Below are 144,179 nucleotides of genomic sequence, written 5' to 3'. Positions count from 1 at the left end.
GCGCCAAAGAATTAGTGTCCAAATTTTACGTACGGAATCTAATTTTCTCGCTTCCCAATGTCATAGAAAATTGAAATTTGGCATGAGCATTGATTATGTCATAAATAGGAAAAGTTAATAGGTCCCAACTCGATTATTCAATTCTAAGCGTAAAAGAATTAGCGCCCAAATTTTACGTACGGAATCTAATTTTCTCGCTTCCAAATGTCATAGAAACTTGAAATTTGGCACGAGCATTGATTATGTCAAAAATAGGAAAAGTTAATGGGTCCCAACTCGATTATTCAATTCTAAGCGTAAAAGAATTAGCACTCAAATTTTACGTACGGAATCCAATTTTCTCGCTTCTCACTGTCATAGAAACTTGAAATTTGGCACGAGCATTGATTATGTCAAAAATAGGAAAAGTTAATGGGTCCCAAATCGATTATTCAATTCTAAGCGCCAAAGAATTAGCGTCCAAATTTTACGTACGGAATCTAATATTCTCGCTTCCCAATTTCATAGAAAATTGAAATTTGGCATGAGCATTGATTATGTCATAAATAGGAAAAGTTAATAGGTCCCAACTCGATTTTTCAATTCTAAACGCAAAAGAATTAGCGTTCAAATTTTATGTACGGAATCTAATTTTCTCGCTTCCCACTGTCATAGAAAATTGAAATTTGGCACGAGCATGGATTATGTCAAAAATAGGAAAAGTTAATGGGTCCTAAATCGATTATTCAATTCTAAGCACCAAAGAATTAGCGTCCAAATTTTACGTACGGAATCTAATTTTCTCACTTCCCAACGTCATAGAAACTTGAAATTTGGCACGAGCATTGATTATGTCAAAAATAGGAAAAGTTAATGGGTCCCAAATCGATTATTCAATTCTAAGCGCAAAAGAATTAGCACTCAAATTTTACGTACGGAATCTAATTCTCTCGCTTCCCACTGTCATAGAAACTTGAAATTTGGCACGAGCATTGATTATGTCAAAAATAAGAAAAGTTAATGGGTCCCAAATCGATTATTCAATTCTAAGCGCCAAAGAATTAGCGTCCAAATTTTACGTACGGAATCTAATTTTCTCGCTTCCCAATGTCATAGAAAATTGAAATTTGGCATGAGCATTGATTATGTCATAAATAGGGAAAGTTAATAGGTCCCAACTCGATTATTCAATTCTAAACGCAAAAGAATTAGCGTCCAAATTTTACGTACGGAATCTAATTTTCTCGCTTCCCGCTGTCATAGAAAATTGAAATTTGGCATGAGCATTGGTTATGTCATAAATAGGAAAAGTTAATAGGTCCCAACTCGATTATTCAATTCTAAGCGCAAAAGAATTAGCGCTCAAATTTTACGTACGGAATCTAATTTTCTCGCTTCCCACTGTCATAGAAACTTGAAATTTGGCACGAGCATTGATTATGTCAAAAATAGGAAAAGTTAATGGGTCCCAAATCGATTATTCAATTTTAAGCATAAAAGAATTAGCGCCCAAATTTTACGTACGGAATCTAATTTTCTCGCTTCCCAATGTCATAGAAACTTGAAATTTGGCACGAGCATTGACTATGTCAAAAATAGGAAAAGTTAATGGGTCCCAACTCGATTATTCAATTTTAAATGCAAAAGAATTAGCGCCCAAATTTTACGTACGGAATCTAATTTTCTCGCTTCCCAATGTCATAGAAACTTGAAATTTGGCACGAGCATGGATTACGTCAAAATTAGGAAAAGTTAATGGGTCCCAAATCGATTATTCAATTCTAAGCGCCAAAGAATTAGCGCCCAAATTTTACGTACGGAATCTAATTTTCTCGCTTCCCAATGTCATAGAAACTTGAAATTTGGCACGAGCATTGATTATGTCAAAAATAGGAAAAGTTAATGTGTCCCAAATCGATTATTCAATTTTAAGCGTAAAAGAATTAGCGCCCAAATTTTACGTACGGAATCTAATTTTCTCGCTTCCCAATGTCAAAGAAACTTGAAATTTGGCACGAGCATGGAGTATGTCAAAATTAGGAAAAGTTAATGGGTCCCAAATCGATTATTCAATTCTAAGCGCCAAAGAATTTCGCATCCAAATTTTACGTACGGAATCTAATTTTCGCGCTTCCCAATGTCATAGAAACTTGAAATTTAGCATGAGCATTGATTATGTCAAAAATAGGAAAAGTTAATGGGTCCCAAATCGATTATTCAATTCTAAGCGCCAAAGAATTAGCGTCCAAATTTTACGTACGGAATCTAATTTTCTCGCTTCCCAATGTCATAGGAACTTGAAATTTGGCACGAGCATTGATTATGTCAAAATTAGGAAAAGTTAATGGGTCCCAAATCGATTATTCAATTCTAAGCGCCAAAGAATTAGCGTCCAAATTTTACGTACGGAATCTAATTTTCTCGCTTCCCAATGTTAAAGAAAATTGAAATTTGGCATGAGCATTGATTATGTCATAAATAGGAAAAGTTAATAGGTCCCAGCTCGATTATTCAATTCTAAGCGCAAAAGAATTAGCACTCAAATTTTACGTACGGAATCTAATTTTGTCGCTTCCCGCTGTCATAGAAACTTGAAATTTGGCACGAGCATGGAGTATGTCAAAATTAGGAAAAGTTAATGGGTCCCAAATCGCTTATTCAATTCTATGCGCCAAAGAATTAGCGTCCAAATTTTACGTACGGAATCTAATTTTCTCGCTTCCCAATGTCATAGAAAATTGAAATTTGGCACGAGCATTGATTATGTCAAAAATAGGAAAAGATAATAGGTCCCAACTCGATTATTCAATTTTAAGCGCAAAAGAATTAGTGCCCAAATTTTACGTACGGAATCTAATTTTCTCGCTTCCCAATGTCATAGAAACTTGAAATTTGGCACGAGCATGGAATATGTCAAAATTAGGAAAAGTTAATGGGTCCCAAATCGATTATTCAATTCTAAGCGCCAAAGAATTTGCGTCCAAATTTTACGTACGGAATCTAATTTTCTCGCTTCCCAATGTCATAGAAAATTGAAATTTGGCATGAGCATTGATTATGTCATAAATAGGAAAAGTTAATAGGTCCCAACTCGATCATTCAATTCTAAGCGCAAAAGAATAAGCGCTCAAATTTTACGTACGGAATCTAATTTTCTCGCTTCCCACTGTCATAGAAACTTGAAATTTGGCACGAGCATTGATTATGTCAAAAATAGGAAAAGTTAATGGGTCCCAACTCGATTATTCAATTCTAAGCGCAAAAGAATTAGCACTCAAATTTTACGTACGGAATCTAATTCTCTCGCTTCCCACTGTCATAGAAACTTGAAATTTGGCACGAGCATTGATTATGTCAAAAATAAGAAAAGTTAATGGGTCCCAAATCGATTATTCAATTCTAAGCGCCAAAGAATTAGCGTCCAAATTTTACGTACGGAATCTAATTTTCTCGCTTCCCAATGTCATAGAAAATTGATATTTGGCATGAGCATTGATTATGTCATAAATAGGGAAAGTTAATAGGTCCCAACTCGATTATTCAATTCTAAACGCAAAAGAATTAGCGTTCAAATCTTACGTACGGAATCTAATTTTCTCGCTTCCCGCTGTCATAGAAAATTGAAATTTGGCATGAGCATTGGTTATGTCATAAATAGGAAAAGTTAATAGGTCCCAACTCGATTATTCAATTCTAAGCGCAAAAGAATTAGCGCTCAAATTTTACGTACGGAATCTAATTTTCTCGCTTCCCACTGTCATAGAAACTTGAAATTTGGCACGAGCATTGATTATGTCAAAAATAGGAAAAGTTAATGGGTCCCAAATCGATTATTCAATTTTAAATGCAAAAGAATTAGCGCCCAAATTTTACGTACGGAATCTAATTTTCTCGCTTCCCAATGTCATAGAAACTTGAAATTTGGCACGAGCATGGATTATGTCAAAATTAGGAAAAGTTAATGGGTCCCAAATCGATTATTCAATTCTAAGCGCCAAAGAATTAGCGTCCAAATTTTACGTACGGAATCTAATTTTCTCGCTTCCCAATGTCATAGAAAATTGAAATTTGGCATGAGCATTGATTATGTCATAAATAGGAAAAGTTAATAGGTCCCAACTCGATTGTTCAATTCTAAGCGTAAAAGAATTAGCGCCCAAATTTTACGTACGGAATCTAATTTTCTCGCTTCCAAATGTCATAGAAACTTGAAATTTGGCACGAGCATTGATTATGTCAAAAATAAGAAAAGTTAATGGGTCCCAAATCGATTATTCAATTCTAAGCGCCAAAGAATTAGCGTCCAAATTTTACGTACGGAATCTAATTTTCTCGCTTCCCAATGTCATAGAAAATTGAAATTTGGCATGAGCATTGATTATGTCATAAATAGGGAAAGTTAATAGGTCCCAACTCGATTATTCAATTCTAAACGCAAAAGAATTAGCGTCCAAATTTTACGTACGGAATCTAATTTTCTCGCTTCCCGCTGTCATAGAAAATTGAAATTTGGCATGAGCATTGGTTATGTCATAAATAGGAAAAGTTAATAGGTCCCAACTCGATTATTCAATTCTAAGCGCAAAAGAATTAGCGCTCAAATTTTACGTACGGAATCTAATTTTCTCGCTTCCCACTGTCATAGAAACTTGAAATTTGGCACGAGCATTGATTATGTCAAAAATAGGAAAAGTTAATGGGTCCCAAATCGATTATTCAATTTTAAGCATAAAAGAATTAGCGCCCAAATTTTATGTACGGAATCTAATTTTCTCGCTTCCCAATGTCATAGAAACTTGAAATTTGGCACGAGCATTGACTATGTCAAAAATAGGAAAAGTTAATGGGTCCCAACTCGATTATTCAATTTTAAATGCAAAAGAATTAGCGCCCAAATTTTACGTACGGAATCTAATTTTCTCGCTTCCCAATGTCATAGAAACTTGAAATTTGGCACGAGCATGGATTACGTCAAAATTAGGAAAAGTTAATGGGTCCCAAATCGATTATTCAATTCTAAGCGCCAAAGAATTAGCGTCCAAATTTTACGTACGGAATCTAATTTTCTCGCTTCCCAATGTCATAGAAAATTGAAATTTGGCATGAGCATTGATTATGTCATAAATAGGAAAAGTTAATAGGTCCCAACTCGATTATTCAATTCTAAGCGTAAAAGAATTAGCGCCCAAATTTTACGTACGGAATCTAATTTTCTCGCTTCCAAATGTCATAGAAACTTGAAATTTGGCACGAGCATTGATTATGTCAAAAATAGGAAAAGTTAATGGGTCCCAACTCGATTATTCAATTCTAAGCGTAAAAGAATTAGCACTCAAATTTTACGTACGGAATCCAATTTTCTCGCTTCTCACTGTCATAGAAACTTGAAATTTGGCACGAGCATTGATTATGTCAAAAATAGGAAAAGTTAATGGGTCCCAAATCGATTATTCAATTCTAAGCGCCAAAGAATTAGCGTCCAAATTTTACGTACGGAATCTAATATTCTCGCTTCCCAATTTCATAGAAAATTGAAATTTGGCATGAGCATTGATTATGTCATAAATAGGAAAAGTTAATAGGTCCCAACTCGATTTTTCAATTCTAAACGCAAAAGAATTAGCGTTCAAATTTTATGTACGGAATCTAATTTTCTCGCTTCCCACTGTCATAGAAAATTGAAATTTGGCACGAGCATGGATTATGTCAAAAATAGGAAAAGTTAATGGGTCCTAAATCGATTATTCAATTCTAAGCACCAAAGAATTAGCGTCCAAATTTTACGTACGGAATCTAATTTTCTCACTTCCCAACGTCATAGAAACTTGAAATTTGGCACGAGCATTGATTATGTCAAAAATAGGAAAAGTTAATGGGTCCCAAATCGATTATTCAATTCTAAGCGCAAAAGAATTAGCACTCAAATTTTACGTACGGAATCTAATTCTCTCGCTTCCCACTGTCATAGAAACTTGAAATTTGGCACGAGCATTGATTATGTCAAAAATAAGAAAAGTTAATGGGTCCCAAATCGATTATTCAATTCTAAGCGCCAAAGAATTAGCGTCCAAATTTTACGTACGGAATCTAATTTTCTCGCTTCCCAATGTCATAGAAAATTGAAATTTGGCATGAGCATTGATTATGTCATAAATAGGAAAAGTTAATGGGTCCCAACTCGATTGTTCAATTCTAAGCGTAAAAGAATTAGCGCCCAAATTTTACGTACGGAATCTAATTTTCTCGCTTCCAAATGTCATAGAAACTTGAAGTTTGGCACGAGCATTGATTATGTCAAAAATAAGAAAAGTTAATGGGTCCCAAATCGATTATTCAATTCTAAGCGCCAAAGAATTAGCGTCCAAATTTTACGTACGGAATCTAATTTTCTCGCTTCCCAATGTCATAGAAAATTGAAATTTGGCATGAGCATTGATTATGTCATAAATAGGGAAAGTTAATAGGTCCCAACTCGATTATTCAATTCTAAACGCAAAAGAATTAGCGTCCAAATTTTACGTACGGAATCTAATTTTCTCGCTTCCCACTGTCATAGAAACTTGAAATTTGGCACGAGCATTGATTATGTCAAAAATAGGAAAAGTTAATGGGTCCCAAATCGATTATTCAATTTTAAGCATAAAAGAATTAGCGCCCAAATTTTATGTACGGAATCTAATTTTCTCGCTTCCCAATGTCATAGAAACTTGAAATTTGGCACGAGCATTGACTATGTCAAAAATAGGAAAAGTTAATGGGTCCCAACTCGATTATTCAATTTTAAATGCAAAAGAATTAGCGCCCAAATTTTACGTACGGAATCTAATTTTCTCGCTTCCCAATGTCATAGAAACTTGAAATTTGGCACGAGCATGGATTACGTCAAAATTAGGAAAAGTTAATGGGTCCCAAATCGATTATTCAATTCTAAGCGCCAAAGAATTAGTGTCCAAATTTTACGTACGGAATCTAATTTTCTCGCTTCCCAATGTCATAGAAAATTGAAATTTGGCATGAGCATTGATTATGTCATAAATAGGAAAAGTTAATAGGTCCCAACTCGATTATTCAATTCTAAGCGTAAAAGAATTAGCGCCCAAATTTTACGTACGGAATCTAATTTTCTCGCTTCCAAATGTCATAGAAACTTGAAATTTGGCACGAGCATTGATTATGTCAAAAATAGGAAAAGTTAATGGGTCCCAACTCGATTATTCAATTCTAAGCGTAAAAGAATTAGCACTCAAATTTTACGTACGGAATCCAATTTTCTCGCTTCTCACTGTCATAGAAACTTGAAATTTGGCACGAGCATTGATTATGTCAAAAATAGGAAAAGTTAATGGGTCCCAAATCGATTATTCAATTCTAAGCGCCAAAGAATTAGCGTCCAAATTTTACGTACGGAATCTAATATTCTCGCTTCCCAATTTCATAGAAAATTGAAATTTGGCATGAGCATTGATTATGTCATAAATAGGAAAAGTTAATAGGTCCCAACTCGATTTTTCAATTCTAAACGCAAAAGAATTAGCGTTCAAATTTTATGTACGGAATCTAATTTTCTCGCTTCCCACTGTCATAGAAAATTGAAATTTGGCACGAGCATGGATTATGTCAAAAATAGGAAAAGTTAATGGGTCCTAAATCGATTATTCAATTCTAAGCACCAAAGAATTAGCGTCCAAATTTTACGTACGGAATCTAATTTTCTCACTTCCCAACGTCATAGAAACTTGAAATTTGGCACGAGCATTGATTATGTCAAAAATAGGAAAAGTTAATGGGTCCCAAATCGATTATTCAATTCTAAGCGCAAAAGAATTAGCACTCAAATTTTACGTACGGAATCTAATTCTCTCGCTTCCCACTGTCATAGAAACTTGAAATTTGGCACGAGCATTGATTATGTCAAAAATAAGAAAAGTTAATGGGTCCCAAATCGATTATTCAATTCTAAGCGCCAAAGAATTAGCGTCCAAATTTTACGTACGGAATCTAATTTTCTCGCTTCCCAATGTCATAGAAAATTGAAATTTGGCATGAGCATTGATTATGTCATAAATAGGGAAAGTTAATAGGTCCCAACTCGATTATTCAATTCTAAACGCAAAAGAATTAGCGTCCAAATTTTACGTACGGAATCTAATTTTCTCGCTTCCCGCTGTCATAGAAAATTGAAATTTGGCATGAGCATTGGTTATGTCATAAATAGGAAAAGTTAATAGGTCCCAACTCGATTATTCAATTCTAAGCGCAAAAGAATTAGCGCTCAAATTTTACGTACGGAATCTAATTTTCTCGCTTCCCACTGTCATAGAAACTTGAAATTTGGCACGAGCATTGATTATGTCAAAAATAGGAAAAGTTAATGGGTCCCAAATCGATTATTCAATTTTAAGCATAAAAGAATTAGCGCCCAAATTTTACGTACGGAATCTAATTTTCTCGCTTCCCAATGTCATAGAAACTTGAAATTTGGCACGAGCATTGACTATGTCAAAAATAGGAAAAGTTAATGGGTCCCAACTCGATTATTCAATTTTAAATGCAAAAGAATTAGCGCCCAAATTTTACGTACGGAATCTAATTTTCTCGCTTCCCAATGTCATAGAAACTTGAAATTTGGCACGAGCATGGATTACGTCAAAATTAGGAAAAGTTAATGGGTCCCAAATCGATTATTCAATTCTAAGCGCCAAAGAATTAGCGTCCAAATTTTACGTACGGAATCTAATTTTCTCGCTTCCCAATGTCATAGAAAATTGAAATTTGGCATGAGCATTGATTATGTCATAAATAGGAAAAGTTAATAGGTCCCAACTCGATTATTCAATTCTAAGCGTAAAAGAATTAGCGCCCAAATTTTACGTACGGAATCTAATTTTCTCGCTTCCAAATGTCATAGAAACTTGAAATTTGGCACGAGCATTGATTATGTCAAAAATAGGAAAAGTTAATGGGTCCCAACTCGATTATTCAATTCTAAGCGTAAAAGAATTATCACTCAAATTTTACGTACGGAATCCAATTTTCTCGCTTCCCACTGTCATAGAAACTTGAAATTTGGCACGAGCATGGATTATGTCAAAAATAGGAAAAGTTAATGGGTCCTAAATCGATTATTCAATTCTAAGCACCAAAGAATTAGCGTCCAAATTTTACGTACGGAATCTAATTTTCTCACTTCCCAACGTCATAGAAACTTGAAATTTGGCACGAGCATGGATTACGTCAAAATTAGGAAAAGTTAATGGGTCCCAAATCGATTATTCAATTCTAAGCGCCAAAGAATTAGCGTCCAAATTTTACGTACGGAATCTAATTTTCTCGCTTCCCAATGTCATAGAAAATTGAAATTTGGCATGAGCATTGATTATGTCATAAATAGGAAAAGTTAATAGGTCCCAACTCGATTATTCAATTCTAAGCGTAAAAGAATTAGCGCCCAAATTTTACGTACGGAATCTAATTTTCTCGCTTCCAAATGTCATAGAAACTTGAAATTTGGCACGAGCATTGATTATGTCAAAAATAGGAAAAGTTAATGGGTCCCAACTCGATTATTCAATTTTAAGCGTAAAAGAATTAGCACTCAAATTTTACGTACGGAATCCAATTTTCTCGCTTCCCACTGTCATAGAAACTTGAAATTTGGCACGAGCATTGATTATGTCAAAAATAGGAAAAGTTAATGGGTCCCAAATCGATTATTCAATTCTAAGCGCCAAAGAATTAGCGTCCAAATTTTACGTACGGAATCTAATATTCTCGCTTCCCAATTTCATAGAAAATTGAAATTTGGCATGAGCATTGATTATGTCATAAATAGGAAAAGTTAATAGGTCCCAACTCGATTTTTCAATTCTAAACGCAAAAGAATTAGCGTTCAAATTTTATGTACGGAATCTAATTTTCTCGCTTCCCACTGTCATAGAAAATTGAAATTTGGCACGAGCATGGATTATGTCAAAAATAGGAAAAGTTAATGGGTCCTAAATCGATTATTCAATTCTAAGCACCAAAGAATTAGCGTCCAAATTTTACGTACGGAATCTAATTTTCTCACTTCCCAACGTCATAGAAACTTGAAATTTGGCACGAGCATTGATTATGTCAAAAATAGGAAAAGTTAATGGGTCCCAAATCGATTATTCAATTCTAAGCGCAAAAGAATTAGCACTCAAATTTTACGTACGGAATCTAATTCTCTCGCTTCCCACTGTCATAGAAACTTGAAATTTGGCACGAGCATTGATTATGTCAAAAATAAGAAAAGTTAATGGGTCCCAAATCGATTATTCAATTCTAAGCGCCAAAGAATTAGCGTCCAAATTTTACGTACGGAATCTAATTTTCTCGCTTCCCAATGTCATAGAAAATTGAAATTTGGCATGAGCATTAATTATGTCATAAATAGGGAAAGTTAATAGGTCCCAACTCGATTATTCAATTGTAAACGCAAAAGAATTAGCGTCCAAATTTTACGTACGGAATCTAATTTTCTCGCTTCCCGCTGTCATAGAAAATTGAAATTTGGCATGAGCATTGGTTATGTCATAAATAGGAAAAGTTAATAGGTCCCAACTCGATTATTCAATTCTAAGCGCAAAAGAATTAGCCCTCAAATTTTACGTACGGAATCTAATTTTCTCGCTTCCCACTGTCATAGAAACTTGAAATTTGGCACGAGCATTGATTATGTCAAAAATAGGAAAAGTTAATGGGTCCCAAATCGATTATTCAATTTTAAGCATAAAAGAATTAGCGCCCAAATTTTACGTACGGAATCTAATTTTCTCGCTTCCCAATGTCATAGAAACTTGAAATTTGGCACGAGCATTGATTATGTCAAAAATAGGAAAAGTTAATGGGCCCCAACTCGATTATTCAATTCTAAGCGTAAAAGAATTAGCACTCAAATTTTACGTACGGAATCCAATTTTCTCGCTTCCCACTGTCATAGAAACTTGAAATTTGGCACGAGCATTGATTATGTCAAAAATAGGAAAAGTTAATGGGTCCCAAATCGATTATTCAATTCTAAGCGCCAAAGAATTAGCGTCCAAATTTTACGTACGGAATCTAATATTCTCGCTTCCCAATTTCATAGAAAATTGAAATTTGGCATGAGCATTGATTATGTCATAAATAGGAAAAGTTAATAGGACCCAACTCGATTTTTCAATTCTAAACGCAAAAGAATTAGCGTTCAAATTTTATGTACGGAATCTAATTTTCTCGCTTCCCACTGTCATAGAAAATTGAAATTTGGCACGAGCATGGATTATGTCAAAAATAGGAAAAGTTAATGGGTCCTAAATCGATTATTCAATTCTAAGCACCAAAGAATTAGCGTCCAAATTTTACGTACGGAATCTAATTTTCTCACTTCCCAACGTCATAGAAACTTGAAATTTGGCACGAGCATTGATTATGTCAAAAATAGGAAAAGTTAATGGGTCCCAAATCGATTATTCAATTCTAAGCGCAAAAGAATTAGCACTCAAATTTTACGTACGGAATCTAATTCTCTCGCTTCCCACTGTCATAGAAACTTGAAATTTGGCACGAGCATTGATTATGTCAAAAATAAGAAAAGTTAATGGGTCCCAAATCGATTATTCAATTCTAAGCGCCAAAGAATTAGCGTCCAAATTTTACGTACGGAATCTAATTTTCTCGCTTCCCAATGTCATAGAAAATTGAAATTTGGCATGAGCATTAATTATGTCATAAATAGGGAAAGTTAATAGGTCCCAACTCGATTATTCAATTGTAAACGCAAAAGAATTAGCGTCCAAATTTTACGTACGGAATCTAATTTTCTCGCTTCCCGCTGTCATAGAAAATTGAAATTTGGCATGAGCATTGGTTATGTCATAAATAGGAAAAGTTAATAGGTCCCAACTCGATTATTCAATTCTAAGCGCAAAAGAATTAGCCCTCAAATTTTACGTACGGAATCTAATTTTCTCGCTTCCCACTGTCATAGAAACTTGAAATTTGGCACGAGCATTGATTATGTCAAAAATAGGAAAAGTTAATGGGTCCCAAATCGATTATTCAATTTTAAGCATAAAAGAATTAGCGCCCAAATTTTACGTACGGAATCTAATTTTCTCGCTTCCCAATGTCATAGAAACTTGAAATTTGGCACGAGCATTGACTATGTCAAAAATAGGAAAAGTTAATGGGTCCCAACTCGATTATTCAATTTTAAATGCAAAAGAATTAGCGCCCAAATTTTACGTACGGAATCTAATTTTCTCGCTTCCCAATGTCATAGAAACTTGAAATTTGGCACGAGCATGGATTACGTCAAAATTAGGAAAAGTTAATGGGTCCCAAATCGATTATTCAATTCTAAGCGCCAAAGAATTAGCGTCCAAATTTTACGTACGGAATCTAATTTTCTCGCTTCCCAATGTCATAGAAAATTGAAATTTGGCATGAGCATTGATTATGTCATAAATAGGAAAAGTTAATAGGTCCCAACTCGATTATTCAATTCTAAGCGTAAAAGAATTAGCGCCCAAATTTTACGTACGGAATCTAATTTTCTCGCTTCCAAATGTCATAGAAACTTGAAATTTGGCACGAGCATTGATTATGTCAAAAATAGGAAAAGTTAATGGGTCCCAACTCGATTATTCAATTCTAAGCGTAAAAGAATTATCACTCAAATTTTACGTACGGAATCCAATTTTCTCGCTTCCCACTGTCATAGAAACTTGAAATTTGGCACGAGCATGGATTATGTCAAAAATAGGAAAAGTTAATGGGTCCTAAATCGATTATTCAATTCTAAGCACCAAAGAATTAGCGTCCAAATTTTACGTACGGAATCTAATTTTCTCACTTCCCAACGTCATAGAAACTTGAAATTTGGCACGAGCATGGATTACGTCAAAATTAGGAAAAGTTAATGGGTCCCAAATCGATTATTCAATTCTAAGCGCCAAAGAATTAGCGTCCAAATTTTACGTACGGAATCTAATTTTCTCGCTTCCCAATGTCATAGAAAATTGAAATTTGGCATGAGCATTGATTATGTCATAAATAGGAAAAGTTAATAGGTCCCAACTCGATTATTCAATTCTAAGCGTAAAAGAATTAGCGCCCAAATTTTACGTACGGAATCTAATTTTCTCGCTTCCAAATGTCATAGAAACTTGAAATTTGGCACGAGCATTGATTATGTCAAAAATAGGAAAAGTTAATGGGTCCCAACTCGATTATTCAATTCTAAGCGTAAAAGAATTAGCACTCAAATTTTACGTACGGAATCCAATTTTCTCGCTTCCCACTGTCATAGAAACTTGAAATTTGGCACGAGCATTGATTATGTCAAAAATAGGAAAAGTTAATGGGTCCCAAATCGATTATTCAATTCTAAGCGCCAAAGAATTAGCGTCCAAATTTTACGTACGGAATCTAATATTCTCGCTTCCCAATTTCATAGAAAATTGAAATTTGGCATGAGCATTGATTATGTCATAAATAGGAAAAGTTAATAGGTCCCAACTCGATTTTTCAATTCTAAACGCAAAAGAATTAGCGTTCAAATTTTATGTACGGAATCTAATTTTCTCGCTTCCCACTGTCATAGAAAATTGAAATTTGGCACGAGCATGGATTATGTCAAAAATAGGAAAAGTTAATGGGTCCTAAATCGATTATTCAATTCTAAGCACCAAAGAATTAGCGTCCAAATTTTACGTACGGAATCTAATTTTCTCACTTCCCAACGTCATAGAAACTTGAAATTTGGCACGAGCATTGATTATGTCAAAAATAGGAAAAGTTAATGGGTCCCAAATCGATTATTCAATTCTAAGCGCAAAAGAATTAGCACTCAAATTTTACGTACGGAATCTAATTCTCTCGCTTCCCACTGTCATAGAAACTTGAAATTTGGCACGAGCATTGATTATGTCAAAAATAAGAAAAGTTAATGGGTCCCAAATCGATTATTCAATTCTAAGCGCCAAAGAATTAGCGTCCAAATTTTACGTACGGAATCTAATTTTCTCGCTTCCCAATGTCATAGAAAATTGAAATTTGGCATGAGCATTAATTATGTCATAAATAGGGAAAGTTAATAGGTCCCAACTCGATTATTCAATTGTAAACGCAAAAGAATTAGCGTCCAAATTTTACGTACGGAATCTAATTTTCTCGCTTCCCGCTGTCATAGAAAATTGAAATTTGGCATGAGCATTGGTTATGTCATAAATAGGAAAAGTTAATAGGTCCCAACTCGATTATTCAATTCTAAGCGCAAAAGAATTAGCCCTCAAATTTTACGTACGGAATCTAATTTTCTCGCTTCCCACTGTCATAGAAACTTGAAATTTGGCACGAGCATTGATTATGTCAAAAATAGGAAAAGTTAATGGGTCCCAAATCGATTATTCAATTTTAAGCATAAAAGAATTAGCGCCCAAATTTTACGTACGGAATCTAATTTTCTCGCTTCCCAATGTCATAGAAACTTGAAATTTGGCACGAGCATTGATTATGTCAAAAATAGGAAAAGTTAATGGGCCCCAACTCGATTATTCAATTCTAAGCGTAAAAGAATTAGCACTCAAATTTTACGTACGGAATCCAATTTTCTCGCTTCCCACTGTCATAGAAACTTGAAATTTGGCACGAGCATTGATTATGTCAAAAATAGGAAAAGTTAATGGGTCCCAAATCGATTATTCAATTCTAAGCGCCAAAGAATTAGCGTCCAAATTTTACGTACGGAATCTAATATTCTCGCTTCCCAATTTCATAGAAAATTGAAATTTGGCATGAGCATTGATTATGTCATAAATAGGAAAAGTTAATAGGACCCAACTCGATTTTTCAATTCTAAACGCAAAAGAATTAGCGTTCAAATTTTATGTACGGAATCTAATTTTCTCGCTTCCCACTGTCATAGAAAATTGAAATTTGGCACGAGCATGGATTATGTCAAAAATAGGAAAAGTTAATGGGTCCTAAATCGATTATTCAATTCTAAGCACCAAAGAATTAGCGTCCAAATTTTACGTACGGAATCTAATTTTCTCACTTCCCAACGTCATAGAAACTTAAAATTTGGCACGAGCATTGATTATGTCAAAAATAGGAAAAGTTAATGGGTCCCAAATCGATTATTCAATTCTAAGCGCAAAAGAATTAGCACTCAAATTTTACGTACGGAATCTAATTCTCTCGCTTCCCACTGTCATAGAAACTTGAAATTTGGCACGAGCATTGATTATGTCAAAAATAAGAAAAGTTAATGGGTCCCAAATCGATTATTCAATTCTAAGCGCCAAAGAATTAGCGTCCAAATTTTACGTACGGAATCTAATTTTCTCGCTTCCCAATGTCATAGAAAATTGAAATTTGGCATGAGCATTAATTATGTCATAAATAGGGAAAGTTAATAGGTCCCAACTCGATTATTCAATTGTAAACGCAAAAGAATTAGCGTCCAAATTTTACGTACGGAATCTAATTTTCTCGCTTCCCGCTGTCATAGAAAATTGAAATTTGGCATGAGCATTGGTTATGTCATAAATAGGAAAAGTTAATAGGTCCCAACTCGATTATTCAATTCTAAGCGCAAAAGAATTAGCCCTCAAATTTTACGTACGGAATCTAATTTTCTCGCTTCCCACTGTCATAGAAACTTGAAATTTGGCACGAGCATTGATTATGTCAAAAATAGGAAAAGTTAATGGGTCCCAAATCGATTATTCAATTTTAAGCATAAAAGAATTAGCGCCCAAATTTTACGTACGGAATCTAATTTTCTCGCTTCCCAATGTCATAGAAACTTGAAATTTGGCACGAGCATTGATTATGTCAAAAATAGGAAAAGTTAATGGGTCCCAACTCGATTATTCAATTTTAAATGCAAAAGAATTAGCGCCCAAATTTTACGTACGGAATCTAATTTTCTCGCTTCCCAATGTCATAGAAACTTGAAATTTGGCATGAGCATTGATTATGTCATAAATAGGAAAAGTTAATAGGTCCCAACTCGATTATTCAATTCTAAGCGTAAGAGAATTAGCGCCCAAATTTTACGTACGGAATCTAATTTTCTCGCTTCCAAATGTCATAGAAACTTGAAATTTGGCACGAGCATTGATTATGTCAAAAATAGGAAAAGTTAATGGGTCCCAACTCGATTATTCAATTCTAAGCGTAAAAGAATTAGCACTCAAATTTTACGTACGGAATCCAATTTTCTCGCTTCCCACTGTCATAGAAACTTGAAATTTGGCACGAGCATTGATTATGTCAAAAATAGGAAAAGTTAATGTGTCCCAAATCGATTATTCAATTCTAAGCGCCAAAGAATTAGCGTCCAAATTTTACGTACGGAATCTAATATTCTCGCTTCCCAATTTCATAGAAAATTGAAATTTGGCATGAGGATTGATTATGTCATAAATAGGAAAAGTTAATAGGTCCCAACTCGATTTTTCAATTCTAAACGCAAAAGAATTAGCGTTCAAATTTTATGTACGGAATCTAATTTTCTCGCTTCCCACTGTCATAGAAAATTGAAATTTGGCACGAGCATGGATTATGTCAAAAATAGGAAAAGTTAATGGGTCCCAAATCGATTATTCAATTCTAAGCACCAAAGAATTAGCGTCCAAATTTTACGTACGGAATCTAATTTTCTCACTTCCCAACGTCATAGAAACTTGAAATTTGGCACGAGCATTGATTATGTCAAAAATAGGAAAAGTTAATGGGTCCCAAATCGATTATTCAATTCTAAGCGCCAAAGAATTAGCGTCCAAATTTTACGTACGGAATCTAATTTTCTCGCTTCCCGATGTCAAAGAAAGTTGAAATTTGGCATGAGCATTGATTATGTCATAAATAGGAAAAGTTAACAGATCCCAACTCGATTATTCAATTCTAAGCGCAAAAGAATTAGCGCTCAGATTTTACGTACGGAATCTAATTTTCTCGCTTCCCACTGTCATAGAAACTTGAAATTTGGCACGAGCATTGATTATGTCAAAAATAGGAAAAGTTAATGGGTCCCAAATCGATTATTCAATTGTAAGCGTAAAAGAATTAGCGCCCAAATTTTACGTACGGAATCTAATTTTCTCGCTTCCCAATGTCAAAGAAACTTGAAATTTGGCACGAGCATGGATTATGTCATAAATAGGAAAAGTTAATAGGTCCCAACTCGATTATTCAATTCTAACCGCAAAAGAATTAGCGCTCAAATTTTACGTACGGAATCTAATTTTCTCGCTTCCCACTGTCATAGAAACTTGAAATTTGGCACGAGCATTGATTATGTCAAAAATAGGAAAAGTTAATGGGTCCCAAATCGATTATTCAATTTTAAGCGTAAAAGAATTAGCGTCCAAATTTTACGTACGGAATCTAATTTTCTCGCTTCCCAATGTCAAAGAAAGTTGAAATCTGGCATGAGCATTGATTATGTCATAAATAGGAAAAGTTAATAGGTCCCAACTCGATTATTCAATTCTAAGCGCAAAAGAATTAGCGCTCAAATTTTACATACGGAATCTAATTTTCTCGCTTCCCACTGTCATAGAAACTTGAAATTTGGCACGAGCATTGATTATGTCAAAAATAGGAAAAGTTAATGGGTCCCAAATCGATTATTCAATTTTAAGCGTAAAAGAATTAGCGCCCAAATTTTACGTACGGAATCTAATTTTCTCGCTTCCCAATGTCAAAGAAACTTGAAATTTGGCACGAGCATGGATTATGTCAAAATTAGGAAAAGTTAATGGGTCCCAAATCGATTATTCAATTCTAAGCGCCAAAGAATTTCGCATCCAAATTTTACGTACGGAATCTAATTTTCTCGCTTCCCAATGTCATAGAAACTTGAAATTTGGCACGAGCATTGATTATGTCAAAAATAGGAAAAGTTAATGGGTCCCAAATCGATTATTCAATTCTAAGCGCCAAAGAATTAGCGTCCAAATTTTACGTACGGAATCTAATTTTCTCGCTTCCCAATGTCATAGGAACTTGAAATTTGGCACGAGCATTGATTATGTCAAAATTAGGAAAAGTTAATGGGTCCCAAATCGATTATTCAATTCTAAGCGCCAAAGAATTAGCGTCCAAATTTTACGTACGGAATCTAATTTTCTCGCTTCCCAATGTCAAAGAAAATTGAAATTTGGCATGAGCATTGATTATGTCAAAAATAGGAAAAGTTAATAGGTCCCAACTCGATTATTCAATTTTAAGCGCAAAAGAATTAGTGTCCAAATTTTACGTACGGAATCTAATTTTCTCACTTCCCAATGTCATAGAAACTTGAAATTTGGCACGAGCATGGAATATGTCAAAATTAGGAAAAGTTAATGGGTCCCAAATCGATTATTCAATTCTAAGCGCCAAAGAATTAGCGTCCAAATTTTACGTACGGAATCTAATTTTCTCGCTTCCCAATGTCATAGAAAATTGAAATTTGGCATGAGCATTGATTATGTCATAAATAGGAAAAGTTAATAGGTCCCAACTCGATCATTCAATTCTAAGCGCAAAAGAATAAGCGCTCAAATTTTACGTACGGAATCTAATTTTCTCGCTTCCCACTGTCATAGAAACTTGAAATTTGGCACGAGCATTGATTATGTCAAAAATAGGAAAAGTTAATGGGTCCCAACTCGATTATGCAATTCTAAGCGCAAAAGAATTAGCACTCAAATTTTACGTACGGAATCTAATTCTCTCGCTTCCCACTGTCATAGAAACTTGAAATTTGGCACGAGCATTGATTATGTCAAAAATAGGAAAAGTTAATGGGTCCCAAATCGATTATTCAATTTTAAGCATAAAAGAATTAGCGCCCAAATTTTACGTACGGAATCTAATTTTCTCGCTTCCCAATGTCATAGAAACTTGAAATTTGGCACGAGCATTGATTATGTCAAAAATAGGAAAAGTTAATGGGTCCCAACTCGATTATTCAATTTTAAATGCAAAAGAATTAGCGCCCAAATTTTACGTACGGAATCTAATTTTCTCGCTTCCCAATGTCATAGAAACTTGAAATTTGGCACGAGCATTGATTATGTCAAAATTAGGAATAGTTAATGGGTCCCAAATCGATTATTCAATTCTAAGCGCCAAAGAATTAGCGTCCAAATTTTACGTACGGAATCTAATTTTCTCGCTTCCCAATGTCATAGAAAATTGAAATTTGGCACGAGCATTGATTATGTCAAATATAGGAAAAGTTAATGGGTCCCAACTCGATTATTCAATTTTAAGCGTAAAAGAATTAGCACTCAAATTTTACGTACGGAATCTAATTTTCTCGCTTCCCACTGTCATAGAAACTTGAAATTTGGCACGAGCATTGATTATGTCAAAAATAGGAAAAGTTAATGGGTCCCAAATCGATTATTCAATTCTAAGCGCCAAAGAATTAGCGTCCAAATTTTACGTACGGAATCTAATATTCTCGCTTCCCAATTTCATAGAAAATTGAAATTTGGCATGAGCATTGATTATGTCATAAATAGGAAAAGTTAATAGGTCCCAACTCGATTTTTCAAATCTAAACGCAAAAGAATTAGCGTTCAAATTTTACGTACGGAATCTAATTTTCTCACTTCCCAATGTCATAGAAACTTGAAATTTGGCACGAGCATGGAATATGTCAAAATTAGGAAAAGTTAATGGGTCCCAAATCGATTATTCAATTCTAAGCGCAAAAGAATTAGCGTCCAAATTTTACGTACGGAATCTAATTTTCTCGCTTCCCACTGTCATAGAAACTTGAAATTTGGCACGAGCATTGATTATGTCAAAAATAGGAAAAGTTAATGGGTCCCAACTCGATTATGCAATTCTAAGCGCAAAAGAATTAGCACTCAAATTTTACGTACGGAATCTAATTCTCTCGCTTCCCACTGTCATAGAAACTTGAAATTTGGCACGAGCATTGATTATGTCAAAAATAGGAAAAGTTAATGGGTCCCAAATCGATTATTCAATTTTAAGCATAAAAGAATTAGCGCCCAAATTTTACGTACGGAATCTAATTTTCTCGCTTCCCAATGTCATAGAAACTTGAAATTTGGCACGAGCATTGATTATGTCAAAAATAGGAAAAGTTAATGGGTCCCAACTCGATTATTCAATTTTAAATGCAAAAGAATTAGTGCCCAAATTTTACGTACGGAATCTAATTTTCTCGCTTCCCAATGTCATAGAAACTTGAAATTTGGCACGAGCATGGATTATGTCAAAATTAGGAATAGTTGGGGGCGGAGCCTGGACGCCGAGCGACATGGCTGTGTGAGAGCAGCGCTCCCGATACCAGGCTTCCTCCGAGACCCATAACAGCGGCAGACAGGCATCAGCATGGGCAAAGTCAGCAAGGATAAAGCTGCAGAACACCAGGGAACCCCCCGGACATCTAAAGGGCAAGCGGACATGCAGCGTTTCTTCAGAGACCGGAGCGCTCGGTCCCCGCGCCCCCCCTCTAAGATGGCGCCGGCTCGTGAGCTCGTTCCCGCTCCCAGCAGAGGAGAAGAAGAAGAGACCCTGTCAGAAGAGGAGGATAGCGTGGGAGTATCAAGAGGCTTCATGAAGGAGCTGATAACACAGGCACTTCGTCCCATCAGCTCTGATTTAGCAGAAATCAAAGAGGAGTTCAGGCAGCTGGGGCATAGAGTTGAAGACCTGGAATCTACATCAGCAGCCATCTCTACCCATGCTTTGCAACTTGAGCAAGTGGTGAAAGACCAGCACTCTCACCTGAATAGGGTGCTTTTGATGCAAGAAGACCTGGAAAACAGAAATCGCCGCAGCAATGTGCGTATCAAGGGTCTTCCGGAAACCTTCACGGGTGAGTGCCTTTCTAATGTTGCTAAAGATATTTTCACCACGTTACTTGGCGCAGAGAGAGCATCCACGATATGCATTGAAAGAATACATAGAGCTCTCAGGCCCCCGCCTAATGCGTCTGAACCACCCAGAGACGTTATTTGTAAACTGCTAGCCTTCCCTGACACAGCAGCTATATTGAGAGCCACCAGATCCCACAAAGATTTAAAATATGCGGAGACCCCGATACAAATTTTCCAGGACTTAGCACCCTCCACATTAGCAAAGCGCCGCGCTCTTCGCCCCTTGCTGGAGGTACTCAGATCCTTGGAGATTAAGTATGCCTGGCTCTTTCCCTTCGGCCTTAGCATCATGCACAGCGGCAAAAGAGTGAGCGTACGCACACCCGAAGATCTCCAAAACTTGTGGAAATTGCTGGACATTGACCCCATTGAGCTCCCGTGCTGGCAGCCGCTCCCTGATCCTCCTCAGTTGTTACAGCTGGAGAACCCCGGGAAATGGTCGGTTGCGGGTAGCTCCAAATCCCCAAAAGGCAAGAAGAAAAAGGCGAGGGAAGATCCCTGAGAGCGCGAACCGTCAGTCTTGTCACTTGTTTAAAATGGACCCAGTTCGTCCCTCATTTGAAGGGATCCAAATCAGTGCGGATCACGCATCGACTGAGTTATGCTCTCCCTTTTCCAGTTTTTATAATATCACCAAAGGAGACCCTGGAAACCCCGAGGACACTTAATTACTCAGTCTGTGCCACTCCGCCGGAGGCGAACTGGAGACAAGTCGTCCATCCCCCCCTGCAGGGGGTTTCAACCAAAGTTTTACACTTCATGAACGTTTTGTCTCTTGCCTGTTAACTCTTTCTTCCCCTCTAGTAGTGCAAAAACTCTCCTTTTGGAAGCTTCACACGATTTGTTCCTTGTTGAACCTGTCTGCCATAGCAGCCTGCGACTGGGGTGTCCACCCAGTCGTTCTTGTTCTCTCCCCTATGGGTTAAGGGGGTTCGCCTGGCTGTCCAGGCAGTGAAAAAAAAAAAAATATTCTGAAACCCTTCAGGGTCCGCGACTCTGTAGGATCTCAGTAATCCACCCCCAAGTGGTCCGGGCTTTTGGGTCCTCTGACCCTCCCTGGCCCACGTCTGTTTACGTTAATAAGTCATATTGTTTTTCTTTCTTTTTTGCTGACTTAGAGTTATTCACTTCTTATCTCGCTTATTATCGTATATTTGTAACCTTCTGTGTTGTAACTAATTCCCACCCCCCTCCTACCTCTCCCCCTACCAACCCATCCCCTCTTGATACCCCTAGGTGCTGCGTGAAGTAATAGACAGCTGTCCATATCAGTCCTGTTTCTCTGTACAGTGTAACTTTATCTGACACTTCATTTCCCTCGCCGATAGCTCAAGATCTTCAGTATGAATGGACTCCGTCTCACGTCCTTCAATATCAGGGGCCTGAATACACCACTCAAAAGGCATAACCTGGCGCTTCTTCTGAAAAGGTATGACACTAAAATTCTTTTCACACAAGAAACGCACTTCAAGGGCCACAAACACATAGACCTTCCAGGAAAACAATTTCCTAGGGCATATCATAGTACTCACCCCTCTTCGGCCTCGAAGGGAGTCTCCATCTTTTTTCACAAAGCGATAAATTTCGTAGAGGAGGCTCAATTCAGAGACGAAGAGGGTAGAGTCCTTTTCATCAGGGGTTCCTTAAATAATGTCAAACTGACACTTGCCAATATATACGCCCCGAACACCGACCAGATACCTTGGCTTCTAAAACAATTGGAGATTTTAAAACACTTTAGAATAGGCCAGACAATTTTAGCGGGCGACTTCAATGTAACCCTCAATCCTGCGCTGGATTCTTCTTCCGGCCGCTCTCAGACTTCACAGTCCAAACTAAGAAAACTCGGTAGAACCCTACAGGAAATGGGACTCGTCGACGCTTGGCGTACATTACACCCGTCGACTAGAGATTATTCCTTCTTCTCCCCGGTGCACTCCTCGTTCCAGAGACTGGATTATGTCTTGGTCTCCTCTGATCTCCTCACTTCCCTGATAAAGGCCGACATTGATACAATATCAATTTCTGACCACGCGCCAGTACATGCGACCCTTAGAGTGCCAACCCCGCTCCCTCGGGAGTGGAGATGGTCTCTTAACGCCTCCCTACTAGATTCACCTGTGGATAGGGAGCATCTATCCAAATTACTCGAGGAATATTTCCTCTTGAATTCATCTGACGAGATAGAGACACCAATTGTATGGGAGGCTCACAAGGCCTACATGCGAGGTCTTCTGATTGCCCTGGGCACGCGCATCAAAAAACGCCTTCAAAAGGAAATCGACGATAAATTATCGCAGATAGCAAAAATGGAATTGTCGGCGAAACTCTCGCAAACAAAACAAAACTTAAATACTCTAGCGGCTCTAAGGGCCGATCTGCGATTCGTCCTAACAACAAGATTTAACAAAAAACAAATGCAATTTAAACATAAAGTGTATGCGCAGGGCAACAGAGGGAGCAAACTGATGACCGCTCTAATTAAAAAATCCAGAGCGAGGAATCAGATCAGTTCCATTAAATCTCCTTCCGGCGCATCAATGTCTTCTTCTAAGGACATAGCATCAGCATTCCAGAGCTATTATTCCAACCTTTATAATTTGAAGGGTCCCCCGCAAGCAGGAGTCCCGGAAGACCCAGTTACCCTGATAGATAAATTCCTATGCCATCTAAACATTCCCAAACTAAATCTTTCAGAGGCTTCAGCCCTGACTGCTCGGGTCACACAATCTGAAGTAGAGAAAGTGATAGCCTCATGTCCCCCAAACAAGAGCCCCGGCCCGGATGGCCTTCCCATCCACTACTACAAATCCTTCATGCCCGTCTTGAAGCCAAGATTGACGGACCTCTTTAATAACCTACTGGACGGGGTAGCCCTGCCGAGACAATCCCAAGAGGCACACATAACCCTGATCCATAAGGACAATAAGGATCCAGAGTTGTGTGGTAGCTATCGCCCAATATCCTTAATCAACCAGGATATGAAACTATGGGCTAAGTTACTTGCCAGAAGACTTGAACCTCTCATGCCGGGCCTGATCGACTCCGAACAGGCAGGCTTTGTCAGGGGAAGGGAGGGGAGGGATAACTGCATTAGGTTACTCCACGCGACCCGCTATGCTCAATTCCATAAGATCCCACTAGCTTTAGTAGGCACAGACGCGGAAAAAGCTTTTGACCGTGTTGACTGGCGATATATGGAAAGAGTCTTATTTCATTATAATTTCCCGTCGGAGTTTATCAGAGCGGTGTTCTCACTATATACGTGCCCCTACGCTAGACTCAAAATCAACGAGATCCTCTCTCCTCCCTTTGATATAAGGAATGGTACTCGGCAGGGCTGCCCCCTCTCTCCCTCCCTCTTTATTTTAGCATTGGAACCAATGCTACTGAAGGTCAGGCAAGACCAGACATTTCGCGGACTGTCCCTTGGCGGCCAATCCCTCCACACAGCGGCATTTGCCGATGACATTGTCTTTCTCGTAACTGACCCACACAGGAGCCTTCCACGCCTTATTGATCTACTGAAGGAATTCAGCGCCGTATCTAATTTTAAGATCAATTTCGCAAAATCGACAGTGCTGAATATATCCATTCCCGAGAGCCAATGTGGGCCCCTGAGAGCCAATTCCCCATTTACTTGGTCAACCTCCTCGTTGGACTTCCTCGGCATTAAGCTGCCCAAACATGCAGAGGATTTATATAAAGAAAACTTCACCCCCCTGCTGAGCCAAATTAAACTACTTCTCAAAACTTATGATGTGCCTTTCATATCATGGTTTGGTAGAAAAAATATTATCAAATCTTATATACTACCTATCATCTTATACAAAATCAGAATGCTCCCAATTCACCTCCCAGCCACCTTCTTTAAGACAATTCGCTCGGTGTTCTCGAGCTTTGTGTGGAGACGGAGGAGACCAAGACTGGCTCATAAACTGCTAACTAGGAGAAGCACAGAGGGTGGTATCGCCCTCCCAGACACATACGACTTCTACCGAGCGTCCCAGTTACATTACTGGATAGATTTGTCACAGGGCCGCAGAGACACTCTCTTATCTGCGCTGGTAGAGGGTTACAGTGGAAGTACATTGTCAAAGGACCTCTGGCTCCCGTCTGGGTCCCGGTATAAAGCGAAAACTTTCAACCCGTTACTCAGGGGCCCCTGTGGGATATGGGATGAGCTGAGAGCGGACCTTGCGCCGCTTCCCTCCCCCAACCTCCCACTACACAATATTACCACCACGTTAGGTCTTCCTCTGGACCCGAGTACTGCCTCTGTCTGGAAGAGATTTAAATCGTTCTCAATAGCGGACCTTCAAGCCTTGGCACATCTCCAGCCAACAACCATCTTAAACAGACTTTTACCATCTGAAAACTTCTCCTTTCTACACAGAGCACATGTGCTGGGGATCTTGGAGAAATTCCTCCTAACTTTTAGATCCACCAGGCCACGGACCGTCTTTGAGAAGGCCCTAACCGAAAATAAAGCCTCCCTCAGGAAAATCTCTTTCCTGCGGAAAAACTTTATAACTCCCCCCTCATCTTACAAACCCGCATTTATTACCTCGTGGGAAAAGGAGTTGAACATCACATTCTCATCAAGTGAAGTAGAGGCGATCCTAAAAACCTCCTTTGGGAATTCGCCCTGCATACTTGCGCAGGAATCACATTATAAATTGCTAGCCAGATGGTACCGCACCCCCCAGTGGCTATTCGACCACAACCTCGCTACACAGAGTTCTTGCTGGAGATGTGGGAGGGACGTTGGTTCTTACCTACACCTCTGGTGGACGTGTCCATTAATAGACCCCTTCTGGAGAGAGGTAGAAAAGATTATTCAGATTTTATCCCCGAATTTATCCATCTCACCAGATATGGTCCTCCTGTGGAGACCGTCATCTCAATTCAACCCATTGAAGGACAGATTACTAGCCTTTTTATTTGATGCAGCGAAGTCCTTAATACCTTCTCTCTGGATGCAAAACATACCTCCATCGACCAGACAATGGAAAGAGAGAGTCGATAACCTTTTCAATCTAGAAGAGTTACACAGTTGGTCTACAAACTCTCATGACAAATTCCTTCTAATTTGGGAGCCATGGGTGAGACTCAGGCAACTGGTGTGCCCGGACTCTTGAGACGATGTCCATCTACTCTTGGAAGAATCTCTAACACTCACGCCCAATACCAACAGCACCCCTTCCTTCTGACTCCCCTCCCCTCCCCCCCCCCTCCTCCCCTCAGTCGGTTTCCCCTAATGTTTCCTTGTCTTTGTACCCCCCCCTGTTTGTCTTGATCGAGGCCTCCAAGCTAAGCTTAGACACATTAAGGATATTTAGTCCTCTTTCATTCCTTCAGTTATGGTCATTTATGCAGCTCGCTAATTGATCCCATCATCAGTCATGGCGAGATGACAGTGAGACTGTATCACTTCCCTTCCTATTTGTGACCATCAGTTTTTGTCAGTTGTAACGGGCCTAAGATCAACCTATGTCTTGTAACCTTTGTATGTATCAAAATCCTTTAATAAAAATTGATTTGAAAAAAAAAAAAAAATTAGGAATAGTTAATGGGTCCCAAATCGATTATTCAATTCTAAGCGCCAAAGAATTAGCGTCCAAATTTTACGTACGGAATCTAATTTTCTCGCTTCCCAATGTCATAGAAAATTGAAATTTGGCACGAGCATTGATTATGTCAAATATAGGAAAAGTTAATGGGTCCCAACTCGATTATTCAATTTTAAGCGTAAAAGAATTAGCACTCAAATTTTACGTACGGAATCTAATTTTCTCGCTTCCCACTGTCATAGAAACTTGAAATTTGGCACGAGCATTGATTATGTCAAAAATAGGAAAAGTTAATGGGTCCCAAATCGATTATTCAATTCTAAGCGCCAAAGAATTAGCGTCCAAATTTTACGTACGGAATCTAATATTCTCGCTTCCCAATTTCATAGAAAATTGAAATTTGGCATGAGCATTGATTATGTCATAAATAGGAAAAGTTAATAGGTCCCAACTCGATTTTTCAAATCTAAACGCAAAAGAATTAGCGTTCAAATTTTACGTACGGAATCTAATTTTCTCGCTTCCCACTGTCATAGAAAATTGAAATTTGGCACGAGCATGGATTATGTCAAAAATAGGAAAAGTTAATGGGTCCCAAATCGATTATTCAATTCTAAGCACCAAAGAATTAGCGTCCAAATTTTACGTACGGAATCTAATTTTCTCACTTCCCAACGTCATAGAAACTTGAAATTTGGCACGAGCATTGATTATGTCAAAAATAGGAAAAGTTAATGGGTCCCAACTCGATTATTCAATTTTAAATGCAAAAGAATTAGCGCCCAAATTTTACGTACGGAATCTAATTTTCTCGCTTCCCAATGTCATAGAAACTTGAAATTTGGCACGAGCATGGATTATGTCAAAATTAGGAAAAGTTAATGGGTCCCAAATCGATTATTCAATTCTAAGCGCCAAAGAATTAGCGTCCAAATTTTACGTACGGAATCTAATTTTCTCGCTTCCCAATGTCATAGAAAATTGAAATTTGGCATGAGCATTGATTATGTCATAAATAGGAAAAGTTAATAGGTCCCAACTCGATTGTTCAATTCTAAGCGTAAAAGAATTAGCGCCCAAATTTTACGTACGGAATCTAATTTTCTCGCTTCCAAATGTCATAGAAACTTGAAATTTGGCACGAGCATTGATTATGTCAAAAATAAGAAAAGTTAATGGGTCCCAAATCGATTATTCAATTCTAAGCGCCAAAGAATTAGCGTCCAAATTTTACGTACGGAATCTAATTTTCTCGCTTCCTGCTGTCAAAGAAAATTGAAATTTGGCATGAGCATTGATTATGTCATAAATAGGAAAAGTTAATAGGTCCCAACTCGATTATTCAATTCTAAGCGCAAAAGAATTAGCGCTCAAATTTTACGTACGGAATCTAATTTTCTCGCTTCCCACTGTCATAGAAACTTGAAATTTGGCACGAGCATTGATTATGTCAAAAATAGGAAAAGTTAATGGGTCCCAAATCGATTATTCAATTTTAAGCATAAAAGAATTAGCGCCCAAATTTTACGTACGGAATCTAATTTTCTCACTTCCCAATGTCATAGAAACTTGAAATTTGGCACGAGCATTGATTATGTCAAAAATAGGAAAAGTTAATGGGTCCCAACTCGATTATTCAATTTTAAATGCAAAAGAATTAGCGCCCAAATTTTACGTACGGAATCTAATTTTCTCGCTTCCCAATGTCATAGAAACTTGAAATTTGGCACGAGCATGGATTATGTCAAAATTAGGAAAAGTTAATGGGTCCCAAATCGATTATTCAATTCTAAGCGCCAAAGAATTAGCGTCCAAATTTTACGTACGGAATCTAATTTTCTCGCTTCCCAATGTCATAGAAAATTGAAATTTGGCATGAGCATTGATTATGTCATAAATAGGAAAAGTTAATAGGTCCCAACTCGATTATTCAATTCTAAGCGCAAAAGAATTAGCGCTCAAATTTTACGTACGGAATCTAATTTTCTCGCTTCCCACTGTCATAGAAACTTGAAATTTGGCACGAGCATTGATTATGTCAAAAATAGGAAAAGTTAATGGGTCCCAAATCGATTATTCAATTTTAAGCGTAAAAGAATTAGTGCCCAAATTTTACGTACGGAATCTAATTTTCTCGCTTCCCAATGTCAAAGAAACTTGAAATTTGGCACGAGCATGGATTATGTCAAAATTAGGAAAAGTTAATGGGTCCCAAATCGATTATTCAATTCTAAGCGCCAAAGAATTTCGCGTCCAAATTTTACGTACGGAATCTAATTTTGTCGCTTCCCAATGTCATAGGAACTTGAAATTTGGCACGAGCATTGATTATGTCAAAATTAGGAAAAGTTAATGGGTCCCAAATCGATTATTCAATTCTAAGCGCCAAAGAATTAGCGTCCAAATTTTACGTACGGAATCTAATTTTCTCGCTTCCCAATGTCAAAGAAAATTGAAATTTGGCATGAGCATTGATTATGTCATAAATAGGAAAAGTTAATAGGTCCCAACTCGATTATTCAATTCTAAGCGCAAAAGAATTAGCACTCAAATTTTACGTACGGAATCTAATTTTCTCGCTTCCCGCTGTCATAGAAACTTGAAATTTGGCACGAGCATGGAGTATGTCAAAATTAGGAAAAGTTAATGGGTCCCAAATCGATTATTCAATTCTAAGCGCCAAAGAATTAGCGTCCAAATTTTACGTACGGAATCTAATTTTCTCGCTTCCCAATGTCATAGAAACTTGAAATTTGGCACGAGCATTGATTATGTCAAAAATAGGAAAAGTTAATGGGTCCCAAATCGATTATTCAATTCTAAGCGCCAAAGAATTAGCGTCCAAATTTTACGTACGGAATCTAATTTTCTCGCTTCCCAATGTCATAGGAACTTGAAATTTGGCACGAGCATTGATTATGTCAAAATTAGGAAAAGTTAATGGGTCCCAAATCGATTATTCAATTCTAAGCGCCAAAGAATTAGCGTCCAAATTTTACGTACGGAATCTAATTTTCTCGCTTCCTGCTGTCAAAGAAAATTGAAATTTGGCATGAGCATTGATTATGTCATAAATAGGAAAAGTTAATAGGTCCCAACTCGATTATTCAATTCTAAGCGCAAAAGAATTAGCGCTCAAATTTTACGTACGGAATCTAATTTTCTCGCTTCCCACTGTCATAGAAACTTGAAATTTGGCACGAGCATTGATTATGTCAAAAATAGGAAAAGTTAATGGGTCCCAAATCGATTATTCAATTTTAAGCATAAAAGAATTAGCGCCCAAATTTTACGTACGGAATCTAATTTTCTCACTTCCCAATGTCATAGAAACTTGAAATTTGGCACGAGCATTGATTATGTCAAAAATAGGAAAAGTTAATGGGTCCCAACTCGATTATTCAATTTTAAATGCAAAAGAATTAGCGCCCAAATTTTACGTACGGAATCTAATTTTCTCGCTTCCCAATGTCATAGAAACTTGAAATTTGGCACGAGCATGGATTATGTCAAAATTAGGAAAAGTTAATGGGTCCCAAATCGATTATTCAATTCTAAGCGCCAAAGAATTAGCGTCCAAATTTTACGTACGGAATCTAATTTTCTCGCTTCCCAATGTCATAGAAAATTGAAATTTGGCATGAGCATTGATTATGTCATAAATAGTTAAAGTTAATAGGTCCCAACTCGATTATTCAATTCTAAGCGTAAAAGAATTAGCGCCCAAATTTTACGTACGGAATCTAATTTTCTCGCTTCTAAGTGTCATAGAAACTTGAAATTTGGCACGAGCATTGATTATGTCAAAAATAGGAAAAGTTAATGGGTCCCAACTCGATTATTCAATTCTAAGCGTAAAAGAATTAGCACTCAAATTTTACGTACGGAATCTAATTTTCTCGCTTCCCACTGTCATAGAAACTTGAAATTTGGCACGAGCATTGATTATGTCAAAAATAGGAAAAGTTAATGGGTCCCAAATCGATTATTCAATTCTAAGCGCCAAAGAATTAGCGTCCAAATTTTACGTACGGAATCTAATATTCTCGCTTCCCAATTTCATAGAAAATTGAAATTTGGCATGAGCATTGATTATGTCATAAATAGGAAAAGTTAATAGGTCCCAACTCGATTTTTCAATTCTAAACGCAAAAGAATTAGCGTTCAAATTTTACGTACGGAATCTAATTTTCTCGCTTCCCACTGTCATAGAAAATTGAAATTTGGCACGAGCATGGATTATGTCAAAAATAGGAAAAGTTAATGGGTCCCAAATCGATTATTCAATTCTAAGCGCAAAAGAATTAGCGTCCAAATTTTACGTACGGAATCTAATTTTCTCACTTCCCAACGTCATAGAAACTTGAAATTTGGCACGAGCATTGATTATGTCAAAAATAGGAAAAGTTAATGGGTCCCAAATCGATTATTCAATTTTTAGCGTAAAAGAATTAGCGCTCAAATTTTACATACGGGATCTAATTTTCTCGCTTCCCGCTGTCATAGAAACTTGAAATTTGGCACGAGCATTGATTATGTCAAAAATAGGAAAAGTTAATGGGTCCCAAATCGTTTATTCAATTCTAAGCGCAAAAGAATTAGCACTCAAATTTTACGTACGGAATCTAATTTTCTCTCTTCCCGCTGTCATAGAAACTTGAAATTTGGCACGAGCATTGATTATGTCAAAAATAGGAAAAGTTAATGGGTCCCAAATCGATTATTCAATTCTAAGCGCCAAAGAATTAGCGTCCAAATTTTACGTACGGAATCTAATTTTCTCGCTTCCCAATGTCAAAGAAAGTTGAAATTTGGCATGAGCATTGATTATGTCATAAATAGGAAAAGTTAATAGGTCCCAACTCGATTATTCAATTCTAAGCGCAAAAGAATTAGCGCTCAAATTTTACGTACGGAATCTAATTTTCTCGCTTCCCACTGTCATAGAAACTTGAAATTTGGCACGAGCATTGATTATGTCAAAAATAGGAAAAGTTAATGGGTCCCAAATCGATTATTCAATTTTAAGCGTAAAAGAATTAGTGCCCAAATTTTACGTACGGAATCTAATTTTCTCGCTTCCCAATGTCAAAGAAACTTGAAATTTGGCACGAGCATGGATTATGTCAAAATTAGGAAAAGTTAATGGGTCCCAAATCGATTATTCAATTCTAAGCGCCAAAGAATTTCGCGTCCAAATTTTACGTACGGAATCTAATTTTGTCGCTTCCCAATGTCATAGGAACTTGAAATTTGGCACGAGCATTGATTATGTCAAAATTAGGAAAAGTTAATGGGTCCCAAATCGATTATTCAATTCTAAGCGCCAAAGAATTAGCGTCCAAATTTTACGTACGGAATCTAATTTTCTCGCTTCCCAATGTCAAAGAAAATTGAAATTTGGCATGAGCATTGATTATGTCATAAATAGGAAAAGTTAATAGGTCCCAACTCGATTATTCAATTCTAAGCGCAAAAGAATTAGCACTCAAATTTTACGTACGGAATCTAATTTTCTCGCTTCCCGCTGTCATAGAAACTTGAAATTTGGCACGAGCATGGAGTATGTCAAAATTAGGAAAAGTTAATGGGTCCCAAATCGATTATTCAATTCTAAGCGCCAAAGAATTAGCGTCAAAATTTTACGTACGGAATCTAATTTTCTCGCTTCCCAATGTCATAGAAACTTGAAATTTGGCACGAGCATTGATTATGTCAAAAATAGGAAAAGTTAATGGGTCCCAAATCGATTATTCAATTCTAAGCGCCAAAGAATTAGCGTCCAAATTTTACGTACGGAATCTAATTTTCTCGCTTCCCAATGTCATAGGAACTTGAAATTTGGCACGAGCATTGATTATGTCAAAATTAGGAAAAGTTAATGGGTCCCAAATCGATTATTCAATTCTAAGCGCCAAAGAATTAGCGTCCAAATTTTACGTACGGAATCTAATTTTCTCGCTTCCTGCTGTCAAAGAAAATTGAAATTTGGCATGAGCATTGATTATGTCATAAATAGGAAAAGTTAATAGGTCCCAACTCGATTATTCAATTCTAAGCGCAAAAGAATTAGCGCTCAAATTTTACGTACGGAATCTAATTTTCTCGCTTCCCACTGTCATAGAAACTTGAAATTTGGCACGAGCATTGATTATGTCAAAAATAGGAAAAGTTAATGGGTCCCAACTCGATTATTCAATTTTAAATGCAAAAGAATTAGCGCCCAAATTTTACGTACGGAATCTAATTTTCTCGCTTCCCAATGTCATAGAAACTTGAAATTTGGCACGAGCATGGATTATGTCAAAATTAGGAAAAGTTAATGGGTCCCAAATCGATTATGCAATTCTAAGCGCCAAAGAATTAGCGTCCAAATTTTACGTACGGAATCTAATTTTCTCGCTTCCCAATGTCATAGAAAATTGAAATTTGGCATGAGCATTGATTATGTCATAAATAGTTAAAGTTAATAGGTCCCAACTCGATTATTCAATTCTAAGCGTAAAAGAATTAGCGCCCAAATTTTACGTACGGAATCTAATTTTCTCGCTTCTAAGTGTCATAGAAACTTGAAATTTGGCATGAGCATTGATTATGTCAAAAATAGGAAAAGTTAATGGGTCCCAACTCGATTATTCAATTCTAAGCGTAAAAGAATTAGCACTCAAATTTTACGTACGGAATCTAATTTTCTCGCTTCCCACTGTCATAGAAACTTGAAATTTGGCACGAGCATTGATTATGTCAAAAATAGGAAAAGTTAATGGGTCCCAAATCGATTATTCAATTCTAAGCGCCAAAGAATTAGCGTCCAAATTTTACGTACGGAATCTAATTTTCTCGCTTCCCACTGTCATAGAAACTTGAAATTTGGCACGAGCATTGATTATGTCAAAAATAGGAAAAGTTAATGGGTCCCAAATCGATTATTCAATTTTAAGCATAAAAGAATTAGCGCCCAAATTTTACGTACGGAATCTAATTTTCTCACTTCCCAATGTCATAGAAACTTGAAATTTGGCACGAGCATTGATTATGTCAAAAATAGGAAAAGTTAATGGGTCCCAACTCGATTATTCAATTTTAAATGCAAAAGAATTAGCGCCCAAATTTTACGTACGGAATCTAATTTTCTCGCTTCCCAATGTCATAGAAACTTGAAATTTGGCACGAGCATGGATTATGTCAAAATTAGGAAAAGTTAATGGGTCCCAAATCGATTATGCAATTCTAAGCGCCAAAGAATTAGCGTCCAAATTTTACGTACGGAATCTAATTTTCTCGCTTCCCAATGTCATAGAAAATTGAAATTTGGCATGAGCATTGATTATGTCATAAATAGTTAAAGTTAATAGGTCCCAACTCGATTATTCAATTCTAAGCGTAAAAGAATTAGCGCCCAAATTTTACGTACGGAATCTAATTTTCTCGCTTCTAAGTGTCATAGAAACTTGAAATTTGGCACGAGCATTGATTATGTCAAAAATAGGAAAAGTTAATGGGTCCCAAATCGATTATTCAATTCTAAGCGCCAAAGAATTAGCGTCCAAATTTTACGTACGGAATCTAATATTCTCGCTTCCCAATGTCAAAGAAAGTTGAAATTTGGCATGAGCATTGATTATGTCATAAATAGGAAAAGTTAATAGGTCCCAACTCGATTATTCAATTCTAAGCGCAAAAGAATTAGCACTCAAATTTTACGTACGGAATCTAATTTTCTCGCTTCCCGCTGTCATAGAAACTTGAAATTTGGCACGAGCATTGATTATGTCAAAAATAGGAAAAGTTAATGGGTCCCAAATCGATTATTCAATTCTAAGCGCCAAAGAATTAGCGTCCAAATTTTACGTACGGAATCTAATATTCTCGCTTCCCAATGTCAAAGAAAGTTGAAATTTGGCATGAGCATTGATTATGTCATAAATAGGAAAAGTTAATAGGTCCCAACTCGATTATTCAATTCTAAGCGCAAAAGAATTAGCGCTCAAATTTTACGTACGGAATCTAATTTTCTCGCTTCCCACTATCATAGAAACTTGAAATTTGGCACGAGCATTGATTATGTCAAAAATAGGAAAAGTTAATGGGTCCCAAATCGATTATTCAATTTTAAGCGTAAAAGAATTAGTGCCCAAATTTTACGTACGGAATCTAATTTTCTCGCTTCCCAATGTCAAAGAAACTTGAAATTTGGCACGAGCATGGATTATGTCAAAATTAGGAAAAGTTAATGGGTCCCAAATCGATTATTCAATTCTAAGCGCCAAAGAATTTCACGTCCAAATTTTACGTACGGAATCTAATTTTGTCGCTTCCCAATGTCATAGGAACTTGAAATTTGGCACGAGCATTGATTATGTCAAAATTAGGAAAAGTTAATGGGTCCCAAATCGATTATTCAATTCTAAGCGCCAAAGAATTAGCGTCCAAATTTTACGTACGGAATCTAATTTTCTCGCTTCCCAATGTCAAAGAAAATTGAAATTTGGCATGAGCATTGATTATGTCATAAATAGGAAAAGTTAATAGGTCCCAACTCGATTATTCAATTCTAAGCGCAAAAGAATTAGCACTCAAATTTTACGTACGGAATCTAATTCTCTCGCTTCCCACTGTCATAGAAACTTGAAATTTGGCACGAGCATTGATTATGTCAAAAATAGGAAAAGTTAATGGGTCCCAAATCGATTATTCAATTCTAAGCGCCAAAGAATTAGCGTCCAAATTTTACGTACGGAATCTAATATTCTCGCTTCCCAATTTCATAGAAAATTGAAATTTGGCATGAGCATTGATTATGTCATAAATAGGAAAAGTTAATAGGTCCCAACTCGATTTTTCAATTCTAAACGCAAAAGAATTAGCGTTCAAATTTTACGTACGGAATCTAATTTTCTCGCTTCCCACTGTCATAGAAAATTGAAATTTGGCACGAGCATGGATTATGTCAAAAATAGGAAAAGTTAATGGGTCCCAAATCGATTATTCAATTCTAAGCGCAAAAGAATTAGCGTCCAAATTTTACGTACGGAATCTAATTTTCTCACTTCCCAACGTCATAGAAACTTGAAATTTGGCACGAGCATTGATTATGTCAAAAATAGGAAAAGTTAATGGGTCCCAAATCGATTATTCAATTTTTAGCGTAAAAGAATTAGCGCTCAAATTTTACATACGGAATCTAATTTTCTCGCTTCCCGCTGTCATAGAAACTTGAAATTTGGCACGAGCATTGATTATGTCAAAAATAGGAAAAGTTAATGGGTCCCAAATCGTTTATTCAATTCTAAGCGCAAAAGAATTAGCACTCAAATTTTACGTACGGAATCTAATTTTCTCTCTTCCCGCTGTCATAGAAACTTGAAATTTGGCACGAGCATTGATTATGTCAAAAATAGGAAAAGTTAATGGGTCCCAAATCGATTATTCAATTCTAAGCGCCAAAGAATTAGCGTCCAAATTTTACGTACGGAATCTAATTTTCTCGCTTCCCAATGTCAAAGAAAGTTGAAATTTGGCATGAGCATTGATTATGTCATAAATAGGAAAAGTTAATAGGTCCCAACTCGATTATTCAATTCTAAGCGCAAAAGAATTAGCGCTCAAATTTTACGTACGGAATCTAATTTTCTCGCTTCCCACTGTCATAGAAACTTGAAATTTGGCACGAGCATTGATTATGTCAAAAATAGGAAAAGTTAATGGGTCCCAAATCGATTATTCAATTTTAAGCGTAAAAGAATTAGTGCCCAAATTTTACGTACGGAATCTAATTTTCTCGCTTCCCAATGTCAAAGAAACTTGAAATTTGGCACGAGCATGGATTATGTCAAAATTAGGAAAAGTTAATGGGTCCCAAATCGATTATTCAATTCTAAGCGCCAAAGAATTTCGCGTCCAAATTTTACGTACGGAATCTAATTTTGTCGCTTCCCAATGTCATAGGAACTTGAAATTTGGCACGAGCATTGATTATGTCAAAATTAGGAAAAGTTAATGGGTCCCAAATCGATTATTCAATTCTAAGCGCCAAAGAATTAGCGTCCAAATTTTACGTACGGAATCTAATTTTCTCGCTTCCCAATGTCAAAGAAAATTGAAATTTGGCATGAGCATTGATTATGTCATAAATAGGAAAAGTTAATAGGTCCCAACTCGATTATTCAATTCTAAGCGCAAAAGAATTAGCACTCAAATTTTACGTACGGAATCTAATTTTCTCGCTTCCCGCTGTCATAGAAACTTGAAATTTGGCACGAGCATGGAGTATGTCAAAATTATGAAAAGTTAATGGGTCCCAAATCGATTATTCAATTCTAAGCGCCAAAGAATTAGCGTCCAAATTTTACGTACGGAATCTAATTTTCTCGCTTCCCAATGTCATAGAAAATTGAAATTTGGCACGAGCATTGATTATGTCAAAAATAGGAAAAGTTAATAGGTCCCAACTCGATTATTCAATTCTAAGCGCAAAAGAATTAGCACTCAAATTTTACGTACGGAATCTAATTCTCTCGCTTCCCACTGTCATAGAAACTTGAAATTTGGCACGAGCATTGATTATGTCAAAAATAGGAAAAGTTAATGGGTCCCAAATCGATTATTCAATTCTTAGCGCCAAAGAATTAGCGTCCAAATTTTACGTACGGAATCTAATTTTCTCGCTTCCCAATGTCATAGAAAATTGAAATTTGGCATGAGCATTGATTATGTCATAAATAGGAAAAGTTAATAGGTCCCAACTCGATTTTTCAATTCTAAACGCAAAAGAATTAGTGTTCAAATTTTACGTACGGAATCTAATTTTCTCGCTTCCCATTGTCAAAGAAAATTGAAATTTGGCACGAGCATGGATTATGTCAAAAATAGGAAAAGTTAATGGGTCCCAAATCGATTATTCAATTCTAAGCGCCAAAGAATTAGCGTCCAAATTTTACGTACGGAATCTAATTTTCTCGCTTCCCAATGTCAAAGAAAATTTAAATTTGGCATGAGCATTGATTATGTCATAAATAGGAAAAATTAATAGGTCCCAACTCGATTATTCAATTCTAAGCGCAAAAGAATTAGCGCTCAAATTTTACGTACGGAATCTAATTTTCTCGCTTCCCGCTGTCATAGAAACTTGAAATTTGGCACGAGCATGGAGTATGTCAAAAATAGGAAAAGTTAATGTGTCCCAAATCGATTATTCAATTCTAAGCGCCAAAGAATTTCGCGTGCAAATTTTACGTACGGAATCTAATTTTCTCGCTTCCCAATGTCATAGGAACTTGAAATTTGGCATGAGCATTGATTATGTCATAAATATGAAAAGTTAATGGGTCCCAAATCGATTTTTCAATTCTAAGCGCCAAAGAATTTCGCGTGCAAATTTTACGTACGGAATCTAATTTTCTCGCTTCCCAATGTCATAGGAACTTGAAATTTGGCATGAGCATTGATTATGTCATAAATAGGAAAAGTTAATAGGTCCCAACTCGATTATTCAATTCTAAGCGCAAAAGAATTAGCACTCAAATTTTACGTACGGAATCTAATTTTCTCGCTTCCCAATGTCATAGGAACTTGAAATTTGGCACGAGCATTGATTATGTCAAAATTAGGAAAAGTTAATGGGTCCCAAATCGATTATTCAATTCTAAGCGCCAAAGAATTAGCGTCCAAATTTTACGTACGGAATCTAATTTTCTCGCTTCCCAATGTCAAAGAAAATTGAAATTTGGCATGAGCATTGATTATGTCATAAATAGGAAAAGTTAATAGGTCCCAACTCGATTATTCAATTCTAAGCGCAAAAGAATTAGCACTCAAATTTTACGTACGGAATCTAATTTTCTCGCTTCCCGCTGTCATAGAAACTTGAAATTTGGCACGAGCATGGAGTATGTCAAAATTAGGAAAAGTTAATGGGTCCCAAATCGATTATTCAATTCTAAGCGCCAAAGAATTAGCGTCCAAATTTTACGTACGGAATCTAATTTTCTCGCTTCCAATGTCATAGAAAATTGAAATTTGGCACGAGCATTGAATTATGTCAAAAATAGGAAAAGTTAATGGGTCCCAACTCGATTATTCAATTTTAAGCGCAAAAGAATTAGCGCCCAAATTTTACGTACGGAATCTAATTTTCTCGCTTCCCACTGTCATAGAAAATTGAAATTTGGCACGAGCATGGATTATATCAAAATTAGGAAAAGTTAATGGGTCCCAAATCGATTATTCAATTCTAAGCGCCAAAGAATTAGCGTCCAAATTTTACGTACGGAATCTAATATTCTCGCTTCCCAATTTCATAGAAAATTGAAATTTGGCATGAGCATTGATTATGTCATAAATAGGAAAAGTTAATAGGTCCCAACTCGATTTTTCAATTCTAAACGCAAAAGAATTAGTGTTCAAATTTTACGTACGGAATCTAATTTTCTCGCTTCCCATTGTCAAAGAAAATTGAAATTTGGCACGAGCATGGATTATGTCAAAAATAGGAAAAGTTAATGGGTCCCAAATCGATTATTCAATTCTAAGCGCCAAAGAATTAGCGTCCAAATTTTACGTACGGAATCTATTTTTCTCGCTTCCCAATGTCAAAGAAAATTTAAATTTGGCATGAGCATTGATTATGTCATAAATAGGAAAAATTAATAGGTCCCAACTCGATTATTCAATTCTAAGCGCAAAAGAATTAGCGCTCAAATTTTACGTACGGAATCTAATTTTCTCGCTTCCCGCTGTCATAGAAACTTGAAATTTGGCACGAGCATTGATTATGTCAAAAATAGGAAAAGTTAATGGGTCCCAAATCGATTATTCAATTCTAAGCGCCAAAGAATTAGCGTCCAAATTTTACGTACGGAATCTAATTTTCTCGCTTCCCAATGTCAAAGAAAGTTGAAATTTGGCATGAGCATTGATTATGTCATAAATAGGAAAAGTTAATAGGTCCCAACTCGATTATTCAATTCTATGCGCAAAAGAATGAGCGCTCAAATTTTACGTACGGAATCTAATTTTCTCGCTTCCCACTGTCATAGAAACTTGAAATTTGGCACGAGCATTGATTATGTCAAAAATAGGAAAAGTTAATGGGTCCCAAATCGATTATTCAATTTTATGCGTAAAAGAATTAGCGCCCAAATTTTACGTACGGAATCTAATTTTCTCGCTTCCCAATGTCATAGAAACTTGAAATTTGGCACGAGCATGGAGTATGTCAAAAATAGGAAAAGTTAATGTGTCCCAAATCGATTATTCAATTCTAAGCGCCAAAGAATTTCGCGTGCAAATTTTACGTACGGAATCTAATTTTCTCGCTTCCCAATGTCATAGGAACTTGAAATTTGGCATGAGCATTGATTATGTCATAAATATGAAAAGTTAATGGGTCCCAAATCGATTTTTCAATTCTAAGCGCCAAAGAATTTCGCGTGCAAATTTTACGTACGGAATCTAATTTTCTCGCTTCCCAATGTCATAGGAACTTGAAATTTGGCATGAGCATTGATTATGTCATAAATAGGAAAAGTTAATAGGTCCCAACTCGATTATTCAATTCTAAGCGCAAAAGAATTAGCACTCAAATTTTACGTACGGAATCTAATTTTCTCGCTTCCCAATGTCATAGGAACTTGAAATTTGGCACGAGCATTGATTATGTCAAAATTAGGAAAAGTTAATGGGTCCCAAATCGATTATTCAATTCTAAGCGCCAAAGAATTAGCGTCCAAATTTTACGTACGGAATCTAATTTTCTCGCTTCCCAATGTCAAAGAAAATTGAAATTTGGCATGAGCATTGATTATGTCATAAATAGGAAAAGTTAATAGGTCCCAACTCGATTATTCAATTCTAAGCGCAAAAGAATTAGCACTCAAATTTTACGTACGGAATCTAATTTTCTCGCTTCCCGCTGTCATAGAAACTTGAAATTTGGCACGAGCATGGAGTATGTCAAAATTAGGAAAAGTTAATGGGTCCCAAATCGATTATTCAATTCTAAGCGCCAAAGAATTAGCGTCCAAATTTTACGTACGGAATCTAATTTTCTCGCTTCCAATGTCATAGAAAATTGAAATTTGGCACGAGCATTGAATTATGTCAAAAATAGGAAAAGTTAATGGGTCCCAACTCGATTATTCAATTTTAAGCGCAAAAGAATTAGCGCCCAAATTTTACGTACGGAATCTAATTTTCTCGCTTCCCACTGTCATAGAAAATTGAAATTTGGCACGAGCATGGATTATATCAAAATTAGGAAAAGTTAATGGGTCCCAAATCGATTATTCAATTCTAAGCGCCAAAGAATTAGCGTCCAAATTTTACGTACGGAATCTAATATTCTCGCTTCCCAATTTCATAGAAAATTGAAATTTGGCATGAGCATTGATTATGTCATAAATAGGAAAAGTTAATAGGTCCCAACTCGATTTTTCAATTCTAAACGCAAAAGAATTAGTGTTCAAATTTTACGTACGGAATCTAATTTTCTCGCTTCCCATTGTCAAAGAAAATTGAAATTTGGCACGAGCATGGATTATGTCAAAAATAGGAAAAGTTAATGGGTCCCAAATCGATTATTCAATTCTAAGCGCCAAAGAATTAGCGTCCAAATTTTACGTACGGAATCTATTTTTCTCGCTTCCCAATGTCAAAGAAAATTTAAATTTGGCATGAGCATTGATTATGTCATAAATAGGAAAAATTAATAGGTCCCAACTCGATTATTCAATTCTAAGCGCAAAAGAATTAGCGCTCAAATTTTACGTACGGAATCTAATTTTCTCGCTTCCCGCTGTCATAGAAACTTGAAATTTGGCACGAGCATTGATTATGTCAAAAATAGGAAAAGTTAATGGGTCCCAAATCGATTATTCAATTCTAAGCGCCAAAGAATTAGCGTCCAAATTTTACGTACGGAATCTAATTTTCTCGCTTCCCAATGTCAAAGAAAGTTGAAATTTGGCATGAGCATTGATTATGTCATAAATAGGAAAAGTTAATAGGTCCCAACTCGATTATTCAATTCTATGCGCAAAAGAATTAGCGCTCAAATTTTACGTACGGAATCTAATTTTCTCGCTTCCCACTGTCATAGAAACTTGAAATTTGGCACGAGCATTGATTATGTCAAAAATAGGAAAAGTTAATGGGTCCCAAATCGATTATTCAATTTTATGCGTAAAAGAATTAGCGCCCAAATTTTACGTACGGAATCTAATTTTCTCGCTTCCCAATGTCATAGAAACTTGAAATTTGGCACGAGCATGGATTATGTCAAAATTAGGAAAAGTTAATGGGTCCCAAATCGATTATTCAATTCTAAGCGCCAAAGAATTTCGCGTCCAAACTTTACGTACGGAATCTAATTTTCTCGCTTCCCAATGTCATAGAAACTTGAAATTTGGCACGAGCATTGATTATGTCAAAAATAGGAAAAGTTAATGGGTCCCAAATCGATTATTCAATTCTAAGCGCCAAAGAATTAGCGTCCAAATTTTACGTACGGAATCTATTTTTCTCGCTTCCCAATGTCATAGGAACTTGAAATTTGGCACGAGCATTGATTATGTCAAAATTAGGAAAAGTTAATGGGTCCCAAATTGATTATTCAATTCTAAGCGCCAAAGAATTTCGCGTCCAAATTTTACGTACGGAATCTAATTTTCTCGCTTCCCAATGTCAAAGAAACTTGAAATTTGGCACGAGCATGGATTATGTCAAAATTAGGAAAAGTTAATGGGTCCCAAATCGATTATTCAATTCTAAGCGGCAAAGAATTTCGCGTCCAAATTTTACGTACGGAATCTAATTTTCTCGCTTCCCAATGTCATAGAAACTTGAAATTTGGCACGAGCATTGATTATGTCAAAAATAGGAAAAGTTAATGGGTCCCAAATCGATTATTCAATTCTAAGCGCCAAAGAATTAGCGTCCAAATTTTACGTACGGAATCTAATTTTCTCGCTTCCCAATGTCATAGGAACTTGAAATTTGGCACGAGCATTGATTATGTCAAAATTAGGAAAAGTTAATGGGTCCCAAATCGATTATTCAATTCTAAGCGCCAAAGAATTAGCATCCAAATTTTACGTACGGAATCTAATTTTCTCGCTTCCCAATGTCAAAGAAAATTGAAATTTGGCATGAGCATTGATTATGTCATAAATAGGAAAAGTTAATAGGTCCCAACTCGATTATTCAATTCTAAGCGCAAAAGAATTAGCACTCAAATTTTACGTACGGAATCTAATTTTCTCGCTTCCCGCTGTCATAGAAACTTGAAATTTGGCACGAGCATGGAGTATGTCAAAATTAGGAAAAGTTAATGGGTCCCAAATCGATTATTCAATTCTAGGCGCCAAAGAATTAGCGTCCAAATTTTACGTACGGAATCTAATTTTCTCGCTTCCAATGTCATAGAAAATTGAAATTTGGCACGAGCATTGATTATGTCAAAAATAGGAAAAGTTAATGGGTCCCAACTCGATTATTCAATTTTAAGCGCAAAAGAATTAGCGCCCAAATTTTACGTACGGAATCTAATTTTCTCGCTTCCCAATGTCATAGAAACTTGAAATTTGGCACGAGCATGGATTATGTCAAAATTAGGAAAAGTTAATGGGTCCCAAATCGATTATTCAATTCTAAGCGCCAAAGAATTAGCGTCCAAATTTTACGTACGGAATCTAATATTCTCGCTTCCCAATTTCATAGAAAATTGAAATTTGGCATGAGCATTGATAATGTCATAAATAGGAAAAGTTAATAGGTCCCAACTCGATTTTTCAATTCTAAACGCAAAAGAATTAGCGTTCAAATTTTACGTACGGAATCTAATTTTCTCGCTTCCCAATGTCATAGAAACTTGAAATTTGGCACGAGCATGGATTATGTCAAAATTAGGAAAAGTTAATGGGTCCCAAATCGATTATTCAATTCTAAGCACCAAAGAATTAGCGTCCAAATTTTACGTACGGAATCTAATTTTCTCACTTCCCAACGTCATAGAAACTTGAAATTTGGCACGAGCATTGATTATGTCAAAAATAGGAAAAGTTAATGGGTCCCAAATCGATTATTCAATTTTAAGCGTAAAAGAATTAGTGCCCAAATTTTACGTACGGAATCTAATTTTCTCGCTTCCCAATGTCAAAGAAACTTGAAATTTGGCACGAGCATGGATTATGTCAAAATTAGGAAAAGTTAATGGGTCCCAAATCGATTATTCAATTCTAAGCGCCAAAGAATTTCACGTCCAAATTTTACGTACGGAATCTAATTTTGTCGCTTCCCAATGTCATAGGAACTTGAAATTTGGCACGAGCATTGATTATGTCAAAATTAGGAAAAGTTAATGGGTCCCAAATCGATTATTCAATTCTAAGCGCCAAAGAATTAGCGTCCAAATTTTACGTACGGAATCTAATTTTCTCGCTTCCCAATGTCAAAGAAAATTGAAATTTGGCATGAGCATTGATTATGTCATAAATAGGAAAAGTTAATAGGTCCCAACTCGATTATTCAATTCTAAGCGCAAAAGAATTAGCACTCAAATTTTACGTACGGAATCTAATTTTCTCGCTTCCCGCTGTCATAGAAACTTGAAATTTGGCACGAGCATGGAGTATGTCAAAATTATGAAAAGTTAATGGGTCCCAAATCGATTATTCAATTCTAAGCGCCAAAGAATTAGCGTCCAAATTTTACGTACGGAATCTAATTTTCTCGCTTCCCAATGTCATAGAAAATTGAAATTTGGCACGAGCATTGATTATGTCAAAAATAGGAAAAGTTAATAGGTCCCAACTCGATTATTCAATTCTAAGCGCAAAAGAATTAGCACTCAAATTTTACGTACGGAATCTAATTCTCTCGCTTCCCACTGTCATAGAAACTTGAAATTTGGCACGAGCATTGATTATGTCAAAAATAGGAAAAGTTAATGGGTCCCAAATCGATTATTCAATTCTTAGCGCCAAAGAATTAGCGTCCAAATTTTACGTACGGAATCTAATATTCTCGCTTCCCAATGTCATAGAAAATTGAAATTTGGCATGAGCATTGATTATGTCATAAATAGGAAAAGTTAATAGGTCCCAACTCGATTTTTCAATTCTAAACGCAAAAGAATTAGTGTTCAAATTTTACGTACGGAATCTAATTTTCTCGCTTCCCATTGTCAAAGAAAATTGAAATTTGGCACGAGCATGGATTATGTCAAAAATAGGAAAAGTTAATGGGTCCCAAATCGATTATTCAATTCTAAGCGCCAAAGAATTAGCGTCCAAATTTTACGTACGGAATCTAATTTTCTCGCTTCCAATGTCATAGAAAATTGAAATTTGGCACGAGCATTGATTATGTCAAAAATAGGAAAAGTTAATGGGTCCCAACTCGATTATTCAATTTTAAGCGCAAAAGAATTAGCGCCCAAATTTTACGTACGGAATCTAATTTTCTCGCTTCCCAATGTCATAGAAACTTGAAATTTGGCACGAGCATGGATTATGTCAAAATTAGGAAAAGTTAATGGGTCCCAAATCGATTATTCAATTCTAAGCGCCAAAGAATTAGCGTCCAAATTTTACGTACGGAATCTAATATTCTCGCTTCCCAATTTCATAGAAAATTGAAATTTGGCATGAGCATTGATAATGTCATAAATAGGAAAAGTTAATAGGTCCCAACTCGATTTTTCAATTCTAAACGCAAAAGAATTAGCGTTCAAATTTTACGTACGGAATCTAATTTTCTCGCTTCCCACTGTCATAGAAAATTGAAATTTGGCACGAGCATGGATTATGTCAAAAATAGGAAAAGTTAATGGGTCCCAAATCGATTATTCAATTCTAAGCACCAAAGAATTAGCGTCCAAATTTTACGTACGGAATCTAATTTTCTCACTTCCCAACGTCATAGAAACTTGAAATTTGGCACGAGCATTGATTATGTCAAAAATAGGAAAAGTTAATGGGTCCCAAATCGATTATTCAATTTTTAGCGTAAAAGAATTAGCGCTCAAATTTTACATACGGAATCTAATTTTCTCACTTCCCAATGTCATAGGAACTTGAAATTTGGCACGAGCATTTATTATGTCAAAAATAGGAAAAGTTAATGGGTCCCAAATCGATTATTCAATTCTAAGCGCCAAAGAATTAGCGTCCAAATTTTACGTACGGAATCTAATTTTCTCGCTTCCCAATGTCATAGGAACTTGAAATTTGGCACGAGCATTGATTATGTCAAAATTAGGAAAAGTTAATGGGTCCCAAATTGATTATTCAATTCTAAGCGCCAAAGAATTTCGCGTCCAAATTTTACGTACGGAATCTAATTTTCTCGCTTCCCAATGTCAAAGAAAATTTAAATTTGGCATGAGCATTGATTATGTCATAAATAGGAAAAGTTAATAGGTCCCAACTCGATTATTCAATTCTAAGCGCAAAAGAATCAGCACTCAAATTTTACGTACGGAATCTAATTTTCTCGCTTCCCGCTGTCATAGAAACTTGAAATTTGGCACGAGCATTGATTATGTCAAAAATAGGAAAAGTTAATGGGTCCCAAATCGATTATTCAATTCTAAGCGCCAAAGAATTAGCGTCCAAATTTTACGTACGGAATCTAATATTCTCGCTTCCCAATGTCAAAGAAAGTTGAAATTTGGCATGAGCATTGATTATGTCATAAATAGGAAAAGTTAATAGGTCCCAACTCGATTATTCAATTCTAAGCGCAAAAGAATTAGCGCTCAAATTTTACGTACGGAATCTAATTTTCTCGCTTCCCACTATCATAGAAACTTGAAATTTGGCACGAGCATTGATTATGTCAAAAATAGGAAAAGTTAATGGGTCCCAAATCGATTATTCAATTCTAAGCGCCAAAGAATTAGCGTCCAAATTTTACGTACGGAATCTAATATTCTCGCTTCCCAATGTCAAAGAAAATTTAAATTTGGCATGAGCATTGATTATGTCATAAATAGGAAAAATTAATAGGTCCCAACTCGATTATTCAATTCTAAAGGCAAAAGAATTAGCGCTCAAATTTTACGTACGGAATCTAATTTTCTCGCTTCCCGCTGTCATAGAAACTTGAAATTTGGCACGAGCATTGATTATGTCAAAAATAGGAAAAGTTAATGTGTCCCAAATCGATTATTCAATTCTAAGCGCCAAAGAATTAGCGTCCAAATTTTACGTACGGAATCTAATTTTCTCGCTTCCCAATGTCATAGGAACTTGAAATTTGGCATGAGCATTGATTATGTCATAAATAGGAAAAGTTAATAGGTCCCAACTCGATTATTCAATTCTAAGCGCAAAAGAATTACGCGTCCAAATTTTACGTACGGAATCTAATTTTCTCGCTTCCCAATGTCATAGGAAATTGAAATTTGGCATGAGCATTGATTATGTCATAAATAGGAAAAGTTAATAGGTCCCAACTCGATTATTCAGTTCTAAGCGCCAAAGAATTACGCGTCCAAATTTTACGTACGGAATCTAATTTTCTCGCTTCCCAATGTCATAGGAACTTGAAATTTGGCATGAGCATTGATTATGTCATAAATAGGAAAAGTTAATAGGTCCCAACTCGATTATTCAATTCTAAGCGCAAAAGAATTAGCACTCAAATTTTACGTACGGAATCTAATTTTCTCGCTTCCCAATGTCATAGGAACTTGAAATTTGGCACGAGCATTGATTATGTCAAAATTAGGAAAAGTTAATGGGTCCCAAATCGATTATTCAATTCTAAGCGCCAAAGAATTAGCGTCCAAATTTTACGTACGGAATCTAATTTTCTCGCTTCCCAATTCAAAGAAAATTGAAATTTGGCATGAGCATTGATTATGTCATAAATAGGAAAAGTTAATAGGTTCCAACTCGATTATTCAATTCTAAGCGCAAAAGAATTAGCACTCAAATTTTACGTACGGAATCTAATTTTCTCGCTTCCCAATGTCATAGGAAGTTGAAATTTGGCACGAGCATTGATTATGTCAAAATTAGGAAAAGTTAATGGGTCCCAAATCGATTATTCAATTCTAAGCGCCAAAGAATTAGCGTCCAAATTTTACGTACGGAATCTAATTTTCTCGCTTCCCAATTCAAAGAAAATTGAAATTTGGCATGAGCATTGATTATGTCATAAATAGGAAAAGTTAATAGGTCCCAACTCGATTATTCAATTCTAAGCGCAAAAGAATTAGCACTTAAATTTTACGTACGGAATCTAATTTTCTCGCTTCCCGCTGTCATAGAAACTTGAAATTTGGCACGAGCATGGAGTATGTCAAAATTAGGAAAAGTTAATGGGTCCCAAATCGATTATTCAATTCTAAGCGCCAAAGAATTAGCGTCCAAATTTTACGTACGGAATCTAATTTTCTCGCTTCCAATGTCATAGAAAATTGAAATTTGGCACGAGCATTGATTATGTCAAAAATAGGAAAAGTTAATGGGTCCCAACTCGATTATTCAATTTTAAGCGCAAAAGAATTAGCGCCCAAATTTTACGTACGGAATCTAATTTTCTCGCTTCCCAATGTCATAGAAACTTGACATTTGGCACGAGCATGGATTATGTCAAAATTAGGAAAAGTTAATGGGTCCCAAATCGATTATTCAATTCTAAGCGCCAAAGAATTAGCGTCCAAATTTTACGTACGGAATCTAATATTCTCGCTTCCCAATTTCATAGAAAATTGAAATTTGGCATGAGCATTGATTATGTCATAAATAGGAAAAGTTAATAGGTCCCAACTAGAGATGAGCGAACACCAAAATGTTCGGGTGTTCGTTATTCGTAACGAACTTCCCGTGATGCTCGAGGGTTCGTTTCGAACAACGAACCCCATTGAAGTCAATGGGCGACCAGAACATTTTTGTATTTCGCCGATGCTCGCTAAGGTTTTCATGTGTGAAAATCTGGGCAATTCAGGAAAGTGATGGGAATGACACAGTGACGGATAGGGCAGGCGAGGGGCTACATGTTGGGCTGCATCTCAAGTTCCCAGGTCCCACTATTAAGCCACAATACCGGCAAGAGTGGGCCCCCCCCCTCCCAACAACTTTTACTTCTGAAAAGCCCTCATTAGCATGGCATACCTTTGCTAAGCACCACACTACCTCCAACAAAGCACAATCACTGCCTGCATGACACTCCACTGACACTTCTCCTGGGTTACATGCTGCCCAACCGCCCCCCCTCCCCCCACAGCGCACACCAAAGTGTCCCTGCGCAGCCTTCAGCTGCCCTCATGCCACACCACGCTCATGTCTATTTAGAATTGCGTCTGCCATGACGAGGGACCGCAGGCACACACTGCAGAGGTTGGCACGGCTAGGCAGCGACCCTCTTTAAAAGTGGCGGAGCGATAGCCCACAATGCTGTACAGAAGCAATGAGAAATAGAATCCTGTGCCACCGCCATCAGGAGCTGCACACGTGGGCATAGCAATGGGGAACCTATGTGCCACACACTATTCATTCTGTCAAGGTGTCTGCATGCCCCAGTCAGACCGGGCTTTTTAATTCATAGACACAGGCAGGTACAACTCCCTATTGTGAAGTCCCTGTCGACCCACAGCATGGGTGGCTCCCTGGAACCCACCGGCGGTACACAGAAATATCCCATTGCATTGCCCAACACAGCTGAGGTAGTAATGTCGTGCTTAATGCAGGTGGGCTTCGGCCCACACTGCATGCCCCAGTCTGACTGGGGTTCTTTATAAGTGTACAGATGTAGTAAAAACTCCGTGTGCACCTACAGCATGGGTGGGTGCCAGGAAGCCACCGGCGGTACATAGAAATATCCCATTGCATTGCCCAACACAGCTGAGGTAGTAATGTTGTGCTTAACCCTTTCCAATCCAATTTGTATATGGTTTTCCTAGGGGGCTTACTCTTTTTCTGCTGTTATACAACGGCGCTATATGCTGGCTAAAGCCAGTACTGCATGAGCTGACACGTAGGATAGGCTTCGACAGCAGAGAGGCTGGCAATATACAGTAAGAGAACCCCGACGGACGTCTACCAACAACGGAGCTGTACAGCCTTAAACCCTAATGTCTTCACAGGTCACACAGTGGACTGGAAAGGGTTAATGCAGGTGGGTTTCGGCCCACACTGCATGCCCCAGTCAGACTGGGGTTCTTTACAAGTGGACACATGTAGGTTTAACTCCCTGTGGACCCACTGCCTGGGTGGGTGCCAGGAAGCCACCGGCGGTACATAGAAATATCCCATTGCATTGCCCAACACAGCTGAGGTAGTAATGTCGTGCGTAATACAGGTGGGCTTCGGCCCACACTGCATGCCCCAGTCAGACGGGTTCTTTAGAAGTGTACAGATGTATTAAAAACTCAGTGTGCACCTACAGCATGGGTGGCTCCCTGGAACCCACCGGCGGTACACAAAAATATCCCATTGCATTGCCCAACACAGCTGAGGTAGTAATGTCGTGCGTAATACAGGTGGGCTTCGGCCCACACTGCATGCCCCAGTCAGACTGGGGTTCTTTACAAGTGGACACACGTAGGTTTAACTCCCTGTGGACCCACTGCCTGGGTGGGTGCCAGGAAGCCACCGGCGGTACATAGAAATATCCCATTGCATTGCCCAACACAGCTGAGGTAGTAATGTCGTGCGTAATACAGGTGGGCTTCGGCCCACACTGCATGCCCCAGTCAGACTGGGGTTCTTTACAAGTGGACACATGTAGGTTTAACTCCCTGTGGACCCACTGCCTGGGTGGGTGCCAGGAAGCCACCGGCGGTACATAGAAATATCCCATTGCATTGCCCAACACAGCTGAGGTAACGTCAGCTGTAATGCAGGTGGGCTAAAAATTAATTTGATTACACTGTAGGCGAGGGCCCACAAAAATTGCTGTATCAACAGTACTAATGTACATCCCAAAAATTGGCCATGCCCAACCAAGATGGCAGGTGAAACCCATTAATCGCTTTGGTTAATGTGGCTTAAGTGGTAACTAGGCCTGGAGGCAGCCCAGTTTAACTAAAAATTGGTTCAAGTTAAAGTTTCAACGCTTTTAAGAGCATTGAAACGTATAAAAATTGTTTCGAAAAATTAGATGAGTGAGCCTTGTGGCCCTAAGAAAAATTGCCCGTTCAGCGTGATTACGTGAGGTTTCAGGAGGAGGAGCAGGAGGAGGAGGAGGAGGAATATTAGACACAGATTGATGAAGCAGAAATGTCCCCGTTTTGGATGGTGAGAGAGTACGTAGCTTCCATCCGCGGGTGCAGCCTACGTATTGCTTACGTATCGCTGCTGTCCGCTGGTGGAGAACAGAAGTCTGGGGAAATCCAGCCTTTGTTCATCTTGATGAGTGTTAGCCTGTCGGCACTGTCGGTTGACAAGCGGCTACGCTTATCTGTGATGATTCCCCCAGCCGCACTAAACACCCTTTCCGACAAGACGCTAGCCGCAGGACAAGCAAGCACCTCAAGGGCATACAGGGCTAGTTCAGGCCACGTGTCCAGCTTCGACACCCAGTAGTTGTAGGGGGCAGAGGCGTCACCAAGGATGGTCGTGCGATCCGCTACGTACTCCCTCACCATCCTTTTGCAGTGCTCCCGCCGACTCAGCCGTGACTGGGGAGCGGTGACACAGTCTTGGTGGGGAGCCATAAAGCTGGCCAGGCCCTTAAAGACTGTTGCACTGCCTGGGATGTACATGCTGCTCGATCTACGCACATCCCCTGCAACATGGCCCTCGGAACTGCGCCTTCTGCCACTAGCGCTGTCGGATGGGAATTTTACCATCAGCTTGTCCGCAAGGGTCCTGTGGTATAGCAACACTCTCGAACCCCTTTCCTCTTCGGGAATCAGAGTGGGCAGGTTCTCCTTATACCGTGGATCGAGCAGTGTGTACACCCAGTAATCCGTAGTGGCCAGAATGCGTGCAACGCGAGGGTCACGAGAAAGGCATCCTAACATGAAGTCAGCCATGTGTGCCAGGGTACCTGTACGCAGCACATGGCTGTCTTCACTAGGAAGATCACTTTCAGGATCCTCCTCCTCCTCCTCCTCCTCCTCAGGCCATACACGCTGAAAGGATGACAGGCAATCAGCCGGTGTACCGTCAGCAGCGGCCCAAGCTGTCTCTTCCCCCTCCTCCTCATCCTCCTCATGCTCCTCCTCCTCCTCCTGTACGCGCTGAGAAATAGACAGGAGGGTGCCCTGACTATCCAGCGGCATACTGTCTTCCCCCGCCCCCGTTTCCGAGCGCAAAGCAGCTGCCTTTATGGTTTGCAGGGAATTTCTCAAGATGCATAGCAGAGGAATGGTGACGCTAATGATTGTAGCATCGCCGCTCACCACCTGGGTAGACTCCTCAAAATTACCAAGGACATGGCAGATGTCTGCCAACCAGGCCCACTCTTCTGAAAGGAATTGAGGAGGCTGACTCCCACTGCGCCGCCCATGTTGGAGTTGGTATTCGACTATAGCTCTACGCTGTTCATAGAGCCTGGCCAACATGTGGAGCGTAGAGTTCCACCGTGTGGGCACGTCGCACAGCAGTCGGTGCACTGGCAGCTTAAAGTGATGTTGCAGGGTGCGCAGGGTGGCAGCGTCCGTGTGGGACTTGCGGAAATGTGCGCAGAGCCGGCGCGCCTTTACGAGCAGGTCTGACAAGCGTGGGTAGCTTTTCAGAAAGCGCTGAACCACCAAATTAAAGACGTGGGCCAGGCATGGCACGTGCGTGAGGCTGCCGAGCTGCAGAGCCGCCACCAGGTTACGGCCGTTGTCACACACGACCATGCCCGGTTGGAGGCTCAGCGGCGCAAGCCAGCGGTCGGTCTGCTGTGTCAGACCCTGCAGCAGTTCGTGGGCCGTGTGCCTCTTATCGCCTAAGCTGAGTAGTTTCAGCACGGCCTGCTGACGCTTGCCCACCGCTGTGCTGCCACACCGCGCGACACCGACTGCTGGCGACATGCTGCTGCTAACACATCTTGATTGTGAGACAGAGGAGGAGGAGGAGGAGGAGGAGGGTGCTTTAGTGGAGGAAGCATACACCTCCGCAGATACCAGCACCGAGCTGGGGCCCGCAATTCTGGGGGTGGGTAGGACGTGAGCGGTCCCAGGCTCTGACTCTGTCCCAGCCTCCACTAAATTCACCCAATGTGCCGTCAGGGAGATGTAGTGGCCCTGCCCGCCTGTGCTTGTCCACGTGTCCGTAGTTAAGTGGACCGTGGCAGTAACCGCGTTGGTGAGGGCGCGCACAATGTTGCGGGAGACGTGGTCGTGCAGGGCTGGGACGGCACATCGGGAAAAGTAGTGGCGACTGGGAACTGAGTAGCGCGGGGCCGCCGCCTCCATGATACTTTTGAAGGACTCCGTTTCCACAACCCTATACGGCAGCATCTCAAGGCTGATGAATTTTGCGATGCGGACGGTTAACGTTTGAGCGTGCGGGTGCGTGGCGGCGTACTTGCGCTTGCGCTCGAACACTTGCGCAAGCGACGGCTGAACGGTGCGCTGAACTACACTGCTGGATGGGGCCGAGGACAGCGGAGATGAGGGTGTGGGTGCAGGCCATGAGGCGGTAGTGCCTGTGTCCTGAGAGGGGGGTTGCATCTCAGTGGCAGGTTGGGGCACAGGGGGAGAGGCAGGGGTGCAAACCGGAGGCGGTGAACGGCCTTTGTCCCACCTTGCGGGGTGCTTGGCCATCATATGTCTGCGCATGGTGGTGGTGGTGAGGCTGTTGGTGTTGGCTCCCCGGCTGAGCTTTGCGCGACAAAGGTTGCACACCACTGTTCGTCGGTCGTCAGGCGTCTCTGTGAAAAACTGCCAGACCTTAGAGCACCTCGGCCTCCGCAGGGTGGCATGGCGCGAGGGGGCGCTTTGGGAAACACTTGGTGGATTATTCGGTCTGGCCCTGCCTCTACCCCTGGCCCTGGACACCGCACTGCCTCTTGCAACCTGCCCTGCTGATGCCCTTGACTCCCCCTCTGAAGACCTGTCCTCCTGAGTAAGCGTTGCACACCAGGTGGGGTCAGTCACCTCATCGTCCTGCTGCTCTTCCTCCGAATCCTCTGTGCGCTGCTCCCTGGGACTTACTGCCCTTACTACTACCTCACTGCAAGACAACTGTGTCTGATCGTCATCGTCCTCCTGACCCACAGAAAGTTGTTGAGACAGTTGGCGGAAGTCCCCAGCCTCTTCCCCCGGACCCCGGGAACTTTCGAATGGTTGGGCATCAGTGACGATAAACTCCTCTGGTGGGAGAGGAACCGCTGCTGCCCAATCTAAGCAGGGGCCCGAGAACAGTTCCTGGGAGTGCTCCCGCTCCTGAGCAGGTGTTATTGTAGTGGAGTGAGGAGGCTGGGAGGAAGGAGGAGCAGCAGACAGAGGATTCGGATTGGCAGCAGTGGACGGCGCAGAACTGCGGGTAGACGATAGGTTGCTCGAAGCACTTTCTGCCATCCAGGACAGGACCTGCTCACACTGCTCATTTTCTAATAACCGTCTCCCGCGTGGACCCATTAATTGGGCGATGAATGTGGGGACGCCAGAAACGTGCCTCTCTCTTAATCGCGCAGCAGTCGGCTGCGACACACCTGGATCAGGAGCTTGGCCTGTGCCCACACCCTGACTTGGCCCTCCGCGTCCTCGGCCGCGTCCACGTCCTCTAGGCCTACCCCTACCCCTCAGCATGCTGTATTACCAGTGATTTGATTTCACAGGCAGGAAATAAATTGGCGCAAGACTGCAGGCCAAATATAATTTTTGCCCTTTTTGGAAAACGAAAGGCCCCACTGCCTCTAGTGAAAGAATTATCTAAGTTTAATAACTGTGCTGTGTCCCTGCTTATGTGTCACAGAACGTGAGGGTAGCAGAGTTATTATAACTCTGGCAGAGCAGGTATTTTTTTTCCCAATTAAGGAAAGCAAATGGCGAAGCCAGCAGTAAAGCGTAGCTGGGTGCGTATGATTTAGCAATGTTTTTCGCGCAGCTCACACGTCTCCACAGGCGTAAGGACGGACAGAGGCTGGACAAATAGATTTGTTTTCAGTTTTTTCCCACCAACAGGCAGCACTGCGTATATTCAATGAACATGAGAAGTTTAATAACTGTGCTGTGTCCCTGCTTATGTGTCACAGAACGTGAGGGTAGCAGAGTTATTATAACTCTGGCAGAGCAGGTATTTTTTTTCCCAATTAAGGAAAGCAAATGGCGAAGCCAGCAGTAAAGCGCAGCTGGGTGCGTATGATTTAGCAATGTTTTTCGCGCAGCTCACACGTCTCCACAGGCGTAAGGACGGACAGAGGCTGGACAAATAGATTTGTTTTCAGTTTTTTCCCACCAACAGGCAGCACTGCGTATATTCAATGAACATGAGAAGTTTAATAACTGTGCTGTGTCCCTGCTTATGTGTCACAGAACGTGAGGGTAGCAGAGTTATTATAACTCTGGCAGAGCAGGTATTTTTTTTCCCAATTAAGGAAAGCAAATGGCGAAGCCAGCAGTAAAGCGCAGCTGGGTGCGTATGATTTAGCAATGTTTTTCGCGCAGCTCACACGTCTCCACAGGCGTAAGGACGGACAGAGGCTGGACAAATAGATTTGTTTTCAGTTTTTTCCCACCAACAGGCAGCACTGCGTATATTCAATGAACATGAGAAGTTTAATAACTGTGCTGTGTCCCTGCTTATGTGTCACAGAACGTGAGGGTAGCAGAGTTATTATAACTCTGGCAGAGCAGGTATTTTTTTTCCCAATTAAGGAAAGCAAATGGCGAAGCCAGCAGTAAAGCGTAGCTGGGTGCGTATGATTTAGCAATGTTTTTCGCGCAGCTCACACGTCTCCACAGGCGTAAGGACGGACAGAGGCTGGACAAATAGATTTGTTTTCAGTTTTTTCCCACCAACAGGCAGCACTGCGTATATTCTATGAATAATAACTGTGTTGTGGCCCTGCCTATACAATTCTTTCCCTGCAGTATCAATGGAGGGTGGAATGCTCTGCAGAGGCGATTTTGAGAAGCCCAAAAAAAATGCAGCACAGCCAACAGCAGCCTGGACAGTACTGCACACTGATAAATATGGCCCTAGAAAGGACCGTTGAGGTTCTTGAAGGCTACACTCACTCCTAACACTCTCCCTGCCTATGCAGCACTTCTGTCCCTAATGCCAGGTGCAACGGTCTGCAGAGGCGATTTTGAGAAAAAAAAAAATCCCACTGCTAACAGCAGCCAACACACAGCTATCAGTGGCCCTAATAAGGACCTTTGGGGGGTCTTGAAGCCTACACTAACTACCAATTCTTTCCCTACAGCAGCTCCGGTATAAACAGCACTGTCCCTCATCTAACTCACACCGCATCTGAGGCGAGCCGCGGGAGGGGCCGACTTTTATATTAGGCGAACACCTGATCTCGCCAGCCACTCACAGCAGGGGGGTGGTATAGGGCTTAAACGTTGCAGGGGGAAGTTGTAATGCCTTCCCTGTCTTTCAATTGGCCAGAAAAGCGCGCTAACGTCTCAGGGAAGGAAGTGAAAGTAACCAGAACACCGCATGGTGTTCGTTACGAATAACGAACATCCCGAACACCCTAATATTCGCACGAATATCAAGCTCGGACGAACGCGTTCGCTCATCTCTAGTCCCAACTCGATTTTTCAATTCTAAACGCAAAAGAATTAGCGTTCAAATTTTACGTACGGAATCTAATTTTCTCGCTTCCCACGGTCATAGAAAATTGAAATTTGGCACGAGCATGGATTATGTCAAAAATAGGAAAAGTTAATGGGTCCCAAATCGATTATTCAATTCTAAGCACCAAAGAATTAGCGTCCAAATTTTACGTACGGAATCTAATTTTCTCACTTCCCAACGTCATAGAAACTTGAAATTCGGCACGAGCATTGATTATGTCATAAATAGGAAAAGTTAATAGGACCCAACTCAATTATTCAATTCTAAGCGCAAAAGAATTAGCACTCAAATTTTACGTACGGAATCTAATTTTCTCGCTTCCCGCTGTCATAGAAACTTGAAATTTGGCACGAGCATTGATTATGTCAAAAATAGGAAAAGTTAATGGGTCCCAAATCGATTATTCAATTCTAAGCGCCAAAGAATTAGCGTCCAAATTTTACGTACGGAATCTAATTTTCTCGCTTCCAATGTCATAGGAACTTGAAATTTGGCACGAGCATTGATTATGTCAAAAATAGGAAAAGTTAATGGGTCCCAACTCGATTATTCAATTTTAAGCGCAAAAGAATTAGCGCCCAAATTTTACGTACGGAATCTAATTTTCTCGCTTCCCAATGTCATAGAAACTTGACATTTGGCACGAGCATGGATTATATCAAAATTAGGAAAAATTAATGGGTCCCAAATCGATTATTCAATTCTAAGCGCCAAAGAATTAGCGTCCATATTTTACGTACGGAATCTAATATTCTCGCTTCCCAATTTCATAGAAAATTGAAATTTGGCATGAGCATTGATTATGTCATAAATAGGAAAAGTTAATAGGTCCCAACTCGATTTTTCAATTCTAAACGCAAAAGAATTAGTGTTCAAATTTTACGTACGGAATCTAATTTTCTCGCTTCCCATTGTCAAAGAAAATTGAAATTTGGCACGAGCATGGATTATGTCAAAAATAGGAAAAGTTAATGGGTCCCAAATCGATTATTCAATTCTAAGCGCCAAAGAATTAGCGTCCAAATTTTACGTACGGAATCTAATTTTCTCGCTTCCCAATGTCAAAGAAAATTTAAATTTGGCATGAGCATTGATTATGTCATAAATAGGAAAAATTAATAGGTCCCAACTCGATTATTCAATTCTAAGCGCAAAAGAATTAGCGCTCAAATTTTACGTACGGAATCTAATTTTCTCGCTTCCCGCTGTCATAGAAACTTGAAATTTGGCACGAGCATTGATTATGTCAAAAATAGGAAAAGTTAATGTGTCCCAAATCGATTATTCAATTCTAAGCGCCAAAGAATTAGCGTCCAAATTTTACGTACGGAATCTAATTTTCTCGCTTCCCAATGTCATAGAAACTTGAAATTTGGCATGAGCATTGATTATGTCATAAATAGGAAAAGTTAATAGGTCCCAACTCGATTATTCAATTCTAAGCGCCAAAGAATTAGCGCTCAAATTTTACGTACGGAATCTAATTTTCTCACTTCCCAACGTCATAGAAACTTGAAATTTGGCACGAGCATTGATTATGTCAAAAATACGAAAAGTTAATGGGTCCCAAATCGATTATTCAATTTTTAGCGTAAAAGAATTAGCGCTCAAATTTTACATACGGAATCTAATTTTCTCACTTCCCAATGTCATAGGAACTTGAAATTTGGCACGAGCATTTATTATGTCAAAAATAGGAAAAGTTAATGGGTCCCAAATCGATTATTCAATTCTAAGCGCCAAAGAATTAGCGTCCAAATTTTACGTACGGAATCTAATTTTCTCACTTCCCAACGTCATAGAAACTTGAAATTTGGCACGAGCATTGATTATGTCAAAAATAGGAAAAGTTAATGGGTCCCAAATCGATTATTCAATTTTTAGCGTAAAAGAATTAGCGCTCAAATTTTACATACGGAATCTAATTTTCTCACTTCCCAATGTCATAGGAACTTGAAATTTGGCACGAGCATTTATTATGTCAAAAATAGGAAAAGTTAATGGGTCCCAAATCGATTATTCAATTCTAAGCGCCAAAGAATTAGCGTCCAAATTTTACGTACGGAATCTAATTTTCTCGCTACCCAATGTCAAAGAAAATTGAAATTTGGCATGAGCATTGATTATGTCATAAATAGGAAAAGTTAATAGGTCTCAACTCGATTATTCAATTCTAAGCGCAAAAGAATTAGCACTCAAATTTTACGTACGGAATCTAATTTTCTCGCTTCCCGCTGTCATAGAAACTTGAAATTTGGCACGAGCATTGATTATGTCAAAAATAGGAAAAGTTAATGGGTCCCAAATCGATTATTCAATTCTAAGCGCCAAAGAATTAGCGTCCAAATTTTACGTACGGAATCTAATTTTCTCGCTTCCCAATGTCAAAGAAAATTGAAATTTGGCATGAGCATTGATTATGTCATAAATAGGAAAAGTTAATAGGTCCCAACTCGATTATTCAATTCTAAGCGCAAAAGAATTAGCACTCAAATTTTACGTACGGAATCTAATTTTCTCGCTTCCCGCTGTCATAGAAACTTGAAATTTGGCACGAGCATGGAGTATGTCAAAATTAGGAAAAGTTAATGGGTCCCAAATCGATTATTCAATTCTAAGCGCCAAAGAATTAGCGTCCAAATTTTACGTACGGAATCTAATTTTCTCGCTTCCTAATGTCATAGAAAATTGAAATTTGGCACGAGCATTGATTATGTCAAAAATAGGAAAAGTTAATAGGTCCCAACTCGATTATTCAATTCTAAGCGCAAAAGAATTAGCACTCAAATTTTACGTACGGAATCTAATTCTCTCGCTTCCCACTGTCATAGAAACTTGAAATTTGGCACGAGCATTGATTATGTCAAAAATAGGAAAAGTTAATGGGTCCCAAATCGATTATTCAATTCTTAGCGCCAAAGAATTAGCGTCCAAATTTTACGTACGGAATCTAATATTCTCGCTTCCCAATGTCATAGAGAATTGAAATTTGGCATGAGCATTGATTATGTCATAAATAGGAAAAGTTAATAGGTCCCAACTCGATTTTTCAATTCTAAACGCAAAAGAATTAGTGTTCAAATTTTACGTACGGAATCTAATTTTCTCGCTTCCCATTGTCAAAGAAAATTGAAATTTGGCACGAGCATGGATTATGTCAAAAATAGGAAAAGTTAATGGGTCCCAAATCGATTATTCAATTCTAAGCGCCAAAGAATTAGCGTCCAAATTTTACGTACGGAATCTAATTTTCTCGCTTCCCAATGTCAAAGAAAATTTAAATTTGGCATGAGCATTGATTATGTCATAAATAGGAAAAATTAATAGGTCCCAACTCGATTATTCAATTCTAAGCGCAAAAGAATTAGCGCTCAAATTTTACGTACGGAATCTAATTTTCTCGCTTCCCGCTGTCATAGAAACTTGAAATTTGGCACGAGCATTGATTATGTCAAAAATAGGAAAAGTTAATGTGTCCCAAATCGATTATTCAATTCTAAGCGCCAAAGAATTAGCGTCCAAATTTTACGTACAGAATCTAATTTTCTCACTTCCCAATGTCATAGAAACTTGAAATTTGGCATGAGCATTGATTATGTCATAAATAGGAAAAGTTAATGGGTCCCAAATCGATTATTCAATTTTAAGCGTAAAAGAATTAGCGCCCAAATTTTACGTACGGAATCTAATTTTCTCGCTTCCCAATGTCATAGAAACTTGAAATTTGGCACGAGCATTGATTATGTCAAAAAAAGGAAAAGTTAATAGGTCCCAACTCGATTATTCAATTTTAAGCGCAAAAGAATTAGCACTCAAATTTTACGTACGGAATCTAATTTTCTCGCTTCCCACTGTCATAGAAACTTGAAATTTGGCACGAGCATTGATTATGTCAAAAATAGGAAAAGTTAATGGGTCCCAAATCGATTATTCAATTCTTAGCGCCAAAGAATTAGCGTCCAAATTTTACGTACGGAATCTAATATTCTCGCTTCCCAATGTCATAGAAAATTGAAATTTGGCATGAGCATTGATTATGTCATAAATAGGAAAAGTTAATAGGTCCCAACTCGATTTTTCAATTCTAAACGCAAAAGAATTAGTGTTCAAATTTTACGTACGGAATCTAATTTTCTCGCTTCCCATTGTCATAGAAAATTGAAATTTGGCACGAGCATGGATTATGTCAAAAATAGGAAAAGTTAATGGGTCCCAAATCGATTATTCAATTCTAAGAGCCAAAGAATTAGCGTCCAAATTTTACATACGGAATCTAATTTTCTCGCTTCCCAATGTCATAGAAACTTGAAATTTGGCACGAGCATGGATTATGTCAAAATTAGGAAAAGTTAATGGGTCCCAAATCGATTATTCAATTCTAAGCGCCAAAGAATTTCGCATCCAAATTTTACGTACGGAATCTAATTTTCTCGCTTCCCAATGTCATAGGAACTTGAAATTTGGCATGAGCATTGATTATGTCATAAATAGGAAAAGTTAATAGGTCCCAACTCGATTATTCAATTCTAAGCGCAAAAGAATTAGCACTCAAATTTTACGTACGGAATCTAATTTTCTCGCTTCCCGCTATCATAGAAACTTGAAATTTGGCACGAGCATTGATTATGTCAAAAATAGGAAAAGTTAATGGGTCCCAAATCGATTATTCAATTTTAAGCGTAAAAGAATTAGCGCCCAAATTTTACGTACGGAATCTAATTTTCTCGCTTCCCAATGTCAAAGAAACTTGAAATTTGGCACGAGCATGGATTATGTCAAAATTAGGAAAAGTTAATGGGTCCCAAATCGATTATTCAATTCTAAGCGCCAAATGATTTCTCGTCCAAATTTTACGTACGGAATCTAATTTTCTCGCTTCCCAATGTCATAGAAACTTGAAATTTGGCACGAGCATTGATTATGTCAAAAATAGGAAAAGTTAATGGGTCCCAAATCGATTATTCAATTCTAAGCGCCAAACAATTAGCGTCCAAATTTTACGTACGGAATCTAATTTTCTCACTTCCCAATGTCATAGAAACTTGAAATTTGGCACGAGCATTGATTATGTCAAAAATAGGAAAAGTTAATGGGTCCCAACTCGATTATTCAATTCTAAGCGCAAAAGAATTAGCACTCAAATTTTACGTACGGAATCTAATTTTCTCGCTTCCCACTGTCATAGAAACTTGAAATTTGGCACGAGCATTGATTATGTCAAAAATAGGAAAAGTTAATGGGTCCCAAATCGATTATTCAATTCTAAGCGCCAAAGAATTAGCGTCCAAATTTTACGTACGGAATCTAATATTCTCGCTTCCCAATGTCATAGAAACTTGAAATTTGGCACGAGCATTGATTATGTCAAAAATAGGAAAAGTTAATGGGTCCCAAATCGATTATTCAATTCTAAGCGCCAAAGAATTAGCGTCCAAATTTTACGTACGGAATCTAATATTCTCGCTTCCCAATGTCATAGAAACTTGAAATTTGGCACGAGCATTGATTATGTCATAAATAGGAAAAGTTAATAGGTCCCAACTCGATTATTCAATTCTAAGCGCAAAAGAATTAGCACTCAAATTTTACGTACGGAATCTAATTTTCTCGCTTCCCGCTGTCATAGAAACTTGAAATTTGGCATGAGCATTGATTATGTCAAAAATAGGAAAAGTTAATGTGTCCCAAATCGATTATTCAATTCTAAGCGCCAAAGAATTAGCGTCCAAATTTTACGTACGGAATCTAATTTTCTCGCTTCCCAATGTCATAGAAACTTGAAATTTGGCATGAGCATTGATTATGTCATAAATAGGAAAAGTTAATAGGTCCCAACTCGATTATTCAATTCTAAGCGCAAAAGAATTAACGCTCAAATTTTACGTACAGAATCTAATTTTCTCGCTTCCCACTGTCATAGAAACTTGAAATCTGGCACGAGCATTGATTATGTCAAAAATAGGAAAAGTTAATGGGTCCCAAATCGATTATTCAATTTTAAGCGTAAAAAAATTAGCGCCCAAATTTTACGTACGGAATCTAATTTTCTCGCTTCCCACTGTCATAGAAACTTGAAATTTGGCACGAGCATTGATTATGTCAAAAATAGGAAAAGTTAATAGGTCCCAACTCGATTATTCAATTCTAAACGCAAAAGAATTAGTGTTCAAATTTTACGTACGGAATCTAATTTTCTCGCTTCCCATTGTCATAGAAAATTGAAATTTGGCACGAGCATGGATTATGTCAAAAATAGGAAAAGTTAATGGGTCCCAAATCGATTATTCAATTCTAAGCGCCAAAGAATTAGCGTCCAAATTTTACGTACGGAATCTAATTTTCTCGCTTCCCAATGTCAAAGAAAATTGAAATTTGGCATGAGCATTGATTATGTCATAAATAGGAAAAATTAATAGGTCCCAACTCGATTATTCAATTCTAAGCGCAAAAGAATTAGCACTCAAATTTTACGTACGGAATCTAATTTTCTCGCTTCCCGCTGTCATAGAAACTTGAAATTTGGCACGAGCATTGATTATGTCAAAAATAGGAAAAGTTAATGTGTCCCAAATCGATTATTCAATTCTAAGCGCCAAAGAATTAGCGTCCAAATTTTACGTACGGAATCTAATTTTCTCGCTTCCCAATGTCATAGAAACTTGAAATTTGGCATGAGCATTGATTATGTCATAAAAAGGAAAAGTTAATAGGTCCCAACTCGATTATTCAATTCTAAGCGCAAAAGAATTAGCGCTCAAATTTTACGTACGGAATCTAATTTTCTCGCTTCCCACTGTCATAGAAACTTGAAATTTGGCACGAGCATTGATTATGTCAAAAATAGGAAAAGTTAATGGGTCCCAAATCGATTATTCAATTCTTAGCGCCAAAGAATTAGCGTCCAAATTTTACGTACGGAATCTAATATTCTCGCTTCCCAATGTCATAGAAAATTGAAATTTGGCATGAGCATTGATTATGTCATAAATAGGAAAAGTTAATAGGTCCCAACTCGATTTTTCAATTCTAAACGCAAAAGAATTAGTGTTCAAATTTTACGTACGGAATCTAATTTTCTCGCTTCCCATTGTCATAGAAACTTGAAATTTGGCACGAGCATGGATTATGTCAAAAATAGGAAAAGTTAATGGGTCCCAAATCGATTATTCAATTCTGAGCGCCAAAGAATTTCGCGTCCAAATTTTACGTACGGAATCTAATTTTCTCGCTTCCCAATGTCATAGGAACTTGAAATTTGGCACGAGCATTGATTATGTCAAAATTAGGAAAAGTTAATAGGTCCCAACTCGATTATTCAATTCTAAGCGCAAAAGAATTAACGCTCAAATTTTACGTACAGAATCTAATTTTCTCGCTTCCCACTGTCATAGAAACTTGAAATTTGGCACGAGCATTGATTATGTCAAAAATAGGAAAAGTTAATGGGTCCCAAATCGATTATTCAATTTTAAGCGTAAAAAAATTAGCGCCCAAATTTTACGTACGGAATCTAATTTTCTCGCTTCCCACTGTCATAGAAACTTGAAATTTGGCACGAGCATTGATTATGTCAAAAATAGGAAAAGTTAATAGGTCCCAACTCGATTATTCAATTTTAAGCGCAAAAGAATTAGAGCCCAAATTTTACGTACTTAATCTAATTTTCTCGCTTCCCACTGTCATAGAAACTTGAAATTTGGCACGAGCATTGATTATGTCAAAAATAGGAAAAGTTAATGGGTCCCAAATCGATTATTCAATTCTTAGCGCCAAAGAATTAGCGCCCAAATTTTACGTACGGAATCTAATATTCTCGCTTCCCAATGTCATAGAAAATTGAAATTTGGCATGAGCATTGATTATGTCATAAATAGGAAAAGTTAATAGGTCCCAACTCGATTTTTCAATTCTAAACGCAAAAGAATTAGTGTTCAAATTTTACGTACGGAATCTAATTTTCTCGCTTCCCATTGTCATAGAAAATTGAAATTTGGCACGAGCATGGATTATGTCAAAAATAGGAAAAGTTAATGGGTCCCAAATCGATTATTCAATTCTAAGCGCCAAAGAATTAGCGTCCAAATTTTACGTACGGAATCTAATTTTCTCGCTTCCCAATGTCAAAGAAAATTGAAATTTGGCATGAGCATTGATTATGTCATAAATAGGAAAAATTAATAGGTCCCAACTCGATTATTCAATTCTAAGCGCAAAAGAATTAGCACTCAAATTTTACGTACGGAATCTAATTTTCTCGCTTCCCGCTGTCATAGAAACTTGAAATTTGGCACGAGCATTGATTATGTCAAAAATAGGAAAAGTTAATGTGTCCCAAATCGATTATTCAATTCTAAGCGCCAAAGAATTAGCGTCCAAATTTTACGTACGGAATCTAATTTTCTCGCTTCCCAATGTCATAGAAACTTGAAATTTGGCATGAGCATTGATTATGTCATAAAAAGGAAAAGTTAATGGGTCCCAAATCGATTATTCAATTCTTAGCGCCAAAGAATTAGCGTCCAAATTTTACGTACGGAATCTAATATTCTCGCTTCCCAATGTCATAGAAAATTGAAATTTGGCATGAGCATTGATTATGTCATAAATAGGAAAAGTTAATAGGTCCCAACTCGATTTTTCAATTCTAAACGCAAAAGAATTAGTGTTCAAATTTTACGTACGGAATCTAATTTTCTCGCTTCCCATTGTCATAGAAACTTGAAATTTGGCACGAGCATGGATTATGTCAAAAATAGGAAAAGTTAATGGGTCCCAAATCGATTATTCAATTCTAAGCGCCAAAGAATTTCGCGTCCAAATTTTACGTACGGAATCTAATTTTCTCGCTTCCCAATGTCATAGGAACTTGAAATTTGGCACGAGCATTGATTATGTCAAAATTAGGAAAAGTTAATGGGTCCCAAATCGATTATTCAATTCTAAGCGCCAAAGAATTTCGCGTCCAAATTGTACGTACGGAATCTAATTTTCTCGCTTCCCAATGTCAAAGAAAATTGAAATTTGGCATGAGCATTGATTATGTCATAAATAGGAAAAGTTAATAGGTCCCAACTCGATTATTCAATTCTAAGCGCAAAAGAATTAGCACTCAAATTTTACGTACGGAATCTAATTTTCTCGCTTCCCGCTGTCATAGAAACTTGAAATTTGGCACGAGCATGGATTATGTCAAAATTAGGAAAAGTTAATGGGTCCCAAATCGATTATTCAATTCTAAGCGCCAAAGAATTAGCGTCCAAATTTTACGTACGGAATCTAATTTTCTCGCTTCCCAATGTCATAGAAACTTGAAATTTGGCACGAGCATTGATTATGTCAAAAATAGGAAAAGTTAATAGGTCCCAACTCGATTATTCAATTTTAAGCGCAAAAGAATTAGTGCCCAAATTTTATGTACGGAATCTAATTTTCTCGCTTCCCAATGTCTTAGAAACTTGAAATTTGGCACGAGCATGGATTATGTCAAAATTAGGAAAAGTTAATGGGCCCCAAATCGATTATTCAATTCTAAGCGCCAAAGAATTAGCGTTCAAATTTTACGTACGGAATCTAATTTTCTCGCTTCCCAATGTCATAGAAAATTGAAATTTGGCATGAGCATTGATTATGTCATTAATAGGGAAAGTTAATAGGTCCCAACTCGATTATTCAATTCTAAGCGCAAAAGAATTAGCGCTCAAATTTTACGTACGGAATCTAATTTTCTCGCTTCCCACTGTAATAGAAACTTGAAATTTGGTACGAGCATTGATTATGTCAAAAATAGGAAAAGTTAATGGGTCCCAACCCGATTATTCAATTCTAAGCGCAAAAGAATTAGCACTCAAATTTTACGTACGGAATCTAATTTTCTCGCTTCCCACTGTAATAGAAACTTGAAATTTGGCACGAGCATTGATTATGTCAAAAATAGGAAAAGTTAATGGGTCCCAACTCGATTATTCAATTCTAAGCGCCAAAGAATTAGCGTCCAAATTTTACGTACGGAATCTAATCTTCTCGCTTCCCAATGTCATAGAAAATTGAAATTTGGCATGAGCATTGATTATCTCATTAATAGGGAAAGTTAATAGGTCCCAACTCGATTATTCAATTCTAAACGCAAAAGAATTAGCGTTCAAATCTTACGTACGGAATCTAATTTTCTCGCTTCCCGCTGTCATAGAAAATTGAAATTTGGCACGAGCATGGATTATGTCAAAAATAGGAAAAGTTAATGGGTCCTAAATCGATTATTCAATTCTAAGCACCAAAGAATTAGCGTCCAAATTTTACGTACGGAATCTAATTTTCTCACTTCCCAATGTCATAGAAACTTGAAATTTGGCACGAGCATTGATTATGTCAAAAATAGGAAAAGTTAGTGGGTCCCAAATCGATTATTCAATTCTAAGCGCCAAAGAATTAGCGTCCAAATTTTACATACGGAATCTAATTTTCTCGCTTCCCAATGTCAAAGAAAATTGAAATTTGGCATGAGCATTGATTATGTCATAAATAGGAAAAATTAATAGGTCCCAACTCGATTATTCAATTCTAAGCGCAAAAGAATTAGCACTCAAATTTTACGTACGGAATCTAATTTTCTCGCTTCCCGCTGTCATAGAAACTTGAAATTTGGCACGAGCATTCATTATGTCAAAAATAGGAAAAGTTAATGGGTCCCAAATCGATTATTCAATTCTAAGCGCCAAAGAATTAGCGTCCAAATTTTACGTACGGAATCTAATTTTCTCGCTTCCCAATGTCATAGAAACTTGAAATTTGGCATGAGCATTGATTATGTCATAAATAGGAAAAGTTAATAGGTCCCAACTCGATTATTCAATTCTAAGCGTAAAAGAATTAGCGCTCAAATTTTACGTACGGAATCTAATTTTCTCGCTTCCCACTGTCATAGAAACTTGAAATTTGGCACGAGCATTGATTATGTCAAAAATAGGAAAATTTAATAGGTCCCAACTCGATTATTCAATTTTAAGCGCGAAAGAATTAGCGCCCAAATTTTACGTACGGAATCTAATTTTCTCGCTTCCCACTGTCATAGAAACTTGAAATTTGGCACGAGCATTGATTATGTCAAAAATAGGAAAAGTTAATGGGTCCCAAATCGATTATTCAATTCTTAGCGCCAAAGAATTAGCATCCAAATTTTACGTACGGAATCTAATATTCTCGCTTCCCAATGTCATAGAAACTTGAAATTTGGCACGAGCATTGATTATGTCAAAAATAGGAAAAGTTAATGGGTCCCAAATCGATTATTCAATTCTAAGCGCCAAAGAATTAGCGTCCAAATTTTACGTACGGAATCTAATTTTCTCGCTTCCCAATGTCATAGAAACTTGAAATTTGGCACGAGCATTGATTATGTCATAAATAGGAAAAGTTAATAGGTCCCAACTCGATTATTCAATTCTAAGCGCAAAAGAATTAGCACTCAAATTTTACGTACGGAATCTAATTTTCTCGCTTCCCGCTGTCATAGAAACTTGAAATTTGGCACGAGCATTGATTATGTCAAAAATAGGAAAAGTTAATGGGTCCCAAATCGATTATTCAATTCTAAGCGCCAAAGAATTAGCGTCCAAATTTTACGTACGGAATCTAATTTTCTCGCTTCCCAATGTCATAGAAACTTGAAATTTGGCATGAGCATTGATTATGTCATAAATAGGAAAAGTTAATAGGTCCCAACTCGATTATTCAATTCTAAGCGTAAAAGAATTAGCGCTCAAATTTTACGTACGGAATCTAATTTTCTCGCTTCCCACTGTCATAGAAACTTGAAATTTGGCACGAGCATTGATTATGTCAAAAATAGGAAAATTTAATAGGTCCCAACTCGATTATTCAATTTTAAGCGCGAAAGAATTAGCGCCCAAATTTTACGTACGGAATCTAATTTTCTCGCTTCCCAATGTCATAGAAACTTGAAATTTGGCACGAGCATTGATTATGTCAAAAATAGGAAAATTTAATAGGTCCCAACTCGATTATTCAATTTTAAGCGCGAAAGAACTAGCGCCCAAATTTTACGTACGGAATCTAATTTTCTCGCTTCCCACTGTCATAGAAACTTGAAATTTGGCACGAGCATTGATTATGTCAAAAATAGGAAAATTTAATAGGTCCCAACTCGATTATTCAATTCTAAGCGTAAAAGAATTAGCGCTCAAATTTTACGTACGGAATCTAATTTTCTCGCTTCCCACTGTCATAGAAACTTGAAATTTGGCACGAGCATTGATTATGTCAAAAATAGGAAAATTTAATAGGTCCCAACTCGATTATTCAATTTTAAGCGCGAAAGAATTAGCGCCCAAATTTTACGTACGGAATCTAATTTTCTCGCTTCCCACTGTCATAGAAACTTGAAATTTGGCACGAGCATTGATTATGTCAAAAATAGGAAAAGTTAATGGGTCCCAAATCGATTATTCAATTCTTAGCGCCAAAGAATTAGCATCCAAATTTTACGTACGGAATCTAATATTCTCGCTTCCCAATGTCATAGAAACTTGAAATTTGGCACGAGCATTGATTATGTCAAAAATAGGAAAAGTTAATGGGTCCCAAATCGATTATTCAATTCTAAGCGCCAAAGAATTAGCGTCCAAATTTTACGTACGGAATCTAATTTTCTCGCTTCCCAATGTCATAGAAACTTGAAATTTGGCACGAGCATTGATTATGTCATAAATAGGAAAAGTTAATAGGTCCCAACTCGATTATTCAATTCTAAGCGCAAAAGAATTAGCACTCAAATTTTACGTACGGAATCTAATTTTCTCGCTTCCCGCTGTCATAGAAACTTGAAATTTGGCACGAGCATTGATTATGTCAAAAATAGGAAAAGTTAATGGGTCCCAAATCGATTATTCAATTCTAAGCGCCAAAGAATTAGCGTCCAAATTTTACGTACGGAATCTAATTTTCTCGCTTCCCAATGTCATAGAAACTTGAAATTTGGCATGAGCATTGATTATGTCATAAATAGGAAAAGTTAATAGGTCCCAACTCGATTATTCAATTCTAAGCGTAAAAGAATTAGCGCTCAAATTTTACGTACGGAATCTAATTTTCTCGCTTCCCACTGTCATAGAAACTTGAAATTTGGCACGAGCATTGATTATGTCAAAAATAGGAAAATTTAATAGGTCCCAACTCGATTATTCAATTTTAAGCGCGAAAGAATTAGCGCCCAAATTTTACGTACGGAATCTAATTTTCTCGCTTCCCAATGTCATAGAAACTTGAAATTTGGCACGAGCATTGATTATGTCAAAAATAGGAAAATTTAATAGGTCCCAACTCGATTATTCAATTTTAAGCGCGAAAGAACTAGCGCCCAAATTTTACGTACGGAATCTAATTTTCTCGCTTCCCACTGTCATAGAAACTTGAAATTTGGCACGAGCATTGATTATGTCAAAAATAGGAAAAGTTAATGGGTCCCAAATCGATTATTCAATTCTTAGCGCCAAAGAATTAGTATCCAAATTTTACGTACGGAATCTAATATTCTCGCTTCCCAATGTCATAGAAACTTGAAATTTGGCACGAGCATTGATTATGTCAAAAATAGGAAAAGTTAATGGGTCCCAAATCGATTATTCAATTCTAAGCGCCAAAGAATTAGCGTCCAAATTTTACGTACGGAATCTAATTTTCTCGCTTCCCAATGTCATAGAAACTTGAAATTTGGCACGAGCATTGATTATGTCATAAATAGGAAAAGTTAATAGGTCCCAACTCGATTATTCAATTCTAAGCGCAAAAGAATTAGCGCTCAAATTTTACGTACGGAATCTAATTTTCTTGCTTCCCACTGTCATAGAAACTTGAAATTTGGCACGAGCATTGATTATGTCAAAATTAGGAAAAGTTAATGGGTCCCAAATCGATTATTGAATTCTAAGCGCCAAAGAATTAGCGTCCAAATTTTACGTACGGAATCTAATTTTCTCGCTTCCCAATGTCAAAGAAACTTGAAATTTGGCATGAGCATTGATTATGTCATAAATAGGAAAAGTTAATAGGTCCCAACTGGATTATTCAATTCTAAGCGCAAAAGAATTAGCACTCAAATTTTACGTACGGAATCTAATTTTCTTGCTTCCCGCTGTCATAGAAACTTGAAATTTGGCACGAGCATGGATTATGTCAAAATTAGGAAAAGTTAATGGGTCCCAAATCGATTATTCAATTCTAAGCGCCAAAGAATTAGCGTCCAAATTTTACGTACGGAATCTAATTTTCTCGCTTCCCAATGTCATAGAAACTTGAAATTTGGCACGAGCATTGATTATGTCAAAAATAGGAAAAGTTAATGGGTCCCAAATCGATTATTCAATTTTAAGCGCCAAAGAATTAGCGCCCAAATTTTACGTACGGAATCGAATTTTCTCGCTTCCCAATGTCATAGAAACTTGAAATTTGGCACGAGCATTGATTATGTCAAAAATAGGAAAAGTTAATGGGTCCCAAATCGATTATTCAATTCTAAGCGCCAAAGAATTAGCGTCCAAATTTTACGTACGGAATCTAATTTTCTCGCTTCCCAATGTCATAGAAACTTGAAATTTGGCATGAGCATTGATTATGTCATAAATAGGAAAAGTTAATAGGTCCCAACTCGATTATTCAATTCTAAGCGTAAAAGAATTAGCGCTCAAATTTTACGTACGGAATCTAATTTTCTCGCTTCCCACTGTCATAGAAACTTGAAATTTGGCACGAGCATTGATTATGTCAAAAATAGGAAAATTTAATAGGTCCCAACTCGATTATTCAATTTTAAGCGCGAAAGAATTAGCGCCCAAATTTTACGTACGGAATCTAATTTTCTCGCTTCCCAATGTCATAGAAACTTGAAATTTGGCACGAGCATTGATTATGTCAAAAATAGGAAAATTTAATAGGTCCCAACTCGATTATTCAATTTTAAGCGCGAAAGAATTAGCGCCCAAATTTTACGTACGGAATCTAATTTTCTCGCTTCCCACTGTCATAGAAACTTGAAATTTGGCACGAGCATTGATTATGTCAAAATTAGGAAAAGTTAATGGGTCCCAAATCGATTATTCAATTCTAAGCGCCAAAGAATAAGCGTCCAAATTTTACGTACGGAATCTAATTTTCTCGCTTCCCAATGTCATAGAAAATTGAAATTTGGCATGAGCATTGATTATGTCATAAATAGGAAAAGTTAATAGGTCCCAACTGGATTATTCAATTCTAAGCGCAAAAGAATTAGCACTCAAATTTTACGTACGGAATCTAATTTTCTCGCTTCCCGCTGTCATAGAAACTTGAAATTTGGCACGAGCATGGATTATGTCAAAATTAGGAAAAGTTAATGGGTCCCAAATCGATTATTCAATTCTAAGCGCCAAAGAATTAGCGTCCAAATTTTACGTACGGAATCTAATTTTCTCGCTTCCCAATGTCATAGAAACTTGAAATTTGGCACGAGCATTGATTATGTCAAAAATAGGAAAAGTTAATGGGTCCCAAATCGATTATTCAATTTTAAGCGCCAAAGAATTAGCGCCCAAATTTTACGTACGGAATCGAATTTTCTCGCTTCCCTAATGTCCTAGAAACTTGAAATTTGGCACGAGCATTGATTATGTCAAAAATAGGAAAAGTTAATGGGTCCCAAATCGATTATTCAATTCTAAGCGCCAAAGAATTAGCGTCCAAATTTTACGTACGGAATCTAATTTTCTCGCTTCCCAATGTCATAGGAACTTGAAATTTGGCACGAGCATTGATTATGTCAAAATTAGGAAAAGTTAATGGGTCCCAAATCGATTATTCAATTCTAAGCGCCAAAGAATTAGCGTCCAAATTTTACGTACGGAATCTAATTTTCTCGCTTCCCAATGTCAAAGAAAATTGAAATTTGGCATGAGCATTGATTATGTCATAAATAGGAAAAGTTAATAGGTCCCAACTCGATTATTCAATTCTATGCACAAAAGAATTAGCACTCAAATTTTACGTACGGAATCTAATTTTCTCGCTTCCCGCTGTCATAGAAACTTAAAATTTGGCACGAGCATTGATTTTATCAAAAATAGGAAAAGTTAATAGGTCCCAACTCGATTATTCAATTTTAAGCGCAAAAGAATTAGCGCCCAAATTTTACGTACGGAATCTAATTTTCTCGCTACCCACTGTCATAGAAACTTGAAATTTGGCACGAGCATTGATTATGTCAAAAATAGGAAAAGTTAATGGTTCCCAAATCGATTATTCAATTCTAAGCGCCAAAGAATTAGCGTCCAAATTTTACGTACGGAATATAATATTCTCGCTTCACAATGTCAAAGAAAATTGAAATTAGGCATGAGCATTGATTATGTCATAAATAGGAAAAGTTAATAGGTCCCAACTCGATTTTTCAATTCTAAACGCAAAAGAATGAGTGTTCAAATCTTACGTACGGAATCTAATTTTCTCGCTTCCCGCTGTCATAGAAACTTGAAATTTGGCACGAGCATTGATTATGTCAAAAATAGGAAAAGTTAATGGGTCCCAAATCGATTATTCAATTCTAAGAGCCAAAGAATTAGCGTCCAAATTTTACGTACGGAATCTAATTTTCTCGCTTCCCAATGTCATAGAAACTTGAAATTTGGCACGAGCATTGATTATGTCAAAAATAGGAAAAGTTAATAGGTCCCAACTCGATTATTCAATTTTAAGCGCAAAAGAATTAGCGCCCAAATTTTACGTACGGAATCTAATTTTCTCGCTTCCCAATGTCATAGAAACTTGAAATTTGGCACGAGCATTGATTATGTCAAAAATAGGAAAAGTTAATAGGTCCCAACTCGATTATTCAATTTTAAGCGCAAAAGAATTAGCGCCCAAATTTTACATACGGAATCTAATTTTCTCGCTTCCCACTGTCATAGAAACTTGAAATTTGGCACGAGCATTGATTATGTCAAAAATAGGAAAAGTTAATGGGTCCCAAATCGATTATTCAATTCTTAGCGCCAAAGAATTAGCGTCCAAATTTTACGTACGGAATCTAATATTCTCGCTTCCCAATGTCATAGAAAATTGAAATTTGGCATGAGCATTGATTATGTCATAAATAGGAAAAGTTAATAGGTCCCAACTCGATTTTTCAATTCTAAACGCAAAAGAATTAGTGTTCAAATTTTACGTACGGAATCTAATTTTCTCGCTTCCCATTGTCATAGAAAATTGAAATTTGGCACGAGCATGGATTATGTCAAAAATAGGAAAAGTTAATGGGTCCCAAATCGATTATTCAATTCTAAGAGCCAAAGAATTAGCGTCCAAATTTTACATACGGAATCTAATTTTCTCGCTTCCCAATGTCATAGAAACTTGAAATTTGGCACGAGCATGGATTATGTCAAAATTAGGAAAAGTTAATGGGTCCCAAATCGATTATTCAATTCTAAGCGCCAAAGAATTTCGCGTCCAAATTTTACGTACGGAATCTAATTTTCTCGCTTCCCAATGTCATAGGAACTTGAAATTTGGCATGAGCATTGATTATGTCATAAATAGGAAAAGTTAATAGGTCCCAACTCGATTATTCAATTCTAAGCGCAAAAGAATTAGCACTCAAATTTTACGTACGGAATCTAATTTTCTCGCTTCCCAATGTCATAGGAACTTGAAATTTGGCACGAGCATTGATTATGTCAAAATTAGGAAAAGTTAATGGGTCCCAAATCGATTATTCAATTCTAAGCGCCAAAGAATTAGCGTCCAAATTTTACGTACGGAATCTAATTTTCTCGCTTCCCAATGTCAAAGAAAATTGAAATTTGGCATGAGCATTGATTATGTCATAAATAGGAAAAGTTAATAGGTCCCAACTCGATTATTCAATTCTAAGCGCAAAAGAATTAGCACTCAAATTTTACGTACGGAATCTAATTTTCTCGCTTCCCGCTGTCATAGAAACTTGAAATTTGGCACGAGCATGGAGTATGTCAAAATTAGGAAAAGTTAATGGGTCCCAAATCGATTATTCAATTCTAAGCGCCAAAGAATTAGCGTCCAAATTTTACGTACGGAATCTAATTTTCTCGCTTCCAATGTCATAGAAAATTGAAATTTGGCACGAGCATTGATTATGTCAAAAATAGGAAAAGTTAACGGGTCCCAACTCGATTATTCAATTTTAAGCGCAAAAGAATTAGCGCCCAAATTTTACGTACGGAATCTAATTTTCTCGCTTCCCAATGTCATAGAAACTTGACATTTGGCACGAGCATGGATTATGTCAAAATTAGGAAAAGTTAATGGGTCCCAAATCGATTATTCAATTCTAAGCGCCAAAGAATTAGCGTCCAAATTTTACGTACGGAATCTAATATTCTCGCTTCCCAATTTCATAGAAAATTGAAATTTGGCATGAGCATTGATTATGTCATAAATAGGAAAAGTTAATAGGTCCCAACTCGATTTTTCAGTTCTAAACGCAAAAGAATTAGCGTTCAAATTTTACGTACGGAATCTAATTTTCTCGCTTCCCACTGTCATAGAAAATTGAAATTTGGCACGAGCATGGATTATGTCAAAAATAGGAAAAGTTAATGGGTCCCAAATCGATTATTCAATTCTAAGCACCAAAGAATTAGCACTCAAATTTTACGTACGGAATCTAATTCTCTCGCTTCCCACTGTCATAGAAACTTGAAATTTGGCACGAGCATTGATTATGTCAAAAATAGGAAAAGTTAATGGGTCCCAAATCGAGTATTCAATTCTAAGCGCCAAAGAATTAGCGTCCAAATTTTACGTACGGAATCTAATATTCTCGCTTCCCAATGTCATAGAAAATTGAAATTTGGCATGAGCATTGATTATGTCATAAATAGGGAAAGTTAATAGGTCCCAACTCGATTATTCAATTCTAAACGCAAAAGAATTAGCGTTCAAATCTTACGTACGGAATCTAATTTTCTCGCTTCCCGCTGTCATAGAAAATTGAAATTTGGCACGAGCATGGATTATGTCAAAAATAGGAAAAGTTAATAGGTCCCAACTCGATTATTCAATTTTAAGCGCAAAAGAATTAGCGCCCAAATTTTACGTACGGAATCTAATTTTCTCGCTTCCCACTGTCATAGAAACTTGAAATTTGGCACGAGCATTGATTATGTCAAAAATAGGAAAAGTTAATGGGTCCCAAATCGATTATTCAATTCTTAGCGCCAAAGAATTAGCGTCCAAATTTTACGTACGGAATCTAATATTCTCGCTTCCCAATGTCATAGAAAATTGAAATTTGGCACGAGCATGGATTATGTCAAAAATAGGAAAAGTTAATGGGTCCCAAATCGATTATTCAATTCTAAGCGCCAAAGAATTAGCGTCCAAATTTTACGTACGGAATCTAATTTTCTCGCTTCCCAATGTCAAAGAAAATTTAAATTTGGCATGAGCATTGATTATGTCATAAATAGGAAAAATTAATAGGTCCCAACTCGATTATTCAATTCTAAGCGCAAAAGAATTAGCGCTCAAATTTTACGTACGGAATCTAATTTTCTCGCTTCCCGCTGTCATAGAAACTTGAAATTTGGCACGAGCATTGATTATGTCAAAAATAGGAAAAGTTAATGTGTCCCAAATCGATTATTCAATTCTAAGCGCCAAAGAATTAGCGTCCAAATTTTACGTACGGAATCTAATTTTCTCGCTTCCCAATGTCATAGAAACTTGAAATTTGGCATGAGCATTGATTATGTCATAAATAGGAAAAGTTAATAGGTCCCAACTCGATTATTCAATTCTAAGCGCCAAAGAATTAGCGCTCAAATTTTACGTACGGAATCTAATTTTCTCGCTTCCCAATCTCATAGAAACTTGAAATTTGGCATGAGCATTGATTATGTCATAAATAGGAAAAGTTAATAGGTCCCAACTCGATTATTCAATTCTAAGCGCCAAAGAATTAGCGCTCAAATTTTACGTACGGAATCTAATTTTCTCGCTTCCCACTGTCATAGAAACTTGAAATTTGGCACGAGCATTGATTATGTCAAAAATAGGAAAAGTTAATGGGTCCCAAATCGATTATTCAATTTTAAGCGTAAAAGAATTAGCGCCCAAATTTTACGTACGGAATCTAATTTTCTCGCTTCCCAATGTCATAGAAACTTGAAATTTGGCACGAGCATTGATTATGTCAAAAAAAGGAAAAGTTAATAGGTCCCAACTCGATTATTCAATTTTAAGCGCAAAAGAATTAGCGCCCAAATTTTACGTACGGAATCTAATTTTCTCGCTTCCCAATGTCATAGAAACTTGAAATTTGACACGAGCATTGATTATGTCAAAAAAAGGAAAAGTTAATAGGTCCCAACTCGATTATTCAATTTTAAGCGCAAAAGAATTAGCGCCCAAATTTTACGTACGGAATCTAATTTTCTCGCTTCCCATTGTCATAGAAAATTGAAATTTGGCACGAGCATGGATTATGTCAAAAATAGGAAAAGTTAATGGGTCCAAATCGATTATTCAATTCTAAGAGCCAAAGAATTAGCGTCCAAATTTTACATACGGAATCTAATTTTCTCGCTTCCCAATGTCATAGAAACTTGAAATTTGGCACGAGCATGGATTATGTCAAAATTAGGAAAAGTTAATGGGTCCCAAATCGATTATTCAATTCTAAGCGCCAAAGAATTTCGCGTCCAAATTTTACGTACGGAATCTAATTTTCTCGCTTCCCAATGTCATAGGAACTTGAAATTTGGCATGAGCATAGATTATGTCATAAATAGGAAAAGTTAATAGGTCCCAACTCGATTATTCAATTCTAAGCGCAAAAGAATTAGCACTCAAATTTTACGTACGGAATCTAATTTTCTCGCTTCCCGCTATCATAGAAACTTGAAATTTGGCACGAGCATTGATTATGTCAAAATTAGGAAAAGTTAATGGGTCCCAAATCGATTATTCAATTCTAAGCGCCAAAGAATTTTGCGTCCAAATTTTACGTACGGAATCTAATTTTCTCGCTTCCCATTGTCATAGAAAATTGAAATTTGGCACGAGCATGGATTATGTCAAAAATAGGAAAAGTTAATGGGTCCCAAATCGATTATTCAATTCTAAGCGCCAAAGAATTAGCGTCCAAATTTTACGTACGGAATCTAATTTTCTCGCTTCCCAATGTCAAAGAAAATTGAAATTTGGCATGAGCATTGATTATGTCATAAATAGGAAAAATTAATAGGTCCCAACTCGATTATTCAATTCTTAGCGCAAAAGAATTAGCACTCAAATTTTACGTACGGAATCTAATTTTCTCGCTTCCCGCTGTCATAGAAACTTGAAATTTGGCACGAGCATTGATTATGTCAAAAATAGGAAAAGTTAATGTGTCCCAAATCGATTATTCAATTCTAAGCGCCAAAGAATTAGCGTCCAAATTTTACGTACGGAATCTAATTTTCTCGCTTCCCAATGTCATAGAAACTTGAAATTTGGCATGAGCATTGATTATGTCATAAAAAGGAAAAGTTAATAGGTCCCAACTCGATTATTCAATTCTAAGCGCAAAAGAATTAGCGCTCAAATTTTACGTACGGAATCTAATTTTCTCGCTTCCCATTGTCATAGAAACTTGAAATTTGGCACGAGCATGGATTATGTCAAAAATAGGAAAAGTTAATGGGTCCCAAATCGATTATTCAATTCTAAGCGCCAAAGAATTTCGCGTCCAAATTTTACGTACGGAATCTAATTTTCTCGCTTCCCAATGTCATAGGAACTTGAAATTTGGCACGAGCATTGATTATGTCAAAATTAGGAAAAGTTAATGGGTCCCAAATCGATTATTCAATTCTAAGCGCCAAAGAATTTCGCGTCCAAATTGTACGTACGGAATCTAATTTTCTCGCTTCCCAATGTCAAAGAAAATTGAAATTTGGCATGAGCATTGATTATGTTATAAATAGGAAAAGTTAATAGGTCCCAACTCGATTATTCAATTCTAAGCGCAAAAGAATTAGCACTCAAATTTTACGTACGGAATCTAATTTTCTCGCTTCCCGCTGTCATAGAAACTTGAAATTTGGCACGAGCATTGATTATGTCAAAAATAGGAAAAGTTAATAGGTCCCAACTCGATTATTCAATTTTAAGCGCAAAAGAATTAGTGCCCAAATTTTATGTACGGAATCTAATTTTCTCGCTTCCCAATGTCATAGAAACTTGAAATTTGGCACAAGCATGGATTATGTCAAAATTAGGAAAAGTTAATGGGCCCCAAATCGATTATTCAATTCTAAGCGCCAAAGAATTAGCGTTCAAATTTTACGTACGGAATCTAATTTTCTCGCTTCCCAATGTCATAGAAAATTGAAATTTGGCATGAGCATTGATTATGTCATTAATAGGGAAAGTTAATAGGTCCCAACTCGATTATTCAATTCTAAGCGCAAAGAATTAGCGCTCAAATTTTACGTACGGAATCTAATTTTCTCGCTTCCCACTGTAATAGAAACTTGAAATTTGGCACGAGCATTGATTATGTCAAAAATAGGAAAAGTTAATGGGTCCCAACTCGATTATTCAATTCTAAGCGCAAAAGAATTAGCACTCAAATTTTACGTACGGAATCTAATTTTCTCGCTTCCCACTGTCATAGAAACTTGAAATTTGGCACGAGCATTGATTATGTCAAAAATAGGAAAAGTTAATGGGTCCCAAATCGATTATTCAATTCTAAGCGCCAAAGAATTAGCGTCCAAATTTTACGTACGGAATCTAATATTCTCGCTTCCCAATGTCATAGAAACTTGAAATTTGGCACGAGCATTGATTATGTCAAAAATAGGAAAAGTTAATGGGTCCCAAATCGATTATTCAATTCTAAGCGCCAAAGAATTAGCGTCCAAATTTTACGTACGGAATCTAATTTTCTCGCTTCCCAATGTCAAAGAAAATTGAAATTTGGCATGAGCATTGATTATGTCATAAATAGGAAAAGTTAATAGGTCCCAACTCGATTATTCAATTCTAAGCGCAAAAGAATTAGCACTCAAATTTTACGTACGGAATCTAATTTTCTCGCTTCCCGCTGTCATAGAAACTTGAAAATTGGCATGAGCATTGATTATGTCAAAAATAGGAAAAGTTAATGTGTCCCAAATCGATTATTCAATTCTAAGCGCCAAAGAATTAGCGTCCAAATTTTACGTACGGAATCTAATTTTCTCGCTTCCCAATGTCATAGAAACTTGAAATTTGGCATGAGCATTGATTATGTCATAAATAGGAAAAGTTAATAGGTCCCAACTCGATTATTCAATTCTAAGCGCAAAAGAATTAACGCTCAAATTTTACGTACGGAATCTAATTTTCTCGCTTCCCATTGTCATAGAAAATTGAAATTTGGCACGAGCATGGATTATGTCAAAAATAGGAAAAGTTAATGGGTCCCAAATCGATTATTCAATTCTAAGCGCCAAAGAATTAGCGTCCAAATTTTACGTACGGAATCTAATTTTCTCGCTTCCCAATGTCAAAGAAAATTGAAATTTGGCATGAGCATTGATTATGTCATAAATAGGAAAAATTAATAGGTCCCAACTCGATTATTCAATTCTTAGCGCAAAAGAATTAGCACTCAAATTTTACGTACGGAATCTAATTTTCTCGCTTCCCGCTGTCATAGAAACTTGAAATTTGGCACGAGCATTGATTATGTCAAAAATAGGAAAAGTTAATGTGTCCCAAATCGATTATTCAATTCTAAGCGCCAAAGAATTAGCGTCCAAATTTTACGTACGGAATCTAATTTTCTCGCTTCCCAATGTCATAGAAACTTGAAATTTGGCATGAGCATTGATTATGTCATAAAAAGGAAAAGTTAATAGGTCCCAACTCGATTATTCAATTCTAAGCGCAAAAGAATTAGCGCTCAAATTTTACGTACGGAATCTAATTTTCTCGCTTCCCATTGTCATAGAAACTTGAAATTTGGCACGAGCATGGATTATGTCAAAAATAGGAAAAGTTAATGGGTCCCAAATCGATTATTCAATTCTAAGCGCCAAAGAATTTCGCGTCCAAATTTTACGTACGGAATCTAATTTTCTCGCTTCCCAATGTCATAGGAACTTGAAATTTGGCACGAGCATTGATTATGTCAAAATTAGGAAAAGTTAATGGGTCCCAAATCGATTATTCAATTCTAAGCGCCAAAGAATTTCGCGTCCAAATTGTACGTACGGAATCTAATTTTCTCGCTTCCCAATGTCAAAGAAAATTGAAATTTGGCATGAGCATTGATTATGTTATAAATAGGAAAAGTTAATAGGTCCCAACTCGATTATTCAATTCTAAGCGCAAAAGAATTAGCACTCAAATTTTACGTACGGAATCTAATTTTCTCGCTTCCCGCTGTCATAGAAACTTGAAATTTGGCACGAGCATTGATTATGTCAAAAATAGGAAAAGTTAATAGGTCCCAACTCGATTATTCAATTTTAAGCGCAAAAGAATTAGTGCCCAAATTTTATGTACGGAATCTAATTTTCTCGCTTCCCAATGTCATAGAAACTTGAAATTTGGCACAAGCATGGATTATGTCAAAATTAGGAAAAGTTAATGGGCCCCAAATCGATTATTCAATTCTAAGCGCCAAAGAATTAGCGTTCAAATTTTACGTACGGAATCTAATTTTCTCGCTTCCCAATGTCATAGAAAATTGAAATTTGGCATGAGCATTGATTATGTCATTAATAGGGAAAGTTAATAGGTCCCAACTCGATTATTCAATTCTAAGCGCAAAGAATTAGCGCTCAAATTTTACGTACGGAATCTAATTTTCTCGCTTCCCACTGTAATAGAAACTTGAAATTTGGCACGAGCATTGATTATGTCAAAAATAGGAAAAGTTAATGGGTCCCAACTCGATTATTCAATTCTAAGCGCAAAAGAATTAGCACTCAAATTTTACGTACGGAATCTAATTTTCTCGCTTCCCACTGTCATAGAAACTTGAAATTTGGCACGAGCATTGATTATGTCAAAAATAGGAAAAGTTAATGGGTCCCAAATCGATTATTCAATTCTAAGCGCCAAAGAATTAGCGTCCAAATTTTACGTACGGAATCTAATATTCTCGCTTCCCAATGTCATAGAAACTTGAAATTTGGCACGAGCATTGATTATGTCAAAAATAGGAAAAGTTAATGGGTCCCAAATCGATTATTCAATTCTAAGCGCCAAAGAATTAGCGTCCAAATTTTACGTACGGAATCTAATTTTCTCGCTTCCCAATGTCAAAGAAAATTGAAATTTGGCATGAGCATTGATTATGTCATAAATAGGAAAAGTTAATAGGTCCCAACTCGATTATTCAATTCTAAGCGCAAAAGAATTAGCACTCAAATTTTACGTACGGAATCTAATTTTCTCGCTTCCCGCTGTCATAGAAACTTGAAAATTGGCATGAGCATTGATTATGTCAAAAATAGGAAAAGTTAATGTGTCCCAAATCGATTATTCAATTCTAAGCGCCAAAGAATTAGCGTCCAAATTTTACGTACGGAATCTAATTTTCTCGCTTCCCAATGTCATAGAAACTTGAAATTTGGCATGAGCATTGATTATGTCATAAATAGGAAAAGTTAATAGGTCCCAACTCGATTATTCAATTCTAAGCGCAAAAGAATTAACGCTCAAATTTTACGTACGGAATCTAATTTTCTCGCTTCCCACTGTCATAGAAACTTGAAATTTGGCACGAGCATTGATTATGTCAAAAATAGGAAAAGTTAATGGGTCCCAAATCGATTATTCAATTTTAAGCGTAAAAAAATTAGCGCCCAAATTTTACGTACGGAATCTAATTTTCTCGCTTCCCACTGTCATAGAAACTTGAAATTTGGCACGAGCATTGATTATGTCAAAAATAGGAAAAGTTAATAGGTCCCAACTCGATTATTCAATTTTAAGCGCAAAAGAATTAGCGCCCAAATTTTACGTACTTAATCTAATTTTCTCGCTTCCCACTGTCATAGAAACTTGAAATTTGGCACGAGCATTGATTATGTCAAAAATAGGAAAAGTTAATGGGTCCCAAATCGATTATTCAATTCTTAGCGCCAAAGAATTAGCGCCCAAATTTTACGTACGGAATCTAATATTCTCGCTTCCCAATGTCATAGAAAATTGAAATTTGGCATGAGCATTGATTATGTCATAAATAGGAAAAGTTAATAGGTCCCAACTCGATTTTTCAATTCTAAACGCAAAAGAATTAGTGTTCAAATTTTACGTACGGAATCTAATTTTCTCGCTTCCCATTGTCATAGAAAATTGAAATTTGGCACGAGCATGGATTATGTCAAAAATAGGAAAAGTTAATGGGTCCCAAATCGATTATTCAATTCTAAGCGCCAAAGAATTAGCGTCCAAATTTTACGTACGGAATCTAATTTTCTCGCTTCCCAATGTCAAAGAAAATTGAAATTTGGCATGAGCATTGATTATGTCATAAATAGGAAAAATTAATAGGTCCCAACTCGATTATTCAATTCTAAGCGCAAAAGAATTAGCACTCAAATTTTACGTACGGAATCTAATTTTCTCGCTTCCCGCTGTCATAGAAACTTGAAATTTGGCACGAGCATTGATTATGTCAAAAATAGGAAAAGTTAATGTGTCCCAAATCGATTATTCAATTCTAAGCGCCAAAGAATTAGCGTCCAAATTTTACGTACGGAATCTAATTTTCTCGCTTCCCAATGTCATAGAAACTTGAAATTTGGCATGAGCATTGATTATGTCATAAAAAGGAAAAGTTAATAGGTCCCAACTCGATTATTCAATTCTAAGCGCAAAAGAATTAGAGCTCAAATTTTACGTACGGAATCTAATTTTCTCGCTTCCCATTGTCATAGAAACTTGAAATTTGGCACGAGCATGGATTATGTCAAAAATAGGAAAAGTTAATGGGTCCCAAATCGATTATTCAATTCTAAGCGCCAAAGAATTTCGCGTCCAAATTTTACGTACGGAATCTAATTTTCTCGCTTCCCAATGTCATAGGAACTTGAAATTTGGCACGAGCATTGATTATGTCAAAATTAGGAAAAGTTAATGGGTCCCCAATCGATTATTCAATTCTAAGCGCCGAAGAATTTCGCGTCCAAATTGTACGTACGGAATCTAATTTTCTCGCTTCCCAATGTCAAAGAAAATTGAAATTTGGCATGAGCATTGATTATGTCATAAATAGGAAAAGTTAATAGGTCCCAACTCGATTATTCAATTCTAAGCGCAAAAGAATTAGCACTCAAATTTTACGTACGGAATCTAATTTTCTCGCTTCCCGCTGTCATAGAAACTTGAAATTTGGCACGAGCATGGATTATGTCAAAATTAGGAAAAGTTAATGGGTCCCAAATCGATTATTCAATTCTAAGCGCCAAAGAATTAGCGTCCAAATTTTACGTACGGAATCTAATTTTCTCGCTTCCCAATGTCATAGAAACTTGAAATTTGGCACGAGCATTGATTATGTCAAAAATAGGAAAAGTTAATAGGTCCCAACTCGATTATTCAATTTTAAGCGCAAAAGAATTAGTGCCCAAATTTTATGTACGGAATCTAATTTTCTCGCTTCCCAATGTCATAGAAACTTGAAATTTGGCACGAGCATGGATTATGTCAAAATTAGGAAAAGTTAATGGGCCCCAAATCGATTATTCAATTCTAAGCGCCAAAGAATTAGCGTTCAAATTTTACGTACGGAATCTAATTTTCTCGCTTCCCAATGTCATAGAAAATTGAAATTTGGCATGAGCATTGATTATGTCATTAATACGGAAAGTTAATAGGTCCCAACTCGATTATTCAATTCTAAGCGCAAAGAATTAGCGCTCAAATTTTACGTACGGAATCTAATTTTCTCGCTTCCCACTGTAATAGAAACTTGAAATTTGGCACGAGCATTGATTATGTCAAAAATAGGAAAAGTTAATGGGTCCCAACTCGATTATTCAATTCTAAGCGCAAAAGAATTAGCACTCAAATTTTACGTACGGAATCTAATTTTCTCGCTTCCCACTGCCATAGAAACTTGAAATTTGGCACGAGCATTGATTATGTCAAAAATAGGAAAAGTTAATGGGTCCCAACTCGATTATTCAATTCTAAACGCAAAAGAATTAGCGTTCAAATCTTACGTACGGAATCTAATTTTCTCGCTTCCCGCTGTCATAGAAAATTGAAATTTGGCACGAGCATGGATTATGTCAAAAATAGGAAAAGTTAATGGGTCCTAAATCGATTATTCAATTCTAAGCACCAAAGAATTAGCGTCCAAATTTTACGTACGGAATATAATATTCTCGCTTCACAATGTCAAAGAAAATTGAAATTAGGCATGAGCATTGATTATGTCATAAATAGGAAAAGTTAATAGGTCCCAACTCGATTATTCAATTCTAAGCGCAAAAGAATTAGCACTCAAATTTTACGTACGGAATCTAATTTTCTCGCTTCCCACTGCCATAGAAACTTGAAATTTGGCACGAGCATTGATTATGTCAAAAATAGGAAAAGTTAATGGGTCCCAAATCGATTATTCAATTCTTAGCGCCAAAGAATTAGCATCCAAATTTTACGTACGGAATCTAATATTCTCGCTTCCCAATGTCATAGAAACTTGAAATTTGGCACGAGCATTGATTATGTCAAAAATAGGAAAAGTTAATGGGTCCCAAATCGATTATTCAATTCTAAGCGCCAAAGAATTAGCGTCCAAATTTTACGTACGGAATCTAATTTTCTCGCTTCCCAATGTCATAGAAACTTGAAATTTGGCACGAGCATTGATTATGTCATAAATAGGAAAAGTTAATAGGTCCCAACTCGATTATTCAATTCTAAGCGCAAAAGAATTAGCGCTCAAATTTTACGTACGGAATCTAATTTTCTTGCTTCCCACTGTCATAGAAACTTGAAATTTGGCACGAGCATGGATTATGTCAAAATTAGGAAAAGTTAATGGGTCCCAAATCGATTATTCAATTCTAAGCGCCAAAGAATTAGCGTCCAAATTTTACGTACGGAATCTAATTTTCTCGCTTCCCAATGTCAAAGAAAATTGAAATTTGGCATGAGCATTGATTATGTCATAAATAGGAAAAATTAATAGGTCCCAACTCGATTATTCAATTCTAAGCGCAAAAGAATTAGCACTCAAATTTTACGTACGGAATCTAATTTTCTCGCTTCCCGCTGTCATAGAAACTTGAAATTTGGCACGAGCATTGATTATGTCAAAAATAGGAAAAGTTAATGGGTCCCAAATCGATTATTCAATTCTAAGCGCCAAAGAATTAGCGTCCAAATTTTACGTACGGAATCTAATTTTCTCGCTTCCAATGTCATAGAAAATTGAAATTTGGCACGAGCATTGATTATGTCAAAAATAGGAAAAGTTAATGGGTCCCAACTCGATTATTCAATTTTAAGCGCAAAAGAATTAGCGCCCAAATTTTACGTACGGAATCTAATTTTCTCGCTTCCCAATGTCATAGAAACTTGACATTTGGCACGAGCATGGATTATGTCAAAATTAGGAAAAGTTAATGGGTCCCAAATCGATTATTCAATTCTAAGCGCCAAAGAATTAGCGTCCAAATTTTACGTACGGAATCTAATATTCTCGCTTCCCAATTTCATAGAAAATTGAAATTTGGCATGAGCATTGATTATGTCATAAATAGGAAAAGTTAATAGGTCCCAACTCGATTTTTCAATTCTAAACGCAAAAGAATTAGCGTTCAAATTTTACGTACGGAATCTAATTTTCTCGCTTCCCACTGTCATAGAAAATTGAAATTTGGCACGAGCATGGATTATGTCAAAAATAGGAAAAGTTAATGGGTCCCAAATCGATTATTCAATTCTAAGCACCAAAGAATTAGCGTCCAAATTTTACGTACGGAATCTAATTTTCTCACTTCCCAACGTCATAGAAACTTGAAATTTGGCACGAGCATTGATTATGTCAAAAATAGGAAAAGTTAATGGGTCCCAAATCGATTATTCAATTTTTAGCGTAAAAGAATTAGCGCTCAAATTTTACATACGGAATCTAATTTTCTCACTTCCCAATGTCATAGGAACTTGAAATTTGGCACGAGCATTTATTATGTCAAAAATAGGAAAAGTTAATGGGTCCCAAATCGATTATTCAATTCTAAGCGCCAAAGAATTAGCGTCCAAATTTTACGTACGGAATCTAATTTTCTCGCTTCCCAATGTCATAGGAACTTGAAATTTGGCACGAGCATTGATTATGTCAAAATTAGGAAAAGTTAATGGGTCCCAAATTGATTATTCAATTCTAAGCGCCAAAGAATTTCGCGTCCAAATTTTACGTACGGAATCTAATTTTCTCGCTTCCCAATGTCAAAGAAAATTGAAATTTGGCATGAGCATTGATTATGTCATAAATAGGAAAAGTTAATAGGTCCCAACTCGATTATTCAATTCTAAGCGCAAAAGAATTAGCACTCAAATTTTACGTACGGAATCTAATTTTCTCGCTTCCCGCTGTCATAGAAACTTGAAATTTGGCACGAGCATAGATTATGTCAAAAATAGGAAAAGTTAATGGGTCCCAAATCGATTATTCAATTCTAAGCGCCAAAGAATTAGCGTCCAAATTTTACGTACGGAATCTAATTTTCTCGCTTCCCAATGTCAAAGAAAATTGAAATTTGGCATGAGCATTGATTATGTCATAAATAGGAAAAGTTAATAGGTCCCAACTCGATTATTCAATTCTAAGCGCAAAAGAATTAGCACTCAAATTTTACGTACGGAATCTAATTTTCTCGCTTCCCGCTGTCATAGAAACTTGAAATTTGGCACGAGCATGGAGTATGTCAAAATTAGGAAAAGTTAATGGGTCCCAAATCGATTATTCAATTCTAAGCGCCAAAGAATTAGCGTCCAAATTTTACGTACGGAATCTAATTTTCTCGCTTCCTAATGTCATAGAAAATTGAAATTTGGCACGAGCATTGATCATGTCAAAAATAGGAAAAGTTAATAGGTCCCAACTCGATTATTCAATTCTAAGCGCAAAAGAATTAGCACTCAAATTTTACGTACGGAATCTAATTCTCTCGCTTCCCACTGTCATAGAAACTTGAAATTTGGCACGAGCATTGATTATGTCAAAAATAGGAAAAGTTAATGGGTCCCAAATCGAGTATTCAATTCTAAGCGCCAAAGAATTAGCGTCCAAATTTTACGTACGGAATCTAATATTCTCGCTTCCCAATGTCATAGAAAATTGAAATTTGGCATGAGCATTGATTATGTCATAAATAGGGAAAGTTAATAGGTCCCAACTCGATTATTCAATTCTAAACGCAAAAGAATTAGCACTCAAATTTTACGTACGGAATCTAATTTTCTCGCTTCCCGCTGTCATAGAAAATTGAAATTTGGCACGAGCATGGATTATGTCAAAAATAGGAAAAGTTAATAGGTCCCAACTCGATTATTCAATTTTAAGCGCAAAAGAATTAGCGCCCAAATTTTACGTACGGAATCTAATTTTCTCGCTTCCCACTGTCATAGAAACTTGAAATTTGGCACGAGCATTGATTATGTCAAAAATAGGAAAAGTTAATGGGTCCCAAATCGATTATTCAATTCTTAGCGCCAAAGAATTAGCATCCAAATTTTACGTACGGAATCTAATATTCTCGCTTCCCAATGTCATAGAAACTTGAAATTTGGCACGAGCATTGATTATGTCAAAAATAGGAAAAGTTAATGGGTCCCAAATCGATTATTCAATTCTAAGCGCCAAAGAATTAGCGTCCAAATTTTACGTACGGAATCTAATTTTCTCGCTTCCCAATGTCATAGAAACTTGAAATTTGGCACGAGCATTGATTATGTCATAAATAGGAAAAGTTAATAGGTCCCAACTCGATTATTCAATTCTAAGCGCAAAAGAATTAGCGCTCAAATTTTACGTACGGAATCTAATTTTCTTGCTTCCCACTGTCATAGAAACTTGAAATTTGGCACGAGCATTGATTATGTCAAAATTAGGAAAAGTTAATGGGTCCCAAATCGATTATTCAATTCTAAGCGCCAAAGAATTAGCGTCCAAATTTTACGTACGGAATCTAATTTTCTCGCTTCCCAATGTCAAAGAAAATTGAAATTTGGCATGAGCATTGATTATGTCATAAATAGGAAAAATTAATAGGTCCCAACTCGATTATTCAATTCTAAGCGCAAAAGAATTAGCACTCAAATTTTACGTACGGAATCTAATTTTCTCGCTTCCCGCTGTCATAGAAACTTGAAATTTGGCACGAGCATTGATTATGTCAAAAATAGGAAAAGTTAATGGGTCCCAAATCGATTATTCAATTCTAAGCGCCAAAGAATTAGCGTCCAAATTTTACGTACGGAATCTAATTTTCTCGCTTCCAATGTCATAGAAAATTGAAATTTGGCACGAGCATTGATTATGTCAAAAATAGGAAAAGTTAATGGGTCCCAACTCGATTATTCAATTTTAAGCGCAAAAGAATTAGCGCCCAAATTTTACGTACGGAATCTAATTTTCTCGCTTCCCAATGTCATAGAAACTTGACATTTGGCACGAGCATGGATTATGTCAAAATTAGGAAAAGTTAATGGGTCCCAAATCGATTATTCAATTCTAAGCGCCAAAGAATTAGCGTCCAAATTTTACGTACGGAATCTAATATTCTCGCTTCCCAATTTCATAGAAAATTGAAATTTGGCATGAGCATTGATTATGTCATAAATAGGAAAAGTTAATAGGTCCCAACTCGATTTTTCAATTCTAAACGCAAAAGAATTAGCGTTCAAATTTTACGTACGGAATCTAATTTTCTCGCTTCCCACTGTCATAGAAAATTGAAATTTGGCACGAGCATGGATTATGTCAAAAATAGGAAAAGTTAATGGGTCCCAAATCGATTATTCAATTCTAAGCACCAAAGAATTAGCGTCCAAATTTTACGTACGGAATCTAATTTTCTCACTTCCCAACGTCATAGAAACTTGAAATTTGGCACGAGCATTGATTATGTCAAAAATAGGAAAAGTTAATGGGTCCCAAATCGATTATTCAATTTTTAGCGTAAAAGAATTAGCGCTCAAATTTTACATACGGAATCTAATTTTCTCACTTCCCAATGTCATAGGAACTTGAAATTTGGCACGAGCATTTATTATGTCAAAAATAGGAAAAGTTAATGGGTCCCAAATCGATTATTCAATTCTAAGCGCCAAAGAATTAGCGTCCAAATTTTACGTACGGAATCTAATTTTCTCGCTTCCCAATGTCATAGGAACTTGAAATTTGGCACGAGCATTGATTATGTCAAAATTAGGAAAAGTTAATGGGTCCCAAATTGATTATTCAATTCTAAGCGCCAAAGAATTTCGCGTCCAAATTTTACGTACGGAATCTAATTTTCTCGCTTCCCAATGTCAAAGAAAATTGAAATTTGGCATGAGCATTGATTATGTCATAAATAGGAAAAGTTAATAGGTCCCAACTCGATTATTCAATTCTAAGCGCAAAAGAATTAGCACTCAAATTTTACGTACGGAATCTAATTTTCTCGCTTCCCGCTGTCATAGAAACTTGAAATTTGGCACGAGCATAGATTATGTCAAAAATAGGAAAAGTTAATGGGTCCCAAATCGATTATTCAATTCTAAGCGCCAAAGAATTAGCGTCCAAATTTTACGTACGGAATCTAATTTTCTCGCTTCCCAATGTCAAAGAAAATTGAAATTTGGCATGAGCATTGATTATGTCATAAATAGGAAAAGTTAATAGGTCCCAACTCGATTATTCAATTCTAAGCGCAAAAGAATTAGCACTCAAATTTTACGTACGGAATCTAATTTTCTCGCTTCCCGCTGTCATAGAAACTTGAAATTTGGCACGAGCATGGAGTATGTCAAAATTAGGAAAAGTTAATGGGTCCCAAATCGATTATTCAATTCTAAGCGCCAAAGAATTAGCGTCCAAATTTTACGTACGGAATCTAATTTTCTCGCTTCCTAATGTCATAGAAAATTGAAATTTGGCACGAGCATTGATCATGTCAAAAATAGGAAAAGTTAATAGGTCCCAACTCGATTATTCAATTCTAAGCGCAAAAGAATTAGCACTCAAATTTTACGTACGGAATCTAATTCTCTCGCTTCCCACTGTCATAGAAACTTGAAATTTGGCACGAGCATTGATTATGTCAAAAATAGGAAAAGTTAATGGGTCCCAAATCGAGTATTCAATTCTAAGCGCCAAAGAATTAGCGTCCAAATTTTACGTACGGAATCTAATATTCTCGCTTCCCAATGTCATAGAAAATTGAAATTTGGCATGAGCATTGATTATGTCATAAATAGGGAAAGTTAATAGGTCCCAACTCGATTATTCAATTCTAAACGCAAAAGAATTAGCGTTCAAATCTTACGTACGGAATCTAATTTTCTCGCTTCCCGCTGTCATAGAAAATTGAAATTTGGCACGAGCATGGATTATGTCAAAAATAGGAAAAGTTAATAGGTCCCAACTCGATTATTCAATTTTAAGCGCAAAAGAATTAGCGCCCAAATTTTACGTACGGAATCTAATTTTCTCGCTTCCCACTGTCATAGAAACTTGAAATTTGGCACGAGCATTGATTATGTCAAAAATAGGAAAAGTTAATGGGTCCCAAATCGATTATTCAATTCTTAGCGCCAAAGAATTAGCGTCCAAATTTTACGTACGGAATCTAATATTCTCGCTTCCCAATGTCATAGAAAATTGAAATTTGGCATGAGCATTGATTATGTCATAAATAGGAAAAGTTAATAGGTCCCAACTCGATTTTTCAATTCTAAACGCAAAAGAATTAGTGTTCAAATTTTACGTACGGAATCTAATTTTCTCGCTTCCCATTGTCAAAGAAAATTGAAATTTGGCACGAGCATGGATTATGTCAAAAATAGGAAAAGTTAATGGGTCCCAAATCGATTATTCAATTCTAAGCGCCAAAGAATTAGCGTCCAAATTTTACGTACGGAATCTAATTTTCTCGCTTCCCAATGTCAAAGAAAATTTAAATTTGGCATGAGCATTGATTATGTCATAAATAGGAAAAATTAATAGGTCCCAACTCGATTATTCAATTCTAAGCGCAAAAGAATTAGCGCTCAAATTTTACGTACGGAATCTAATTTTCTCGCTTCCCGCTGTCGTAGAAACTTGAAATTTGGCACGAGCATTGATTATGTCAAAAATAGGAAAAGTTAATGTGTCCCAAATCGATTATTCAATTCTAAGCGCCAAAGAATTAGCGTCCAAATTTTACGTACGGAATCTAATTTTCTCGCTTCCCAATGTCATAGAAACTTGAAATTTGGCATGAGCATTGATTATGTCATAAATAGGAAAAGTTAATAGGTCCCAACTCGATTATTCAATTCTAAGCGCCAAAGAATTAGCGCTCAAATTTTACGTACGGAATCTAATTTTCTCGCTTCCCAATCTCATAGAAACTTGAAATTTGGCAGGAGCATTGATTATGTCATAAATAGGAAAAGTTAATAGGTCCCAACTCGATTATTCAATTCTAAGCGCCAAAGAATTAGCGCTCAAATTTTACGTACGGAATCTAATTTTCTCGCTTCCCACTGTCATAGAAACTTGAAATTTGGCACGAGCATTGATTATGTCAAAAATAGGAAAAGTTAATGGGTCCCAAATCGATTATTCAATTTTAAGCGTAAAAGAATTAGCGCCCAAATTTTACGTACGGAATCTAATTTTCTCGCTTCCCAATGTCATAGAAACTTGAAATTTGGCACGAGCATTGATTATGTCAAAAAAAGGAAAAGTTAATAGGTCCCAACTCGATTATTCAATTTTAAGCGCAAAAGAATTAGCGCCCAAATTTTACGTACGGAATCTAATTTTCTCGCTTCCCAATGTCATAGAAACTTGAAATTTGACACGAGCATTGATTATGTCAAAAAAAGGAAAAGTTAATAGGTCCCAACTCGATTATTCAATTTTAAGCGCAAAAGAATTAGCGCCCAAATTTTACGTACGGAATCTAATTTTCTCGCTTCCCATTGTCATAGAAAATTGAAATTTGGCATGAGCATTGATTATGTCATAAATAGGAAAAGTTAATAGGTCCCAACTCGATTATTCAATTCTAAGCGCAAAAGAATTAGTGTTCAAATTTTACGTACGGAATCTAATTTTCTCGCTTCCCGCTGTCATAGAAACTTGAAATTTGGCACGAGCATGGATTATGTCAAAATTAGGAAAAATTAATGGGTCCCAAATCGATTATTCAATTCTAAGCGCCAAAGAATTAGCGTCCAAAATTTACGTACGGAATCTAATTTTCTCGCTTCCCAATGTCATAGAAACTTGAAATTTGGCACGAGCATTGATTATGTCAAAAATAGGAAAAGTTAATAGGTCCCAACTCGATTATTCAATTTTAAGCGCAAAAGAATTAGTGCCCAAATTTTATGTACGGAATCTAATTTTCTCGCTTCCCAATGTCATAGAAACTTGAAATTTGGCACGAGCATGGATTATGTCAAAATTAGGAAAAGTTAATGGGCCCCAAATCGATTATTCAATTCTAAGCGCCAAAGAATTAGCGTTCAAATTTTACGTACGGAATCTAATTTTCTCGCTTCCCAATGTCATAGAAAATTGAAATTTGGCATGAGCATTGATTATGTCATTAATAGGGAAAGTTAATAGGTCCCAACTCGATTATTCAATTCTAAGCGCAAAGAATTAGCGCTCAAATTTTACGTACGGAATCTAATTTTCTCGCTTCCCACTGTAATAGAAACTTGAAATTTGGCACGAGCATTGATTATGTCAAAAATAGGAAAAGTTAATGGGTCCCAACTCGATTATTCAATTCTAAGCGCAAAAGAATTAGCACTCAAATTTTACGTACGGAATCTAATTTTCTCGCTTCCCACTGTCATAGAAACTTGAAATTTGGCACGAGCATTGATTATGTCAAAAATAGGAAAAGTTAATGGGTCCCAAATCGATTATTCAATTCTAAGCGCCAAAGAATTAGCGTCCAAATTTACGTACGGAATCTAATCTTCTCGCTTCCCAATGTCATAGAAAATTGAAATTTGGCATGAGCATTGATTATCTCATTAATAGGGAAAGTTAATAGGTCCCAACTCGATTATTCAATTCTAAACGCAAAAGAATTAGCGTTCAAATCTTACGTACGGAATCTAATTTTCTCGCTTCCCGCTGTCATAGAAAATTGAAATTTGGCACGAGCATGGATTATGTCAAAAATAGGAAAAGTTAATGGGTCCTAAATCGATTATTCAATTCTAAGCACCAAAGAATTAGCGTCCAAATTTTACGTACGGAATCTAATTTTCTCACTTCCCAATGTCATAGAAACTTGAAATTTGGCACGAGCATTGATTATGTCAAAAATAGGAAAAGTTAATGGGTCCCAAATCGATTATTCAATTCTAAGCGCCAAAGAATTAGCGTCCAAATTTTACGTACGGAATCTAATTTTCTCGCTTCCCAATGTCATAGAAACTTGAAATTTGGCATGAGCATTGATTATGTCATAAATAGGAAAAGTTAATAGGTCCCAACTCGATTATTCAATTCTAAACGCAAAAGAATTAGCGTTCAAATTTTACGTACGGAATCTAATTTTCTCGCTTCCCACTGTCATAGAAACTTGAAATTTGGCACGAGCATTGATTATGTCAAAATTAGGAAAAGTTAATGGGTCCCAAATCGATTATTCAATTCTAAGCGCCAAAGAATTAGCGTCCAAATTTTACGTACGGAATCTAATTTTCTCGCTTCCCACTGTCATAGAAACTTGAAATTTGGCACGAGCATTGATTATGTCAAAAATAGGAAAATTTAATAGGTCCCAACTCGATTATTCAATTTTAAGCGCGAAAGAATTAGCGCCCAAATTTTACGTACGGAATCTAATTTTCTCGCTTCCCACTGTCATAGAAACTTGAAATTTGGCACGAGCATTGATTATGTCAAAAATAGGAAAAGTTAATGGGTCCCAAATCGATTATTCAATTCTTAGCGCCAAAGAATTAGCATCCAAATTTTACGTACGGAATCTAATATTCTCGCTTCCCAATGTCATAGAAACTTGAAATTTGGCACGAGCATTGATTATGTCAAAAATAGGAAAAGTTAATGGGTCCCAAATCGATTATTCAATTCTAAGCGCCAAAGAATTAGCGTCCAAATTTTACGTACGGAATCTAATTTTCTCGCTTCCCAATGTCATAGAAACTTGAAATTTGGCACGAGCATTGATTATGTCATAAATAGGAAAAGTTAATAGGTCCCAACTCGATTATTCAATTCTAAGCGCAAAAGAATTAGCGCTCAAATTTTACGTACGGAATCTAATTTTCTTGCTTCCCACTGTCATAGAAACTTGAAATTTGGCACGAGCATTGATTATGTCAAAATTAGGAAAAGTTAATGGGTCCCAAATCGATTATTCAATTCTAAGCGCCAAAGAATTAGCGTCCAAATTTTACGTACGGAATCTAATTTTCTCGCTTCCCAATGTCAAAGAAAATTGAAATTTGGCATGAGCATTGATTATGTCATAAATAGGAAAAATTAATAGGTCCCAACTCGATTATTCAATTCTAAGCGCAAAAGAATTAGCACTCAAATTTTACGTACGGAATCTAATTTTCTCGCTTCCCGCTGTCATAGAAACTTGAAATTTGGCACAAGCATTGATTATGTCAAAAATAGGAAAAGTTAATGGGTCCCAAATCGATTATTCAATTCTAAGCGCCAAAGAATTAGCGTCCAAATTTTACGTACGGAATCTAATTTTCTCGCTTCCAATGTCATAGAAAATTGAAATTTGGCACGAGCATTGATTATGTCAAAAATAGGAAAAGTTAATGGGTCCCAACTCGATTATTCAATTTTAAGCGCAAAAGAATTAGCGCCCAAATTTTACGTACGGAATCTAATTTTCTCGCTTCCCAATGTCATAGAAACTTGACATTTGGCACGAGCATGGATTATGTCAAAATTAGGAAAAGTTAATGGGTCCCAAATCGATTATTCAATTCTAAGCGCCAAAGAATTAGCGTCCAAATTTTACGTACGGAATCTAATATTCTCGCTTCCCAATTTCATAGAAAATTGAAATTTGGCATGAGCATTGATTATGTCATAAATAGGAAAAGTTAATAGGTCCCAACTCGATTTTTCAATTCTAAACGCAAAAGAATTAGCGTTCAAATTTTACGTACGGAATCTAATTTTCTCGCTTCCCACTGTCATAGAAAATTGAAATTTGGCACGAGCATGGATTATGTCAAAAATAGGAAAAGTTAATGGGTCCCAAATCGATTATTCAATTCTAAGCACCAAAGAATTAGCGTCCAAATTTTACGTACGGAATCTAATTTTCTCACTTCCCAACGTCATAGAAACTTGAAATTTGGCACGAGCATTGATTATGTCAAAAATAGGAAAAGTTAATGGGTCCCAAATCGATTATTCAATTTTTAGCGTAAAAGAATTAGCGCTCAAATTTTACATACGGAATCTAATTTTCTCACTTCCCAATGTCATAGGAACTTGAAATTTGGCACGAGCATTTATTATGTCAAAAATAGGAAAAGTTAATGGGTCCCAAATCGATTATTCAATTCTAAGCGCCAAAGAATTAGCGTCCAAATTTTACGTACGGAATCTAATTTTCTCGCTTCCCAATGTCATAGGAACTTGAGATTTGGCACGAGCATTGATTATGTCAAAATTAGGAAAAGTTAATGGGTCCCAAATTGATTATTCAATTCTAAGCGCCAAAGAATTTCGCGTCCAAATTTTACGTACGGAATCTAATTTTCTCGCTTCCCAATGTCAAAGAAAATTGAAATTTGGCATGAGCATTGATTATGTCATAAATAGGAAAAGTTAATAGGTCCCAACTCGATTATTCAATTCTAAGCGCAAAAGAATTAGCACTCAAATTTTACGTACGGAATCTAATTTTCTCGCTTCCCGCTGTCATAGAAACTTGAAATTTGGCACGAGCATAGATTATGTCAAAAATAGGAAAAGTTAATGGGTCCCAAATCGATTATTCAATTCTAAGCGCCAAAGAATTAGCGTCCAAATTTTACGTACGGAATCTAATTTTCTCGCTTCCCAATGTCAAAGAAAATTGAAATTTGGCATGAGCATTGATTATGTCATAAATAGGAAAAGTTAATAGGTCCCAACTCGATTATTCAATTCTAAGCGCAAAAGAATTAGCACTCAAATTTTACGTACGGAATCTAATTTTCTCGCTTCCCGCTGTCATAGAAACTTGAAATTTGGCACGAGCATGGAGTATGTCAAAATTAGGAAAAGTTAATGGGTCCCAAATCGATTATTCAATTTTAAGCGCAAAAGAATTAGCGCCCAAATTTTACGTACGGAATCTAATTTTCTCGCTTCCAATGTCATAGAAAATTGAAATTTGGCACGAGCATTGATTATGTCAAAAATAGGAAAAGTTAATGGGTCCCAACTCGATTATTCAATTTTAAGCGCAAAAGAATTAGCGCCCAAATTTTACGTACGGAATCTAATTTTCTCGCTTCCCAATGTCATAGAAACTTGACATTTGGCACGAGCATGGATTATGTCAAAATTAGGAAAAGTTAATGGGTCCCAAATCGATTATTCAATTCTAAGCGCCAAAGAATTAGCGTCCAAATTTTACGTACGGAATCTAATATTCTCGCTTCCCAATTTCATAGAAAATTGAAATTTGGCATGAGCATTGATTATGTCATAAATAGGAAAAGTTAATAGGTCCCAACTCGATTTTTCAATTCTAAACGCAAAAGAATTAGCGTTCAAATTTTACGTACGGAATCTAATTTTCTCGCTTCCCACTGTCATAGAAAATTGAAATTTGGCACGAGCATGGATTATGTCAAAAATAGGAAAAGTTAATGGGTCCCAAATCGATTATTCAATTCTAAGCACCAAAGAATTAGCGTCCAAATTTTACGTACGGAATCTAATTTTCTCACTTCCCAACGTCATAGAAACTTGAAATTTGGCACGAGCATTGATTATGTCAAAAATAGGAAAAGTTAATGGGTCCCAAATCGATTATTCAATTTTTAGCGTAAAAGAATTAGCGCTCAAATTTTACATACGGAATCTAATTTTCTCACTTCCCAATGTCATAGGAACTTGAAATTTGGCACGAGCATTTATTATGTCAAAAATAGGAAAAGTTAATGGGTCCCAAATCGATTATTCAATTCTAAGCGCCAAAGAATTAGCGTCCAAATTTTACGTACGGAATCTAATTTTCTCGCTTCCCAATGTCATAGGAACTTGAAATTTGGCACGAGCATTGATTATGTCAAAATTAGGAAAAGTTAATGGGTCGCAAATTGATTATTCAATTCTAAGCGCCAAAGAATTTCGCGTCCAAATTTTACGTACGGAATCTAATTTTCTCGCTTCCCAATGTCAAAGAAAATTGAAATTTGGCATGAGCATTGATTATGTCATAAATAGGAAAAGTTAATAGGTCCCAACTCGATTATTCAATTCTAAGCGCAAAAGAATTAGCACTCAAATTTTACGTACGGAATCTAATTTTCTCGCTTCCCGATGTCATAGAAACTTGAAATTTGGCACGAGCATAGATTATGTCAAAAATAGGAAAAGTTAATGGGTCCCAAATCGATTATTCAATTCTAAGCGCCAAAGAATTAGCGTCCAAATTTTACGTACGGAATCTAATTTTCTCGCTTCCCAATGTCAAAGAAAATTGAAATTTGGCATGAGCATTGATTATGTCATAAATAGGAAAAGTTAATAGGTCCCAACTCGATTATTCAATTCTAAGCGCAAAAGAATTAGCACTCAAATTTTACGTACGGAATCTAATTTTCTCGCTTCCCGCTGTCATAGAAACTTGAAATTTGGCACGAGCATGGATTATGTCAAAATTAGGAAAAGTTAATGGGTCCCAAATCGATTATTCAATTCTAAGCGCCAAAGAATTAGCGTCCAAATTTTACGTACGGAATCTAATTTTCTCGCTTCGTAATGTCATAGAAAATTGAAATTTGGCACGAGCATTGATCATGTCAAAAATAGGAAAAGTTAATAGGTCCCAACTCGATTATTCAATTCTAAGCGCAAAAGAATTAGCACTCAAATTTTACGTACGGAATCTAATTCTCTCGCTTCCCACTGTCATAGAAACTTGAAATTTGGCACGAGCATTGATTATGTCAAAAATAGGAAAAGTTAATGGGTCCCAAATCGAGTATTCAATTCTAAGCGCCAAAGAATTAGCGTCCAAATTTTACGTACGGAATCTAATATTCTCGCTTCCCAATGTCATAGAAAATTGAAATTTGGCATGAGCATTGATTATGTCATAAATAGGGAAAGTTAATAGGTCCCAACTCGATTATTCAATTCTAAACGCAAAAGAATTAGCGTTCAAATCTTACGTACGGAATCTAATTTTCTCGCTTCCCGCTGTCATAGAAAATTGAAATTTGGCACGAGCATGGATTATGTCAAAAATAGGAAAAGTTAATAGGTCCCAACTCGATTATTCAATTTTAAGCGCAAAAGAATTAGCGCCCAAATTTTACGTACGGAATCTAATTTTCTCGCTTCCCACTGTCATAGAAACTTGAAATTTGGCACGAGCATTGATTATGTCAAAAATAGGAAAAGTTAATGGGTCCCAAATCGATTATTCAATTCTTAGCGCCAAAGAATTAGCGTCCAAATTTTACGTACGGAATCTAATATTCTCGCTTCCCAATGTCATAGAAAATTGAAATTTGGCATGAGCATTGATTATGTCATAAATAGGAAAAGTTAATAGGTCCCAACTCGATTTTTCAATTCTAAGCGCAAAAGAATTAGCACTCAAATTTTACGTACGGAATCTAATTTTCTCGCTTCCCGCTGTCATAGAAACTTGAAATTTGGCACGAGCATGGAGTATGTCAAAATTAGGAAAAGTTAATGGGTCCCAAATCGATTATTCAATTTTAAGCGCAAAAGAATTAGCGCCCAAATTTTACGTACGGAATCTAATTTTCTCGCTTCCAATGTCATAGAAAATTGAAATTTGGCACGAGCATTGATTATGTCAAAAATAGGAAAAGTTAATGGGTCCCAACTCGATTATTCAATTTTAAGCGCAAAAGAATTAGCGCCCAAATTTTACGTACGGAATCTAATTTTCTCGCTTCCCAATGTCATAGAAACTTGACATTTGGCACGAGCATGGATTATGTCAAAATTAGGAAAAGTTAATGGGTCCCAAATCGATTATTCAATTCTAAGCGCCAAAGAATTAGCGTCCAAATTTTACGTACGGAATCTAATATTCTCGCTTCCCAATTTCATAGAAAATTGAAATTTGGCATGAGCATTGATTATGTCATAAATAGGAAAAGTTAATAGGTCCCAACTCGATTTTTCAATTCTAAACGCAAAAGAATTAGCGTTCAAATTTTACGTACGGAATCTAATTTTCTCGCTTCCCACTGTCATAGAAAATTGAAATTTGGCACGAGCATGGATTATGTCAAAAATAGGAAAAGTTAATGGGTCCCAAATCGATTATTCAATTCTAAGCACCAAAGAATTAGCGTCCAAATTTTACGTACGGAATCTAATTTTCTCACTTCCCAACGTCATAGAAACTTGAAATTTGGCACGAGCATTGATTATGTCAAAAATAGGAAAAGTTAATGGGTCCCAAATCGATTATTCAATTTTTAGCGTAAAAGAATTAGCGCTCAAATTTTACATACGGAATCTAATTTTCTCACTTCCCAATGTCATAGGAACTTGAAATTTGGCACGAGCATTTATTATGTCAAAAATAGGAAAAGTTAATGGGTCCCAAATCGATTATTCAATTCTAAGCGCCAAAGAAATAGCGTCCAAATTTTACGTACGGAATCTAATTTTCTCGCTTCCCAATGTCATAGGAACTTGAAATTTGGCACGAGCATTGATTATGTCAAAATTAGGAAAAGTTAATGGGTCGCAAATTGATTATTCAATTCTAAGCGCCAAAGAATTTCGCGTCCAAATTTTACGTACGGAATCTAATTTTCTCGCTTCCCAATGTCAAAGAAAATTGAAATTTGGCATGAGCATTGATTATGTCATAAATAGGAAAAGTTAATATGTCCCAACTCGATTATTCAATTCTAAGCGCAAAAGAATTAGCACTCAAATTTTACGTACGGAATCTAATTTTCTCGCTTCCCGATGTCATAGAAACTTGAAATTTGGCACGAGCATAGATTATGTCAAAAATAGGAAAAGTTAATGGGTCCCAAATCGATTATTCAATTCTAAGCGCCAAAGAATTAGCGTCCAAATTTTACGTACGGAATCTAATTTTCTCGCTTCCCAATGTCAAAGAAAATTGAAATTTGGCATGAGCATTGATTATGTCATAAATAGGAAAAGTTAATAGGTCCCAACTCGATTATTCAATTCTAAGCGCAAAAGAATTAGCTCTCAAATTTTACGTACGGAATCTAATTTTCTCGCTTCCCGCTGTCATAGAAACTTGAAATTTGGCACGAGCATGGAGTATGTCAAAATTAGGAAAAGTTAATGGGTCCCAAATCGATTATTCAATTCTAAGCGCCAAAGAATTAGCGTCCAAATTTTACGTACGGAATCTAATTTTCTCGCTTCCTAATGTCATAGAAAATTGAAATTTGGCACGAGCATTGATCATGTCAAAAATAGGAAAAGTTAATAGGTCCCAACTCGATTATTCAATTCTAAGCGCAAAAGAATTAGCACTCAAATTTTACGTACGGAATCTAATTCTCTCGCTTCCCACTGTCATAGAAACTTGAAATTTGGCACGAGCATTGATTATGTCAAAAATAGGAAAAGTTAATGGGTCCCAAATCGAGTATTCAATTCTAAGCGCCAAAGAATTAGCGTCCAAATTTTACGTACGGAATCTAATATTCTCGCTTCCCAATGTCATAGAAAATTGAAATTTGGCATGAGCATTGATTATGTCATAAATAGGGAAAGTTAATAGGTCCCAACTCGATTATTCAATTCTAAACGCAAAAGAATTAGCGTTCAAATCTTACGTACGGAATCTAATTTTCTCGCTTCCCGCTGTCATAGAAACTTGAAATTTGGCACGAGCATGGATTATGTCAAAAATAGGAAAAGGTAATAGGTCCCAACTCGATTATTCAATTTTAAGCGCAAAAGAATTAGCGCCCAAATTTTACGTACGGAATCTAATTTTCTCGCTTCCCACTGTCATAGAAACTTGAAATTTGGCACGAGCATTGATTATGTCAAAAATAGGAAAAGTTAATGGGTCCCAAATCGATTATTCAATTCTTAGCGCCAAAGAATTAGCGTCCAAATTTTACGTACGGAATCTAATATTCTCGCTTCCCAATGTCATAGAAAATTGAAATTTGGCATGAGCATTGATTATGTCATAAATAGGAAAAGTTAATAGGTCCCAACTCGATTATTCAATTCTAAGCGCAAAAGAATTAGCTCTCAAATTTTACGTACGGAATCTAATTTTCTCGCTTCCCGCTGTCATAGAAACTTGAAATTTGGCACGAGCATGGAGTATGTCAAAATTAGGAAAAGTTAATGGGTCCCAAATCGATTATTCAATTCTAAGCGCCAAAGAATTAGCGTCCAAATTTTACGTACGGAATCTAATTTTCTCGCTTCCTAATGTCATAGAAAATTGAAATTTGGCACGAGCATTGATCATGTCAAAAATAGGAAAAGTTAATAGGTCCCAACTCGATTATTCAATTCTAAGCGCAAAAGAATTAGCACTCAAATTTTACGTACGGAATCTAATTCTCTCGCTTCCCACTGTCATAGAAACTTGAAATTTGGCACGAGCATTGATTATGTCAAAAATAGGAAAAGTTAATGGGTCCCAAATCGAGTATTCAATTCTAAGCGCCAAAGAATTAGCGTCCAAATTTTACGTACGGAATCTAATATTCTCGCTTCCCAATGTCATAGAAAATTGAAATTTGGCATGAGCATTGATTATGTCATAAATAGGGAAAGTTAATAGGTCCCAACTCGATTATTCAATTCTAAACGCAAAAGAATTAGCGTTCAAATCTTACGTACGGAATCTAATTTTCTCGCTTCCCGCTGTCATAGAAACTTGAAATTTGGCACGAGCATGGATTATGTCAAAAATAGGAAAAGGTAATAGGTCCCAACTCGATTATTCAATTCTAAGCGCAAAAGAATTAGCACTCAAATTTTACGTACGGAATCTAATTCTCTCGCTTCCCACTGTCATAGAAACTTGAAATTTGGCACGAGCATTGATTATGTCAAAAATAGGAAAAGTTAATGGGTCCCAAATCGAGTATTCAATTCTAAGCGCCAAAGAATTAGCGTCCAAATTTTACGTACGGAATCTAATATTCTCGCTTCCCAATGTCATAGAAAATTGAAATTTGGCATGAGCATTGATTATGTCATAAATAGGGAAAGTTAATAGGTCCCAACTCGATTATTCAATTCTAAACGCAAAAGAATTAGCGTTCAAATCTTACGTACGGAATCTAATTTTCTCGCTTCCCGCTGTCATAGAAACTTGAAATTTGGCACGAGCATGGATTATGTCAAAAATAGGAAAAGGTAATAGGTCCCAACTCGATTATTCAATTTTAAGCGCAAAAGAATTAGCGCCCAAATTTTACGTACGGAATCTAATTTTCTCGCTTCCCACTGTCATAGAAACTTGAAATTTGGCACGAGCATTGATTATGTCAAAAATAGGAAAAGTTAATGGGTCCCAAATCGATTATTCAATTCTTAGCGCCAAAGAATTAGCGTCCAAATTTTACGTACGGAATCTAATATTCTCGCTTCCCAATGTCATAGAAAATTGAAATTTGGCATGAGCATTGATTATGTCATAAATAGGAAAAGTTAATAGGTCCCAACTCGATTTTTCAATTCTAAACGCAAAAGAATTAGTGTTCAAATTTTACGTACGGAATCTAATTTTCTCGCTTCCCATTGTCAAAGAAAATTGAAATTTGGCACGAGCATGGATTATGTCAAAAATAGGAAAAGTTAATGGGTCCCAAATCGATTATTCAATTCTAAGCGCCAAAGAATTAGCGTCCAAATTTTACGTACGGAATCTAATTTTCTCGCTTCCCAATGTCAAAGAAAATTTAAATTTGGCATGAGCATTGATTATGTCATAAATAGGAAAAATTAATAGGTCCCAACTCGATTATTCAATTCTAAGCGCCAAAGAATTAGCGCTCAAATTTTACGTACGGAATCTAATTTTCTCGCTTCCCAATCTCATAGAAACTTGAAATTTGGCAGGAGCATTGATTATGTCATAAATAGGAAAAGTTAATAGGTCCCAACTCGATTATTCAATTCTAAGCGCCAAAGAATTAGCGCTCAAATTTTACGTACGGAATCTAATTTTCTCGCTTCCCACTGTCATAGAAACTTGAAATTTGGCACGAGCATTGATTATGTCAAAAATAGGAAAAGTTAATGGGTCCCAAATCGATTATTCAATTTTAAGCGTAAAAGAATTAGCGCCCAAATTTTACGTACGGAATCTAATTTTCTCGCTTCCCAATGTCATAGAAACTTGAAATTTGGCACGAGCATTGATTATGTCAAAAAAAGGAAAAGTTAATAGGTCCCAACTCGATTATTCAATTTTAAGCGCAAAAGAATTAGCGCCCAAATTTTACGTACGGAATCTAATTTTCTCGCTTCCCAATGTCATAGAAACTTGAAATTTGACACGAGCATTGATTATGTCAAAAAAAGGAAAAGTTAATAGGTCCCAACTCGATTATTCAATTTTAAGCGCAAAAGAATTAGCGCCCAAATTTTACGTACGGAATCTAATTTTCTCGCTTCCCATTGTCATAGAAAATTGAAATTTGGCACGAGCATGGATTATGTCAAAAATAGGAAAAGTTAATGGGTCCCAAATCGATTATTCAATTCTAAGAGCCAAAGAATTAGCGTCCAAATTTTACATACGGAATCTAATTTTCTCGCTTCCCAATGTCATAGAAACTTGAAATTTGGCACGAGCATGGATTATGTCAAAATTAGGAAAAGTTAATGGGTCCCAAATCGATTATTCAATTCTAAGCGCCAAAGAATTTCGCGTCCAAATTTTACGTACGGAATCTAATTTTCTCGCTTCCCAATGTCATAGGAACTTGAAATTTGGCATGAGCATAGATTATGTCATAAATAGGAAAAGTTAATAGGTCCCAACTCGATTATTCAATTCTAAGCGCAAAAGAATTAGCACTCAAATTTTACGTACGGAATCTAATTTTCTCGCTTCCCGCTATCATAGAAACTTGAAATTTGGCACGAGCATTGATTATGTCAAAAATAGGAAAAGTTAATGGGTCCCAACTCGATTATTCAATTTTAAGCGTAAAAGAATTAGCGCCCAAATTTTACGTACGGAATCTAATTTTCTCGCTTCCCAATGTCAAAGAAACTTGAAATTTGGCACGAGCACGGATTATGTCAAAATTAGGAAAAGTTAATGGGTCCCAAATCGATTATTCAATTCTAAGCGCCAAAGAATTTCGCGTCCAAATTTTACGTACGGAATCTAATTTTCTCGCTTCCCAATGTCATAGAAACTTGAAATTTGGCACGAGCATTGATTATGTCAAAAATAGGAAAAGTTAATGGGTCCCAACTCGATTATTCAATTCTAAGCGCAAAAGAATTAGCACTCAAATTTTACGTACGGAATCTAATTTTCTCGCTTCCCACTGTCATAGAAACTTGAAATTTGGCACGAGCATTGATTATGTCAAAAATAGGAAAAGTTAATGGGTCCCAAATCGATTATTCAATTCTAAGCGCCAAAGAATTAGCGTCCAAATTTTACGTACGGAATCTAATATTCTCGCTTCCCAATGTCATAGAAACTTGAAATTTGGCACGAGCATTGATTATGTCAAAAATAGGAAAAGTTAATGGGTCCCAAATCGATTATTCAATTCTAAGCGCCAAAGAATTAGCGTCCAAATTTTACGTACGGAATCTAATTTTCTCGCTTCCCAATGTCAAAGAAAATTGAAATTTGGCATGAGCATTGATTATGTCATAAATAGGAAAAGTTAATAGGTCCCAACTCGATTATTCAATTCTAAGCGCAAAAGAATTAGCACTCAAATTTTACGTACGGAATCTAATTTTCTCGCTTCCCGCTGTCATAGAAACTTGAAATTTGGCACGAGCATGGAGTATGTCAAAATTAGGAAAAGTTAATGGGTCCCAAATCGATTATTCAATTCTAAGCGCCAAAGAATTAGCGTCCAAATTTTACGTACGGAATCTAATTTTCTCGCTTCCTAATGTCATAGAAAATTGAAATTTGGCACGAGCATTGATCATGTCAAAAATAGGAAAAGTTAATAGGTCCCAACTCGATTATTCAATTCTAAGCGCAAAAGAATTAGCACTCAAATTTTACGTACGGAATCTAATTCTCTCGCTTCCCACTGTCATAGAAACTTGAAATTTGGCACGAGCATTGATTATGTCAAAAATAGGAAAAGTTAATGGGTCCCAAATCGAGTATTCAATTCTAAGCGCCAAAGAATTAGCGTCCAAATTTTACGTACGGAATCTAATATTCTCGCTTCCCAATGTCATAGAAAATTGAAATTTGGCATGAGCATTGATTATGTCATAAATAGGGAAAGTTAATAGGTCCCAACTCGATTATTCAATTCTAAACGCAAAAGAATTAGCGTTCAAATCTTACGTACGGAATCTAATTTTCTCGCTTCCCGCTGTCATAGAAAATTGAAATTTGGCACGAGCATGGATTATGTCAAAAATAGGAAAAGTTAATAGGTCCCAACTCGATTATTCAATTTTAAGCGCAAAAGAATTAGCGCCCAAATTTTACGTACGGAATCTAATTTTCTCGCTTCCCACTGTCATAGAAACTTGAAATTTGGCACGAGCATTGATTATGTCAAAAATAGGAAAAGTTAATGGGTCCCAAATCGATTATTCAATTCTTAGCGCCAAAGAATTAGCGTCCAAATTTTACGTACGGAATCTAATATTCTCGCTTCCCAATGTCATAGAAAATTGAAATTTGGCATGAGCATTGATTATGTCATAAATAGGAAAAGTTAATAGGTCCCAACTCGATTTTTCAATTCTAAACGCAAAAGAATTAGTGTTCAAATTTTACGTACGGAATCTAATTTTCTCGCTTCCCATTGTCAAAGAAAATTGAAATTTGGCACGAGCATGGATTATGTCAAAAATAGGAAAAGTTAATGGGTCCCAAATCGATTATTCAATTCTAAGCGCCAAAGAATTAGCGTCCAAATTTTACGTACGGAATCTAATTTTCTCGCTTCCCAATGTCAAAGAAAATTTAAATTTGGCATGAGCATTGATTATGTCATAAATAGGAAAAATTAATAGGTCCCAACTCGATTATTCAATTCTAAGCGCCAAAGAATTAGCGCTCAAATTTTACGTACGGAATCTAATTTTCTCGCTTCCCAATCTCATAGAAACTTGAAATTTGGCAGGAGCATTGATTATGTCATAAATAGGAAAAGTTAATAGGTCCCAACTCGATTATTCAATTTTAAGCGCAAAAGAATTAGCGCCCAAATTTTACGTACGGAATCTAATTTTCTCGCTTCCCATTGTCATAGAAAATTGAAATTTGGCACGAGCATGGATTATGTCAAAAATAGGAAAAGTTAATGGGTCCCAAATCGATTATTCAATTCTAAGAGCCAAAGAATTAGCGTCCAAATTTTACATACGGAATCTAATTTTCTCGCTTCCCAATGTCATAGAAACTTGAAATTTGGCACGAGCATGGATTATGTCAAAATTAGGAAAAGTTAATGGGTCCCAAATCGATTATTCAATTCTAAGCGCCAAAGAATTTCGCGTCCAAATTTTACGTACGGAATCTAATTTTCTCGCTTCCCAATGTCATAGGAACTTGAAATTTGGCATGAGCATAGATTATGTCATAAATAGGAAAAGTTAATAGGTCCCAACTCGATTATTCAATTCTAAGCGCAAAAGAATTAGCACTCAAATTTTACGTACGGAATCTAATTTTCTCGCTTCCCGCTATCATAGAAACTTGAAATTTGGCACGAGCATTGATTATGTCAAAAATAGGAAAAGTTAATGGGTCCCAACTCGATTATTCAATTTTAAGCGTAAAAGAATTAGCGCCCAAATTTTACGTACGGAATCTAATTTTTTCGCTTCCCAATGTCAAAGAAACTTGAAATTTGGCACGAGCATGGATTATGTCAAAATTAGGAACAGTTAATGGGTCCCAAATCGATTATTCAATTCTAAGCGCCAAAGAATTTCGCGTCCAAATTTTACGTACGGAATCTAATTTTCTCGCTTCCCAATGTCATAGAAACTTGAAATTTGGCACGAGCATTGATTATGTCAAAAATAGGAAAAGTTAATGGGTCCCAACTCGATTATTCAATTCTAAGCGCAAAAGAATTAGCACTCAAATTTTACGTACGGAATCTAATTTTCTCGCTTCCCACTGTCATAGAAACTTGAAATTTGGCACGAGCATTGATTATGTCAAAAATAGGAAAAGTTAATGGGTCCCAAATCGATTATTCAATTCTAAGCGCCAAAGAATTAGCGTCCAAATTTTACGTACGGAATCTAATTTTCTCGCTTCCCGCTGTCATAGAAACTTGAAATTTGGCATGAGCATTGATTATGTCAAAAATAGGAAAAGTTAATGTGTCCCAAATCGATTATTCAATTCTAAGCGCCAAAGAATTAGCGTCCAAATTTTACGTACGGAATCTAATTTTCTCGCTTCCCAATGTCATAGAAACTTGAAATTTGGCATGAGCATTGATTATGTCATAAATAGGAAAAGTTAATAGGTCCCAACTCGATTATTCAATTCTAAGCGCAAAAGAATTAACGCTCAAATTTTACGTACGGAATCTAATTTTCTCGCTTCCCACTGTCATAGAAACTTGAAATTTGGCACGAGCATTGATTATGTCAAAAATAGGAAAAGTTAATGGGTCCCAAATCGATTATTCAATTTTAAGCGTAAAAAAATTAGCGCCCAAATTTTACGTACGGAATCTAATTTTCTCGCTTCCCACTGTCATAGAAACTTGAAATTTGGCACGAGCATTGATTATGTCAAAAATAGGAAAAGTTAATAGGTCCCAACTCGATTTTTCAATTCTAAACGCAAAAGAATTAGTGTTCAAATTTTACGTACGGAATCTAATTTTCTCGCTTCCCATTGTCATAGAAAATTGAAATTTGGCACGAGCATGGATTATGTCAAAAATAGGAAAAGTTAATGGGTCCCAAATCGATTATTCAATTCTAAGCGCCAAAGAATTAGCGTCCAAATTTTACGTACGGAATCTAATTTTCTCGCTTCCCAATGTCAAAGAAAATTGAAATTTGGCATGAGCATTGATTATGTCATAAATAGGAAAAATTAATAGGTCCCAACTCGATTATTCAATTCTAAGCGCAAAAGAATTAGCACTCAAATTTTACGTACGGAATCTAATTTTCTCGCTTCCCGCTGTCATAGAAACTTGAAATTTGGCACGAGCATTGATTATGTCAAAAATAGGAAAAGTTAATGTGTCCCAAATCGATTATTCAATTCTAAGCGCCAAAGAATTAGCGTCCAAATTTTACGTACGGAATCTAATTTTCTCGCTTCCCAATGTCATAGAAACTTGAAATTTGGCATGAGCATTGATTATGTCATAAAAGGAAAAGTTAATAGGTCCCAACTCGATTATTCAATTCTAAGCGCAAAAGAATTAGCGCTCAAATTTTACGTACGGAATCTAATTTTCTCGCTTCCCACTGTCATAGAAACTTGAAATTTGGCACGAGCATTGATTATGTCAAAAATAGGAAAAGTTAATGGGTCCCAAATCGATTATTCAATTCTTAGCGCCAAAGAATTAGCGTCCAAATTTTACGTACGGAATCTAATATTCTCGCTTCCCACTGTCATAGAAACTTGAAATTTGGCACGAGCATTGATTATGTCAAAAATAGGAAAAGTTAATGGGTCCCAAATCGATTATTCAATTTTAAGCGTAAAAAAATTAGCGCCCAAATTTTACGTACGGAATCTAATTTTCTCGCTTCCCACTGTCATAGAAACTTGAAATTTGGCACGAGCATTGATTATGTCAAAAATAGGAAAAGTTAATAGGTCCCAACTCGATTATTCAATTTTAAGCGCAAAAGAATTAGCGCCCAAATTTTACGTACTTAATCTAATTTTCTCGCTTCCCACTGTCATAGAAACTTGAAATTTGGCACGAGCATTGATTATGTCAAAAATAGGAAAAGTTAATGGGTCCCAAATCGATTATTCAATTCTTAGCGCCAAAGAATTAGCGCCCAAATTTTACGTACGGAATCTAATATTCTCGCTTCCTAATGTCATAGAAAATTGAAATTTGGCATGAGCATTGATTATGTCATAAATAGGAAAAGTTAATAGGTCCCAACTCGATTTTTCAATTCTAAACGCAAAAGAATTAGTGTTCAAATTTTACGTACGGAATCTAATTTTCTCGCTTCCCATTGTCATAGAAAATTGAAATTTGGCACGAGCATGGATTATGTCAAAAATAGGATAAGTTAATGGGTCCCAAATCGATTATTCAATTCTAAGCGCCAAAGAATTAGCGTCCAAATCTTACGTACGGAATCTAATTTTCTCGCTTCCCAATGTCAAAGAAAATTGAAATTTGGCATGAGCATTGATTATGTCATAAATAGGAAAAATTAATAGGTCCCAACTCGATTATTCAATTCTAAGCGCAAAAGAATTAGCACTCAAATTTTACGTACGGAATCTAATTTTCTCGCTTCCCGCTGTCATAGAAACTTGAAATTTGGCACGAGCATTGATTATGTCAAAAATAGGAAAAGTTAATGTGTCCCAAATCGATTATTCAATTCTAAGCGCCAAAGAATTAGCGTCCAAATTTTACGTACGGAATCTAATTTTCTCGCTTCCCAATGTCATAGAAACTTGAAATTTGGCATGAGCATTGATTATGTCATAAAAAGGAAAAGTTAATAGGTCCCAACTCGATTATTCAATTCTAAGCGCAAAAGAATTAGCGCTCAAATTTTACGTACGGAATCTAATTTTCTCGCTTCCCACTGTCATAGAAACTTGAAATTTGGCACGAGCATTGATTATGTCAAAAATAGGAAAAGTTAATGGGTCCCAAATCGATTATTCAATTCTTAGCGCCAAAGAATTAGCGTCCAAATTTTACGTACGGAATCTAATATTCTCGCTTCCCAATGTCATAGAAAATTGAAATTTGGCATGAGCATTGATTATGTCATAAATAGGAAAAGTTAATAGGTCCCAACTCGATTTTTCAATTCTAAACGCAAAAGAATTAGTGTTCAAATTTTACGTACGGAATCTAATTTTCTCGCTTCCCATTGTCATAGAAACTTGAAATTTGGCACGAGCATGGATTATGTCAAAAATAGGAAAAGTTAATGGGTCCCAAATCGATTATTCAATTCTAAGCGCCAAAGAATTTCGCGTCCAAATTTTACGTACGGAATCTAATTTTCTCGCTTCCCAATGTCATAGGAACTTGAAATTTGGCACGAGCATTGATTATGTCAAAATTAGGAAAAGTTAATGGGTCCCAAATCGATTATTCAATTCTAAGCGCCAAAGAATTTCGCGTCCAAATTGTACGTACGGAATCTAATTTTCTCGCTTCCCAATGTCAAAGAAAATTGAAATTTGGCATGAGCATTGATTATGTCATAAATAGGAAAAGTTAATAGGTCCCAACTCGATTATTCAATTCTAAGCGCAAAAGAATTAGCACTCAAATTTTACGTACGGAATCTAATTTTCTCGCTTCCCGCTGTCATAGAAACTTGAAATTTGGCACGAGCATGGATTATGTCAAAATTAGGAAAAGTTAATGGGTCCCAAATCGATTATTCAATTCTAAGCGCCAAAGAATTAGCGTCCAAATTTTACGTACGGAATCTAATTTTCTCGCTTCCCAATGTCATAGAAACTTGAAATTTGGCACGAGCATTGATTATGTCAAAAATAGGAAAAGTTAATAGGTCCCAACTCGATTATTCAATTTTAAGCGCAAAAGAATTAGTGCCCAAATTTTATGTACGGAATCTAATTTTCTCGCTTCCCAATGTCATAGAAACTTGAAATTTGGCACGAGCATGGATTATGTCAAAATTAGGAAAAGTTAATGGGCCCCAAATCGATTATTCAATTCTAAGCGCCAAAGAATTAGCGTTCAAATTTTACGTACGGAATCTAATTTTCTCGCTTCCCAATGTCATAGAAAATTGAAATTTGGCATGAGCATTGATTATGTCATTAATAGGGAAAGTTAATAGGTCCCAACTCGATTATTCAATTCTAAGCGCAAAGAATTAGCGCTCAAATTTTACGTACGGAATCTAATTTTCTCGCTTCCCACTGTAATAGAAACTTGAAATTTGGCACGAGCATTGATTATGTCAAAAATAGGAAAAGTTAATGGGTCCCAACTCGATTATTCAATTCTAAGCGCAAAAGAATTAGCACTCAAATTTTACGTACGGAATCTAATTTTCTCGCTTCCCACTGTCATAGAAACTTGAAATTTGGCACGAGCATTGATTATGTCAAAAATAGGAAAAGTTAATGGGTCCCAAATCGATTATTCAATTCTAAGCGCCAAAGAATTAGCGTCCAAATTTTACGTACGGAATCTAATCTTCTCGCTTCCCAATGTCATAGAAAATTGAAATTTGGCATGAGCATTGATTATCTCATTAATAGGGAAAGTTAATAGGTCCCAACTCGATTATTCAATTCTAAACGCAAAAGAATTAGCGTTCAAATCTTACGTACGGAATCTAATTTTCTCGCTTCCCGCTGTCATAGAAAATTGAAATTTGGCACGAGCATGGATTATGTCAAAAATAGGAAAAGTTAATGGGTCCTAAATCGATTATTCAATTCTAAGCACCAAAGAATTAGCGTCCAAATTTTACGTACGGAATCTAATTTTCTCACTTCCCAATGTCATAGAAACTTGAAATTTGGCACGAGCATTGATTATGTCAAAAATAGGAAAAGTTAATGGGTCCCAAATCGATTATTCAATTCTTAGCGCCAAAGAATTAGCGTCCAAATTTTACGTACGGAATCTAATATTCTCGCTTCCCAATGTCATAGAAAATTGAAATTTGGCATGAGCATTGATTATGTCATAAATAGGAAAAGTTAATAGGTCCCAACTCGATTTTTCAATTCTAAACGCAAAAGAATTAGTGTTCAAATTTTACGTACGGAATCTAATTTTCTCGCTTCCCATTGTCATAGAAACTTGAAATTTGGCACGAGCATGGATTATGTCAAAAATAGGAAAAGTTAATGGGTCCCAAATCGATTATTCAATTCTAAGCGCCAAAGAATTTCGCGTCCAAATTTTACGTACGGAATCTAATTTTCTCGCTTCCCAATGTCATAGGAACTTGAAATTTGGCACGAGCATTGATTATGTCAAAATTAGGAAAAGTTAATGGGTCCCAAATCGATTATTCAATTCTAAGCGCCAAAGAATTTCGCGTCCAAATTGTACGTACGGAATCTAATTTTCTCGCTTCCCAATGTCAAAGAAAATTGAAATTTGGCATGAGCATTGATTATGTCATAAATAGGAAAAGTTAATAGGTCCCAACTCGATTATTCAATTCTAAGCGCAAAAGAATTAGCACTCAAATTTTACGTACGGAATCTAATTTTCTCGCTTCCCGCTGTCATAGAAACTTGAAATTTGGCACGAGCATGGATTATGTCAAAATTAGGAAAAGTTAATGGGTCCCAAATCGATTATTCAATTCTAAGCGCCAAAGAATTAGCGTCCAAATTTTACGTACGGAATCTAATTTTCTCGCTTCCCAATGTCATGGAAACTTGAAATTTGGCACGAGCATTGATTATGTCAAAAATAGGAAAAGTTAATAGGTCCCAACTCGATTATTCAATTTTAAGCGCAAAAGAATTAGTGCCCAAATTTTATGTACGGAATCTAATTTTCTCGCTTCCCAATGTCATAGAAACTTGAAATTTGGCACGAGCATGGATTATGTCAAAATTAGGAAAAGTTAATGGGCCCCAAATCGATTATTCAATTCTAAGCGCCAAAGAATTAGCGTTCAAATTTTACGTACGGAATCTAATTTTCTCGCTTCCCAATGTCATAGAAAATTGAAATTTGGCATGAGCATTGATTATGTCATTAATAGGGAAAGTTAATAGGTCCCAACTCGATTATTCAATTCTAAGCGCAAAGAATTAGCGCTCAAATTTTACGTACGGAATCTAATTTTCTCGCTTCCCACTGTAATAGAAACTTGAAATTTGGCACGAGCATTGATTATGTCAAAAATAGGAAAAGTTAATGGGTCCCAACTCGATTATTCAATTCTAAGCGCAAAAGAATTAGCACTCAAATTTTACGTACGGAATCTAATTTTCTCGCTTCCCACTGTCATAGAAACTTGAAATTTGGCACGAGGATTGATTATGTCAAAAATAGGAAAAGTTAATGGGTCCCAAATCGATTATTCAATTCTAAGCGCCAAAGAATTAGCGTCCAAATTTTACGTACGGAATCTAATCTTCTCGCTTCCCAATGTCATAGAAAATTGAAATTTGGCATGAGCATTGATTATCTCATTAATAGGGAAAGTTAATAGGTCCCAACTCGATTATTCAATTCTAAACGCAAAAGAATTAGCGTTCAAATCTTACGTACGGAATCTAATTTTCTCGCTTCCCGCTGTCATAGAAAATTGAAATTTGGCACGAGCATGGATTATGTCAAAAATAGGAAAAGTTAATGGGTCCTAAATCGATTATTCAATTCTAAGCACCAAAGAATTAGCGTCCAAATTTTACGTACGGAATCTAATTTTCTCACTTCCCAATGTCATAGAAACTTGAAATTTGGCACGAGCATTGATTATGTCAAAAATAGGAAAAGTTAATGGGTCCCAAATCGATTATTCAATTCTAAGCGCCAAAGAATTAGCGTCCAAATTTTACATACGGAATCTAATTTTCTCGCTTCCCAATGTCAAAGAAAATTGAAATTTGGCACGAGCATTGATTATGTCATAAATAGGAAAAATTAATAGGTCCCAACTCGATTATTCAATTCTAAGCGCAAAAGAATTAGCACTCAAATTTTACGTACGGAATCTAATTTTCTCGCTTCCCGCTGTCATAGAAACTTGAAATTTGGCACGAGCATTGATTATGTCAAAAATAGGAAAAGTTAATGGGTCCCAACTCGATTATTCAATTCTAAGCGCCAAAGAATTAGCGTCCAAATTTTACGTACGGAATCTAATTTTCTCGCTTCCCAATGTCATAGAAACTTGAAATTTGGCATGAGCATTGATTATGTCATAAATAGGGAAAGTTAATAGGTCCCAACTCGATTATTCAATTCTAAGCGTAAAAGAATTAGCGCTCAAATTTTACGTACGGAATCTAATTTTCTCGCTTCCCACTGTCATAGAAACTTGAAATTTGGCACGAGCATTGATTATGTCAAAAATAGGAAAATTTAATAGGTCCCAACTCGATTATTCAATTTTAAGCGCGAAAGAATTAGCGCCCAAATTTTACGTACGGAATCTAATTTTCTCGCTTCCCACTGTCATAGAAACTTGAAATTTGGCACGAGCATTGATTATGTCAAAAATAGGAAAAGTTAATGGGTCCCAAATCGTTTATTCAATTCTTAGCGCCAAAGAATTAGCATCCAAATTTTACGTACAGAATCTAATATTCTCGCTTCCCAATGTCATAGAAACTTGAAATTTGGCACGAGCATTGATTATGTCAAAAATAGGAAAAGTTAATGGGTCCCAAATCGATTATTCAATTCTAAGCGCCAAAGAATTAGCGTCCAAATTTTACGTACGGAATCTAATTTTCTCGCTTCCCAATGTCATAGAAACGTGAAATTTGGCACGAGCATTGATTATGTCATAAATAGGAAAAGTTAATAGGTCCCAACTCGATTATTCAATTCTAAGCGCAAAAGAATTAGCGCTCAAATTTTACGTACGGAATCTAATTTTCTTGCTTCCCACTGTCATAGAAACTTGAAATTTGGCACGAGCATTGATTATGTCAAAATTAGGAAAAGTTAATGGGTCCCAAATCGATTATTCAATTCTAAGCGCCAAAGAATTAGCGTCCAAATTTTACGTACGGAATCTAATTTTCTCGCTTCCCAATGTAAAAGAAAATTGAAATTTGGCATGAGCATTGATTATGTCATAAATAGGAAAAATTAATAGGTCCCAACTCGATTATTCAATTCTAAGCGCAAAAGAATTAGCACTCAAATTTTACGTACGGAATCTAATTTTCTCGCTTCCCGCTGTCATAGAAACTTGAAATTTGGCACGAGCATTGATTATGTCAAAAATAGGAAAAGTTAATGGGTCCCAAATCGATTATTCAATTCTTAGCGCCAAAGAATTAGCATCCAAATTTTACGTACGGAATCTAATTTTCTCGCTTCCCAATGTCATAGAAACTTGAAATTTGGCACGAGCATTGATTATGTCAAAAATAGGAAAAGTTAATGGGTCCCAAATCGATTATTCAATTCTAAGCGCCAAAGAATTAGCGTCCAAATTTTACGTACGGAATCTAATATTCTCGCTTCCCAATGTCATAGAAACTTGAAATTTGGCACGAGCATTGATTATGTCAAAAATAGGAAAAGTTAATGGGTCCCAAATCGATTATTCAATTCTTAGCGCCAAAGAATTAGCGTCCAAATTTTACGTACGGAATCTAATATTCTCGCTTCCCAATGTCATAGAAAATTGAAATTTGGCATGAGCATTGATTATGTCATAAATAGGAAAAGTTAATAGGTCCCAACTCGATTTTTCAATTCTAAACGCAAAAGAATTAGTGTTCAAATTTTACGTACGGAATCTAATTTTCTCGCTTCCCATTGTCATAGAAACTTGAAATTTGGCACGAGCATGGATTATGTCAAAAATAGGAAAAGTTAATGGGTCCCAAATCGATTATTCAATTCTAAGCGCCAAAGAAATTCGCGTCCAAATTTTACGTACGGAATCTAATTTTCTCGCTTCCCAATGTCATAGGAACTTGAAATTTGGCACGAGCATTGATTATGTCAAAATTAGGAAAAGTTAATGGGTCCCAAATCGATTATTCAATTCTAAGCGCCAAAGAATTTCGCGTCCAAATTGTACGTACGGAATCTAATTTTCTCGCTTCCCAATGTCAAAGAAAATTGAAATTTGGCATGAGCATTGATTATGTCATAAATAGGAAAAGTTAATAGGTCCCAACTCGATTATTCAATTCTAAGCGCAAAAGAATTAGCACTCAAATTTTACGTACGGAATCTAATTTTCTCGCTTCCCGCTGTCATAGAAACTTGAAATTTGGCACGAGCATGGATTATGTCAAAATTAGGAAAAGTTAATGGGTCCCAAATCGATTATTCAATTCTAAGCGCCAAAGAATTAGCGTCCAAATTTTACGTACGGAATCTAATTTTCTCGCTTCCCAATGTCATAGAAACTTGAAATTTGGCACGAGCATTGATTATGTCAAAAATAGGAAAAGTTAATAGGTCCCAACTCGATTATTCAATTTTAAGCGCAAAAGAATTAGTGCCCAAATTTTATGTACGGAATCTAATTTTCTCGCTTCCCAATGTCATAGAAACTTGAAATTTGGCACGAGCATGGATTATGTCAAAATTAGGAAAAGTTAATGGGCCCCAAATCAATTATTCAATTCTAAGCGCCAAAGAATTAGCGTTCAAATTTTACGTACGGAATCTAATTTTCTCGCTTCCCAATGTCATAGAAAATTGAAATTTGGCATGAGCATTGATTATGTCATTAATAGGGAAAGTTAATAGGTCCCAACTCGATTATTCAATTCTAAGCGCAAAGAATTAGCGCTCAAATTTTACGTACGGAATCTAATTTTCTCGCTTCCCACTGTAATAGAAACTTGAAATTTGGCACGAGCATTGATTATGTCAAAAATAGGAAAAGTTAATGGGTCCCAACTCGATTATTCAATTCTAAGCGCAAAAGAATTAGCACTCAAATTTTACGTACGGAATCTAATTTTCTCGCTTCCCACTGTCATAGAAACTTGAAATTTGGCACGAGCATTGATTATGTCAAAAATAGGAAAAGTTAATGGGTCCCAAATCGATTATTCAATTCTAAGCGCCAAAGAATTAGCGTCCAAATTTTACGTACGGAATCTAATCTTCTCGCTTCCCAATGTCATAGAAAATTGAAATTTGGCATGAGCATTGATTATCTCATTAATAGGGAAAGTTAATAGGTCCCAACTCGATTATTCAATTCTAAACGCAAAAGAATTAGCGTTCAAATCTTACGTACGGAATCTAATTTTCTCGCTTCCCGCTGTCATAGAAAATTGAAATTTGGCACGAGCATGGATTATGTCAAAAATAGGAAAAGTTAATGGGTCCTAAATCGATTATTCAATTCTAAGCACCAAAGAATTAGCGTCCAAATTTTACGTACGGAATCTAATTTTCTCACTTCCCAATGTCATAGAAACTTGAAATTTGGCACGAGCATTGATTATGTCAAAAATAGGAAAAGTTAATGGGTCCCAAATCGATTATTCAATTCTAAGCGCCAAAGAATTAGCGTCCAAATTTTACATACGGAATCTAATTTTCTCGCTTCCCAATGTCAAAGAAAATTGAAATTTGGCATGAGCATTGATTATGTCATAAATAGGAAAAATTAATAGGTCCCAACTCGATTATTCAATTCTAAGCGCAAAAGAATTAGCACTCAAATTTTACGTACGGAATCTAATTTTCTCGCTTCCCGCTGTCATAGAAACTTGAAATTTGGCACGAGCATTGATTATGTCAAAAATAGGAAAAGTTAATGGGTCCCAAATCGATTATTCAATTCTAAGCGCCAAAGAATTAGCGTCCAAATTTTACGTACGGAATCTAATTTTCTCGCTTCCCAATGTCATAGAAACTTGAAATTTGGCATGAGCATTGATTATGTCATAAATAGGAAAAGTTAATAGGTCCCAACTCGATTATTCAATTCTAAGCGTAAAAGAATTAGCGCTCAAATTTTACGTACGGAATCTAATTTTCTCGCTTCCCACTGTCATAGAAACTTGAAATTTGGCACGAGCATTGATTATGTCAAAAATAGGAAAATTTAATAGGTCCCAACTCGATTATTCAATTTTAAGCGCGAAAGAATTAGCGCCCAAATTTTACGTACGGAATCTAATTTTCTCGCTTCCCACTGTCATAGAAACTTGAAATTTGGCACGAGCATTGATTATGTCAAAAATAGGAAAAGTTAATGGGTCCCAAATCGATTATTCAATTCTTAGCGCCAAAGAATTAGCATCCAAATTTTACGTACGGAATCTAATATTCTCGCTTCCCAATGTCATAGAAAATTGAAATTTGGCATGAGCATTGATTATGTCATAAATAGGAAAAGTTAATAGGTCCCAACTCGATTTTTCAATTCTAAACGCAAAAGAATTAGTGTTCAAATTTTACGTACGGAATCTAATTTTCTCGCTTCCCATTGTCATAGAAACTTGAAATTTGGCACGAGCATGGATTATGTCAAAAATAGGAAAAGTTAATGGGTCCCAAATCGATTATTCAATTTTAAGCGCCAAAGAATTTCGCGTCCAAATTTTACGTACGGAATCTAATTTTCTCGCTTCCCAATGTCATAGGAACTTGAAATTTGGCACGAGCATTGATTATGTCAAAATTAGGAAAAGTTAATGGGTCCCAAATCGATTATTCAATTCTAAGCGCCAAAGAATTTCGCGTCCAAATTGTACGTACGGAATCTAATTTTCTCGCTTCCCAATGTCATAGAAAATTGAAATTTGGCATGAGCATTGATTATGTCATTAATAGGGAAAGTTAATAGGTCCCAACTCGATTATTCAATTCTAAGCGCAAAGAATTAGCGCTCAAATTTTACGTACGGAATCTAATTTTCTCGCTTCCCACTGTAATAGAAACTTGAAATTTGGCACGAGCATTGATTATGTCATAAATAGGAAAAGTTAATGGGTCCCAACTCGATTATTCAATTCTAAGCGCAAAAGAATTAGCACTCAAATTTTACGTACGGAATCTAATTTTCTCGCTTCCCACTGTCATAGAAACTTGAAATTTGGCACGAGCATTGATTATGTCAAAAATAGGAAAAGTTAATGGGTCCCAAATCGATTATTCAATTCTAAGCGCCAAAGAATTAGCGTCCAAATTTTACGTACGGAATCTAATCTTCTCGCTTCCCAATGTCATAGAAAATTGAAATTTGGCATGAGCATTGATTATCTCATTAATAGGGAAAGTTAATAGGTCCCAACTCGATTATTCAATTCTAAACGCAAAAGAATTAGCGTTCAAATCTTACGTACGGAATCTAATTTTCTCGCTTCCCGCTGTCATAGAAAATTGAAATTTGGCACGAGCATGGATTATGTCAAAAATAGGAAAAGTTAATGGGTCCTAAATCGATTATTCAATTCTAAGCACCAAAGAATTAGCGTCCAAATTTTACGTACGGAATCTAATTTTCTCACTTCCCAATGTCATAGAAACTTGAAATTTGGCACGAGCATTGATTATGTCAAAAATAGGAAAAGTTAATGGGTCCCAAATCGATTATTCAATTCTAAGCGCCAAAGAATTAGCGTCCAAATTTTACATACGGAATCTAATTTTCTCGCTTCCCAATGTCAAAGAAAATTGAAATTTGGCATGAGCATTGATTATGTCATAAATAGGAAAAATTAATAGGTCCCAACTCGATTATTCAATTCTAAGCGCAAAAGAATTAGCACTCAAATTTTACGTACGGAATCTAATTTTCTCGCTTCCCGCTGTCATAGAAACTTGAAATTTGGCACGAGCATTGATTATGTCAAAAATAGGAAAAGTTAATGGGTCCCAAATCGATTATTCAATTCTAAGCGCCAAAGATTTAGCGTCCAAATTTTACGTACGGAATCTAATTTTCTCGCTTCCCAATGTCATAGAAACTTGAAATTTGGCATGAGCATTGATTATGTCATAAATAGGAAAAGTTAATAGGTCCCAACTCGATTATTCAATTCTAAGCGTAAAAGAATTAGCGCTCAAATTTTACGTACGGAATCTAATTTTCTCGCTTCCCACTGTCATAGAAACTTGAAATTTGGCACGAGCATTGATTATGTCAAAAATAGGAAAATTTAATAGGTCCCAACTCGATTATTCAATTTTAAGCGCGAAAGAATTAGCGCCCAAATTTTACGTACGGAATCTAATTTTCTCGCTTCCCACTGTCATAGAAACTTGAAATTTGGCACGAGCATTGATTATGTCAAAAATAGGAAAAGTTAATGGGTCCCAAATCGATTATTCAATTCTTAGCGCCAAAGAATTAGCATCCAAATTTTACGTACGGAATCTAATATTCTCGCTTCCCAATGTCATAGAAAAATTGAAATTTGGCATGAGCATTGATTATGTCATAAATAGGAAAAGTTAATAGGTCCCAACTCGATTTTTCAATTCTAAACGCAAAAGAATTAGTGTTCAAATTTTACGTACGGAATCTAATTTTCTCGCTTCCCATTGTCATAGAAACTTGAAATTTGGCACGAGCATGGATTATGTCAAAAATAGGAAAAGTTAATGGGTCCCAAATCGATTATTCAATTCTAAGCGCCAAAGAATTTCGCGTCCAAATTTTACGTACGGAATCTAATTTTCTCGCTTCCCAATGTCATAGGAACTTGAAATTTGGCACGAGCATTGATTATGTCAAAATTAGGAAAAGTTAATGGGTCCCAAATCGATTATTCAATTCTAAGCGCCAAAGAATTTCGCGTCCAAATTGTACGTACGGAATCTAATTTTCTCGCTTCCCAATGTCAAAGAAAATTGAAATTTGGCATGAGCATTGATTATGTCATAAATAGGAAAAGTTAATAGGTCCCAACTCGATTATTCAATTCTAAGCGCAAAAGAATTAGCGCTCAAATTTTACGTACGGAATCTAATTTTCTCGCTTCCCGCTGTCATAGAAACTTGAAATTTGGCACGAGCATGGATTATGTCAAAATTAGGAAAAGTTAATGGGTCCCAAATCGATTATTCAATTCTAAGCGCCAAAGAATTAGCGTCCAAATTTTACGTACGGAATCTAATTTTCTCGCTTCCCAATGTCATAGAAACTTGAAATTTGGCACGAGCATTGATTATGTCAAAAATAGGAAAAGTTAATAGGTCCCAACTCGATTATTCAATTTTAAGCGCAAAAGAATTAGTGCCCAAATTTTATGTACGGAATCTAATTTTCTCGCTTCCCAATGTCATAGAAACTTGAAATTTGGCACGAGCATGGATTATGTCAAAATTAGGAAAAGTTAATGGGCCCCAAATCGATTATTCAATTCTAAGCGCCAAAGAATTAGCGTTCAAATTTTACGTACGGAATCTAATTTTCTCGCTTCCCAATGTCATAGAAACTTGAAATTTGGCACGAGCATTGATTATGTCAAAAATAGGAAAAGTTAATGGGTCCCAAATCGATTATTCAATTCTAAGCGCCAAAGAATTAGCGTCCAAATTTTACGTACGGAATCTAATTTTCTCGCTTCCCAATGTCATAGAAACTTGAAATTTGGCACGAGCATTGATTATGTCAAAAATAGGGAAAGGTAATAGGTCCCAACTCGATTATTCAATTCTAAGCGCAAAAGAATTAGCGCTCAAATTTTACGTACGGAATCTAATTTTCTCGCTTCCCAATGTCAAAGAAAATTGAAATTTGGCATGAGCATTGATTATGTCATAAATAGGAAAAGTTAATAGGTCCCAACTGGATTATTCAATTCTAAGCGCAAAAGAATTAGCACTCAAATTTTACGTACGGAATCTAATTTTCTCGCTTCCCGCTGTCATAGAAACTTGAAATTTGGCACGAGCATGGATTATGTCAAAATTAGGAAAAGTTAATGGGTCCCAAATCGATTATTCAATTCTAAGCGCCAAAGAATTAGCGTCCAAATTTTACGTACGGAATCTAATTTTCTCGCTTCCCAATGTCATAGAAACTTGAAATTTGGCACGAGCATTGATTATGTCAAAAATAGGAAAAGTTAATGGGTCCCAAATCGATTATTCAATTTTAAGCGCCAAAGAATTAGCGCCCAAATTTTACGTACGGAATCGAATTTTCTCGCTTCCCAATGTCATAGAAACTTGAAATTTGGCACGAGCATTGATTATGTCAAAAATAGGAAAAGTTAATAGGTCCCAACTGGATTATTCAATTCTAAGCGCAAAAGAATTAGCACTCAAATTTTACGTACGGAATCTAATTTTCTCGCTTCCCGCTGTCATAGAAACTTGAAATTTGGCACGAGCATGGATTATGTCAAAATTAGGAAAAGTTAATGGGTCCCAAATCGATTATTCAATTCTAAGCGCCAAAGAATTAGCGTCCAAATTTTACGTACGGAATCTAATTTTCTCGCTTCCCAATGTCATAGAAACTTGAAATTTGGCATGAGCATTGATTATGTCATAAATAGGAAAAGTTAATAGGTCCCAACTCGATTATTCAATTCTAAGCGTAAAAGAATTAGCGCTCAAATTTTACGTACGGAATCTAATTTTCTCGCTTCCCACTGTCATAGAAACTTGAAATTTGGCACGAGCATTGATTATGTCAAAAATAGGAAAAGTTAATAGGTCCCAACTCGATTATTCAATTTTAAGCGCGAAAGAATTAGCGCCCAAATTTTACGTACGGAATCTAATTTTCTCGCTTCCCAATGTCATAGAAACTTGAAATTTGGCACGAGCATTGATTATGTCAAAAATAGGAAAATTTAATAGGTCCCAACTCGATTATTCAATTTTAAGCGCGAAAGAATTAGCGCCCAAATTTTACGTACGGAATCTAATTTTCTCGCTTCCCACTGTCATAGAAACTTGAAATTTGGCACGAGCATTGATTATGTCAAAATTAGGAAAAGTTAATGGGTCCCAAATCGATTATTCAATTCTAAGCGCCAAAGAATTAGCGTCCAAATTTTACGTACGGAATCTAATTTTCTCGCTTCCCAATGTCATAGAAACTTGAAATTTGGCACGAGCATTGATTATGTCAAAAATAGGAAAAGTTAATGGGACCCAAATCGATTATTCAATTTTAAGCGCCAAAGAATTAGCGCCCAAATTTTACGTACGGAATCTAATTTTCTCGCTTCCCAATGTCATAGAAACTTGAAATTTGGCACGAGCATTGATTATGTCAAAAATAGGAAAAGTTAATGGGTCCCAAATCGATTATTCAATTCTAAGCGCCAAAGAATTAGCGTCCAAATTTTACGTACGGAATCTAATTTTCTCGCTTCCCAATGTCATAGGAACTTGAAATTTGGCACGAGCATTGATTATGTCAAAATTAGGAAAAGTTAATGGGTCCCAAATCGATTATTCAATTCTAAGCGCCAAAGAATTAGCGTCCAAATTTTACGTACGGAATCTAATTTTCTCGCTTCCCAATGTCAAAGAAACTTGAAATTTGGCATGAGCATTGATTATGTCATAAATAGGAAAAGTTAATAGGTCCCAACTCGATTATTCAATTATATGCACAAAAGAATTAGCACTCAAATTTTACGTACGGAATCTAATTTTCTCGCTTCCCGCTGTCATAGAAACTTGAAATTTGGCACGAGCATTGATTATATCAAAAATAGGAAAAGTTAATAGGTCCCAACTCGATTATTCAATTTTAAGCGCAAAAGAATTAGCGCCCAAATTTTACGTACGGAATCTAATTTTCTCGCTACCCACTGTCATAGAAACTTGAAATTTGGCACGAGCATTGATTATGTCAAAAATAGGAAAAGTTAATGGGTCCCAAATCGATTATTCAATTCTAAGCGCCAAAGAATTAGCGTCCAAATTTTACGTACGGAATATAATATTCTCGCTTCACAATGTCAAAGAAAATTGAAATTAGGCATGAGCATTGATTATGTCATAAATAGGAAAAGTTAATAGGTCCCAACTCGATTTTTCAATTCTAAACGCAAAAGAATGAGTGTTCAAATCTTACGTACGGAATCTAATTTTCTCGCTTCCCGCTGTCATAGAAACTTGAAATTTGGCACGAGCATTGATTATGTCAAAAATAGGAAAAGTTAATGGGTCCCAAATCGATTATTCAATTCTAAGCGCCAAAGAATTAGCGTCCAAATTTTACGTACGGAATCTAATTTTCTCGCTTCCCAATGTCATAGAAACTTGAAATTTGGCACGAGCATTGATTATGTCAAAAATAGGAAAAGTTAATAGGTCCCAACTCGATTATTCAATTTTAAGCGCAAAAGAATTAGCGCCCAAATTTTACGTACGGAATCTAATTTTCTCGCTTCCCAATGTCATAGAAACTTGAAATTTGGCACGAGCATTGATTATGTCAAAAATAGGAAAAGTTAATAGGTCCCAACTCGATTATTCAATTTTAAGCGCAAAAGAATTAGCGCCCAAATTTTACGTATGGAATCTAATTTTCTCGCCTCCCAATGTCATAGAAACTTGAAATTTGGCACGAGCATGGATCATGTCAAAATTAGGAAAAGTTATTGGGTCCCAAATCGATTATTCAATTCTAAGCGCCAAAGAATTAGCGTCCAAATTTTACGTACGGAATCGAATTTTCTCACTTCCCAATGTCATAGAAACTTGAAATTTGGCACGAGCATTGATTATGTCAAAAATAGGAAAAGTTAATGGGTCCCAAATGGATTATTCAATTCTAAGCGCCAAAGAATTAGCGTCCAAATTTTACGTACGGAATCTAATTTTCTCGCTTCCCAATGTCAAAGAAAATTGAAATTTGGCATGAGCATTGATTATGTCATAAATAGGAAAAGTTAATAGGTCCCAACTCGATTATTCAATTCTAAGCGCAAAAGAATTAGCACTCAAATTTTACGTACGGAATCTAATTTTCTCGCTTCCCGCTGTCATAGAAACTTGAAATTTGGCACGAGCATTGATTATGTCAAAAATAGGAAAAGTTAATGGGTCCCAAATAGATTATTCAATTCTAAGCGCCAAAGAATTAGCGTCCAAATTTTACGTACGGAATCTAATTTTCTCGCTTCCCAATGTCATAGAAACTTGAAATTTGGCACGAGCATTGATTATGTCAAAAATAGGAAAAGTTAATGGGTCCCAACTCGATTATTCAATTTTAAGCGCAAAAGAATTAGCGCCCAAATTTTACGTACGGAATCTAATTTTCTCGCTTCCCACTGTCATAGAAACTTGAAATTTGGCACGAGCATGGATTATGTCAAAATTAGAAAAAGTTATTGGGTCCCAAATCGATTATTCAATTCTAAGCGCCAAAGAATTAGCGTCCAAATTTTACGTACGGAATCTAATTTTCTCGCTTCCCAATGTCATAGAAACTTGAAATTTGGCATGAGCATTGATTATGTCATAAATAGGAAAAGCTAATAGGTCCCAACTCGATTATTCAATTCTAAGCGCAAAAGAATTAGCGCTCAAATTTTACGTACGGAATCTAATTTTCTCGCTTCCCACTGTCATAGAAACTTGAAATTTGGCACGAGCATTGATTATGTCAAAAATAGGAAAAGTTAATGGGTCCCAAATCGATTATTCAATTTTAAGCGTAAAAGAATTAGCGCCCAAATTTTACGTACGGAATCTAATTTTCTCGCTTCCCAATGTCATAGAAACTTGAAATTTGGCACGAGCATTGATTATGTCAAAAATAGGAAAATTTAATTGGTCCCAACTCGATTATTCAATTTTAAGCGCGAAAGAATTAGCGCCCAAATTTTACGTACGGAATCTAATTTTCTCGCTTCCCACTGTCATAGAAACTTGAAATTTGGCACGAGCATTGATTATGTCAAAAATAGGAAAAGTTAATGGGTCCCAAATCGATTATTCAATTCTTAGCGCCAAAGAATTAGCATCCAAATTTTACGTACGGAATCTAATATTCTCGCTTCCCAATGTCATAGAAACTTGAAATTTGGCACGAGCATTGATTATGTCAAAAATAGGAAAAGTTAATGGGTCCCAAATCGATTATTCAATTCTAAGCGCCAAAGAATTAGCGTCCAAATTTTACGTACGGAATCTAATTTTCTCGCTTCCCAATGTCATAGAAACTTGAAATTTGGCACGAGCATTGATTATGTCATAAATAGGAAAAGTTAATAGGTCCCAACTCGATTATTCAATTCTAAGCGCAAAAGAATTAGCGCTCAAATTTTACGTACGGAATCTAATTTTCTTGCTTCCCACTGTCATAGAAACTTGAAATTTGGCACGAGCATTGATTATGTCAAAATTAGGAAAAGTTAATGGGTCCCAAATCCATTATTCAATTCTAAGCGCCAAAGAATTAGCGTCCAAATTTTACGTACGGAATCTAATTTTCTCGCTTCCCAATGTCATAGAAACTTGAAATTTGGCATGAGCATTGATTATGTCATAAATAGGAAAAGTTAATAGGTCCCAACTCGATTATTCAATTCTAAGCGTAAAAGAATTAGCGCTCAAATTTTACGTACGGAATCTAATTTTCTCGCTTCCCACTGTCATAGAAACTTGAAATTTGGCACGAGCATTGATTATGTCAAAAATAGGAAAAGTTAATAGGTCCCAACTCGATTATTCAATTTTAAGCGCGAAAGAATTAGCGCCCAAATTTTACGTACGGAATCTAATTTTCTCGCTTCCCAATGTCATAGAAACTTGAAATTTGGCACGAGCATTGATTATGTCAAAAATAGGAAAATTTAATAGGTCCCAACTCGATTATTCAATTTTAAGCGCGAAAGAATTAGCGCCCAAATTTTACGTACGGAATCTAATTTTCTCGCTTCCCACTGTCATAGAAACTTGAAATTTGGCACGAGCATTGATTATGTCAAAATTAGGAAAAGTTAATGGGTCCCAAATCGATTATTCAATTCTAAGCGCCAAAGAATTAGCGTCCAAATTTTACGTACGGAATCTAATTTTCTCGCTTCCCAATGTCAAAGAAAATTGAAATTTGGCATGAGCATTGATTATGTCATAAATAGGAAAAGTTAATAGGTCCCAACTGGATTATTCAATTCTAAGCGCAAAAGAATTAGCACTCAAATTTTACGTACGGAATCTAATTTTCTCGCTTCCCGCTGTCATAGAAACTTGAAATTTGGCACGAGCATGGATTATGTCAAAATTAGGAAAAGTTAATGGGTCCCAAATCGATTATTCAATTCTAAGCGCCAAAGAATTAGCGTCCAAATTTTACGTACGGAATCTAATTTTCTCGCTTCCCAATGTCATAGGAACTTGAAATTTGGCACGAGCATTGATTATGTCAAAATTAGGAAAAGTTAATGGGTCCCAAATCGATTATTCAATTCTAAGCGCCAAAGAATTAGCGTCCAAATTTTACGTACGGAATCTAATTTTCTCGCTTCCCAATGTCAAAGAAACTTGAAATTTGGCATGAGCATTGATTATGTCATAAATAGGAAAAGTTAATAGGTCCCAACTCGATTATTCAATTATATGCACAAAAGAATTAGCACTCAAATTTTACGTACGGAATCTAATTTTCTCGCTTCCCGCTGTCATAGAAACTTGAAATTTGGCACGAGCATTGATTATATCAAAAATAGGAAAAGTTAATAGGTCCCAACTCGATTATTCAATTTTAAGCGCAAAAGAATTAGCGCCCAAATTTTACGTACGGAATCTAATTTTCTCGCTACCCACTGTCATAGAAACTTGAAATTTGGCACGAGCATTGATTATGTCAAAAATAGGAAAAGTTAATGGGTCCCAAATCGATTATTCAATTCTAAGCGCCAAAGAATTAGCGTCCAAATTTTACGTACGGAATATAATATTCTCGCTTCACAATGTCAAAGAAAATTGAAATTAGGCATGAGCATTGATTATGTCATAAATAGGAAAAGTTAATAGGTCCCAACTCGATTTTTCAATTCTAAACGCAAAAGAATGAGTGTTCAAATCTTACGTACGGAATCTAATTTTCTCGCTTCCCAATGTCATAGAAACTTGAAATTTGGCACGAGCATTGATTATGTCAAAAATAGGAAAAGTTAATAGGTCCCAACTCGATTATTCAATTTTAAGCGCAAAAGAATTAGCGCCCAAATTTTACGTACGGAATCTAATTTTCTCGCTTCCCAATGTCATAGAAACTTGAAATTTGGCACGAGCATTGATTATGTCAAAAATAGGAAAAGTTAATAGGTCCCAACTCGATTATTCAATTTTAAGCGCAAAAGAATTAGCGCCCAAATTTTACGTATGGAATCTAATTTTCTCGCCTCCCAATGTCATAGAAACTTGAAATTTGGCACGAGCATGGATCATGTCAAAATTAGGAAAAGTTATTGGGTCCCAAATCGATTATTCAATTCTAAGCGCCAAAGAATTAGCGTCCAAATTTTACGTACGGAATATAATATTCTCGCTTCACAATGTCATAGAAAATTGAAATTAGGCATGAGCATTGATTATGTCATAAATAGGAAAAGTTAATAGGTCCCAACTCGATTTTTCAATTCAAAACGCAAAAGAAAGAGCGTTCAAATCTTACGTACGGAATCTAATTTTCTCGCTTCCCACTGTCATAGAAACTTGAAATTTGGCACGAGCATGGATTATGTCAAAAATAGGAAAAGTTAATGGGTCCCAAATCGATTATTCAATTCTAAGCACCAAAGAATTAGCGTCCAAATTTTACGTACGGAATCGAATTTTCTCACTTCCCAATGTCATAGAAACTTGAAATTTGGCACGAGCATTGATTATGTCAAAAATAGGAAAAGTTAATGGGTCCCAAATGGATTATTCAATTCTAAGCGCCAAAGAATTAGCGTCCAAATTTTACGTACGGAATCTAATTTTCTCGCTTCCCAATGTCAAAGAAAATTGAAATTTGGCATGAGCATTGATTATGTCATAAATAGGAAAAGTTAATAGGTCCCAACTCGATTATTCAATTCTAAGCGCAAAAGAATTAGCACTCAAATTTTACGTACGGAATCTAATTTTCTCGCTTCCCGCTGTCATAGAAACTTGAAATTTGGCACGAGCATTGATTATGTCAAAAATAGGAAAAGTTAATGGGTCCCAAATAGATTATTCAATTCTAAGCGCCAAAGAATTAGCGTCCAAATTTTACGTACGGAATCTAATTTTCTCGCTTCCCAATGTCATAGAAACTTGAAATTTGGCACGAGCATTGATTATGTCAAAAATAGGAAAAGTTAATAGGTCCCAACTCGATTATTCAATTTTAAGCGCAAAAGAATTAGCGCCCAAATTTTACGTACGGAATCTAATTTTCTCGCTTCCCAATGTCATAGAAACTTGAAATTTGGCACGAGCATGGATTATGTCAAAATTAGAAAAAGTTATTGGGTCCCAAATCGATTATTCAATTCTAAGCGCCAAAGAATTAGCGTCCAAATTTTACGTACGGAATCTAATTTTCTCGCTTCCCAATGTCATAGAAAATTGAAATTTGGCATGAGCATTGATTATGTCATAAATAGGAAAAGTTAATAGGTCCCAACTTGATTATTGAATTCTAAGCGCAAAAGAATTAGCGCTCAAATTTTACGTACGGAATCTAATTTTCTCGCTTCCCACTGTCATAGAAACTTGAAATTTGGCACGAGCATGGATTATGTCAAAAATAGGAAAAGTTAATGGGTCCCAAATCGATTATTCAATTTTAAGCGTAAAAGAATTAGCGCCCAAATTTTACGTACGGAATCTAATTTTCTCGCTTCCCAATGTCAAAGAAAATTGAAATTTGGCACGAGCATTGATTATGTCATAAATAGGAAAAATTAATAGGTCCCAACTCGATTATTCAATTCTAAGCGCAAAAGAATTAGCACTCAAATTTTACGTACGGAATCTAATTTTCTCGCTTCCCGCTGTCATAGAAACTTGAAATTTGGCACGAGCATTGATTATGTCAAAAATAGGAAAAGTTAATGGGTCCCAAATCAATTATTCAATTCTAAGCGCCAAAGAATTAGCGTCCAAATTTTACGTACGGAATCTAATTTTCTCGCTTCCCAATGTCATAGAAACTTGAAATTTGGCATGAGCATTGATTATGTCATAAATAGGAAAAGCTAATAGGTCCCAACTCGATTATTCAATTCTAAGCGCAAAAGAATTAGCGCTCAAATTTTACGTACGGAATCTAATTTTCTCGCTTCCCACTGTCATAGAAACTTGAAATTTGGCACGAGCATTGATTATGTCAAAATTAGGAAAAGTTAATGGGTCCCAAATCGATTATTCAATTCTAAGCGCCAAAGAATTAGCGTCCAAATTTTACGTACGGAATCTAATTTTCTCGCTTCCCAATGTCAAAGAAAATTGAAATTTCGCATGAGCATTGATTATGTCATAAATAGGAAAAGTTAATAGGTCCCAACTCGATTATTCAATTCTATGCACAAAAGAATTAGCACTCAAATTTTACGTACGGAATCTAATTTTCTCGCTTCCCGCTGTCATAGAAACTTGAAATTTGGCACGAGCATTGATTATGTCATAAATAGGAAAAGTTAATAGGTCCCAACTCGATTATTCAATTCTATGCACAAAAGAATTAGCACTCAAATTTTACGTACGGAATCTAATTTTCTCGCTTCCCGCTGTCATAGAAACTTGAAATTTGGCACGAGCATTGATTATATCAAAAATAGGAAAAGTTAATAGGTCCCAACTCGATTATTCAATTTTAAGCGCAAAAGAATTAGCGCCCAAATTTTACGTACGGAATCTAATTTTCTCGCTACCCACTGTCATAGAAACTTGAAATTTGGCACGAGCATTGATTATGTCAAAAATAGGAAAAGTTAATGGGTCCCAAATCGATTATTCAATTCTAAGCGCCAAAGAATTAGCGTCCAAATTTTACGTACGGAATATAATATTCTCGCTTCACAATGTCAAAGAAAATTGAAATTAGGCATGAGCATTGATTATGTCATAAATAGGAAAAGTTAATAGGTCCCAACTGGATTTTTCAATTCTAAACGCAAAAGAATGAGCGTTCAAATCTTACGTACGGAATCTAATTTTCTCGTTTCCCGCTGTCATAGAAACTTGAAATTTGGCACGAGCATTGATTATGTCAAAAATAGGAAAAGTTAATGGGTCCCAAATCGATTATTCAATTCTAAGCGCCAAAGAATTAGCGTCCAAATTTTACGTACGGAATCTAATTTTCTCGCTTCCCAATGTCATAGAAACTTGAAATTTGGCACGAGCATTGATTATGTCAAAAATAGGAAAAGTTAATGGGTCCCAAATCGATTATTCAATTCTAAGCGCCAAAGAATTAGCGTCCAAATTTTACGTACGGAATATAATATTCTCGCTTCACAATGTCAAAGAAAATTGAGATTAGGCATGAGCATTGATTATGTCATAAATAGGAAAAGTTAATAGGTCCCAACTCGATTTTTCAATTCTATACGCAAAAGAATGAGCGTTCAAATCTTACGTACGGAATCTAATTTTCTCGCTTCCCGCTGTCATAGAAACTTGAAATTTGGCACGAGCATTGATTATGTCAAAAATATGAAAAGTTAATGGGTCCCAAATCGATTATTCAATTCTAAGCGCCAAAGAATTAGCGTCCAAATTTTACGTACGGAATCTAATTTTCTCGCTTCCCAATGTCATAGAAACTTGAAATTTGGCACGAGCATTGATTATGTCAAAAATAGGAAAAGTTAATGGGTCCCAAATCGATTATTCAATTCTAAGCGCCAAAGAATTAGCGTCCAAATTTTACGTACGGAATCTAATTTTCTCGCTTCCCAATGTCATAGAAACTTGAAATTTGGCACGAGCATTGATTATGTCAAAAATAGGAAAAGTTAATGGGTCCCAAATCGATTATTCAATTTTAAGCGCCAAAGAATTAGCGCCCAAATTTTACGTACGGAATCGAATTTTCTCGCTTCCCAATGTCATAGAAACTTGAAATTTGGCACGAGCATTGATTATGTCAAAAATAGGAAAAGTTAATGGGTCCCAAATCGATTATTCAATTCTAAGCGCCAAAGAATTAGCGTCCAAATTTTACGTACGGAATCTAATTTTCTCGCTTCCCAATGTCATAGAAAATTGAAATTTGGCATGAGCATAGATTATGTCATAAATAGGAAAAGTTAATAGGTCCCAACTTGATTATTCAATTCTAAGCGCAAAAGAATTAGCGCTCAAATTTTACGTACGGAATCTAATTTTCTCGCTTCCCACTGTCATAGAAACTTGAAATTTGGCACGAGCATTGATTATGTCAAAAATAGGAAAAGTTAATGGGTCCCAAATCGATTATTCAATTCTAAGCGCCAAAGAATTAGCGTCCAAATTTTACGTACGGAATATAATATTCTCGCTTCACAATGTCAAAGAAAATTGAAATTAGGCATGAGCATTGATTATGTCATAAATAGGAAAAGTTAATAGGTCCCAACTGGATTTTTCAATTCTAAACGCAAAAGAATGAGCGTTCAAATCTTACGTACGGAATCTAATTTTCTCGTTTCCCGCTGTCATAGAAACTTGAAATTTGGCACGAGCATTGATTATGTCAAAAATAGGAAAAGTTAATGGGTCCCAAATCGATTATTCAATTCTAAGCGCCAAAGAATTAGCGTCCAAATTTTACGTACGGAATCTAATTTTCTCGCTTCCCAATGTCATAGAAACTTGAAATTTGGCACGAGCATTGATTATGTCAAAAATAGGAAAAGTTAATGGGTCCCAAATCGATTATTCAATTCTAAGCGCCAAAGAATTAGCGTCCAAATTTTACGTACGGAATATAATATTCTCGCTTCACAATGTCAAAGAAAATTGAGATTAGGCATGAGCATTGATTATGTCATAAATAGGAAAAGTTAATAGGTCCCAACTCGATTTTTCAATTCTATACGCAAAAGAATGAGCGTTCAAATCTTACGTACGGAATCTAATTTTCTCGCTTCCCGCTGTCATAGAAACTTGAAATTTGGCACGAGCATTGATTATGTCAAAAATATGAAAAGTTAATGGGTCCCAAATCGATTATTCAATTCTAAGCGCCAAAGAATTAGCGTCCAAATTTTACGTACGGAATCTAATTTTCTCGCTTCCCAATGTCATAGAAACTTGAAATTTGGCACGAGCATTGATTATGTCAAAAATAGGAAAAGTTAATGGGTCCCAAATCGATTATTCAATTCTAAGCGCCAAAGAATTAGCGTCCAAATTTTACGTACGGAATCTAATTTTCTCGCTTCCCAATGTCATAGAAACTTGAAATTTGGCACGAGCATTGATTATGTCAAAAATAGGAAAAGTTAATGGGTCCCAAATCGATTATTCAATTTTAAGCGCCAAAGAATTAGCGCCCAAATTTTACGTACGGAATCGAATTTTCTCGCTTCCCAATGTCATAGAAACTTGAAATTTGGCACGAGCATTGATTATGTCAAAAATAGGAAAAGTTAATGGGTCCCAAATCGATTATTCAATTCTAAGCGCCAAAGAATTAGCGTCCAAATTTTACGTACGGAATCTAATTTTCTCGCTTCCCAATGTCATAGAAAATTGAAATTTGGCATGAGCATAGATTATGTCATAAATAGGAAAAGTTAATAGGTCCCAACTTGATTATTCAATTCTAAGCGCAAAAGAATTAGCGCTCAAATTTTACGTACGGAATCTAATTTTCTCGCTTCCCACTGTCATAGAAACTTGAAATTTGGCACGAGCATGGATTATGTCAAAAATAGGAAAAGTTAATGGGTCCCAAATCGATTATTCAATTTTAAGCGTAAAAGACTTAGCGCCCAAATTTTACGTACGGAATCTAATTTTCTCGCTTCCCAATGTCATAGAAACTTGAAATTTGGCATGAGCATTGATTATGTCAAAAATAGGAAAAGTTATTGGGTCCCAAATCGATTATTCAATTCTAAGCGCCAAAGAATTAGCGTCCAAATTTTACGTACGGAATCTAATTTTCTCGCTTCCCAATGTCATAGGAACTTGAAATTTGGCACGAGCATTGATTATGTCAAAATTAGGAAAAGTTAATGGGTCCCAAATCGATTATTCAATTCTAAGCGCCAAAGAATTAGCGTCCAAATTTTACGTACGGAATCTAATTTTCTCGCTTCCCAATGTCAAAGAAAATTGAAATTTGGCATGAGCATTGATTATGTCATAAATAGGAAAAGTTAATAGGTCCCAACTCGATTATTCAATTCTATGCGCAAAAGAATTAGCACTCAAATTTTACGTACGGAATCTAATTTTCTCGCTTCCCGCTGTCATAGAAACTTGAAATTTGGCACGAGCATTGATTATGTCAAAAATAGGAAAAGATAATAGGTCCCAACTCGATTATTCAATTTTAAGCGCAAAAGAATTAGCGCCCAAAGTTTATGTACGGAATCTAATTTTCTCGCTTCCCACTGTCATAGAAACTTGAAATTTGGCACGAGCATTGATTATGTCAAAAATAGGAAAAGTTAATGGGTCCCAAATCGATTATTCAATTCTAAGCGCCAAAGAATTAGCGTCCAAATTTTACGTACGGAATATAATATTCTCGCTTCACAATGTCAAAGAAAATTGAAATTAGGCATGACCATTGATTATGTCATAAATAGGAAAAGTTAATAGGTCCCAACTCGATTTTTCAATTCTAAACGCAAAAGAATTAGCGCCCAAATTTTACGTACAGGAATCTAATTTTCTCGCTTCCCAATGTCATAGAAACTTGAAATTTGGCACGAGCATTGATTATGTCAAAAATAGGAAAAGTTAATAGGTCCCAACTCGATTATTCAATTTTAAGCGCAAAAGAATTAGCGCCCAAATTTTACGTACGGAATCTAATTTTCTCGCTTCCCAATGTCATAGAAACTTGAAATTTGGCACGAGCATGGATTATGTCAAAATTAGGAAAAGTTATTGGGTCCCAAATCGATTATTCAATTCTAAGCGCCAAAGAATTAGCGTCCAAATTTTACGTACGGAATCTAATTTTCTCGCTTCCCAATGTCATAGAAACTTGAAATTTGGCACGAGCATTGATTATGTCAAAAATAGGAAAAGTTAATAGGTCCCAACTCGATTATTCAATTCTAAGCGTAAAAGAATTAGCGCTCAAATTTTACGTACGGAATCTAATTTTCTCGCTTCCCACTGTCATAGAAACTTGAAATTTGGCACGAGCATTGATTATGTCAAAAATAGGAAAAGTTAATAGGTCCCAACTCGATTATTCAATTTTAAGCGCGAAAGAATTAGCGCCCAAATTTTACGTACGGAATCTAATTTTCTCGCTTCCCAATGTCATAGAAACTTGAAATTTGGCACGAGCATTGATTATGTCAAAAATAGGAAAATTTAATAGGTCCCAACTCGATTATTCAATTTTAAGCGCGAAAGAATTAGCGCCCAAATTTTACGTACGGAATCTAATTTTCTCGCTTCCCACTGTCATAGAAACTTGAAATTTGGCACGAGCATTGATTATGTCAAAATTAGGAAAAGTTAATGGGTCCCAAATCGATTATTCAATTCTAAGCGCCAAAGAATTAGCGTCCAAATTTTACGTACGGAATCTAATTTTCTCGCTTCCCAATGTCAAAGAAAATTGAAATTTGGCATGAGCATTGATTATGTCATAAATAGGAAAAGTTAATAGGTCCCAACTGGATTATTCAATTCTAAGCGCAAAAGAATTAGCACTCAAATTTTACGTACGGAATCTAATTTTCTCGCTTCCCGCTGTCATAGAAACTTGAAATTTGGCACGAGCATGGATTATGTCAAAATTAGGAAAAGTTAATGGGTCCCAAATCGATTATTCAATTCTAAGCGCCAAAGAATTAGCGTCCAAATTTTACGTACGGAATCTAATTTTCTCGCTTCCCAATGTCATAGAAACTTGAAATTTGGCACGAGCATTGATTATGTCAAAAATAGGAAAAGTTAATGGGACCCAAATCGATTATTCAATTTTAAGCGCCAAAGAATTAGCGCCCAAATTTTACGTACGGAATCTAATTTTCTCGCTTCCCAATGTCATAGAAACTTGAAATTTGGCACGAGCATTGATTATGTCAAAAATAGGAAAAGTTAATGGGTCCCAAATCGATTATTCAATTCTAAGCGCCAAAGAATTAGCGTCCAAATTTTACGTACGGAATCTAATTTTCTCGCTTCCCAATGTCATAGGAACTTGAAATTTGGCACGAGCATTGATTATGTCAAAATTAGGAAAAGTTAATGGGTCCCAAATCGATTATTCAATTCTAAGCGCCAAAGAATTAGCGTCCAAATTTTACGTACGGAATCTAATTTTCTCGCTTCCCAATGTCAAAGAAACTTGAAATTTGGCATGAGCATTGATTATGTCATAAATAGGAAAAGTTAATAGGTCCCAACTCGATTATTCAATTATATGCACAAAAGAATTAGCACTCAAATTTTACGTACGGAATCTAATTTTCTCGCTTCCCGCTGTCATAGAAACTTGAAATTTGGCACGAGCATTGATTATATCAAAAATAGGAAAAGTTAATAGGTCCCAACTCGATTATTCAATTTTAAGCGCAAAAGAATTAGCGCCCAAATTTTACGTACGGAATCTAATTTTCTCGCTACCCACTGTCATAGAAACTTGAAATTTGGCACGAGCATTGATTATGTCAAAAATAGGAAAAGTTAATGGGTCCCAAATCGATTATTCAATTCTAAGCGCCAAAGAATTAGCGTCCAAATTTTACGTACGGAATATAATATTCTCGCTTCACAATGTCAAAGAAAATTGAAATTAGGCATGAGCATTGATTATGTCATAAATAGGAAAAGTTAATAGGTCCCAACTCGATTTTTCAATTCTAAACGCAAAAGAATGAGTGTTCAAATCTTACGTACGGAATCTAATTTTCTCGCTTCCCAATGTCATAGAAACTTGAAATTTGGCACGAGCATTGATTATGTCAAAAATAGGAAAAGTTAATAGGTCCCAACTCGATTATTCAATTTTAAGCGCAAAAGAATTAGCGCCCAAATTTTACGTACGGAATCTAATTTTCTCGCTTCCCAATGTCATAGAAACTTGAAATTTGGCACGAGCATTGATTATGTCAAAAATAGGAAAAGTTAATAGGTCCCAACTCGATTATTCAATTTTAAGCGCAAAAGAATTAGCGCCCAAATTTTACGTATGGAATCTAATTTTCTCGCCTCCCAATGTCATAGAAACTTGAAATTTGGCACGAGCATGGATCATGTCAAAATTAGGAAAAGTTATTGGGTCCCAAATCGATTATTCAATTCTAAGCGCCAAAGAATTAGCGTCCAAATTTTACGTACGGAATATAATATTCTCGCTTCACAATGTCATAGAAAATTGAAATTAGGCATGAGCATTGATTATGTCATAAATAGGAAAAGTTAATAGGTCCCAACTCGATTTTTCAATTCAAAACGCAAAAGAAAGAGCGTTCAAATCTTACGTACGGAATCTAATTTTCTCGCTTCCCACTGTCATAGAAACTTGAAATTTGGCACGAGCATGGATTATGTCAAAAATAGGAAAAGTTAATGGGTCCCAAATCGATTATTCAATTCTAAGCACCAAAGAATTAGCGTCCAAATTTTACGTACGGAATCGAATTTTCTCACTTCCCAATGTCATAGAAACTTGAAATTTGGCACGAGCATTGATTATGTCAAAAATAGGAAAAGTTAATGGGTCCCAAATGGATTATTCAATTCTAAGCGCCAAAGAATTAGCGTCCAAATTTTACGTACGGAATCTAATTTTCTCGCTTCCCAATGTCAAAGAAAATTGAAATTTGGCATGAGCATTGATTATGTCATAAATAGGAAAAGTTAATAGGTCCCAACTCGATTATTCAATTCTAAGCGCAAAAGAATTAGCACTCAAATTTTACGTACGGAATCTAATTTTCTCGCTTCCCGCTGTCATAGAAACTTGAAATTTGGCACGAGCATTGATTATGTCAAAAATAGGAAAAGTTAATGGGTCCCAAATAGATTATTCAATTCTAAGCGCCAAAGAATTAGCGTCCAAATTTTACGTACGGAATCTAATTTTCTCGCTTCCCAATGTCATAGAAACTTGAAATTTGGCACGAGCATTGATTATGTCAAAAATAGGAAAAGTTAATAGGTCCCAACTCGATTATTCAATTTTAAGCGCAAAAGAATTAGCGCCCAAATTTTACGTACGGAATCTAATTTTCTCGCTTCCCAATGTCATAGAAACTTGAAATTTGGCACGAGCATGGATTATGTCAAAATTAGAAAAAGTTATTGGGTCCCAAATCGATTATTCAATTCTAAGCGCCAAAGAATTAGCGTCCAAATTTTACGTACGGAATCTAATTTTCTCGCTTCCCAATGTCATAGAAACTTGAAATTTGGCATGAGCATTGATTATGTCATAAATAGGAAAAGCTAATAGGTCCCAACTCGATTATTCAATTCTAAGCGCAAAAGAATTAGCGCTCAAATTTTACGTACGGAATCTAATTTTCTCGCTTCCCACTGTCATAGAAACTTGAAATTTGGCACGAGCATTGATTATGTCAAAAATAGGAAAATTTAATAGGTCCCAACTCGATTATTCAATTTTAAGCGCGAAAGAATTAGCGCCCAAATTTTACGTACGGAATCTAATTTTCTCGCTTCCCACTGTCATAGAAACTTGAAATTTGGCACGAGCATTGATTATGTCAAAAATAGGAAAAGTTAATGGGTCCCAAATCGATTATTCAATTCTTAGCGCCAAAGAATTAGCATCCAAATTTTACGTACGGAATCTAATATTCTCGCTTCCCAATGTCATAGAAACTTGAAATTTGGCACGAGCATTGATTATGTCAAAAATAGGAAAAGTTAATGGGTCCCAAATCGATTATTCAATTCTAAGCGCCAAAGAATTAGCGTCCAAATTTTACGTACGGAATCTAATTTTCTCGCTTCCCAATGTCATAGAAACTTGAAATTTGGCACGAGCATTGATTATGTCATAAATAGGAAAAGTTAATAGGTCCCAACTCGATTATTCAATTCTAAGCGCAAAAGAATTAGCGCTCAAATTTTACGTACGGAATCTAATTTTCTTGCTTCCCACTGTCATAGAAACTTGAAATTTGGCACGAGCATTGATTATGTCAAAATTAGGAAAAGTTAATGGGTCCCAAATCCATTATTCAATTCTAAGCGCCAAAGAATTAGCGTCCAAATTTTACGTACGGAATCTAATTTTCTCGCTTCCCAATGTCAAAGAAAATTGAAATTTGGCATGAGCATTGATTATGTCATAAATAGGAAAAGTTAATAGGTCCCAACTCGATTATTCAATTCTAAGCGCAAAAGAATTAGCACTCAAATTTTACGTACGGAATCTAATTTTCTCGCTTCCCGCTGTCATAGAAACTTGAAATTTGGCACGAGCATGGATTATGTCAAAATTAGGAAAAGTTAATGGGTCCCAAATCGATTATTCAATTCTAAGCGCCAAAGAATTAGCGTCCAAATTTTACGTACGGAATCTAATTTTCTCGCTTCCCAATGTCATAGAAACTTGAAATTTGGCACGAGCATTGATTATGTCAAAAATAGGAAAAGTTAATGGGTCCCAAATCGATTATTCAATTTTAAGCGCCAAAGAATTAGCGCCCAAATTTTACGTACGGAATCGAATTTTCTCGCTTCCCAATGTCATAGAAACTTGAAATTTGGCACGAGCATTGATTATGTCAAAAATAGGAAAAGTTAATGGGTCCCAAATCGATTATTCAATTCTAAGCGCCAAAGAATTAGCGTCCAAATTTTACGTACGGAATCTAATTTTCTCGCTTCCCAATGTCATAGGAACTTGAAATTTGGCACGAGCATTGATTATGTCAAAATTAGGAAAAGTTAATGGGTCCCAAATCGATTATTCAATTCTAAGCGCCAAAGAATTAGCGTCCAAATTTTACGTACGGAATCTAATTTTCTCGCTTCCCAATGTCAAAGAAAATTGAAATTTCGCATGAGCATTGATTATGTCATAAATAGGAAAAGTTAATAGGTCCCAACTCGATTATTCAATTCTATGCACAAAAGAATTAGCACTCAAATTTTACGTACGGAATCTAATTTTCTCGCTTCCCGCTGTCATAGAAACTTGAAATTTGGCACGAGCATTGATTATGTCATAAATAGGAAAAGTTAATAGGTCCCAACTCGATTATTCAATTCTATGCACAAAAGAATTAGCACTCAAATTTTACGTACGGAATCTAATTTTCTCGCTTCCCGCTGTCATAGAAACTTGAAATTTGGCACGAGCATTGATTATATCAAAAATAGGAAAAGTTAATAGGTCCCAACTCGATTATTCAATTTTAAGCGCAAAAGAATTAGCGCCCAAATTTTACGTACGGAATCTAATTTTCTCGCTACCCACTGTCATAGAAACTTGAAATTTGGCACGAGCATTGATTATGTCAAAAATAGGAAAAGTTAATGGGTCCCAAATCGATTATTCAATTCTAAGCGCCAAAGAATTAGCGTCCAAATTTTACGTACGGAATATAATATTCTCGCTTCACAATGTCAAAGAAAATTGAAATTAGGCATGAGCATTGATTATGTCATAAATAGGAAAAGTTAATAGGTCCCAACTGGATTTTTCAATTCTAAACGCAAAAGAATGAGCGTTCAAATCTTACGTACGGAATCTAATTTTCTCGTTTCCCGCTGTCATAGAAACTTGAAATTTGGCACGAGCATTGATTATGTCAAAAATAGGAAAAGTTAATGGGTCCCAAATCGATTATTCAATTCTAAGCGCCAAAGAATTAGCGTCCAAATTTTACGTACGGAATCTAATTTTCTCGCTTCCCAATGTCATAGAAACTTGAAATTTGGCACGAGCATTGATTATGTCAAAAATAGGAAAAGTTAATGGGTCCCAAATCGATTATTCAATTCTAAGCGCCAAAGAATTAGCGTCCAAATTTTACGTACGGAATATAATATTCTCGCTTCACAATGTCAAAGAAAATTGAGATTAGGCATGAGCATTGATTATGTCATAAATAGGAAAAGTTAATAGGTCCCAACTCGATTTTTCAATTCTATACGCAAAAGAATGAGCGTTCAAATCTTACGTACGGAATCTAATTTTCTCGCTTCCCGCTGTCATAGAAACTTGAAATTTGGCACGAGCATTGATTATGTCAAAAATATGAAAAGTTAATGGGTCCCAAATCGATTATTCAATTCTAAGCGCCAAAGAATTAGCGTCCAAATTTTACGTACGGAATCTAATTTTCTCGCTTCCCAATGTCATAGAAACTTGAAATTTGGCACGAGCATTGATTATGTCAAAAATAGGAAAAGTTAATGGGTCCCAAATCGATTATTCAATTCTAAGCGCCAAAGAATTAGCGTCCAAATTTTACGTACGGAATCTAATTTTCTCGCTTCCCAATGTCATAGAAACTTGAAATTTGGCACGAGCATTGATTATGTCAAAAATAGGAAAAGTTAATGGGTCCCAAATCGATTATTCAATTTTAAGCGCCAAAGAATTAGCGCCCAAATTTTACGTACGGAATCGAATTTTCTCGCTTCCCAATGTCATAGAAACTTGAAATTTGGCACGAGCATTGATTATGTCAAAAATAGGAAAAGTTAATGGGTCCCAAATCGATTATTCAATTCTAAGCGCCAAAGAATTAGCGTCCAAATTTTACGTACGGAATCTAATTTTCTCGCTTCCCAATGTCATAGAAACTTGAAATTTGGCACGAGCATTGATTATGTCAAAAATAGGAAAAGTTAATAGGTCCCAACTCGATTATTCAATTTTAAGCGCAAAAGAATTAGCGCCCAAATTTTACGTACGGAATCTAATTTTCTCGCTTCCCAATGTCATAGAAACTTGAAATTTGGCACGAGCATGGATTATGTCAAAATTAGGAAAAGTTATTGGGTCCCAAATCGATTATTCAATTCTAAGCGCCAAAGAATTAGCGTCCAAATTTTACGTACGGAATCTAATTTTCTCGCTTCCCAATGTCATAGAAAATTGAAATTTGGCATGAGCATAGATTATGTCATAAATAGGAAAAGTTAATAGGTCCCAACTTGATTATTCAATTCTAAGCGCAAAAGAATTAGCGCTCAAATTTTACGTACGGAATCTAATTTTCTCGCTTCCCACTGTCATAGAAACTTGAAATTTGGCACGAGCATGGATTATGTCAAAAATAGGAAAAGTTAATGGGTCCCAAATCGATTATTCAATTTTAAGCGTAAAAGACTTAGCGCCCAAATTTTACGTACGGAATCTAATTTTCTCGCTTCCCAATGTCATAGAAACTTGAAATTTGGCATGAGCATTGATTATGTCAAAAATAGGAAAAGTTATTGGGTCCCAAATCGATTATTCAATTCTAAGCGCCAAAGAATTAGTGTCCAAATTTTACGTACGGAATCTAATTTTCTCGCTTCCCAATGTCATAGGAACTTGAAATTTGGCACGAGCATTGATTATGTCAAAATTAGGAAAAGTTAATGGGTCCCAAATCGATTATTCAATTCTAAGCGCCAAAGAATTAGCGTCCAAATTTTACGTACGGAATATAATATTCTCGCTTCACAATGTCAAAGAAAATTGAAATTAGGCATGACCATTGATTATGTCATAAATAGGAAAAGTTAATAGGTCCCAACTCGATTTTTCAATTCTAAACGCAAAAGAATTAGCGCCCAAATTTTACGTACAGGAATCTAATTTTCTCGCTTCCCAATGTCATAGAAACTTGAAATTTGGCACGAGCATTGATTATGTCAAAAATAGGAAAAGTTAATAGGTCCCAACTCGATTATTCAATTTTAAGCGCAAAAGAATTAGCGCCCAAATTTTACGTACGGAATCTAATTTTCTCGCTTCCCAATGTCATAGAAACTTGAAATTTGGCACGAGCATGGATTATGTCAAAATTAGGAAAAGTTATTGGGTCCCAAATCGATTATTCAATTCTAAGCGCCAAAGAATTAGCGTCCAAATTTTACGTACGGAATATAATATTCTCGCTTCACAATGTCATAGAAAATTGAAATTAGGCATGAGCATTGATTATGTCATAAATAGGAAAAGTTAATAGGTCCCAACTCGATTTTTCAATTCTAAACGCAAAAGAATGAGCGTTCAAATCTTACGTACGGAATCTAATTTTCTCGCTTCCCACTGTCATAGAAACTTGAAATTTGGCACGAGCATGGATTATGTCAAAAATAGGAAAAGTTAATGGGTCCCAAATCGATTATTCAATTCTAAGCACCAAAGAATTAGCGTCCAAATTTTACGTACGGAATCTAATTTTCTCACTTCCCAATGTCAAAGAAAATTGAAATTTGGCATGAGCATTGATTATGTCATAAATAGG

The sequence above is a fragment of the Eleutherodactylus coqui genome, chromosome 5 (genome assembly GCF_035609145.1).
Source record: "Eleutherodactylus coqui strain aEleCoq1 chromosome 5, aEleCoq1.hap1, whole genome shotgun sequence".
NCBI classification, from domain to species: domain Eukaryota; kingdom Metazoa; phylum Chordata; class Amphibia; order Anura; family Eleutherodactylidae; genus Eleutherodactylus; species Eleutherodactylus coqui.
Note: the sequence above shows the minus strand (reverse complement) of the source record.